Here is a 104705-nt window from a genome sequence, read left to right on the forward strand (position 1 = left end):
CCTGCCTCCTGGGTCCCCTCTACTGCTTTGTATTGCCCATGCGATGTGTGTTAGATAACTGTCAACTTGTGCCTGAGACCAGCAATGAATCAGTGAATGAGTGAGTGACTGAATGAGCAAACTGAGCCTTTGAGCCTCACTTGTGATAAAAGCCCAAGGGAAGATGACTCGCAAAACGGAGAGAACAGATGCCTCCCTCCAGGAGCTCTGGACGCTCCCGGGTTGGTACTGGGGGCGGGGGGAGAGGGCTTATGGGCAGTGGCTGGAAGCGGGTGCAGGGATTCATTCTGTAGTTGTATTTTCATAGCAAACACATTCAGGAGTAATGGAAACTTTGGGGGGGGACCCAAAGCCCCAAACCACCTGTTGGCAACACCACCGCCAAGGGGCAGCCAGTGCAGGGATCGGCTAGAACTCAGAATTCCAGCAGCTTCTGAATCCACAATGTAAAGATCACTCAACTTTACCCTGCTTTTTAGGATCCCAGATAACCAGCTGCCTGCGCTTTTTGCCAGCTGTGTTAATGTTTGTTTTATACCGCCTGCTAGTGATTGTAAAATAAAACTTCTGTTTCATGTCCTCAAACCCCAGTGGCTTTGGAGAGGGTCTGGAGGCACAGATGGGAAAAAGAGAGGTGGCCGAGACAGGCAGACAGTGATAAGGAGGCTAGGAGAGACAGCAGGGGAGTGAGCAAGGGCAAGGGGTGGAGGCCGATCAGGAACGAGGCAGGCGTGAGGCACCTCGCACACCTCTCACCCCAGGTGTTTGGGCACAGCCGGCTGCTCACAAAGGCGATGACAGGACTGGCAGGGGCAGTTCCCGACCCACGGTCTGGAGATCTACAATCTGTCAAAATTACCATAATTACTGTGCCGAGGTAGTTGGATGATGGACAACTTCCCCCTTCCTCGTGCATCTGAGCATGCGCTCCGTTATGCAAAGCGAAGTGGATGCAAGGGTGAGTTGCTCAGCGTTTTACAGGACGACGGAACGGAGTGCACCGAAAGCTTGGATTGGGGCCAGCAGAACACCATGCTGAGACCACTGGTTCTAAGCCAGACTGCCTGGGATTGAATCCCAGCTCTGCCGCTCACCTGCTGTTCAACCCTAGGCAAGTTCCCTGACCTCTCTGTGCCTTGGTGTCCCCTGTAACTATAGAGCGAATAAGAATACCTTACAGGGCAGTTGTGGTGACTTGAATGAGTCAAGACTTGCAAAGCCTTAAAACAGTATCAGGCACGTAACAAGACCAGATAAGTGTGTGTTTAAAAAAAAAATAAGGTCACATAAGATCTAATTTACATGGGATGGTTAGGGAAGGCCTCCCTGAAAAAATTACCTTTAAAACAGAGACATGAGAAAGTGGCAATCTTTCTTTTTCTTTCTTTTCGTTTTTGCCACGCCGCGAGGCTTCTGGGATCTTAGTTCCCTGACCAGGGATCGAACCTGTGTTCCCTGCATTGGAAGCGCAGAGTCCTAACCACTGGACCGCCAGGGAATTCCCCATAAGGTGATTTTTAAAAAAAAAAATTCCAAAAATAAATTTACATTTCAAAATGTACACTTTGAGTACTTTCAGGTCTTGGGGATGATTCTTTAACGAGTCACACATCATCCAGCTTACCTGGTTCGGTTGCCGAAGGTAACACCTATTTTCTGGGGTTGCAGCTGTAGCCTGGGGAACTGAGCTTTGCTCTGCGGGAGGCCAAGAGCTTCAGTGGGAACAGCTCTGGCCTCCTAGGCCTTGGTTCTGTTTGATGAGATTGCCAACAGTTGCACGGCCCAGGAGACAAGAAACGAGAGGAGAGACAGAGAAGGCTGGCCTCCTCCGTGGGCCACCAGAGTGCAGCCTGGATGTGCAGGCTCCCCCTCCAGGCTACCCTGCAGGGCCCTGCCCCAGAGGAGCTGGCCATCCACTTCTCCCTCCAACTCTCACCCTGGAAGACTCTGCCGTGTTCCCTAAGTCATACTCTGGACCCTGCCCCTCACTTGATGTCATGAAAATGCCCCTTATGCCCCTGCCTGGGGACTCTTCCGTTCCTGCTCTCCCCCTTAAAGTGACCATTAGAATCCTCCCAAGTTACGTACCTACATAAGAGGGGCCTCCCACAGACAACTGGAATTCGGGTAGGCTGCAGTAGGAGATATTTAGGGGCAGAGAACTCTCTGAGAATGCTTCTAACACAATTGTGCTCACAGCTGACTCTCCCTCCCACGGGCAGTCTGGCTGGGGGCCACCACTGGGAAGGTGCTCAGGAAGGTGGGGAGGCCCCACAGCCTCATGACCAAGAGGGGTCTGCACAGTCTCACCCCGTGTGACGCCTTGAGCTGTCTAAATCAAAGACACTAATTGCAGGAAGACATCCCAAACCCTTCTAGTCCAAATCCCTGTTTATAAATAAGGAAACTGAGGTCTAGGGAGAGGCAGGGACTTGCTCAAGGCCAGGTGCTGCTGAGGCCGAGGTTCCCGCACACACAGCCCACCTGCGGGAGGACTGCCCTGACACTGGCCTGCGCTGCGTCAAGCTCTCCCGGAGCACTTTTCTGGGAGGCAGAGTAAGTGTAAAGCGTCCTGCTGCCATGGCTGCAGCACAAAGTCACCCTGTCTCCGCCCCTCTGCTGGCTAGAGCCCCCCGAGCGCCAGGAAAGCCTGAGCTCTCCTCCACTCAGCAACCGGGAAGCAGCTCTGGCTGCCCGCAACTCACACCCCAGCGAGAAAACTGAGGCTCCGAGCCCTCCTCAAGGGCCAACAGGATGGCAGGCAGCGTGAACGTTCGGCTCCCTGGCTCCGGGTTCGTAACGGTCAGTCTAAACACACGCAAGCAACCAGAGTCTCACACTTTCCCACACAAAGTGGGTCTGGGCTCTGAGCCCAGCCTTTCCTCCTTCTTCTGGGGGTCCCTAGGCCCATGCTCCTGCAGAGGCGGCCCCTCTGGCCCCATCCAGACCACCTGGCCCGCGCACGAAGGCCCCAGGCGTGGGAGAGAAGAGATCTCAAAGCGCAGGGGAGTCGGACTTGGCTTCTCAGAGAGATCAGTTTCATCATCGCTGGGCGGGATGGTAGCCACCCATCACTTGTACCACAAGCCCCTTCCAGGGCCCTGTCAGGCTGGGCTAGGCTCCGGTCTCAAAGAGCCCAGAATCTCAGAGAGGGTCACCCAGATTGGCTGGAGACGGCAGCTGGACAGGCCTGAGAGGACACTATGTACTTCCAGCCCATGGCCTTGGCACACGTGAGAAGCCCAGAACTTTGTGCACGGGGCAGGGTCTGAGTACACATTCTGGAAATGCATTTATGCTCTGACCTCCATGGGAGGGAGGAGGGATCAAGAACAAGGGCCAGGTCAGAGACCTTCCCAGCCACCAGCCACCATACTGGTACTCAGGTGGTTTGTACCAGTGGTGAGCTGAGAGCAGCCCAACTCTGGAAGGCAGAGCTGTGAGGCAGGCATGCAGGGTTCTGGGGGCCGGATGGCTGGGACCGTGAACCTGCAGCCCAACGGAGCAGCTGGGGGCCTGGGGGCTTAGGGGTGAGCAGTGAGACCCCGTGGCCCTAGGCACGCACCGCTCTCTGGCCTTGCCCTCTGTGGCATCTCGTCCCCTCCGATGGCCTTGTCCTGTGCCCGTCTGCCTAGCTGGGTGGTCTGCTCCAGGACGGCCAGGGCTGCCCGTCTTATAGGTAGGACCCCCCTACAAAGCCCATGGTAAGTATTCCAAAATGAAGGGAGGGAGGGAGACATTTATATGCTGTGTCTATCCCTACGAAAGCAGAAAATGTTGGGGCTCAGAAAGGTTGCATCTGGAGTGCCAGGGGCACGAGGAAAGGCATGGATGGGGAGGCCCATTGCATGGGCATGGCTGATATACATCCAGTTCCTTCGCCAGTCCACCCTGTTATTAACCAGTTATGTGACCTTAGGCAAATCTTTACGTGCTCCAGTTTGACTACAAAACAGGGGTAAAAATACCTACCCTATCATCAGGGTAAAAATTAAGATAACAGATGTGAAAGTGTGCTGGAAAGGATGAAAACGCTACTCAAATCTCAATCTATTAGCGCGATAAATACTGTGAGTAACAGCAACATTAAGAAGATTAATCTTTGCTGCTTGGAAGGCAGAGCAGGCAGAGGCCCGGGGCTGCGGCTGCCGGGAACACAGAAGCCACGGAGAATGTGAAAGCAGGTCTGCACCCCCCCCACCCCCGGGCCCCGCCCCCAACCGTGAGCTCTAACTCTGCTCGATGCCTTGGTGGGGGAAGGGCGCTAGATCACCACCTCCAGGTCTGTCCTGCTTGGAGGGGGCTTGGGGAGAAAGGGGATGGCTGGCTCCCAGGAGAGAAGTGGGAGCAGCCAGAGGGTCGGGGCTCCCCAGGCTGCCCTACCCTTTCACCAGGTCCTGCTCAGCCTGCTGGAGGGGAACCCTCCCTGGTGTGCACCCCACAATTACAGTCCTGGCCTGGTCCCCAGGCTGCCCCAGGGCTCTGCAGGGAAACTAAGGATAAGAGGGTAAAAGAGGGATGTTAGGAATTACCACCTCTGTCCTTTCTCCCCATAGGACACACACACACACACACACACACATACACTCCCTCTCTGCTTTACCCCCTTTTAGGTAAGAGATTGTTTTAAAGGTCTGACCTCAGACTTCCTTCTTTCAGCAGTCCCATGAATTCCTCCTCCCATCGCAGCTCTCCCGAAGCTGGGACACACACTGGGGGCCCCCTACACACAGCCCGGGCTGCTAGGGCGCACAAGGGATGCCACAACTCCACCCCATGCCTGGGCAGTCAGGGATACAGAAGGTGACACAGCCCTCAGGGCAAGAGGCCACCGTGACCTGGAGCCTTTCCCTCCGCAGTGGTCCAGCCCATCACTGGGGCCTTCGGCTCCCGGTCTATGTCCCCTGCCTGCCCTGGGCACTGCTTTCCTGGCAAGGCCTCTCCCTACAGGCTCAAAAGGTGTCTGGCCCCAGAGACTAAGGCAGCTAGAGGTGGCCAGGCGGTCAAGGTGGAAGGGAGATTCCTGCACAGCCAAAGCTCCTTGGGGACACGGGTGTGACCACAGGGAAGAAAAAGAGAAATGCTGATGGAGGACACCAGCCCCACCACGCTCAGCTCCCACCGTTCATCACAGGCCTGGTCTCACCCTGGGTCCGAAAGGATGGAGAAGGGCGCCTGGCTGGCCGGTCTGGCCTTTGCTGAAACGTTGACAGACAATGGGTTTAGGAGAGAAGAAAGGCCCTGGGAGTCTTGACTCACCGGGCCTGCACCTCGTGTCATGACTGCTCAGCTCTGGAAGCTTCCGTGCCTCAGGGTCCTCCATCTCTACCCATGGGCAAGGGCACACTGGCTTGGTTACCTTGCCGTCTGCTCCACCCCAGGCTGTTCCTGAGGGAGTGGGCTCCCCACTTCCTCTGAGGTGATGTTGCCCCAGCAGGCAGAGGACACAGGACAGCCGTCAGCTGTCACCTCAGCTGCAGAGGCAGAGCTGCAGTTTACTTGTTTGCCACTAAGCGCTGATCTGAGATCATCGTATCACACCCATCTTACAGATGGAGAAATGGAGGCAGAGAACTGTTCATTGACTTGCTCAGATGCACTTAGAAACCCGAGGCATAATCCCAGTTGGGCTGCCTCCTGCCAAGGGCTCTGGCCCTTTCTGGAAGCAGTGCGTGTCCATGACCACAGGGATGAGAGGTTTGGCAGTGTGTGTGTGGGGGGGGGGAGGTGAGGGTGTGTCCAGCCTGAGCCCCAGCAGCTGTACCAGCTGCCTCCTCCTCCCAGGTATGGGCCCACTCCCTCCACATGCCCCAGGACCCTGCTGCTCAGAACCTACTCCGGGTCATCCCCAAGGCCGAGAGGCCCCTCTCGGGGTCAGACAGCGCACCTCCCCTGGCCAGGCTCAGAGCCACAGGGAGCAGAGAGGAGGGCAGCCCCACCTGGGGCTTCCTCACGTGAGTTCCCGTGGCAGGAGGGTCCTCACTGCCCATCACGGCAGCTGGCAGGGGAGAGGGGACTCCAAGCTGACAAGGCTTGCTGGCAGGAAATCTGACTCCTGGATGCCCTTAGGCCTCAGCAAGGGATGGGCTCCCCTCAGAAGCCTCGGCCTTAGCCTCTCCATCACCTCCGCCTCGCCTCGCCTCGCCTCGCCTCCCGGAGCACCACCCAGCAGGGCTGCAAGCATACGGGCAGGAAGTGGAGTGGGGAGGGGAGAGGAGGGAGGAGTGACCTCTCAGACCACTGTGGACAGCTGAGGGCCACTCCGGCCAGCCCCGTGCAGGGCTCCAGGCTCCTGCCGCTCTGGTGACCAAGGGGCTGAGGTCCAGCCACAGTCAGCCTTGGAGCCCTGCAGGTTCCCAGAGACCATCCCGGGCAGGGGGCAGGGCTCGGCCTTCCCTGCCACACCCCCCGGGGCTGGCCCGAGAACACAGCCTCTCTGTCCGCTTAGGGTAACAATAAGTCTCCTCAGGGACCACCACTCCCAGACAAACAGCCCCGACCACACCCAGCTGTTTATCGCACAGGCCGTGGAAAGAAAAGCAGCACGGCCCCCACCCTTCCCTGCCTCCCCACCTCCCCGGGCAGCGGGCCTGCCCCTGCCACCCACATGCCACACACATGCAGACGCTCGGTCCACTGCGGAAACACACCCCAGGGGCCCGGCGATGGCCGGTCAACAAAGCCGAGAGGCATGGAATCTGGAAAAGACCTGGTGCGGAGAGCTCTCTATTGAACACACAGAGGGAGCGCTCTGCTCTCCCACCCACTCCAGGGCTTCTCTGTCCCCCATTCCTTGGCCTTGGGCCCCGGCTCATTCCATTCCAAGGTCCTCCTTGGCCACCAGTCATCAAGGGGACGGCTGCCTCCATGCCGCCCACTCCAGGGCCTCAAGTTCAGTCCGCGGAGAGCCCCTGCCCGGCGCGGCCAGCCCGTGGGCCTCCTGGCCCGGCTCGCCCTGGCTCTCCCGGCGGCCAGTGCCTGCTCCAGCCCGGCCCCTCCTCACGGCTCCAGCTCCCGGGAGAGGCGGGACAGTTCCCGCTGGTTGTCGATGACCTTCAGCTGCTGGACGTAAGCCCAGGTGCTGGCTGGACTCCGGGTGCTCAGGGACTGCTCCGAGCCTAAGTGGGGGGAGGGGGGGAGGGGTGGTCGGCGGGGGGGCGCCGCGCACTTTGTAGAGCCCACCCCTCCTCCTCCAAGGAGCAAATCGGCCTCCCTGCCCTCCGCCACCGAGCCTGCCACTTCCCAGGGCCGATCTAGAAGACACCCCGCCCCCCTGCTGGGGCAGAATAGCATGGCGGTCAAGAGCACAGACTGGAGAAAACAGGCCCCCCAAATTGCATACAGTTTAATACCCCTTTTACTAAGCTCAAAAACAACTAAAACTAAAGAATATTTTGTTGTCATATATATATGAGGTATTTAAAAGATGTATATGTATGTGCGTGTGCATATATATTTTATCATACGTATATATAATAAACCTATTTTCCAAAACAAGAAAACGAGTAACTCAAAATTCAGGAGAGTGGCTCCCCTGGGCGGGAGGGGCACGAGGACAGGGGAGAGGGACACCACTAGGGAGATGGAAGCTATTGTCAATGTCCTCATGTTTGGCTTGGGTCCAGAGGTGCCCATTGTATTATCAGAATCTACATACATACATTAAAATAATGAGGACGGTGTGGTATGAACTGTGGATTACAGTGAATCCCATTTCATGCAACTGAAGGCCAATTAAAAGAACGCAGATCTGGAGTAAGAGTACCTGGGTCCCAGCTCTATCTAACCCTGTGGCTTCCACAGGCTTCTTCAAGGCTCCAGCCCATTCGCACATCTTCAAGTTAGGATAACATTCTACCTACCTCACAGAGGTGTTGTGAAGCGTCATCAGCATCACGTATGCACGTGCCTGTAAATGCCAGCCATGGCCAACTCGTCAACGCCCACCCCTGCCCGCACTTACACGTGGAAATCCTGGCCGCCTGGCTGTCCTCGTGCAGGTGGGAGACTCGGCTTCTAAGCGGTGACAGAGGCACTGGCGGGTGAGAGGGGGGAGTCAGCGAGACAGGACCAAGCCAGTGCCTTGAAGGGGACACCGGTCAGGGGCACCTACGCGGGGAACCCGCCCTCTCACCGTTGCTGTGGCTTCTGCAGTGGTGCAGCATCCTCGCAGCTCTGGCCATCATTCTCTGCGGGCCAAGCAAGGACGTGAGACCCAGTGTGAGGAATGGGACCCTGGTGTGGCCTGCGGGACAGCTGAAGTGCTCGTAGGAACTAGTGGCTGTAGGAGATGGGGTCCTGTCTGCTGTGCCCCAGCTCACCCAGAAACCCAGTGGGGACCAGGCATTGGGAAGAACAGAGGTCAGGGAGGGCTTAGACGGGAGGGGGCTCCGGTTGAAGAGCAAGATAGTTGAGGCTGTCACCCCAGCACTCCCCAGTGGAGACCAGACCCTCATGAGGGCATGCAATGGAGTAATGGCTATTTTAAAGGAAGAATTCATATTTATATTGTTGAGAACAACTTTAGACCATCTCCCTCCCCATCCCCAAGCCCTTGCAAGGCCATCGTCTTGCAAGACCCAGAGACCCTCAGCCACGTGCATAGCCTGCAGCCCATTCCAGTGTCAGGCACCCACTCTCCTCGGACTCACCATCTTCTCAAAGTTGATGAGATTCTCTACCAGCGTGTGATTTCCCTCATGGATGAAGGTCATGTCTGCAAAGAGATGGGCTTTGCTCATAGGTCCCCAAACTCCTTCCCCTTCCAGCAGCCAAGGAAAGGTGAGGGGTCAATAACAGGGGGGCTCGGGCCTGTCGGTCCCCCACATGGCCCTCTTCCTCCCCAACTAACCTCCTGGAGCGATTTCCTTGTATCTCTTAGGCCTCGTATCATCGGCCATCTAATGTCTGCATGTCTTAACTCTGCTCCTACCCTGTGAACTCCTAGTTCATCTTTGTGTCCCCCAGGGCATCAGCGCACTGGAATCACTCAGAGGGTCGGATGGACACACAGGGGCAGGAATGGATGGGATGGAGACAGGGAGGTGGATACTGGCCCTCTTACCTTTGAGAAGAAGGGGCATGAACGGGATGAGGGGAGGGGAGAGCTTGGTGAGGGCCAGACGGTACACACGGTGGTTCCATGAGGGGTCCTGAGAGGGAAGAAGCCACAGTGAGAGAGGGAAGGTCCCATACACCATAACCCACCACGTGCCTCAGCGCAACCAATGCCCACCGTCCCAAGGAGAGGCTGTGCACCCATCCCCTTGGAGCTCAGCTTCCTCTCGGCCCCAGATCTCACCAAGGCAGGCTCTGCGGAGGCGGGAGGGGCCTGGACCTGTGACTGCCAGTCTGCATGATGTGGCTTCCTGGCCTCTGATTAAACCCCAAGGACACGTCGTGGCCATTATCACAGGGGCCCTGAGGTTTCATGGAAAACTCTTTCTTTTCCGTCCCTGTTTCTACCTCTCTCTCTCTAGTGGGTAAATTCCTTTGAACCTCTTGAGCCCCAGGAGAAGTTTTTCCTCAAGCGTCTTAGAACCTTGCTGATGAAAGCACCCTGCACTAGCTCTCCCCTGAATACTGTCAAACCTTTCAAACCAGCCCCCCTAACAGCTCCTGGCAGTGGAGGGCTCGGCTCCTGAATTCTTTCCTCATCTTTTGGCCTGGGCTGGCACATGGGCTCCTTGAGTCTCCTGAGGGGCCACGGACAGGCCCCAGAACACCATGGGAGCTGAGGTCAGGACCTGCCTCCTGCGTCCTGAGGCAGGTCAGCTGGAATCCAGCGTCCCCCAGCGGTCCCCTGGCACCTCAGACCCCAGGGCCAGACACTGCCCTCATGCAGGACCTCATAGCCACAGCAAATGCCATCCCCCCAGCACACATACTGAGGGCTATAGCACACTATCCAATCACGCTAAACACCTGTTCCTCAGCCAGCACCCCAAACTCACAGGCCAAAGGGAACCAGGCCCTGACCCAGGGTAGACAAGGGGACCCAGAAGGAGACAAGGACTGGCAGAGAGGCTGCAAGGGAGCCAAGAATCGGGGTTTCTGGAGGGAGGAACCGGGGCCCAGCACTCACCAGCAGCCTCTCGAGGGCCGAGTAGAGCTTCCGGACTTTGTGGGGCAGCCTCTGTGAAGGAGAGGCAGGCGGGGCTGTCACTGCTCTGGGGTGGGAGCTCCATCCCCAAAAAGGACCCCCAGAACGGGCAGGGGCCTGACTCAGGACCGAGGTGGGAAGGCCCTGGCCTGCCCTGGCAGATGGTACTCACCTCCCAGGTCTGGGCCAGGCGGCTGATGGCCGAGTTGCTGAGGCCAAACATGATGGCAAAGAAGGAATTGAGATTCTTTTGCTCCTTGAGGCTGTGAACAGAAGACCCAGAGACCCTCAGCCACGTGCAAAGCCCCGCACCCATACAGCAGCCGGCCTGGGGTCCAGCGCCCTGTGGGCACTGGGGCCGGACGGGGTGGGGAGGCGGAGGCTCCAGGGGACCCAGGGAAGCATGGGGCTGGCAGATTTGGCAACACCCTGCCCATGGATCGGGCATTTAAGTAAAGGCAGCCTCAGGACTCCGCCCACCCAGCGCACCCAGCCCACAGCGCTCACTGGGCAGCCAGCTTGATGAACTTCCGGAGCAGCTGGGCCCGCAGGCCGGGCACAGGGCAGAGACACAGCTCCGTGGCCACCCAGTACTGCAGCTCATTGAAGCGGCGCATGAAGCGCTCCAGGTTGGCGGTGGTGACGTCCCGCAGGGGCTGGGGGCCCAGCACGTAGTGGATCAGCTCCACCTGGGCGGGGACAGCATGAGCGGTCAGCGCGTGGCAGGCGGGGAGCCCACATCGCCAGCCCCCTCCCCTCCGCTCTGCCCCTGCACCTGGTGGATGCTGTTGAAGAGGCTCCAGTCGTGGTCCGTCAGCTGGCCCGCTAGGTCCTTGGTGCTCACCAGGTCCAGCCCCTCTGCAGAGCCCACGGTGGGCCCCAGCTGCTCGGGGTGTGGGGTCTGCAGGGGGGAGAGTGCTCAGGGGGGCTGCCTGGGGAATCCGGGGGAAAGGTGCAGGGTGGGAGGAGCCTCTGTGCCCAGGGTCGGAGGAATGTCAGGGAGGGCAGGGGCTGGAGGGGCATCTGATGGAAGGGCTTCCCAAGGAGGCATGTCCCAGACAGCTCCCCGACGCTGGGACCCCTCCTTGTAGGGTGCCTGTTCTCTGGGGAACCCCTGATGAGGCAGGTCTCCCTCTTCCCCCTTGAGAGCTCCCAACCAGTTCTCCCCTCCCACATCCTGGGGACTTTCCCCATTGGCTGAGGCCAACTCCTTCCTCTTCCTCCTTAAGGCCCAGCAGCAGTCAGAGCCAGCCCTCCCCGTCTTCTCCATGTGACCCTCTCCTAGCACCCACTCCTACCACCCGCAAAACTCCGCTCCTCCCCAGGCCCTGGCGCCCTGCCTGTCCCTACCAGCTTGTGCACTTCCTGAGGGTTGACAACAAAGAGCCGCTCGTTGAGTCCCAGGGATGTGGCCACACCGTGGGCATCTGGCTGTAGGCCAACAGTGTCTGCAAAGAGAGCAGAGGCTGTGCCGGGTGGGGACAGAGAGGGCGGCCAGCAAGCAACCGGAGGCAGGGTGGAGACCCCATTCAGGAGGCTGGAAGGTCTCTTCTCCCCGTAGCAGGGTTGGAGCCCTGGGCAGGTGCTCTAAATACACAGGTGCGCATGCCCACGCATCCACACACACAGGGTAGCACGGCCCAAGGACGATGAAAGGGGAGGCTTAGTGAGACGGGCTGACGCTAGGCAACGCTGGAGTCTCAGTGAGCCTCGGCTTCCTCCTTTGTCGAACGGAGACACTAAGATTTTCCCTGACTACTCACAAGTCAAATGAAATCATTGATATAAATATAACTAGTGGCTATAAATACACGATACATATACAGGCCTTTTGAGAACTGGGAAAGGCCCTGCAGAAATCTTTGTGCAGATTTTCATCAGCTCTTGTGGACTGAGACTGGGTTTTTAGTCATGTCTGAGTCCCCAGTCCCTAGACCATCAGCCTCCAAATTAAGGCACACAAGACCATCCACGTGTCCAGGAAAAAACCGTAGCTCTTTCACTTTATTGGTTTTTCTCACCTGTTTTGCACTTCTATTTTGTGTGTTGTGTTATGATCATGTAACATTAGGGTAGGAATATATGTATATGACTTACAAGGAAATATACACATATTATGGAGTTTGTAATAAAATATTGAGGCACGTAGGGTATCAATAAACACTGGCTTAGGACAACTGCAACTTGCCAGGTAGCCACCAGAGGGCAGTGCTTCCCAGAGCAGCACACAGGCACAGGTGACCTCATCCTCTCTCCCCACTTCCTGAAGGAAGGAGGCTTTGCCAGTGTCCCTGCCATTCCTTGCCATTATTCTCAGCTGCCTACCCTGGGCTCCAGCTGTCAGACCTGGGCTGTGTCCTTCATGGACAACAGTGGTTTTTAATGTCCCAAGTTCTCCAAAGGCAGGTCTTAATAATCCTCATGTTGCCGTATTCCGAGCACCAGCTTTATGCTGGGTCCCGTGCTAACGGCTTTAAACACAGTAGCTTATTTAATAGCCACAGCAGTCCTATGTGATAGGTACAGTTACAGTGCTCATTCGACAGACGAGGAAACCGAAGTTCACAGAGGTTAAACGACTCGCCCAGGATCACACAGCCAGTAAGCAGTGGGTCTGGGATTCCAGCTCAGATCTGGGAGTCCACTGTCTAGGCTCTTAACCGTCAAGCTGCTCTATCTTACCTGCCATGGTACCTCTACCTCCTAACACACTGCTGGCCCACAGCTGACCCTCAAAGATGACTACAGACTAAATGAGCAACTACCCGAATTCAAAGGCTCTCGACGATGCTCTCGCTGTGTGAGCTTGGGAAAATCACTGAACCCCTTTGAGCTTAAGTTTCCTTGTCTGAAAATAGGATCAAAATACCTATCTCATAAGATTGCTATTAGAGTTCAATAAATATGTAAGCATGATAATGACGTAGCAGTAGCTACGTAATAACAGATAATAACGTAGTGCTGACTATGGGTCAGACCGCATTCTAAACACTTTTATAGATGAGCTCATTTATCCTCACAATTCCTCTATGAAGCAGGCACTCTTTTCATCCCCATTTTACAGATGATGAAACAGAGCCCAGAGAGATTAAGCATCCTGCCCAGGGACAGAGAGAAGGGAGCCAAAGGGCAGAAGTCAAATGTGGGCAACAGGCCCCAGAGTTCATGCTCTTCACCACATGCAAAGCACTTTGAAGAGATGTAAGAAACCTCCCAATAAATGCCAACCATCACTAACGTGATAAAGATAATAGAGATGATGATAATCTTAATTCGGGGGATGGGCACGGCTCTGAGGGGGTCCCCTCCCTTAGGGCCACCCTACCCAGAGACACAACTCACCGCCCGCAGAGTTCACCTTCACCAGCACCTGCCCCTTAGTCCAGCCGTCCTCCTGGGCCAACGCCGCCATCACCTCTCTCACTGAGGCCGTCACAGGCAGCTGCAGGGTCAGCACCGAGTGGTCCGGCCGGCAGATGTCATAGGGGACTGGAGAGGAAGGCTGGCTGAGCTGTGGGGGGGGGGGGCTGCTTCGTCTCCCCACCCCAGGAGGGAGAGGGCAGCGACTGCAGCGGAGGGAGGGTCCCGAGCAGGCGGGCAAGGGCACTACGGAGTAGCTTGGGTGGGTGGGAGGCCCTGAGCCAAGGAGAGGGGGAGCCTGGAACACAGACCCCGAGGAGCGTGGCATGCCATCCTCGGCCAGGCGCCCCAAGGTCAAGGGTGATGACAGTAGGGTTCGAGCTATGAACTGGTTGGCTTGGACAGACCACCAACCTTTGTCCCCGACTCGGATGGCACAGTTGCTGCTGGGGAGAGGTTCATCCTGGCTGGGGAGCCAAACAGGCATGTTCCGGGCCTGAGAGGGAGAGAAAGTAAGGCCGGGAGGACACAGGAGAGCATGCAGGGACGGGGAGGGGCCTCTGTCACCAGGAGCATGGCACCCGCGGGGCACGCACACCACCCTGGGGCTCTGCTTGGCCCATGAATCTGGGCCAGGTAAGGCGCTGGGGACTGAGGCTCCTGGAGGAGACAGAGCAAAGTCTGTGCCCCTCTACGTGTGTGTTACCCCCTCTACCAGATGGGTCTAGAATTGCTCTAATACGAACACACCTCAGCTGTTGATCTCGGTTTTTTCCTCCTTCAGCTACCATTTGCTATTTGCTACATGCCAGGCTAAGTACAGGCATCTTTTAACTATCTAAATAGTCACAAAAGCCCTTTGACAAAATATTATTATCCTCATTTTATAGATGAGATCAGTGAGGCTCAGAGAGGTTAAGTAACATACCCAAAGAAACACAGCTGCTAAGTGGCCCAGCTGGAATCCTAACCCGCCACCTGCGCCCCCCCACACACACACCCCGCTCTTGTCCACCAGCACTCAACTGTGTCAGCTGCCCCGTCACCCCACAGCCCTTCCTCCATGGCCCCACCACAGTGGGCTGCTGGGGAGCCCCCGCTGGCCAGAGGCCTCCCTCACACAGCTCCTCTGCACACCGACCACTCTTTCTAACTCTTGTACTGACTCTCTACCTGCTCTGAAGGTGGCAGATCAGGTTCGGACCTTGGTTCATGGCTCTTCCCTGGATTTCCAGATCTCTGCGCTCCCCTCCGAGCTCCCCCCAGCCTCACGCACCCTCCCACTCCACCCCACCCCCGCAGATGGAAGACTCTTAAAACCATACCACTGAGCACTGAATGTTCTTCCAGGCCCTGGTCTCAAATGCCTCCCGGATCCTCCCGCGTCTGTGCTCCATCACCCCAAACTCAACACACCCCTCGGATCCCTCATCCCACCTGCCAGGCTACTCTTCCGCCATTCCCCTGGGCTCATGGTTCCTGCTGCCCAGCCCCCGCTTCCCCACGGCATGTCTCTAGTCCTGGGGTCTCCGTGTGCCCCCCTCCCCAGCCCAGGCCAACCTCAGGGTCCACCAGCCCGTGTGTTGCCTCACTCTTTATCTACTAAAACGGCCCAGCTATTCTCCGCCAGCCTCACCTCTCGAGCGCCTCCCTCTCTACCACTGCCATCTGCCTGACAAGAGCCCGATTAAGCTTCCTATCACGGCTCCCACCGTCACTGTCTGCTGGATAGCGCAGTCTCCTCAGCTGACCTATGCAATACGCAAATCTCATCTTGTCAGTCCTCGGCTCAGACACCTTCAACGGCTCACGCTGCTCTGGGGTCAAAGGCCAGGCCCCTTACCGGGGCCCACAGTGCGGGGGGGGGCACCTGCTCTGGCCCCTGCCCACCTCCCCCCTCTCCTCCAGGCCCAGCGGTCGCTTCTCCCTGACCCTGACCCGGAGTCAGCCCTCCCCTTCCCGTCTCCAGAGACCCCTGTCTTCGCCCTTATACAGCATGAGATTGCCCTGCAGCCCCGTCCCTCGCTTCGCTGCAAGCCCCTCGAGGCCAGCGTGGCTCCCCCCGCCCCCTACGGCATCCTCGGCACCTAACGCAGTGCCCGCCGGCCGTTCCCTGAGTGGCAACCACAGGCTGGGGAGACAGAGGTCAAGGCCCTTCACGCGGGCATTCCAGTGGGACATGACAGACACCAACAGACAATAAGCAAGTACACAAACAAAGAAAACAATTCCACTGGGATAATGCTTTGAGGAAAACCATAGAGGACACCTTGGAGGGGAGCCGGTGGGAGAGGGGCCAGCAGGTAAGGGCAGGAGACTGAGGAGGGGCTGAACTTCACCTTTAGCCGAAAAGGAGCCTGCGAGGAGGAGGGGGGAGCAGGATGAGGTGGGAGAAGCAGCTGGGCGCTGCAGGCCCAGGTGAGGCATCTAGGTGTTATTCCCAATGCATGAGCCCCCAGCCAGCCCCAACTTAGCTGCCCAGCCCCTTCCGCCCCATCCCTCAAATCTCGCGCCCATCACGGCTCTTCCTCCTGCTTCCCCCCGCCCCGCCTGCTGCTGGGAATGGCACTGGGATCTCGGCCTGCCTTCCTCTGGGCTCCCTGCACTGGCCCCCAGGAACCCCTGGGCTTCCGAGGCTACCCCCAGGCACCACCCCTCACCTCCCAGGTGGGAACTGCTAACTGGCTCTAACTGTGAGCATGAATCACCTCCCAGATGGAATAACAGCCCCCTGGCGGGGGGGGGGGGGGCGGGGGGAACAGTGACCTTAGACCTCTGTGCCTCCCTGCAGGGCCTGGCCCCAGCGCCACATGCAGCCTGAGCTCCATGAACACCTATCCCAGACCCAAGGATGTGCCTGGGGCCGACAGGGGACGGGGGGCTGCCCACGCAGAGCCCCTTGGGTAGGGGCTGAAGGAGGGGCCCGGCGGTCCCTGGAGGAGTGGGGACAGCTGGGGCCCCGCAGAAGCGAGAGGACCTCATTCGGGGCAGACACCTTCATCTGCGGAGATGCGTTCCCACAGCCATTTTCCAACCTGTGGAGCAAGAGAGGAGCGAGGTGAGAGTGGCGGGCAGGGCCCCCTGCAGGCGGGATGACATGGGGTCAGGAGCAGAGAGGACGACACGGGCTCTGGATTCTACCTGCCCTCACCAGAGGCTCAGAGGTTTGCAGATTTGGTGAGGATCAAAGATTCGGTGAGACAGGCAAGACTTGAAATCCAGCCCCTGGATCCTGGGATTTTCCCAGGCCAGCAAGGGAGGGAAAGAGAGCTCAAGGGAGAAAGGGACGCGGTGTCCGGGCAGGCAGCCTGCACAGGAGCTCTCCCTGGACCTCAGCCGCCCCCATGGGATGCCTGGGAGGGCGGGAAGGTCTCGGAAGGCGAGGTAAACGCTAGGAAATTGACCGGGCTGGCCGGCAGAAGCTGGCACCACGGGTGCTTGGCAATAATTAGGAGGCAGTGAGCACAGCAGGTGTGCTGGGGCTAGAAGGATGGCCCACGAATGACTGTGGCTGCGTGAGCATACGGAGGAGCACGTGATGGGAGGGCGAGTAGCAAGGGGACTGGTAAGAACACTAACAAGTCTAGACAAGTGAGCACAGCACACCCTGAGCTGCACTCTTCAGGTGCAGTGAGGGGTAGGTATTCTCCCAGTTTTACAGACAAGAGCTGAAGCCCTAGGGGGTGGGGGGGCAGTGAGGGTAATGGGCTCAGGGCGGCATAGCTACAGTGGTGCAGCCTGGACTGAAGCCACGTGCTTGGCCCCAGAGGCAGTGCTCTCCATCCCCGCTGCGCCGCCCGTCCCCCAGGTGACGAGTTAACCTGAGCCAAAGCATCACCTGTGGTGTCGCCGCCTCTCTGGCCACTGCTCCCGCAGCAGGTTGCAAAGCCGGGCATCCCTGCTCACCAGGTCTGACAGTTTCTGGGAGGAGCCAAAGTTCGCTGAGACTCCACATCCACCCTGGGCAGCCCGGTCCAGCCCTGCCTCACGCCCAGGTACCTGGAGGAAGCTGGTGGCCACAGGGTCGGTGTGGAGCATGGGGCCGTACAGGGCCACCCACTGGCTGACCAGCCGCAGGATCTGTTGTCTCTTGTTGCAGATGTAGGTGCTGCACTCCTGCTCGCTGCCTCCCACGGGCTCCGCGTGGAAAGTGGGCACCCGTCAAGGGAACCACAACATCTAACCAGACCACCCACCACACCTTGGGCAAGGGAGGGGCAGGACGCCCAGAGCCCATATGCACAAGCTGGGCCTGGCACGATGCTGGTACTTCGGGGGGTTCGGCACAGCCACGATACGAGGGATTCCTTCTCCCCACTCCACACGCCATCCTAATCCCCTGGGGCCGGAAGGATATTGGTGCAGGAGGGCAGCGCAAAGCTGGGCAGTGGGCATGAAGACACCGTGGGTCAGGAGGAAGTCGCTGAGGAATGTCTCTGTAGGGCAGGGACAGGGGACAGGTGGGGGCTTCAGCGGTCACGTCTACTGAGCACAAGTATATGCACAGCTGGAGCATCCCTTTCCCCAATCCCACCACGGGCAAGGGACCAGCGATGCCCAGTCCCTGTCACCGCGCTTCCCACCCAAACCAAGAACACAGGAATGCAAACTTCCCGTCAACTGACCAAATGGACCAAACTAGCACCCGATGAGGTCAGACGGCAGGGTGCCTGGCCCTCTCCCATGCTGTGCTGACCACCCAATGAGTCAGAGAGCAGTCAGGGTGTCTCCTGCCCCTACCTGTTGGGTCATGAGCACTGGAATCAGGCCGCATGGCCTCCAACAGAAGTTCTAGGATCTTCTCCGGGGTGCCAGACATCACTATATACCTAGCAGAAGCAGCCAGTCCATAGCACTTATGCCACGACTCCCCTTCCCACAGCCGGGACAGACATCAATAATCAATCATATCACTCATCCCTATTTGCCAGCCCTCTCTCACCTTGGGGTGGAGGGGGGACCAACTCAGGGGATGCCTCTTAGTCCCTGGAAGCCTCTCCACCCCCAGGTGGCCAGAGGGCAGGGGTATGACACGGGGAAGGGAGTAAAGCCTGGGAAATGGAAGGAGAGGAGGTGGGCAAGAGAGGTGGTATGGAAAGGGAGCATGGTGGGTATGTTACCGGTTCCTGCCTGGGGTTGGGGGACGAGAAGGGCCAGTGCCCTGAGAGGTTCTCTCCAGCACCAACACCACTTTGCCATGTTCTTCCAGCCTCATGGTCTTTGCTTCCACATCCTGGAGAACAAGCCAACACCCAGTGCTCAACATACACCATGACTCCTTTCCCCACCCTACAGCTTCTCCCTCTCCCTCCCCCATTCCAAACGCTGAACCCCACAAGGCTCCCACAGGGACCCTCAGCCCTTCTCCCACTCCATTCAGTGCCCATGACCTTGGTTTTAACCCCCACTCCCACCCCTGCCCATCACCCAGCCTGAGCCCTTCCTCCACCCCATCCCTCCCAGGGCTCCCTCCGTGGATCCCACGCTCCATTATGCTGCATCCCCTTGCACCCTAGACCCCCACCCCTCTGTAAGCCCAGCCCCCTGGTCTGCCACCCGAGCCAGGGTCCCCAGGGCTCGCTGGCCCTCCTCAGCACGCTCTGCACCTCCTCACACACGCAGGGCTGGGCTGCCACCTGCAGCCAGCGCCCCGAGCTTCTCCACCCGCGACCTCTCCTTGACCCCTAAAGGCTCTCTCTGGTCTTTACTCTTCGCCCCACACCACTTCTCCAGAGACGTGTCCCTGCCACGTCCCCTGCCCTCCCCACCCCCAGCAATGGCACCTTGATGATACGGTTGAAGTCCTGCTTGTCCACGCGAAGAAAATGGCAGTTGTCCTCTCGCAGGATGATGGTGGCTGCCCGGGGTGCGTCGTTCACCAGAGCCAGCTGTCCAAAGTCGTCTCCCTCGTGCACTGTGGTCACCAGGCCCTGCAGCCAGGCCTGAGTCACAGCCCAACCCCGCCGCCCAGCCCTCGCCGGGACAGACCCATGGCGGACAGAGCCACCAAGGCAGGAGGAGACCCGGGAGATCGGCAGCCTTGGGTCTATTAAAGGCACTACCCGTGAGGTCAAGGACCAGAGAGCAGTTACACCCCAGGGGGCTGGGCAGGGAGGGAAGACTCACCTTGCCGTGGGTCACCACATTGACAGATCCCTTCCAGATGATGTACCAGGAGGTGCCCTTGTCCCCCTGGCTGAACACTGAGAGAAGCACAGATCAGATATGCCCCCGGGGACCCATCACTTCTTCCCTGTGGCCTCCGCCCATGTCCAGGTCCCTGGTGCCCAGCCTCCCATCCCGTCTGACTTACACACGGTCCCTGCCTTGCTGTGTGGTTCAAAGAGCAGAACTGCCGCTAATTCCCGCTTCACCTGGGGGTGGGGAGAGGAGGGTCAATGAGGTGAGTTCAGGGGAAGAGGGAGCATGTGAGGCGGTTAGGTCCAAAGCCACAAGTGCTCAGGGGACAGAGATGTAGTTAGGTCAGGTGACCTGGGATTCAGCGGGAGACAAAGCAAGGGGAAGAAATGGGCAAAGAGAGGCAGAAGGGCTTACAGATAAGGATGCTGGGGGCAAGAAATTAGACTGAGGTTTCCCAGTCACAGGCAGAAGGGGAGGGGAATGTCTTCTGGCCCAGCAGCGGTCACAGGGAAGGGAGGTTTGGGGGTGGGGAGGGCAGGGCTGGGTCGGGGGACTGACCGAGTTGGAGAGGTGGGCCACGGCCTTGATGTGCAGCAGCTCCTCAAAGATGAGGTCCAGCTCCTCGTCTGTGCGCTGACCGGGGCTGCGGGCACAGGAAGGCGGGGAAGAAGTGATGAGCTGTGGGCCCAAGGCCAAGAGCGGGAAGCCACCACGTCCACCCAGCTTGGGCCTGGGCCAGCCGGTGCCCCAGCAGTAGCTGTTTATCAATAGTGGGCCAGTCTTTACCGGGAGCACACTGTGTGCCAGACACTGGGCCATGCGCTTTACACGCATTACCTCATTCCACCCTCACGACAACCCCATGACGTTGGTATTGTTATCCTTTGACAGAAGAGGAAGCCGGCATGGAGAGGCCCAAGGTCACCGAGCTAGTAGCCAGTGGAACTGGAATTTGAACGCAGACCTGCCGGCGGATTCCAAAGCCCTCCGTCTCTCTGCATTGCAGAGTGGGCAGCGTCTCCGGAGGCCACGTGTCCCACGGCCTCAGTTACAGAGGAAGGACCATGTTCAGAGGGGGAAGGAGGGCTCGAGATCACACAGCAAGTCCATGGCGGAATGCAGACCAGAGCTCAGGCCTCTGGTCCAGCCAGGGTCCCTTCCCTCCACAAAAAGTAAGGGACCACCCCCTCAGAGGGGAAACCGAAACTACCGAGTCCGAGAGCAGGGCTGCGAGATGCAAGGCGCCCGACTTACGGCTTTCGAAGCGCCACCGTGAGCAGGGCGTCAGGCCCCCGCTGGGAGAGCAGGGCCAGAGCCTCAACGAGCTCCTCCTCCAGCTCGTGGAGGCCTGCAGGCTCCGGCTCCGGCCCGGGGAAACGGTAGAATTGGGTATCTCGATCCTGGAAGGCCCAGTCGTGTTTCACTGGGGGGCAGAGGCCCAGGCGTGGGGGAGGAGAGGAAATTGAGGCCACGTGGGTGTGAGGCCCCCTGCTGCAATGCCCACCAGCAATGCCCACCAGTGCCTGCTCCCCAGGACTGCCCAGCCCCCGGCACCCACCCAGGGCTAGGGCTCACCATGACAGAGGGCACCTTCATCCAGCAGCACCTGGCAGATTCCCACGGCTTGGCTCCGGGAATGGACCCCCAGCCCCAGGGCCAAGATCCCATCCACCAGTTCCCGGCCAGAGCAGCATTGCCTGGGAGGTGAAGGGGCCAGGGAAGAAGAAGGAGTCTCAAATGGCAGGACGGGAGAGGCGAGAGGGAAGAACACTCCATCTGAAAGGCACCTGGGTCTAGAAGCAGGGCTGGGCCCAGGTGCCTGGACAGAGTGAAAGGGAAAGAAAACAGGGGGTGGGGAGGGTTTGGAGGGCGTGCGCGAGGAGGTAGCCAAGGCCACCACTCACCGGTGGAGTCGGAGGTGGTACTTCCGGTCTCGGATGAGGTTGGGGCAGGTGGCCAGGAGATGCCGATGCAGCTGCCTCCCCGCCCTCAGCACCCGCTCCGTGGAGGCCTAGGGGCAGGGAGAGGCACAGCTGGCTCAGGCCCTGAAGCCCTTGCTGTGCTCCGCCTCCCAGCTCCACCCCTCGTGGCTTGTACCTGCTCGAGGCTCACGCTGAAATCCAGGGACTCCTCGCTGTTGGCGAGTGGCGTCTGAGGGCGGCGGGAGGGTTTGAGTATTAGTGCTAGGCCTTTAAACCAGCTGTCAGATGCCCACCCCCGTCAGTCCCAGCCCCTGCCCAGTCCCCGACTCCAGGCGTCCACTTAGCTACTCTTTCAACAAATACTCACTGAGCACCCCCCATATGCCAGGCGTCTGCCTCATGCCCGCCCTGCTGCCCTATCCCCAGACCCTTGTCTTGCTTCCTGACTCCAGCGGTACATCCCCACAGATGAGATTCCAGTTCTGCTTACTCAGGGCCCAGGTGTGCCCAGGCTCCCAGGTAAACTGCACCGTGTAGGGAAGGGGCACAGTGGAGCTGGGGGGAGCATGAGGACGTGAGATAAGAAGGCCAGGGAGAGGCCAGAAAGTGAGCAGCTCGGGAGGCCTGGCGTCCCAGGGCTTCCTGCCAGGCCAGGGTCAGTCCCCAGTCACAGGGCCGTGGGCGAAACTCCTGCCCTCCGTGGGCCTCGGTGCAGACTGGTAGTTAAAAATACAAACCCTGGAGCCGACTCCTGGATTCAAATCCCTGCTCCTCTGTTTACTAGCAGTGTGACCCTGAATATATGATTTAACCTCTCCCTGCCTATAAATCTATAAAACATTCCTAACAACAATTCAGGCTTTAGGAAGGATTATGTGAGTTAATAGAGATCACATGTTTAAAGCACTGCCTGACATATACATGTAATTGTATATACATGTTAGTTATTATTACTGATCTGTGAAGCTGGAAGGCCCCTTTCCTCTCCAAGATGCTGTCGCTGCTAGCTCATAAATAACCCTGTAACAGTGAGTCAGTCTTGCTAGCACACAGGACAGCTCTGGAAGACGGGGTTTACGTACAAATCATTGGAGAACGAGGTTTCCCTGCCCTTGGCATCAACTGGGCATCCAGGACTCCTGGGCCTGTGTGCCCTGGGATGTCGGCCATGAAAGCCTCCCATGCCCCTCTTTTCCTGCCACCTGAGGACTGGAATTTGTGGGCATCTCTGGACAGGATGCCCTACCCTCTATGAGCCATCCCAAAGGCAGGCACTTGAAGTTTACAAAGTATGTCTACCTCCATGATTTCATCTGATCTCATATAGAATAGGATCAGGTGGGAAGTAGGCAGAGCAGGTATTGTCTATCCCCCCTGACTTAGGAAGAAACAAAAGTCTAGAGATGAAGTGCGCTTGTAACTCAGACACAGCCGCACAGTCACGGATAAACTCAAGTTCCTACCAGAAGTGCTCACATTCTTGGTCCCACTCCACCCACCACACCTGCCTGTTTCCTCTCCCGTCCCACTTCTCTCTGCTGCTTTCCCATCCGCATACAGGGCCTGAAGAGGACCTGGCTGGGGAGCTAGGGTACGACCAGGCCTGGGGCCACAGTCCCCTCCCCTGGTCCCAGCATCCTCCCACCGTGTGCCAGGCAGAGGCCTGAGGTCTGGCGCGCGTAGGTGCCTGGCCCAACGCCGGGCGGAAGTCGCTAGGTGTCCCATAGGTATCCCTGACCTGGTCATGGGGCCCATCCTGGTGCCAGACATAGCCCTGGAGACTTACTGACAGGAAACGAGGAGGGGGAAGGGCAGGAGTTCTACCCAGCCAGCCCCCTGTGTTGGAACAAACAGTACCGAGTGCTAATGACTTGTTGTTGTAGCTGTCAGAGTGCCCAGGTGGCCCCAGTCCCTGCCCCAAGTCCCTTCGGTGCCCACGACCCAGGCTCCCGCGCACACACACTCCCTTCCTGGTATTATTGTGACCCCGCAGGGCACATCAGGAGGGGAGGTGCCTGGTCACGTGGCCAGGCTGGTCAAGACTCAGATCTCAGATCCTCAGGCCTTGCTTAAAGCACTTCCTGTCCTGCCCCAGGGGATGTGCACGGAGGCTGGAGGCTCGGAAGCTGGGGGCTCTGGCCCATCAGAGCTGAGGAAGGCATCCTTCTCATTTTGCGAGGAAAGCAGGAGCCCAGAGGGATGAAGCAACTTGCCCAGAGTCACACAACCGCTTAGAAATTTAAGATCCCACTGCATAACCCTACCAACGCTGACCCTGAAGTAGGTGTTTGTCTCCTATTTCACAGCTAGAGAAAAGGAGGCTCAGAGGTTACGTAACCTGCCCCGTGAGCCGGTAAACAGGAGCACCAGGATTCACGCTGTGCCTCTCCGACTCCAAAGCCCACGTCCTTAGCGACCAAGCCCTACCATATCCCATGGTGCCTCCACGGCCCTGTGCTTCCCCCACCGTGTGCCATGAAAGCAGAGATGATAGACGTGAATGCCTCCCTCAGGAATGTTCCACGGGCAAGGAAGTTTGGAAAATACTGGGTTAGACCAAGTTCCATAGCCCCTCTGGACCCCTGCCATGTTCCCAGCATCGGGTTGGAGGCGCTATTCCAGAGCAGCAGGTGTGTGGGCTCCGGAGCCAGGCACCTGGGTTCAAATCTTGGTTCCCCATTACCAGCTGGCTGTGTGACCTTGGGCTGCTTATAAATGTCTCTGTGCTTCAGCGTTCTGTAACATGGGGTTGATGATAACAGCACCTGTCCCACGGGGTAATTCTGAGGATCCGATGAGTTCATAACATGAAGCATTCGAAGCCGCGCCTGCTCTGTAGTAACTGCTTAGTCAGTGTTAAGTACCTTGATGTAACATTATTATTTCATGCTGGGCACCTGTCATCTGGACACAGTGCAAGAAATGTTGTACTTCCGCTGACCCTGTCCCTGATCTGATAACCCTGAGTGTCAGCTTAGAGGGTTCTCAGCTGGAAAGCAGCGGCTGGTACGGCAGGGGCGAAGGCCCTCACCCACCGCCTCCTCTCATGTCTGGACAGGAAGGACTCAGGGTGCAAGAGGAGGTCCCAGCTAGCTTCCCTGGCATCAGCACCATGGCCTGCCCCACCCCCGTCACTGAGGGTCAGAGTCGCGCTGGAGGGGCAGGCACAGAGCCAGAAAGCCATGTTGGGACCCGTCAGACCAGTTCCCTTAGGCCACAGCTAGGGTCTCAGGCCAGGGCTGTGTACGATGGGACTGGGAAAGGATGCATGAGTGGGGGTGATGTTTTGGGGTGTCGGTGTTACCATCCGCAGCAATAGAAAGTCCACTACGAGCTTGAACTCTGCAGCCAGATCGCCTAGGACCAAAACCCAGCTTTGTCCCTTAGCAGCTGTGTAACCCTAGACCTGTCACTTAGCCTCTCTGTGCTTCTGCTTTCGCATCTATAAAATGAGACGATGGCATTAGTAGCTATCTCACAGGGCTGCTGTGAGATTATCTGGTATGACAAAGTAAAGCTCATAATAGTGCCTGGGATATAAATACTACACAACGATTAGCTACTACCATGATTTGGACAGGTTGGATGAAAGCATGTTTTCTGAGTTAGAGAATAGAGCCACGTCCCCCAAATAAGGCACTCAAAGAGAAGCATCCCAGGCTTCTCTGAGCTGGTAGGACCCACCAGAGGTCATCCTGATCTCGCCCCTGCCTCTAGACAGATTGGTCCCTCTGTAGGCTCCCGGACATCAGACAAGATCTCATCTCCCCGTCATGTTTTCCAAAGGACACGTCCTTCCATCCCATTCCAGCATCAGCTTTGCCGTGGTTGGTAAGTCCTTTCTGTATCTAACCCCAGGCCCTCCTGCTGTAACCTGCTTTCATTTTCTCTTGTCCTGGTCTAGTAGGAACAGAAAGTGCTCTCTTCAGACCTCAGGAGGTTGATGGGTTTCCCCCTTGATTTTCTAAGAGGGGGGCATGGCCTGAATAACTCCCAGCACTGCCCTCCTGGGACTCTGGGTTCCACCTCCTTTCAACATCCACCCTTCACCCTGTGTGTGCACGCTCCCTGCCGGGTACTTGTTCCCTCATATGAGCCCCTCCTCGGCCAAAGGCATCATCCAGAGAAGAGAGGTAGAGCTCACAGGTACCCAGAGTCTCTTAAACACAGACGCCGTATGCTAACACATATATATGGAATCTAAGAAAAAAAAAAAAAAAAAGGTCATGAAGAACCTAGGGGTAAGATGGGAATAAAGACATAGGCCTACTGGAGCGTGGACTTGAGGATATGGGGAGGGGGAAGGGTAAGCTGTGACAAAGTGAGAGAGTGGCATGGACATACATACACTACCAAACGTAAAATCGATAGCTAGTGGGAAGCAGCCGCATAGCACAGGGAGATCAGCTCGATGCTTTGTGACCACCTAGAGGGGTGGGATAGGGAGGGTGGGAGGGAGGGAGACGCAAGGGGGAAGAGATATGGGAACATATGTATATGTATAACTGATTCACTTTGTTATAAAGCAGAAACTAACACACCATTGTAAAGCAATGATACTCCAATAAAGATGTTAAAAAAAAAAAAACACACAGACACAACGGGCTGAAACCACCTCTGCCCCCCCACTCCCCAGAGATGGTCCTCAGGAGAGGATGTGTCCTGTCTCTAGCCCTGAAAATCTAAGTTCCCTCTAATCACCAACACCCACACATACCTGGCAGGGGAGGGGCTTTGCTTCTGTGCCTCTGACCCCATTTTTTACTCCACTAACCCTCACCCTCACTCTTCCAGCCTCCCCATGCATACCAGCCCTTCAATTCTGGGGGACTGGGGGAGACAGGAGACAGCCTGGTGGCCTCCTCCACCCCCTCCCAGACGTTGGGTCCCAGGGGATCCTCCAGTGACCTCATTGTCCTGGCACCTGACCTTCCCCCCACTCCCCACCTTGCCTCTACAAGCTGGGAAGGGGACAGGAAATGCACAAGTAATTATAGCCTGAGAGGGAAGGAGGGAGGGAGGGTTCCAGCCCACTGGCTCCAAGCAGTAGCTACTGCCAGTGACCTGGGGGGTGAGGGGGGGCAGACAGTGAAGCCCAGAGGGAACCCAGCTCCCCTGCCCCCTCCAGAGCGTCATCTGGAACAGGACCCAGGCCCATGAGGCCCCTTGTCAGGAGGACCCAGGGAGGGAGGAGTTGGGGGAGAGCTGGGGACTGACACCTAGATTCTCCTCCCGATTCCCATTGCAAGGAGAACCCCATCACCTTGGTGGGCTTCAGTTTTCTCAACCCAGCTTCATATTTTGGTAAATATAAATGGTGGTTGGGTGAGGTAGGAGGAAGGAGGCAGAAAGTGGTGGTCATTCTACTCAGAGGAATTTGCTGATAAGAGAGGAGCTCTCCCAAGCCCTGCTTTCTCTCCGCCCCTTTGCCCAAGTACTCTCCCCGCACTCACCTCCACCCAGGCTGGGCACAGGTAATAGACACAGCGAATCTCAGGTGAAGAACCTATTAAGTCTGGGTGGTTGGGGAGAGCTTCTCTGTGATTTGGATCCTGCAACCTTTATCCTGCCCCCCCAGCCCCCCCCACATCCTTCCCCCACACCCTTTCTCTCTCCTTCATTCTTGCAGCTCCAGAGAGATTCTTCACCGGCAAAGGGAGCTCCGTTCATCTCAGAGCCTCCAAACTTCTCAGAATTCTCCCCTGAGCCTCTCAAAGCCAGATGCCAAGCAATGTTCACATGACCACCTCACCCCGAAATCCAAAAGCAGACTCGATGCAGTACAGCCCTCACTAAAGGAGAATGTTGTCACGGCGATGTTTAAAAAACAGTAACCAAGCTTACCTCTTGACCCCCACTTGACCTGGTCCCCAGCATTTCATACATGCCTCCCACCACCACCTGGAGGACACGCAAGCACCTAACTCTAGGCACACAGAGGTGACAACTACATGACAAATCCCTGTACCCCTCCCCTCATGCCTGAATGGGGGAACTTGGGCACCACATGCACACGCAGTGCAGCTGTGTGAGCCACCCACACACTGCAGCCAAGCTGCCTGACCCACTGTCCACCCCAGCTGTCCCCCTCATGCCCCCAGAGCGAGTTGGGCCCCCGGAAGCATGCCCGTTCTTCCGGTCAGGGCCCCCTCCAGCCCTGGTGCCTGGCCCGGGCAGGGGGTGGGCACTCACCCAGCGAAGCCCCTGGATGCAGCTGGGGCGCTGGTGCTCAAGCAGCAGCTGGTAGGAGCAGCTCCGGGACCGGTGCATCCTCCTCAGCACCATGTTGAGCAGCGTCCCCTCCGGCACCACGTCCGGGAGCCCTCCCACCGGCGGGGCTCCCAGAACTGAGCTGTCCTCCACAGCCAGGCCCATCTGCCAGCGGCTTTCACCTGGCCAGCTCACCTGTGACAGGAGGAGGAAGGCAGACAGCCATGAGGCCGGGCCTGGGGCAGCTGGACCAAGGCACAACTGCCCCAGGCAGAACCACTTCCCTAGAGTCCTCTGGACTGGTCAGGCGGAGGTGCTGCATCCCTGCCAGGAGCCGGGGGAGGGACAGGAAGACCTTCACTGGGGCCTGCCGGTCTGGCGCACTTAGGGGTCTCCAGCTGGCGCACCAGAGATCAGGTCCTTCTTCCCGGTCTTCTGGGGAATTCTGCCCCACTCCACCGCCCATGGCCCTGCAGGGATCTCCACCGACTCCCGGTATGGGACTACGGACTCTGGATGCCCCAGAAATGCAGCTTCAGCTCAAACCATTCGTTTCTCCACCTCCCTCACCCCTGACCAAGCCTCTCTCTCCCACCCCAACTCCCCGACCGTGCCAGCTTCCTCTCCGGCTCCTCCTCCCCCTAACCCCACCTTACCCACCTTCATATTCTTCCTCGAGCTCGCACAGCCGTGCAGCCTCTAGCAAAAGGCGGGGGCTGACGGGAGACCCCCCCGCCCCCCTTCCCCCCGCCAACAGCGAGCCCCTGCTGTAAGTCCCAGGCGAAGTGAGCAGGCCAATTCCTGGCTGGACCCGCTGCCAGGGCAGCCCGAGCCAGGCTGGGTTGAGAGGCTCCTCTTGGGTGGGGCGAAAGCTGGGGACTTGAGGGGCGGTGTTCCCCCACCCCCAGCGACAAGGAGCCCCGAGCCTCCCCTCCGTCCCAGACGAAAGAGCCAGCTGGCACCGGGCGCTGAAGCGAGGCTGCAGCTGGCACTGGTCCGGGCGGGAGCTGTCACACCCCCTGCGCGGCCCGCCCTCTTCCCTTCCCGGGAAGGACCGGGAGGGCGGGGAGGACGCGCCAGGCTTTACAGTAGGGAAGGGGGCGGGGGCGGGGGCGGGCACGGGCGAGGGGCGGAGTCTCGAGCCCAGGGTGAGCCGAGCCGGCGGGAGCCCGGGTCCCGAGAAACCCTGGCGGGCCGGAGCGCCCTTGGGTTGCGAGCCGGGGCCGCGGCGGCGGGGGTGTCAGGCTAGGGGCTGCGGGCCGCTACACCGGCCGCCACGTGGCCGGGAGGAGAAATGCAAACAAGGAAACCGGGGGAAGGGGGAAGGGGGTGAGTCATTGCGGCCCCACCCGGGAGGGAAATCCGGGCTGGGGCCGCTTCCCGACCGGCCGGGGGCCTCCTGCCTCCTGTTTCGGTTCAGGGTCTCGAACAGGCCGGGGGAGGGATGGGGCCGTTTTCCCGCAGGGAATCCCGCTGCCGAGCCTCCCACTGCCGCGCTTCTATGCACACACCCCGTCCGCCCCCTTCTCCCCGCCCTACACACACACACACCCGCCGCGGGTGGGGACACTGAGGCTGGAGAGGCAGGACGGCGTTCGGGGACTGTGGGCGCTGGAGGTGGGGCTGAGATCCCAGAGGAGCTGGGCTAGAAGGCCACGCCCCCGGCGGGTGAAGGTCGAGCTCGGGATTCCGGAGTCCTAGGCGGGCTCTGTGTGGAAAGCCATCGCCTCCCTGGGCCTCAGTTCCCATCGCCGCGCTGCTGGCCCAGCGCCCCCTCTTCGCTCCACTCCTGCTTCTGAGTCCGCGGAGAGACAGTGGCTCCGGGACAGCAGCTCCCCCAGCGCCGGCGCCGTAACTGCTCAGGGCGTCACCGAGGGTTTTGCAAGGAGTCGCACGCCTCGCCCCCGGCTTTCTAGGACTCACCCCCTTTTTGCCCCACCTGTGTCCCTTTCCCTTTGCTGCTGAGCCTGCCTGGACAGAGGAAGACATATCTCTAACAATCCATGTCCCCTGCTGTTTCACCGATGATTATTTTCTTGGAGGGGGGGTTAATTGTGATTAAAATCAATTTTAATATGTCTTTGAAAATCATTCCAGGAGTTTATCAGATTGTAAGTTCCATCCCCTCAAATTCAGATTCAGTCCTACTGGCATGAAGTGGAAAATCTATATTTTGAACAAATACCCCAATCTGCTGGGTTCCCACTTTGAGAAATGATAGTGGAGTTTTAAATGACCCCCTCAGGGAAGGAGGGGAGCCCGAAAATGAATCTGCCCCCCAGACCAAACCCATCCACTCAGGTTTGGGGAATTTGGAAGAAGGAAGAACAGCTTGAAGGGATAACAGCCTGGGGTCACAGGTGTCCATGGGGAAGAGAGTAGAGAGGGAGTGGGGCTGGGGGAGTGAGTTGAAATTTCAGGTCTCTGGTGCCAGTGACCTGGTCTAGAAGTCCTTGCAGGGGAGTTTCCGGAGACTGGCAGTCGGGTCAGAAAGGGGTCCCCCCTTTCCTATTTATCCTGCCCCTACTTTGGGCAAGTGGAAATGGAGCCAGTGGGTGAGGCACGACATCTGCGTCCCTCTCAGCAGGCCACAATAGCCTGTAAGTGCCTGGCACTGTTCCAAGTGCTTCCCAGGTATTCTATCTCTGCCACCACCCTATGAAGCAGTACTACTGTTATTCCCACTTCAGATGGTGAAGCTGAGGCTCAGAGTTACCAGGTAGCTTGCCAAGGTCAAGGGTATAAGGATCCAAAGAAAGTCATTCAAATTGGACCTTCCACTTGTCTCGTTCTTGTCACTGGAGGGCAAAGCCCCCCACCTCCCGCCAAGGCAGATGATGGAGCAGGTGTTTCCTTCTCAGGATTCCTGGTTGGGACTGGCCTGTGAAATGAACGCTCGGTAGGTGTATGATGGAGCCTAAGGCCTGGAGGGGGCGGGGGACTAGGGGAGTGTGTCTGAGGAAGACACTTTAAGCCAGATGGTGAGTCATCACAGGGAAAATCGTGCCATACCCTGGTGCAGCCTCCACCCTCCTCTGACTATCTTTAGATGCCTGAAAGTTGTGTTAGGACAGATAAATGATAACAATAGTTAACATGCACCAGGCCCTGTTCTTGGTACTTGTTATACTGGTTGATGTTCTTGATACATTCACTGATTTAATCATCTCAACGATCCTATGAGATAGGTATTATTGTTATCCCATTTTGCAGACGAGGAAGTGGAGACATGGAAAAGTTAACTGACACACCCAAGTTTCCACAAGTAAGATGTGGAGCAGTGAGTGGTTCTCCCCAAGCACTTAGGAGTCTGTATGCTTTACCACTCTGTAATCCTGCCTCTCAAATATACTGACAGCTCCTGCAAAGGGAGAGAAGCCCACGTCCAGAGTCATTTCCCTCACACTTGGGTGCACAGGCTCCAGACGTAGGGGGAGGGACAGACAAATAATGGAGGCTGACCAGCAGGGCCTCTTCACACTGTCCACCCACATGATGAGCTCTCTGCCAGGGCATGAGCCTCATGGAACCCTGCCTCCCTCCCTCAGGCAGGCAGCAGGGGACGGCAGAGGCTCCCAGGGAATAGTCCAGGAGGGTTAATGGGAAAGGAGGGCTTCTTGGCCGGCGTGACTCTGGGCTGTATTCCTCCCACTGAATCCTCTTTGCTGAACTCTACACTCGTGGAGCCCACAGCTTCCTGAATCTTCACACTACACGAGTCTAAAACTCCCTTCTCACCCCAGCTGCCTCTCCTCCCGCCTGGCCTCTCTCAGCTCCCTGCTCCAGGACCCCCACCACTGCCTAAGCAAGGCACCTGATACCTCGCTCCCTCCCTCTCCCACATCTCATCAGCCTCCAATTCTGGTTGATTCAACCAATGGATAACCTCTTGCATCCACCCATCATGCCCCATCCCCACTAAAACTGCTCTAGCAGAACGATGGTCTCTTCCATCACTTACTACGTGCAGCGTACTCTGTTTACTACTTTATAGACATCATCTTTTAATCCTCAGAACAATCACTATTTACAAGTGAGGAACAGAACTGAAGAACAGAGAGGTGAAGTAACTTGGCCAAGGTCACACAGCTAGTAAGTAGCAATGCCAAACTCAGTCTGACGGCAGAGCCTACCCTCTCAATCACACTTTGGTGATCACTACTCTCAACTTTGCCTTCCTCCGTCCTTCCTGTGCAGTGCCACAAGAATCTTTAATTCCTTCAACGGCATTTACTGTAAGTTCCAGCAACTCTGCTGTAAACTGGAGATCTAAAACTGGGCAGATACTGGGCTCCAGGGCCACGGAGCCTGGTGGAATTTTCTGGTAGCTCACTAACACACTAATCTGGTCAGGCCTCCATACCCAGCACAGTGTCTGGCGTAAAGCAGGTGCTCAATGATTCCGGGTGGTAAGGAGCTGAAGTCGGTGGGACAGTCAGCCGGGGCCTGCTGTGGGCCTGTACCAAGGGCAGGGCGGAAGGGAGAGGGGCTGCTTTCCCAGTTCATTTTCGGACAGTTTGTTTCACCTCCCTCCCGGCTGCTTCTTTGTCTCCTATCTTTTCTCCTTCTGTGCTGCAAACCTTGCTTACGAGGCTCAGCTGTGTCCCTTGAGGTTGCTGGTGGGTTGGAGGGTGGGAGGTTGGAGGACGTCTTAGCTGATAGGCTGGCAGCGGGACTGAGGAAAAGGGCCAGCTTGGAGGCCAGAGGATATAAGGGCTGTGCCTGGGTACCTTGACCTGCTGCAGCTTCCCTCAGCATCCTGATGTGATCCCCTGGCCATGGCTTATCAACAAATGGAGAGGGACTGAGAAGAGAGCCCAGGTACCCTCACCTGGGCTCTACCTCCCGGCTCTGGAAGGTTGAAGGTCCTCTGGCACTTGTCCAGGCTTCTGGCCCCAAGGATGGTTCCAGTCCAGTTCCCTCATCTCCTCCCCTGCCCACTCCTGGGGGGCTGAGGCAGGGAGCTGGAACACTGATGGGCACCAAGCCAAACCTTCCTGGGACCAGCAGGTCACAGCCAGTCACTCTTGAGCCACTATGACAGTGGTAGAGCAGGGACGCAGAGGAAGTGGGGGGCAAGCTGGAGGGAGGTCTGTGAGGGCGGGACAGGGCTGGGGAGCAGTGGGGAGCTGACTGAGGCGAGAACAGAGTCCCCACGCTTTCCTGCAGGCACATTCTTCTGGCTGGTGGTCAAGCTACCCGTGCATGACAGGAGCAAGGAAACGGTCACCAGACAGGCCCGTGGTGCTGATGGCGGTAGCCAGAGGGTGAGGAGAGGCTGGCAGAGCAGGGTAGAAGGCAGGGGCAGGTCTGGAGCTGTGCTAAAGAGAGGGGAACAGGCCTGCCTAGCAGGCAAGTTTGGTGGTATTTGAATGTGCAGGCAGTGCTTTCTCCCTCCAGCTTCTGCTTCTCAAGTGTGTGTGTGTGTGTGTGTGTGTGTATTCCACATACCCAGGAGACACTGCATCTGCCCTTGAGTAATCAGTGCTCTGAAACCGTGGCTCCAGCCCAGTCGTGACCACTTTCCCTCAGGCCCAGAGCCCTCTCCTTGGCTCCCTCGCCTGCACCCCTGTTGGGGCTTCCAGTCTGCACTTGCTGGCCCACACCACTCCCCCGCCTCTCCCTGGGGCTCACTGCCTGCACTACCTCCTCCCAACATCCCCAGCCTTCCCCGGACCCTCATCTCAGGGGCTCCCATCTTCCCTGGGCCCTTGCTCAGGACTCGAACTCTGCACCCACTTTGCCCTTTTAGAGACTTAGGCAGGGGCAGCTGCAGTAGCCTGAGGGAGGGTTCCGTGTGGATCCAGAGCGCTGGCCAAGGAGAGGGCAAGACTGTGAGTGACCAGGCAAGCAGGCCATGCAGAGAAGGCCCTTCCCAGCATCAGAGCAGACCCCAGTCCTGCCCCCAAATCCCACTCGGGAAGTGCTGGGGCCAGAGGAAGCTGAACACTCCAAAGACTCGGCACTAGACCCCACTGCCCATCTCCTCCCTCCAGAGAGGACGCAGCGAAAGGCCAGGGGAGGCTGCAGAGATGGGGTCTGTAGAGGGAAACAGAAAAGAGAGGTGACGTCTGCAGGTCTGACTGAGAGAGAAGGCCGCAGGCCACTCCCTCCCCTCCTGGGATCAGTCCTCTGCTCCAGGATGGAGAAGCGGCCACCAGCGGCTCAGACTTCCCACCCAGGCCTCAGGAAGTCCTTCCTGCTCCTGCCTCGGAGCCCCCTCAACTAGGAGCTTTACCTCCAGAGAAATGCAGAGGCAGCGGACTCCCCTTAAACCTGCTGCAGGGCGGGCATGGAGCCCACCTCAGCATTCCCCCTCATTCCACAGAGGACTGGATCCTGATTTAATCTCCAGTCTCCCCCAGGCCTAGCTGATGGTGCCGGCTGGGGTCCTGGGTGCCAGGCGAAGCAGCCACTGCTGTGCCCCTGCCGGGTTCTTCTCCTGCCACAGAGCCCGGCTTGTGTCAGTTCCTCCTGCAGGGCCCCATTTCTCTTCCACACGCCCGGCACTCACCACAACTACAATCAGAAATCCAGGCCGCGTGCTTAGCACAGCCAGGGCTGTGGGCACAGAGGCCCTCAGGAGACGCTTCTTCTATTTATTTATTTGTTTATTTTATTTTATTTTTGGCTGCATTGGGTCTTTGTTGCTGAGCACAGGCTTTTCTCTAGTTGCGGCGAGCGGGGGCTACTCTTCCTTGTTGGTGCGCGGGCTTCTCGTTGTGGTGGCTTCTCTTGTTGTGGAGCACAGGCCCTAGGCACACGGCCTTCAGTAGCTGCAACATGCAGGCTCAGTAGTTGTAGCTCGCGGCTGTAGAACGCAGGCTCAGTAGTTGTGGCACACGGGCTTAGTTGCTCCGTGGCATGTGGGATCATCCCGGACCAGGGCTTGAACCCGTGTCCCCTGCATTGGCAGGAGAATTCTTCACCACTGCGCCACCAGGGAAGACCCAGGAGAGGCCTCTTGAGTGGAATAGGTAAACTCATCTCCCCCTCTCCTGCCATGGGTCCTTCTACCTTCCTCATGGCTCCCCCAGGTCTGCCTCTCCTTCTGTTACCTTTCCAACCGGTTCTTGGCCCATCTCTGTTCCTCGCACTGCCTCAGTCTGTCTCTAGCCCATCCTCTCCCTCCTCCAGGGAGTGCCCTCAGATTCGCACCTCAAAGCTCTCTAGGGTGCTATCCATGGGTCCCGAGCGCTGGACTAAGCACAGGTGTCAAGCTTTTTGGGGATCTGTGTGTACTGATCAAGCCTCCGTGGTGACCTTCTCATTCAACAAATCCAGTCCCTAAACTCAAATCTGAAGGACAAATATGTACTAATCCCTGTGCCGGGCTTTGTCCTTTAGGGAGAGTTGATGCCCTCCTCTCCTGGCCTCAGCCTTTGTATTCGCTCACTCCCCACAGCCCCAGGCTCCAGTCCATGCAGAGGTTAACTCCTGGCTTTATCTCTCTCTGTCTCTTTCTCTCTCTCCCTCTCTCTCCCCTCACCCAACAACAACCCCACAGCGAAAGGGAAAGGAAAAGGAGGATGCACCTGTGATTGGGGGTTCAGGTCAGCAGATGGAAGTCACCAGAGGACAAGGAGAGGCGAGCAGGCCTAGGCCCCGGGCCCCTCCTTGTTGCCCTTCCAAATGCTGCAGCGGCTGTGATTGCTAACACGCGTACACGCTCACACATTCTCCCTCTCCACACTTGTCTGTCTGTGATGCTTATCTAGCTCTGGAGCTCAAAGACCTGTTGCTTCCACTCAGCATCTTCTCACTCAGCATCCTGTCCTCTGCGTGGACCTCCAGGTCGTCAGTGGGCAGGCAGAGGAAGTGGGGTCTCAGTGAGAAGCCAGACTGTGAATGGTTTCACTCTAGCCATAAAAGGTGAAGATGTCTCCTTCTAGGGGCAGAAGGCAGCCACGGCCCTAGGGAGCAGCGCTGGGGGAGGAGTGGCCGAGGTGTCCCCCTGGACCTGAGTCCTCAACTCGGGATTACTTCCTGCAGTCTGGGCAGCTGCGGTGCTCATGATGGGGCCAGCTCTTCCCTGCAATGAGCCACCTGCTCTTCCTCTCTAGAATGGTCCTTTCAGCTCTGTGGTCTATGAGCCTGACCTCAAGAGGAAGATGAAGCTGCAGGGGGACCAGCTGAGGCGGGCTGGGCCCAGGGGATCCACCTCCGTGTCAGGCACGGCCTGGGGCTGCCTTAACCAGGGTCCTTAGCCTTGAACTCCACAAGGGCTGGAGGTGAGCAAAGGGACTACATAAGTTCTGGGGAAAATCTTGCAAATAAGATTTTTAGCCCAAACTTGCAGAGCTCGGTCTCAAGACCCAAGGGTGGAGAAGGCTGCCCCCTAGAGCCAGGATCAAAGAATTCTTTATGGACAGCCAGCCATTCTTGCCTTTATTTATTGCACAGATATTTATTGAGTTCCTACCTAAGGCCCTGGCATTAGACTAGGTACTGGGGATACAGAAGTGATCAAGGAAGGCAATAGGGTGACTAACCATCAGAGTTTTCCCTAGACTCAGGGGTTTCCTGGAATGTTGGACGTGTGTTGGTAAAACCAGGACAGTCCTAGGCAAACTGAGAGGAGTTGGTCCCTAAAAGGTAAAGCCCCTGCCCTCATGGAGGTTATATTCCAATGGGATGGCAAGGGTGGAGTTGGAAAGGATAAACAAATACGCAAGACAATTTCACATAGTGCTATCACTTATCACAAGACGTAAGACAGAGTAGGGGACTGTACTTTAGAGAGGAAGGACAGGATTGCCTTTCTGAGGAAGTAACATGTGACCTGAGGCTTGAACGATGAGCAAGCCTTATGAATCTTATGAGCACTCACAGGAGAGCTTTCCAGATACAAAGTTACCAAGACCCCGGGGCAGGAACAAGCTTGGCACATTCAAGAAACAGAAAGAAGGCCAGTGTGCCTGAAGTGAAATGGGCAGAGGTGAGACTAGTCGGAGTTGGCAACTGACTTGTTTACCCCAATTGCTATGGAAGCTATTGGAGGGATTTAAGCAGGGGAGTGCCATGTTCTGGTTGTTATTTTTAAAAGACTATTCCAGCTGCTGGCTGGACAGTGGATTGGAGGGGAAAGAACGAGCAGAGGATGACCACGTAGGGAGCTGCTGCAAGTGGGGAGGTGGTGATGATGGTGCCTGGACTAAGCAGTGTCTTGGGGAGAAAGGACAGGGCAGACTCAACCGTACTTGCTAATGAATTGCACATAGGGGGTAAAGGAAGGAGAGGACCAACTGGTGCCTAGGTTTGGGGCTGGAGCTACAGTAAACAAGGATATACCCCAAAGGACATCAGAGGTCCCTCTGTGCGGGGATTAAGAAGCAGAGAGGAGGAAGCCCTCACACGTCCAAGAAACTCAATGAACTGTCATATACCTCGGTAGGGGTATACTTGATGTAACATTGTGGGAGGAGATCTATGTCTGGAATGTGCCTGCTTTGGGGGAATGAGAAAGAAATGTCTTAGGAGACAAGGTGTCTGTGGGTGGGAGTCAGGAGTCTGCCTTAATACTGGTGGGGCCCAATTTAAAAGTGACTTCGGAGGGATTGGTAGTTCAGACAGGTTATCCATATAAGAGACGTTTTCATGACCTGAAATGGAATGAGGGATGGTGTATTAGGGTAATGAGGTTAGCTGTAATGACTCCGAAATCTCAGTGGCTTAGCACGAAGAAAAGGGTGTATTTTTCATTCCTATTACAGTCCGATGCAGGTTTGGGGAATAGAGTGGGTAGTTCTGTTCATTCATTCATTCAAGGGTCCCAGGCTCTTTTCACCATGTGGCGCAGCTGTCTTCAACATGTGGCCTCTAGAATCATCACAGAATGGGAAGAGGGAATGAGGGCTGCGTGGGAGACTGTATGGGTCCAGCCTGGAAATGGCACACATTGCTTCTGCTTCGATTCCATTGCTCAGAACTCACTCTCATGGCATCAGTTTAACTGCAGGGAAGCTGGGAAGTGTTCAAAGTTCCTATTTCGTAGGTCACGTGCCAGAAGAAGGATGCTAACGGTGAACACTGGTGGTCTCTGTCACAGGCAGGGAGAATGGCTATCTCTCTTGGGGATGGGGGGTGGTGGGCAGTGGTGTCTGTCTTGGGTTCGGTTGGGAGTGCACTCTCAGAAAGCACCTTGGAAAGGAAGCTGATGTGGGGAGAAGAGCATGCGTGGTGCATACCAGTGTGCTTTGCAGCTTCATAACCCTCCCATGCTTTCCCTTCTCGTGGCCTTTCTCCAGATAAGATCTTAATTATCCCACATCTCACCACAGAAATAGCCTTGTGAACGCTTTCTCTTCTACAATTTTCTTTTCCCATCAAATCCAACTTGGATACCAAATAATCTTCTTAAGGCATGGTTTATGTCATGCTAGCCCTGTTCAATAATAACAATAATTTCAACAACAGTGATAATAATTTGTCAAATTACTGTGTTGAGTGCTTTAACTGCAGTATCTCAATATCTCTCGATTGCTATAACAAGCCAATGATGTATCATCATTCCCACTACACAGATGGAGCGACAGGGGTTCCGAGAAGTTCCTGTGCTGTCAAATATGGTAGCCACTAGCCACGTGTGGCTATTTAAATTAAAATCAATTAAAAATTCAGTCATACTAGGCACATATCAAATACTCAACAGCCACGTGTGACTAGTAGCTGCCATTCTGAAGAGGGCAGATATAGAATATTTTCTTCTTGGCAGAAAGTTCTCCTGAGTTAGGGGAAAACTGCCCAGGTCGCACAGTAAGTGGTGATCCCATCTGAACATAAAATCCTTCAACAGCTCCGTATTGCTTCCACATGTAAAAAAAAGTGTCAGCCTGCTGGTAACCTACATCCTGGGCCCAAGCTACTGTTACATAATTATCTCTCGTTATTTTCTTGCACAACCTCACTCTCCAGTGTAACGAGTTTGTTAACTCCTCTCCAATACTCCTGACGTGCACTCATAATAAATATTTTTGCTCTCCTCCTTTCTGTCTGCCCAGCTAATTAATTGCTACCTGACCTTAAGGTTCAAATAGCTTAAATATTTCTTGAATCAGCCCCTCTTCCCCATTCTCACTGCCTCAGCCTGAACCACCTTTCAGGCTCTCCTCCTGTGGCAACCTTTCTGCTGCTACTAACCATACTTGCCGACATTTTTTAAGCACCTGCTACATACTTGCCACTCTTCTAAGCACTGCCTCTTCATCATAACACGTTGAAGTAGACATCACAGCTGTGCCCTGTCCCCATTTTACAGACGGAGTACCTAAAGCACAGGGAGGTGAAGAATTTGTCCGAATGACCTCTCTGCTTTCTAGTCCTTTCGAAGGAAGTTCATCCTCACACTATTACCCTGGCCACATTTCTAAAACACAGAACTGTTACTTCCCTCCCCTGGCTTCACAGAGACAGGGGAAAGCCTTTTCAGCAGAGCAAGCAAGGCCCTTTATGTTCAGAACATTTCCAACCTCAAAATCCATCACTCCACCCACAGACCACAAACTACTTACAGTTTCCCGAACCTGCCATGTTATTTCTTCCTTCTGGGCTGTCACACAGGCTGCTCCCACTGCGTGGAGGACTGTTATCCCTGCCAGCCAGCTCTGGAACCATCCGTGGCAGTGTACTCTGGACCACAGGGCTCGCTCCCTCCTCTGAACAGCCAGCACTAACTCTCTCCATCAGTGGCTCCCAAAGGAGGACTGGATGCCGAGCCCACCTCATTAAAATCACTTCTCATTAAAAAAATATATATACTCCCAAGATTCAAATTTACTGTCAGGGGTGGAGTCTGGGGGTCTTTTTTTTTTTTAAAAAAAAAAATGAAGCTCCCTAGACTATTCTGAAGTGAGGCAAATGTGGTTTACATTGCTCACTTGGCAATTAATCATGTCCTGCCTAGGTTTCTTGTGTATGATCCCCTTTATTGTTATTTGATTCTTAACCTTCATTCACTCACATTCATCTATTCGACAAATGTTTACTAAAGGGCTACTATGTGCTGTGAACTCTTCTATGTGTTGGTGTGAATGAAAGAGGCACAGTCGCTATTCATGGAGATTACATTCCAGAGAGATGTGATAGCAGAATAATGGCCCCCCGAGATGTCAATGTCCTGATCCCCGGAATTTGTGAATACATTACTTTACATGGCAAAAAGGATTTTGCTGATGTGATTAAGTTAAGCATCTTGAGATGGGGAAATTATTCTGGATTATCCAGGTTCTTAATCATAAAGGTCCTTATAAGGGAAAAGAAGGAGGCAGCAGAGTTGGCAGGAGAAAAGGAGATGATGTAATGACAGAAGCAGAGGTCCGAGGGGTGTGTTTGCTTTGAAGATGAAGGAAGACCTTCAGGAGTCAAGGGATGTGGGCAGCTCTAGAAGCTGGAAAAGGCAAAGAAACAGATTTTCCCCTCGAGCCTCCGAAAGGAAGGCAGCCCTGCCATCCCCTAGACTTTAGCCCTCTGAGTTCCTTTTTTGGACACCTACGTACAGAACTGTAGGATAATAAAGGTGTGTTGTTTGAAGCCCCTAGATCTGTGGTACTCTGTTACAGCAGTGAAAAGCAATAAATACAAGGTATGTTGGCTACTTATTTTGTGCCAGTATGTGACGGGCCTCCCCAACTAGATTATAAGTGTTTGAGGGCTCCGTGCGTTGTGTTTTTTGATTTTCCCTGCCGGCTCCCAGCGTGGCACTGGGCCCACGGAGGGAGCTCAGTATACACCTGCTATAGATTCCAGCCTCTACCCTAGAATTGTCTGATTCTGATGGGAGTGATGTTTGGTAGATTTGGGGTGGGAGGACGAGGCTTGCGGAGATGAAAGGAGAAGGGAGCTGTCCTTGAGGGTGAGGTGTTTGACGTTAGAAGATGGGGCAGATGTTCCATGACAAGAATCTTCTGAGAATCGCTTAATCCCTGAGGAGGGAACTGATGGATAGATAGGGGCGGAAGGAATCATACTCACTGTGTACTTTCATCTACCTTAATTTTTATATCTTGATTTTTAACGAGAAATTTACATCTTAAATTTTAAAGGAGAACGTGATAAATTTTAAAAGTAATCACGGCAGCTGGCTTGTACACCCGTACATTTCCGGGTCCCGCCAGGGACCAAATATCCTGTAGCTCAGAGGACGAAGCCCGGAACCTGCCTTTTTAGGCGGCATCCCCGAATGATCAGGGGCCCGAGGACTCAAGGCCAAGCCCAGGACGCGCCCTCCACTGTGGTTCCGGGCGCGGGCGGCCTCCGGCCGGGGAGGGCGCTGTGCCGGCGGTGCAGGGGGCGGGCCGGGGGCGGAGCGCGGGCGGCCGGCGGCTACGGCTCGGCCCCCGGCTCCCGGCTCCCGGCTCCTGCTCTGGGCCCTGCACCTGTGACCGCCGGCCACGCTCGCCTTCTGCGCCCGGCGCCCGCAGCCCCATGGCCCCGTCCCGCCTGCAGCTCGGCCTCCGCGCCGCCTACTCCGGCCTCAGCTCCGTGGCCGGCTTCTCCATCTTCCTCGTCTGGACGGTGGTCTACAGACAGCCGGGGACCGCGGCCATGGGGGGGCTCGCAGGTACCGCGGGGCGCGCGGGGGTCGCTGGGTCCCGGCTCCGGCCGCGCGGACGCGGGCGCGCGGCTGCGGGGAGGAGCCGGCGGCTGCTCCGCAGGCTCCTCGCGGGCGGCGCTTCCCGGGGGAGCGGGTGGGGTGTTTACCCAAAACTGGCCGTGGGCAGAGCAGGCCCCGCGCGGGCCCGGGCTCCTGGACATCCTCGGGGGGCCTCAGGGACTCAATGCCCGCCCGAGGCGCCGACGTCCCGTATGTGTCATTTGCACCAGCCCCGGCGCCCCCGGGTTAGCCCGTCCGCCCTCCACCCTGGGCCCAGTGACAGCGTCCTCCCTGCACGCCCGCGGCTCTCGCCACCTCCTTCGCGCAACCAGGTGTGAAGACCCGGCGGTCTTCACACACACACACTTGTGCTGGGGGATCCGCGCCCCTTCCCTGGGGACTGGGTGAGGGCAGAGAAGAAGTAAGTGGAAAGGAGGGCTGGGGGTTCCCGGGGAAGCCCATGTGCCTCCTAACAGGGTGGAGTCCACCGCCAACGGAGTCGCCAGCGGAGTCCTCAGCGGAGCCCCGGAGGACCGCGCTAGGGATCTGATGGAAACGACTTTTTTCCCCACCATGTTGGTGTCTCTTTGCCACTCTTCTGCTGTGGCTCCTGGGCCAAGGGCGGCTCCGACCGCCCTTTCTGTGCCTCAAGGAGGCCAGAGGAGGCTTGTACCGGAGTTGAGAACGTCAGTGCGCTGGGGGAGGTCTGGTGCTTACCGGTGCTCTGTACTCGCTGTGCACCTTTGGGCATGTTGTTAACCTCTCTGTGTTGTAGAATTGGTGTGAAGACGAAGCATATCATTTCTACTTGCTAACTTTTTTTTTTTTTAATGCTTCCTATGTGTCAGACACTGTGTTAAGCAAACTGCTTTCATCATCTCATTTAATCCTTACGTTAGTCCTAGGAAGTAGGCATTATTATTGGGTCCATTTTACAGGTCAGGCTTAAACTGAGGCTTAGTGTAAGCTATTTATAAGCTATTTATTTATATATATTTTTTATATATATATATTTTATATATTTATTTATATATAAGCTATTTTTTATTTATATATAAGCTATTTATATATAAGCTATTTATATATATTTTTATATTTTTATATATTTATTTATATATAAGCTATTTATTTATAAGCTATTTATATAGCTTACCTAGGGTTACACAGCTACATGAAATTATATGTGTGGGGAAAGCACTTTGGGAAAAAATACGTGTAAGGTTCATAGTTCTGCACAGGATGATCTGACTCCATAATTAAACTCCTCTGCCACAGGAGCCCTACATGGACTAACTAAAAATAACGAGGTTTGCTCACGGCCCCAAAGCTCACTGAGTGCCACACCTGGGTCAAGAAGGGACGGGAGGTGGGGCTTCTGCCCTGGAAGAGGGGTGTAGGTAACCACGGCCTAAGCAATGCCAGGCAGAGCACTTGGGTTCTCCGAGGAAGGGCACGTGGTTGCCTGGCTGGGCTGCCCTCATGCCTGCCTAGATGCCCCACCTGTGGTTCCTCCCAGGGGGCTAGCCTGCCCACCTCTGCTCAGTTATCAGCAGACGCCTGACCCCCTTCCCCGCTGCACCCCACCGCCCACCATGTTCCTTATGATTCTCTGGGCTTTGCAGTGTTTTCCTATTTCCTGTAGACCTGCTGCTTTCCCCTCAGGAAGGCGGTGTGACTCTCCAGGCGAGGCCCAGGGGTTGCCCTGATGAGACTTGAGATGAGGGCGCTGGTGGGCGGTGAGGAGGGAGGGCTGCCCCTGGGATCAGAGCTGGGTGTGTCGGAGTCTGGCCTGGTGGAGTGAGCCCCACCGAGCTGTGTGACCATGGGCACATCGATGCCCCCTGGGCCTCAGTTTCCTCATCCGTAAGGAATGGAAGGAGATTCTGCTGACAGGGGTGTTATGTGAGACCCCGTTCAGGTCTGGAATGCTACAGCTGTATGTCCTCTCCCCGAATCATCCATCTTTCAGCTGCCCGTCGGGGGGCAGCTCCAGGGAGTCCCAGGGTTTCCCTCTGACCTGAGCCCTGCCCTCTCTTCCTCCCTGCAGATTTCCCTTGGCCTCTGAGGCAGGCCAGCTGTGGAGCCGCCCACAGCAAGAGGTGCTAGGGCAGCGACCAGCTAGAGCAGGGTCCTGGCAGCTCCCCGACAGCCATCGCAGAACCAAAGCCGCCTGGTGACGGTGGTGGTGGTGGCAGTGTGGCAGGTGGGGGAGGGCTGCCAGGGCCACACACCCTCTGCGCCCTGAATGGGTGCTGAGAGGGTCTGCAGCCAGTCAGCCTCTTCCTCTTTTGGGGATGAAGCGTCAGCAGATTGGTGCGTACCCCGCTTCTGACTTGGCATTTTCCAGAAACTGCTGAGTCACCAGAGGGCAGCCCCAGCGTGCTCCTTCCCCTGTGTGCCAGGTGGGGCTGCTGGGGGCTGTTGATTTCCTGGGGACCTGGGAGAAACGTTCGTGGGTAGAGACCCAGTCTCTCCCATCCTGGTGTGCGTCTGGGAAGAACTGGCTTGGAGGAGAGGCGGAAGAAATAGTTTTGCTGTGGGAACACTTGGGAAAAAGACTTGCTCTAGGTCTAGTAGACCGAGGAAAGAGAATAAGAATAGAAAAGTTGCCCAGGAGTCTAACCAGCTCTGTGTTCTTCCCCATGAGCTGAGAAAGGACAGGGGTGGAGGGGAGGGGTGGAGGCAGAGAGTAGGGCCTGGGTCCAGTGGCCCACTTGTCTGTTTCCCTGTGAGCTCCCCTGGGCTCCTGGCCCCTCACCTCCAACCCAGCCGCTGGGGGTACTTTCACTGACCACCTGTGTGCCTTCCTTGTCCTGGGCCTGTCAGCTCTGAGCCCCGAGCCACCGAGCAGAGCCCTGCTCCTTGAAGCAGGTGGGGTGGAGCGAGGGGTGAGGTCTGGTGTGGACATGCATCCAGGTGGGCCTGGGAAACCGTCCATTCTGCCCTGAGTTATGCAGACCAGGCTTCCTGGAGTCCAGAGTGTCCCAGGGAAGTGAGCAGGGCTGAGGTGTGGGAGGGACCGGCGGGGGGGCGGGGGGGGCTTGTGCTCCTTCACTGACCCCCTGGATGGAGTTGGGGGAGATCCCCCTTCTAAGGACAGAGGCGGGAGCCAGGGCCGGTGGGGAGGGGCCTGCTTCCAGATGTGGCCTGTGTTTATCTGGAGGCCAGGGCTGTGTGCAGGGCAAGTGAGAGGTGGGGCAGGATGCGTCTGCTTATTAACAGAGAGCTGGGGCCTGGCACACCCAAAATGGCCATCTTCCTCTTCTGCTCAGCCCTTTTTGGTACATGGATGTGTGTGTGTGGGGGGGTGTCCTGGGGGCACCACTGGAGCGTGGCCAGTGGACTAAGAGAGGGCATCCCACAGGCCCCTATTTCAACACTTCCTAACCTAGAAATTGCTGAGTCACGGGGGAATTGCTCTGACCTTATTTTTCCCCTAAGCTGGCTTCTAGAATCTTTGAGTGGTAAAGCATCTGAGAGCCATCTATCTCAGCCCCTCCGTGGCATAGTGAGCAGATAGAGGGCAAGTGGAGCGGTCACAAAGGTACCCATCTGACGGTTCCTTGGATGTGCTCAGTGACGATACGCTTCCTTCCGCGGGCCCTTTAAGAAACCAAACAGCTCCCCCAGTGAACACTTAGGACCTGTGTGAGAGGACTGGGAAACACTTCTGGAAAAGGTGGCTATCACACCGTCCATCCGGATCACGGAAGATGTTAAGCTGTAGCCGGGGGATTGTTACTCTGTCCACCTCTGGCCTGCTCCCACTTCCTGCCTAGGCAGGGACAGAGACAAGCTTGTCTTGCCTCACCCTGATCCCAGGGCTGGAGGGACCCATGTTCCAGGCCCCCAACCCCTGAGGAAGGCTGAGGGGGGGCAAGGGCAGAGCTGGGAGAGCGTGGGTCAAACAGCGTGGGAAGGGAAGCGGCAGGTGTTGGCAGAGCTGAGTCCTCACTAGCAGGGAGTCCTGGGTCACCGTTTCCAGGCTGGCGGGACCTTTGGGCTCCCCCACTTGCAGATGTGGAAGCGCCGAGGCTCTGAGAGTCACGAACAGCACATCGGTGCCAGGCCCAGGTCTCCTGGTTGGCAGTCTCGTGGTTTTCTGGCCCTTGCCAGGCTGCCTGAATTGTGACAGCTTCTGAGCCGGTAATCAGAGCAGAGATCTGTGATGACATTCCCCCCTGCCTTTTGATTTTCCCCCAACTTAAAAAAACATTATGAAATATTGCAGGCAAGTAAAAAAGGATAGGCAATTTAGTGAACTCCCTCATTCTTACCATTCAGCCTAAAAAATTAAAACGTCATAGATTCAGTCAAAGCACTCTCCCACCCCGATCTCCCTGTCACCTTCTCTTCCTTCTCTCCCTTGCCAGAGCTGACCACTTTCCCCAGCCTTCCCGTGCTCCTCTGCGTGCAGCGTGTGCGGCTCACTTTTTGAAGGGCCTCCTGACTCCTAGGATCCAGCGGTCTACACACAGGTGGACAGCTTGCAGCTGGCTCTGCCTTGTCCCTCATTCGTCCCTTGTCAGGACCCTGCGGCCCTGCCCTGGACCCTTGCCAATGGAACTGCTATTTGCTCCACTCTCTGGGCTGCGGCGGCAGGCACAGCCCGGCACAGAGGGCATTCATTGTATTGTCTGAGCGGCAGCTGGCATCGTAGGGGAGCTGCCCAGTCGGGCCCAGAGGGCAGGCCCAGGACCGGCTGGGGGCATCTGGCCTGCCCTTTCAGCAAACGACTTAGTAAAATGGAGTCTGGCTAGGGGACTTCCCTGGCGGTCCAGTGGTTAAGACTCTGCACTTCCACTTCAGGGAGCACGGGTTGATCCCTGGTCAGGGAACTTAGAATCCGCATGCCTCGTGGTGTGGCCTAAAAAGGAAATTAATAAAATGGAGTCTGGCCAAGGGCAAGAAGAAGGCCACTTGGGTACTGGGTGGCCCTGGGGGTTTTAACCACTGGGCCTCCCCATCCCATAAAACCAATACATGGAATTTGGGGAGAGCCCCACTGCCAAGAGCTCAGCCACAGGCCTTGCAACGTTACGGTGGTGGCCTCTGAAGGCTGGGAGAGCAGAAGCATCAGGGCGGGAGGAATGCTTCTCACAGCTGTGGCCCCCAGGGTGGGTAGTGGGGAGTCCCCGGAAAGCAGGCTGGGCTGCAGCAGTCCTCGAACTTTCTGACTTTAGGACCCCTTTACACTCTTTAAAAAGTGGTGAGACCCGAAGGAAATTTTGTTTATGTGGGTTATATCTATCGATATGGACTGTATTAGAAATTAAAACTGAGAACAGTTTTAAGCATTTTAAAGTAATATTAAAAATAACATTGTGGGCTTCCCTGGTGGCACAGTGGTTGAGAGTCCGCCTGCCGATGCAGGGGATGCGGGTTTGTGCCCCGGTCCGGGAAGATCCCACATGCCGCGGAGCGGCTGGGCCCGTGAGCCATGGCCGCTGAGCCTGCGCGTCCGGAGCCTGTGCTCCGCAACGGGAGAGGCCACGACAGTGAGAGGCCCGTGTACCGCAAATAATAATAATAATAATAACATTGTGTTAACATAAGTAACATTTTTTTGTAAGAAGTATTCAGGTTTTCCAAAGCAAAAAAATGAGGGAGAAGAATGACATGGTTTTATATTTTTTGCAGATCTCGTTAATGTGTGGCTTAGTGAAAGGCAGCCAGATTCTCCTAGCTGCTTTTGCGTTCACATCCTCTTCGTATCACAGGCCACGCGGCCTCCAGCAAACTCCACTTTACCGGGAGAGTGAAAAGGCCAACACTACTGTTATTATGCGAAGAGCCTGGCCTGGGGGACCTGCAGGGCTCTGGGGGGTCGGCAGGTGAGGAGAGGGGCGCTGCCTGAGCCGTCTCTCCCGGCAGGTGTGCTAGCGCTGTGGGTCCTGGTGACGCACGTGATGTACATGCAGGATTACTGGAGGACGTGGCTCAAGGGGCTGCGTGGCTTCTTCTTCGTGGGCGTCCTCTTCTCGGCCGTCTCTGTCGCCACTTTCTGCACCTTCCTTGTGCTGGCCGTCACCGGACACCAGAGTAAGGGCCTCCACAAAGGGAGGGCGTGGGAGGGCCGGTGGGTGGAGCACTCCGGAGGCCCGGGATTCCTGTCCTGGGTTCAACACTTACGTCCAAGGGACTGGACAGACCACTTAACCTCCCTGTGCCCGAGTTTTCTCGTTGTAAAAGTGGGGAGAATGGACGCCCCCTATCCCCGCCCCTGGGTTGGAAGGGATCAATGAAACGCGTGGGAAGTGTGTGCTGCATTCAGCACCCAGGAGTGTGTGGTTAGCCGCCCTTTTTAGCCTCCAGCGGAGGGTATGGGAGCGCCCCCTGGTGGCTGCAGTCTGCAAGTAGCCAGAGGCTCTTCCTGCCCGCTCTGATGCTGAAGCACATTGGAAGGCAGTGGCCTAGGGTCAGTGTCACAGAAGCAGAGCGGATGATACAGCCCTGTGCTTAGCCAACCCTCATCCCCACTGCTCCCTGCCTGCAAACTCTGAATGCTCTGAAACCTCTATCACACCTGATCTCTCCACTGGCTCAGTTCAGCCTCTGTTGGAGGTTGTGGGGAAGGATGGCCCGGGGCTTGTGGCATGGTGGCTAGGGTCAAGGGCAAGGTCCTCTCAAGTCACGGTTGGGTTCCTCTCCCCTGCAGGCCTCACAGACCCCAACAGCTACTACCTCTCCTGCGTGTGGAGCTTCATCTCCTTCAAGTGGGCCTTCCTGCTCAGCCTCTATGCCCACCGCTACCGGGCTGACTTTGCCGACATCAGCATCCTCAGCGATTTCTGACCTGAGCGATGAGGTCTCCGCACCCTGGTGGTCCTCAGGACCTGGACTCAGCCTCTGAGACATCAGGCGGGCCTGTACACCCCCTGGGAACCCCAGAACCGGGGCAGAAAGTATACAGCAGGAGGACGGTGGTCTCCCTGGGAGCTGTCCTGTCCCCTTGGGGGGAACCCTGGGTGCCGTGGAAAGGGGTCCTGCCATGTTGCTCATCAGCGTGACTGGAGGGCAGCTTTAGACCTTTTCAAGTGCATCTATTTTCTTAGCACTCAGTGGGCAATCTTTCTAAGTAGGGCCAGGGCAACAGGCAAGGGGTAGGGCAGTGGGGCCTTGATCTGTGCCTGGGGGCAGGGCTCCCTGCTGCCCTAGACACTCTCCCTCAGGTGGGACGGGACCCTGGGGAGGTGAGGTCAGGTAAGGGATCTCTAGTAGAGACTTCTCAGCCCCTTACCCCAGCACCCGCATCTTGTTGTCCCCCAAGAGTCAGGTAGCTGAACTCATTGGTCCCAGGGATGGTAACACTTGCTTCTCTTTTCCCAAGGCCTGGGGACCCGAGGGGAGTTCAGTGTCCCTCTCTCCACCCACCCTGTTCCTCGCAGAGGTGGTTCCCATGAGTATGAGTATGAGTATGCTAGAGCCGTCCTCCCCTTCCCCACACACCCCAGAGCAGGACGCCCCAAATGAGGCCAGACTAAGGGTCTTGGGGAAGGTGCTTCTGCCCCCCGAAGGGCTTTGGGGAAGGGGGCAGCACGGGGTGGGCTAGAAGGAACCCTCAAACCTGTGCCAGGCACCTCCAGCCCAGCATTTCCATTTGGCCTTCTCATGCCTGCCCCCCATGGCACCCAGATTGCCCCTGGCCCCGAGATGCCTCCCCCACTCCTGCCCCTGCCCTTCACCCAGAGCTTTTCTCTTTTAAAATCTCCCTTCTGAAGGACAAAATCTGCTTTACTGCCTATACACTGGCCCAAGGGCTCACCTAACTCGGAAGGGAAGGGCTCCATCCATCTTTTTGTCTTAGGTTGTCATTTTGCACGGTCTACCCCTTTCCCACCTGATGTGTCCTGCCCCTCAGCTCTTTGCCTTATCTGTGTCACTGTCACTTTAGCAGAAATACAGCAGCCATTTGTATCAGCTAGCCTCTGGTGCTTTCTTATGGGGTGGACTGTGGGAGCGGTGGGTGGGAATGGGGGTCTCCAGTCATCTCATCAAGCCATTTCCTTAGCTCAGAGGGGACCCTCTCCCTCTGGTCCCACTTGGCATGGGGGAACCCACAGTTCAGCTCTCTTCCTCCAGCCCCCTCAGCAAACCCCCCAGCCAGGGCGAGGATGCCCCGGGGCACAGTCTCAGCAACGTCTGTGGGATTGAGTGCCTATCGCCCCAAGAGGCCAGGACAGATGGGAAGGGGATGAACATGCTTCCCCTCGTATTCTCCAGGCTGTGAGGGCTTGGGCCCAGGTCGGAGGTGATGAGGCCGCTCCTTCTGCTGGCTGAAGAAGCCTGGCCGCCTCGGAACCATAAAGACAGGCGCCACTGGATGAGCTCGCCCAGGCCTGCTGTCTCGCCCGTTCTTCCCTTCTAGGCTCAGCAGATGCTGAAGAAGTCATGGTACATTAGAGCAGGAAGGAACCGAACAGTGTCTATTTCGGGAACCTTTAACTGATAAACAGAGGCCCCAGGAGGTGACGTGACTTACCTGAGCTCCCAGCTGGGACTTGAACCCAGGTAGGTCTGATTCAGGACTCTTTAGGGGAGCCTTAGCGAGCCGGGTCTGCAGGCATCCATGTTCCCCACGCCCTTACGGGCCCTCTGTCTACGGACTCAGCCCAGAGCTGCCGCCTCTTCACTACCCAGAGGTGGGGCAGGCGGGGGCAGCCAGGGTGTGTTCAGAATAGATTCTTCCCGCAAGGCAGCGGCCACAGAAGGCCAAGGCGCTGGAGGAGGGCTGCCCCACGGCCCAACCTGTCCCTTCTCTTCCACAGTGAATCAGGCACAGGCTGTGCTGTGTAGCTGTAGGCCCGCTGCCCACCCCTCAACCCCCGGAGGCCCTTTCACATGAACCTTTAAAGCAAATAAAACATTTATTGTTCAGATTTTTTTTCCATTTTTTTTTTCTTTTTTACAAAAACATGCATACATACACAGGGCATGGTGGTCCTCGGGAAGACACACTCATGTGCACACACATACAAACCCTCCTCTTACCGTCTCTGTCTCTCTCTCTCTCTCTCTCTCTCTCACACACACACACACACACACCCACACACACACACACACAAATACTTTCCTTCTTGGCCCCAGGCCTGGACCCCAGAAGCCTCGAAGTCTTTGCCAGGGCAGCCTCCCCTCCCCCACGTCTTCCATTCACTCTCCCACCCCCTTTCCCGTCAGCCAAGCTAGTCCTATGTAGGGCAGGAGTCAGCTGGGGTGGGGGAGACCCCAGAAAGAGAAGGCTCACGGAGGGGGGTGGTGACTACTGAGGGGTCCCTGGGGGTCATGCTGTGCTTCTGAGGGGAGATGAAGGGTTTGGCACCATTGGATCAGGAAGCAAAGAACTCCAGGAGCACCTGTCTGCTGCACCAGAGCCCTGAGATGGCTGACGCAGGTGGCCTCTGGCAGGGGCAGGGACCAGATGGGAGGCCTGCCGATGACTGCTCTCAGAGGGAGGTCTGTCTCACTGCCCAGTGGTGGGGAGGAAGCTTCCAGAGTCATCTGAGGAAGCAGGAGAGGAGGGACTCCCCCTGCACGCAGGGGCATGGGACCCCTTTGCCCCTGCTACCCATCCTCCCTCCCCCAGAGCCTAGGAAGGGCCACTCTGGCGGAGGCCGAGTTCACATTTCTGTGTGGAGCCTGGGGCTGTGTGCAAAGTCGGGGGTCTACAGAACCAGGAATAGTGGTTGTGAGCGGGCCCGGCTGTGCCAGTCCTCCTCTGTGCAGGCCTGAGGATCGGGGGCCCAGCTAGGGGCCCAGACCCCAGAGGGGTAGACTGTGCTTCGGGGAGAGCCCTACTGGGGCCCGGCTGGCTACGCAGCCGGCCTCCTGTCAGGGTCTTCTTTGGTCCCTATGCTAGACCCAGGGGCCTTCCCAGGCTCCTTGGGGTGACTGTCAAGAGGCTGTTCTCTGGCCCCGACTACCTGCCCGAAGGATCTCTGAAGACCCCGGGAACGGGTACTGTTGCCAGAGGTTGGAAGAGAACCAGGTCCGAAGGGCAGGGCGGGGCGGGGCGCGGCAGGGGGCAGAGCCGTCCTGTAGCCTAAAGATTCATGGGTTCTTCCTCCTCCACCAGCTGCTCTGAGGTCCTGGGGGAGGGAAAGGCGGGGGTGCTGCTGAAGAGCCAGGGGAAAGGCCTGAGCCCAGCTTCCCAGGAAGCCCGAGAAGGCCGTGGTGGCTGGGCTGGAGCCTGGGCTCTGCAGGTTGGGAGGGTCTGAGGGGCTGGAGGGGCTGTGAGCCAGGGGTCTGGCATTACCGCTCTTCAGTCAGGATGCCCACGGAGAGGGATGCCAGTGCAGTTACTGCCTCCACTTCTGCATCGGCCCCTGGCACCCTGGGCACCCAGGAGTCTGGACAGGAGGCCAGGCGCTGCATGCAGCCCCAGTATTCACCTGGGTAAGAAGCCGAGTCAGAAAGGGCTGGGGGCACGAGGCCCTCCACCTGCCCACCACGCATCCTAGACTGGTCCTGAGGCTGCACATCTCAGGCCCAGGAGTAGCGGACGCGTCCTCGGTGTGGGGTCAGCTCTCACCTGCCTCCACCCTCAGTGCAACACCCTCCCTGACTCGGCCCCCGAAGCCCTGACAGGGTGAGCAGTGCGGATTCAGCGTGGCAGTGAGGGGCCCTCGCAGAGGTCCAAGCCAGTGCCGCACGCCTCTGGCTGAAAGGCCACCGCTAACCCATTCCCATGGGTGTGGGGTTCCTAAGTGCCCCATTAGGGCCTCCCTTCCCCTAGATGGGGTCTGTGTCATGGCGACCTCACGGAGCCCAGGGTCCCCCTCACATGTAGCCCCTGGCAACGCTCAGCGCAGCACAGGCACGGGAGGCCAGAGGACACAGTGCCGGGAGAGGTGACCAACACCGCAGCCACTCTGTCTGGCTGTTAGCACGCCACTTACCACCCTGGACTCCCACCGCCCCATCTAGGCCATGGACACGACCGTCCTGCCTGCTGTGGCGAGAAATAATGTCCACGGAACACGCCCGGCCCGGAGCCTGGCCCAGTGGGAGGGCTCCACACCGAGTACCTGCAGCTGCACTGTCATGTACAACAGCCCTACTGAGCCCGGACGTGGGAAATCTAGTTTGTTCATTTTTGTATCCCTGGCATAGATCACGGGTCTTTACATAAAGGGCTCCACAGATGCTGAGCTGAAGCTGAAAATTTAAAGTGCTTTCCAAATGTGGGGTTAATCTAAGACTCAGCCCCGAAAACACCCAGAGCTCCGAAGACCCTGCGGCCAGGTTTGAGGGTTAGGGTGGGAACCAGCACTTCCACGAACAAGGCCCGAGTGTTGCTGTGGGCAGGGCCCTGGCCTAGGGCAGCAGCTGGGGATGGGAGGCCGGTCCTGCCTGGTCCCCACTGGGTCCATCTGGAGGGCTCCGAGGGTATCCACTCATGGTGGGGGGGGGGGGGGGGCTGCTTCCCATTATCGTGGGGTACTTTATAGGAAGCCTACTCCAGAGCAGCAGCACCCCTGGCCTGGCTGGTGCTGGAAGACCTGGGGCCCTGGTCACTGGGGGCAGCAGAGCCCCAGGTTTCTCCCGAGTCTGGGGTCAGCGGTGTCCTCTGTCCATACTCACTGTGCACCCGGATCACAGCTTCCAGAGAGCGGATGGCATTGAGGTTGGGTTTCTGTTTCCAGCCTTCTTCTGAGAGGGGATCCACCTACAGAAGCAAAGAGTACATCAGTCACCCATCTCTCAGGGACCCCCAGGCCCAGCTCTCTCCCACCCCCGGGCCCCCGCTTTCCAAGCGCAAATAGGCACGTGCTCCCGGCTCTACCTAGGGCAGGGGACGCTGGCCCTACGCCTGACCTGGGGAAGAGGCATCCACGCCGCTCCCCTCATCCCAGGCCTGGCCACCCCCACCCCGCCCATCTGCATGCCCTCAGGGAGGCGCCCTGTCTACCTGCTCCCTGGGGCACTCCTGGGAGAGCCGGACGCCCTGCCCCACCGACGCACGGATCAGGGGCAGGGCCCTCACCTTGTTGCCTAGAAGAGCAGCCACACAGGCCTCAGAGGCGTCACAGATGGCTGTGAGATCGTGGCCACCCTCCAAGGCCAGCACCACCGCACCTCCCGCCAGGCTCATCAGCTGCTGCGTCATGTACCCAAAACCTAGACGGTTGCGCGAGGAGGGTTGGGGGGCAGCGGTGGAGGAGAGGGGGGCCCTCTCTACCTCTGGTAACTCCCTGCTTGACTCCTCCCTTAGAAAGAGTGACTCATGCAGAAATCTCTACCTTCCCAAGTGCTTTCACATGGAATCCCCTGTAAATCCTATTAGTATGCCTCACTGAAGGCTCAGAGAGGTTAAGGGCAGCTAGTAAGTGGCAGGGCTAGGACCGGAACCCAGGGCATGGACCCCAGCCCATGTCTTTTTCGCTAAGACACACCATATTCCTCTCTGTCCTCCAGGCCCCATGGCCCAGGGGGCTGAGTGGGCTCCCTCTGTTCTGAGAACACTGCTCCTCCCCACTGCCCCCAGGAGAAGCTGCCAGCCCAGCCTGGGAAGGACACAGCTGGGGTGGGAGGAGTCCTGTGACTGAGCTTCCAGGTCTACGGGACTTAAGCCCCCTGGGTGTGACTTAGGTCTCCCACAGGGAACTGACCTGGTCTGGGCTGGGGCCCTGGGCCAGCCACTGCCACCTCCCCCTAGCCTTGGGCTGTGCCGCCCCTCCCGGCCTAGCCTTCACTCCCTACACCTGCCCCCTGGGTTGGGCCCTCCTTACATTTGGCGGAAACATGGTAGCCGCCCAGTGGGGGTGGGTGACCCTCGGCAGCATCAAACCCAGCTGACACCAGGACCAGGTCCGGAGAGAACTCCCGGGCGATGGGCATCACGACTATCCTGTGTGGGCAGAAGGGGGGCTCACCACGCTGTGCAGGGCTGCCAGGGGCAGAGGCCAATGGCCCCGCCAGCCCTCTCCCACCAACTCTACTGGGGGCACCCTGCTCTCAGGACTCCTAGACACCCACTCTCCCAGCAGGATGAGCAGATGCCTCTGACTTCCTTGACCTTGGCTGGCCACCCATGTCCCTGGTACAGCCTAAGGACTCAGCCACCCAGGGCGCTTCACTGGCGAGAGGCAGGAAGGCACCCGAGGGAATGAAAGAGGAGTGGGCGTGTGGGTGTGTCTGTGTGTGTTTCGGGGGGTGCGGTGGGCAGGGCCTCGGGAAGGGGCGGGTCACTAAGCCTCAGGGAAACACTGGAAACACTCAGCACTTAGCTGCCACCCACTTAGGACTGAGTTGGCCACACCTCACCACTCGTCACCTGAGAGCTGACCAGGGCGACGGACTCCCTCTGAGGTCCTGGGCCACCAGATCCATTCTCGTCCTCTGCCCCCGCTGGCCCCTCACAGCTACCTCCCTCCAACCCTCACCCAACTCGGGGGTCTATTTTGGTGTCCTTCAAGGCCCCGGGCTCTGGGCACACAGATGCCAGGAACCCCAGCCCAGGGCTCCCACAGAATTAGCTCTCATCGAGAACACTCTAGAAAAGTATATGGAGACCTACTTCCAGGGTTCTCTTTCTCCAAATGGAGTATAGGAACCCTCAGAGTGAAAGATATAAGGGACCCTGAGCAAAGTCCCTCTTCTAGAATGGCCTTTCTTAAGCAACTCCCCCAATACGGACATCACCTGCTTGCTCTCCCTCTTTCTCCACAATTTAAGTTTCTCAGTGCCTGTGCAGAGCTGCTCACTCCACCCTGCCCATCTCCCCGCACTCAGGTCAACACTGGCTCTTGGTAACGTGTGACATTATAAACTTTATAATATAAAGCACCCTTTGACCTTTCATTCCGTGTTTCCTGTCTTCCCACAGGGACTGGAGGCCCCTAGAGGCCAGTGTAACAGTGCCTTTCCCTTTGCTTGTCTCAGTCCATAGGCCCACTCCGGGGCTGGCTTATAATGTCTAGTAACTGGATGAGGACAGGCTGACCAGCCACCTGATCGCCTCCAACCTGGTGCTGTTGGAAAAGGGGACGAGAGGGTGGCCTTGCTGGGTCCCCAGAGCACTTACCTGAAGGCGGCCAGGTACTCAGGATCCCCCACTGGGGGGTCCAGACCTCCAGCCCAGGCCACATTGACATTGAAGCCCTCACCGCTGCCAGCTCCCACCTGGAAAACAGGAGGCAAGAGAGACGTGAGGAGAGCAGAGTCCCAAGAGAGCGATCCCAGGATGTCAGAGCTGCAAGACCAGCTCATCCAGCCTCTTCACTTCCAGATGGAGAAACTGAGGCTCAGAGCGGCTAAACAGTCTGCCCAGATCACACAGCTAGCTGTGACAGGGGCCGAGTAAGGGCCACAAGGGAGACTCAGTGGGGCTGGAAGGTGTGGTTACCTCATCCACAGCCCCACTGCCTGGGAAGAAGTTGCCATCGTCGTGGCGATGAAGGGAGATGTAGAGCACGCTGGGGTCCTGGTAGAAGGTCTGCTGTGTGCCGTTGCCATGGTGAACGTCCTGTGCAGGGGGACGGGCAGTGGATTAGGGCAGGTCTTGAAAGCAGAGACATGGAGACTGGGGCAGGCTGGAAAGGTTTCAAGGTCGGTGACCATTCTGAGGGTCAGGAGTCTAGACTGGGGGTGAGAACATGGGGGCTCCTAGAGCGAAACTGTTGCGTGACCCACGGGCACTCTCTGAGCCTCAGTCTCCCCCTGTGTGTATAGATGTGTACATAGCACGCTAGGTGGGGGTAGCAATAACACGAAACCCTGAAGGGGAGGAAAGAGTGCGTGCCAGGGGAGGATCAGTGCCAGGAGAGGGAAGAGTCCAGGGTCACACATGTCAGGAACTCTCGCTATTGTGTCTTGCCCAAGGTCATGGAGTGATGCAAGTGATGGAAACCATGCTCCGCCGCAGAGGGGCCGGACCATGAGGCCCAGCGCCACCCCTCCAGGGAGAGCCGTGGTAACTCACAGGACCATGCGTGGGCGCAAGCGTGGAAAGTTCCTCCACTCCCCTCCATTCTGTGTAGGAATGTCCCATAAGCAGATGTCAATGCAAAGTAGAGCACGAGGCCGTGCTCCAGAGCTAACAGGCCTCGGTTCAAATCACAGTCTCAGGGCTGACGAGGTGTAGAGCTGTGTGCAAGTTACCTAACCTCTCTGTGCTCACTTTCCTCATCTGTAAACCAGGTCAGAGTCAGGGTTAAACATATGAGGCGTGAAACCATCAGTGTCTGGATGCGATTAGTGGTATGTTGATGTTATGTGTTATTACTGGTACTGTCACTACCTGCAGGAGAAAGGCAGAAATGATCAGATCTGCAGAAAGAAGCCAACAGAGGCCAGAAGACGGCATTCCAATGGCCCCTCCCCTGTGGGAGCTGAGGCCTTTCCATAGACCATCTCCTCTGGGCCTCCCAACAGCCCCGTGATGGGGGCATTATCCTCACCGCATTTCCCCCGTTTTACACAGTGGGGGAACCGAGGCTTGGGGAGGCTAATGCGGAACTAGGCAGGACGTTAAGCCATGTCTCCTAACGCCAGGCTCAGGGCTCTTTCCACAGGCCTCTCGGACCTGACGGGGCCAGGACCCGGGACCCACCCAGTCCACAATGAGGATCTTGCTGGCCTTGCCCTGTTGTTGCAGCTGCCGGCAGGCGATGGCCACTGAGTTGAAGAAGCAGAAGCCCCTGGAAGGAAAAGAGAGGTCGTGCCAGCCCATTCCCTCCCCGTGCCGCACCCCCTCCACCTGCCTCTGGCCCGGCCCAGCCCCAGAAGGCTCAGAGGAAGGAGGGGGAACATCCCAACAGGAGGGCCTTGAGGGCCTGCCCCCTACCTCAGCCCACCCAGGCCTCCCCCAGGCCTTACATGGCTGTGGAATGGTCTGCATGGTGTCCTGGGGGCCGAACCACAGCAAAACCGTTCTGGAAACAGAAAGAATGCTCGTCAACCGAAGAGCCAGACCTCTGACCCACGCCTCCATGAACCTGCCCCTGCCCACCCCATCCCCAGGCTCCTCCCCCGAGAAGGGACCCCAGGGCAACAGCTGCCAGTGTGACTGACCATGACCAGGCTGGGTATCAAGGGCCCTGTGCTGACCCCCGGGCCGTGAACACAGAACCTCCCACCCCGGTGGCTCCTGGCCGTTACCACTTTGGAATCACAACAGCTGTCATTTGTTGGGCAAAATCTATGTGCCTGGCACTGTGCTAAGCACTGGGTAAATGCTGGATTTCATCCTCACAGCTCCCTGAGGTAAACGTTATCTAATCTTCGTAAGATAAACATTGTTATTATATCTGGTTTACAGACAGCAGAAACCTGGAGCTTCCGCGGGTTTAACAACACGTGCAAAGTTGCCTGGTTGCAGATGGTGGAGCCAGGACTTGGGCTGTGAGCTCCTAAACAGCAGGCGGGGGGGGGGGGGGGGGGGGGGGCTCGGCACAAGCCCCCGTAAGGTGCCCAGCCCGGAGCAAATGAGGAAATGAGCGCCAACCCGGTCTGTAAAACCTCAGCATCACCAACAGGCGCTCTGCCAACGCACGGGGCTCCCGAGAGGCCCTGCAACTTGCCCACGGTCCACAGCGGGTCTGTGTTAACCGATCCTGGATGATCGTGACCCTGTCTCTCTTAGAGACCACAGGCCCAGGGGCACAGTGGCTTGCTTCCCCACCAGGTAACAGGAGCCTAGGGTTCAGATCTCATCTTGGTCCCCAGAGCTCTCAATTTCCCTTTCGAAACCCTGTGGTGATATCCAAGAGGAATGTGATGCTGGGTGTCGGGTCTGGCCTTCCCCGCTACCCCATCCTCTGCCTCCTTCCTCCGTGGCTTGCCCACCCTCCACTCGAACCTCCTACCTTTAGCTCTCGGGAAGCCACTTTGAAGGCGAGGTCAGTGACGCTGCCGGCAGCCCAGCGGGCCGCGTTGGAGGAGTGCAGCTCGTTCCAGATGGTGTCGGTATCCACCTGCGGGGGCCAGAGTCAGGGCCCGCATCATCCTAGGCCTCCCACAGCAGCCAGGGCCCGGGGGGCGGTGCCCACCCCACGGCCAGGACCCCAGGGGCAGGGAGCTGGGCAGACGGCGCTGCCGCCCCACTGCCCCGCCGCCCAGAAAAGCAAGGCCTCCCGTGTCCCCCAGTCCCGGCACGACTTCTCCTTCCCAGCTTCAGTCCATATCACCAGCCCGCAACTGGCCAGCACTCTGCCGGCAGCATCGCGCCTGCCCCCCGGTCAGAGGAGGGGGCATGGCGTTACCTGGGCGGGACTTGGGGTTTGGGCCTGGAGGGGGTTTTAAGCCCCAGCTGACTCTGCTCAGGCCCTCGGGACCGTCGGAGCTCGAGGGGCCGTCTGCACCACTGTCTTCCACTCGGGGCCCCTAGCCCAGGCTGGGAGGCCCCCCAAACCCAGTCCCTGGGCCTCAAGGCTAGGGAGGGGCCGGGGGGCGTGATGGGGAGATGGGGAGGGCGAGGCGGACCGAGAGAGGCGAGGAAGGCAGAGAGAGTCGCAAGAGGCTGGAGAGAGAGAGAGAGACAGAGACAGAGAGGGAGCGGAGGGAGGAGAAAACAGAAGCAACAACAGTTGGAAAAATCAGAAAGTGGCAAGAAATGGGAAGTTGTGAACAGGGCGCTGACCGGCTCCCACGCAGCCCCCCAGCAACAGCTCCCATTTCCCTCCGGGACCGGGCCTCCGTCCCCTGCCTCCACACGCCCGGTTTGGTTTGCGCAGGGACCTTTTGAGGGGAGGAGAGCACTGCCAGCAGGCAGAAGTCCCCCGGCAGAGTGAGAGGGAGCCCGGAAAGCTAGGGCGTGGGAGGGACAGGCCTGGGTCGCCAAGGACACCCCTGCAGCCCCAGGGTCGCCAGAGGCATCCCTGCAGCCCCAGGCCAGGCAGCCCACTCCAGGGACGCAAAGCAGCCTGGAGGCCAGCGTGCTCACGACGGGAGACGAGCCCCAGCCCCGGGCCCGGCCCTGCTCTTCGGGCCTCCTCAACAGCCACCAAATGCCTTGCAAGTGTGAGGGATGGGACTCCACACTCAGGAAGACATTCCCGCCACAGGGAGCTTCCAGCCGGCACAGGGGCACTATGGGAGAGCCCCTGGCCCACGGGGCCCAGCACAACCACAAGAACAAGCAGGCAGGGGCTGGGCCCGGGAGAACGGAAGGGAGGAGGTCTGAGAGCCCGTGGCCACGCGCGCTCGAGACCTCGGCACACTTACCCCAACGCCACCGCAGGGCAGCATCACGAACATCCGCTGTGCCAGGAGCCCTGTGGGGAGAGGTCCAGGTGTGTGAGCCGCATCTGCTCTGCCTCCGGCCGGGAGCGGGGAAGCGGAGAAGAGGGCCAGGCGGGGTGGGCAGGGAGGGGTGGAGGTGGGCAGCAGAGGGACTAAGGGCGGCCTGGGGGTGTCCCGGATGCTGGAGGGACAGGCTGGGCGGAGCTAGGACTAGAGCACAGGGGATGCTCAGGCTGGGTGAGCCAGGGGAGGTCTGGGGGCCCCAGGCGCCATCGGTCCCCTACCTGCCAGCTTCCCATTGTCCAGTTTGAGGCGGCTGAGCGGGTTGGTGCCGTAGAGGAGCACGTGCCGCTCCGAGTGCACTGACTGCAGCTCCTCCAGGGAGGCCTTCCGGCCCCGTAGAGACTGAGGAAGGACCCACAGAGCTCCTGAGCCCCTGCTCGGCCCCTCCCCTGCCACTCCCACCACCCCGCCGCCCCTCATCTCACTCTGGCTCCAGGGCCTCCCAGCCCCTTCCCTTCTGTGACCCTCAGCCCCTCCGACCCCACAGCCCCCACGCCGCCTCCTGACCTCGCACTGGCTCCGGAGCCCCCGCTCCAGCAGCCGGGACCAGATGCTCTGGATGCGGCCCGCGTGCTCCGGGTGCCGGCTGTTGTCTCCACAGGAGCACTGGTGCTTCAGCATTACTGAGTCATAGACCAGCCCTGCGGGGAGCAGGGGTCAGGGCCAGGGCCCCGGGGAGTCCCCACCCCCAGCCCCACCATGGAGCCAGGCCGGGCACACCCTCCACACCCCCGCACAGCCCCACATGCCCCATCCTGCCCCTCGGAGCCCGTACGCACACCCCCAGCTGCTTACCCAGGCAGCCTTGGGCACCTCACCCACACATCAGGCAGCCCTGGCCAGCACAACCGCCACCCAGCCGCTGCCTTCCCGACTCACTGACCCCCCCACGTGGCCCAGGGACAATGACCATGACCTCAAGAGCTCAGAGCCTAACACAGGGAGGCCTGATGCCAGGGGCTCGCACTGCATGTCAGGACCCAAATAGGCACCCCCGAGCTGGGAGCTGGGAGTCCACAGTGGGCCACGTGACAGGACAGATGCAGTTTTGGGGAAGTGACTGTTTCAGCCTGACCAGCAGGACGCCCAGAGGAGGGCCCTGCACGCTGCCAGTGGGAGGGTCACTTTCAGAACATCTCAGGACATTAGGCTCTTCAGAACGCTCACAGCATTTGACCCGGGGATGCCACTCCTTGACAGTGACCCCCGGGAAACAATCCCAGGGATGAGGGGAGATTTATAGAAATTTACAAGGAAATTCAAAGGAGCAAAAGTGAGTAACCACCTAACTGCTCAGCCCATAGGAAATCTTTAAACAAAAATACTGTGATGACATACTACAAGACCTCATTTTTAAAGTTTAATTATATCACAAGGTGTTCATGATGTGCGAGTGAAGGAAGCAGGACACAAAATGCAGCCACGAAATGTGCCGTGTGTGAGATTTATGCGTGTGGCTAAAACAAAGACTGGCTTGAAATACGGCGGCATTTACAAGGGGTTGCCTCTGGGTGGCGGGATACTGGCTGGTGATTTTTGTTCCATTCTTAGGCTTTTCTGTATTCTTCAAAATTTCTAAAATGCTCGAGTTATTTTCACAAGCAGAGCAACAATAATAAATATCGTTTTTGAAGGCCCGGACTAGTCGTCAGGAGACCTGAATTCTTAGCTTGGCCTGACTGCCAGCTTGCTGTCCCCTTCGATTTCCTGAGCCTGGGTCTCCTCAGTTGTAAAATGAGAACCACCAGTTGCTCCACGGGACGCTGGGGGGATCTCATAAGACTAAGAAAGTGTTCTGTGGCCTCGAGAAATGTCCTGAGTGAACCATGACACAGACATGGTCCTCTGCCCCGAGGCTCCGTGTGCACCCAGCCACTTCCTCCTGCCCTCCAATCCGGGCCTTACCTGTGGTGAAGGGCAGGGTCCGGGCAGGGGTCTCTGAGCTGGGCAGGACACGGGCCTGGCTGGTGGGCTCTGGGGTTGGCAGGGAGGCAGGCGCGGCTGGGGAAGACTGAGCCCTGGACAGAGGCCGGTGACCGCCCTGGGCCAGGGGAGGCAGCACGGAGTCCCCAGTGGCTCCCCGGGGGAGCCGCCCAGCCAGTCGCTGCTGCTCCCAGAGGTACACCTGAGGGACACAGGGGTCTCAGTCTCCAGGTTCTCAGTACCCTGCTCCATCCACCTCTGCCCACAGCCTTGGAAACCTCCATGCAGGCCCCTTTTCTGCAGAAGCCTCTGGCCCTGCCTCCCAGCTGGGCTCTGGTCTTTGAGTCGCTGAGCTCCCTGCCCCCACCAACCCCCCCGAAAGGTCTGCACCCCAGACTGACCACCCTATTCCACCAGAGCTCCCTGGGCCCTCGAGACTCCAAGGTGAGAACCTGGGTGAGGGGCCTCAGGCTGGCTCTGACCAGGATCTCCTTGTCTCCAAGGACTGCCAACCACCCAAGGACACAGGGACCTGAGTGAGCCTACACGTGTGTGGCCTGCTACCACGTGTTACGGGCTGAGTTGTGTCCCCTCCCACCTCACATTTAGGATGGAAATCCTAACCCCCAGTCCCTCAGAATGCGACCTGATTTGGAGACAGGGTCTTTACAGAGGTACTCAAGTTAAAAATGAGATCATTAGGGTCAGCTCCAACATGACTCTGGTCCTTATGAAAAGGGGAAATTGGGACACAGAGGCGGACAAGAAGAAAGACGATGTGCAGACCCAGGGAGAAGGCGGCCGTCTACAAGCCAAGGAGAGAGGCCTGGGACGGCTCCTTCCCTCACAGCCCTCAGAGGGCACAACCCTGCCAACACCTTGATTTCAGACCTCTAGCCTCCAGAAGTGTGGGAAAACAAGCCCTGTTGTTTAAGCCACCCAGTTTGCAGCACTTGTTACAACAGCTCCAGCAAACCAATACCCCACGGCTTGACTTGCACAGTTGAAGGGCTGAGCCCATCTCTGCCACACCTCCTGCCCTAGCACCTTCCTGGAAACAGTACAAGCGCTCACAGGGGAGAAGTCCTAGGGCAGGAATGTGTGGGGCTCTGTGGAAGGCCAGTCTTGCTGCTGGACGAGGGACACGGCTTCACCCTGAGATGGGAAGGCTGCTGGAGGGTGCGGCACGTGTGTGTGTGCGTGTGTCTGTCTGTCTGTCTGTAACTTGCTGTGGAATTGGCAGAGGAACTGTGGGTCCCGGAGCTGTCCCCTGCGCTGATATCCCATCTCCCTCCCTTCCATCTTTACCAGGCCCCAGAGTTTCCTGACTCTGCCTTCCACCGAGGGGCACCTGGGCACTACCATACCTGCTGGTGCTGCTGGAGAGGAACAGGGCCTCGGGCCTCATGCTGCCCATGGCTGGCCTCCCTGTGCTCCAGGCCGTCATCCCCCAGCGGCCCCACGCCCCCGCCATCTGTCTCGAGGTCCTCAGCCGAGGGTATCTGCTGCAGTCGGGGCTTCTCACTCGGCTTGGCTGGCCTCTGGGGAGGGGAGATGCTAGCTGAGAGACACGCTGGGCCCCCAGGAGCCACACGTCCTCCCTCCGACCCTCCAGATCTCTGCCCCTCCTAAGTCTCCCTTCTCTCAGCCCCCAGGGTCCCAGTTTAGCAACCCCTCACCACCTCCCCTACCCAGTTCCACTCACCTTGATCAGCTGGACATGAGGTTTGAGCCGCTCCAGGCGGGGCTGCAGGGGGCCCAGCAGTGGGGGGGCAGTGGCGCTTGGGGGCAGGGGCTCTGAGCGGGTCCGGCTCAGCGGCCGGTGGAGGCCTGACCCGGAGGGCCGCTCGGTGGTCAGTAAGGACTGGGCAAAGTGGAAGGGCAGGGGCCCAAGCCCGGGCACTGGAAAGAACGGGGTGGGGGGCATAAGGAGGGAACCACAGGGAGGAGCAGAAGGAAGCAAGGGTGGGGCGGGGAGGGGGCGAGCCAGGAGGAAGGGACCCTGCCCACGCTTGGCCTTCAGCAGGGTGCAGGGATCCAGCCGCTCTCCTGTAGAAGCTGGGACTCACCAGTCAGCAGGGGGGCGTGAGAGACCGAAGGATCCAGGAGGAGAATGGGCTGCAGGCGAGAGGGCAGGGGGCCTCCAGCCTCGGGCTCCAGGCCATGGGGCAGGAAGAGGGGAGCATGGGGACTCGCCAGGACTGGTCCCCGAGGGCCCAGAGTCGCATGGGTCCTGCGGTCACCATCAGCCTGGAGGAGAGGTGGGGAGCATCACAGGGGAGAAGATCCCAGCAGGGAGACGGTGAAGGCCATCAGGTGGGGTGTAGAAGGAAGAGAGAGATCTCGGGCGCTTGGGGTGGGGGAGGGCGCCTCAGCCACTCACCCTGGCAGGGGCGGGCAGCCCCAGCGTGATTGTGGGCAGCAAGGCGAACGGAGCCAGAGAGGTCTCCTGCAGCCGCAGCCGCTGGCCCAAGAGCGCCTGCCATGGGAGCAGGGCAGGGGTCACCGGTCCCAGACCTCCACCCCTGGGCACGCCTTCCCCAGAACCCCCAGGAGGCTCCGGTGGGGGCTGCCCAGACCCTGCGGCCCCAGCCTGGTCGGGCCGCCTGCTGAGAGGAGCCTCAGAACTGCCCCCGACAGCCCAGCCTGGCAAGGCCTTACCTCGGAGCCCAGGACCGGGTTGGGGCCGTGCTCGCTGTCATTGGGGGAGCTGCACCCTGACGCCGGCGTGCTGCTACTACTGGGGGAGGAGTCTGAGGGTTGGGGAGAGGGGGACACGCCGTCAGGGGCCAGGAGGCGGGGCCAGGAGGCGGGGCCAGGAACAAACCCCTTCCCCAGTGGGCGGGCTCTGCTTCCTTCCCAGCAGGGCGGGCAGAAGGGAGGCCGCCACCAGTCTCCAGTGCGTTTGGACACTTATTTGTTTAGCGTGCCCCTTCTTCTGGTCAGGCGGCAGCTTAGCCCACAGAGCAACGGGGCGGGGGGTTCAGCCCCAACTTGCGCCCTGGCGAGTGTGTAGGACACCCCCCGACAGATACCCATGGCAGCCCTGAGGCGGGCATCCCTTGTCTGGGTGGGGCCTGACCCAAAGGGACCGGGCCTGCCACCCGCCCACCGCGCCGGGCCTCACCGCCGAGGGTCTCTGCCGGCCGCCGCCGGAGGCTGGGCGGGGCGCTCTCCTTCCGCAGCAGCGGGTTCTTCCTCCGCTCCAGGGACTTTTTGGGCTTGTAGCGCAGCTTCAGGTTGGGCTCAGAGACTGTGGGAACACCGGCGTTACTAGGCCCACAACCCCCCACCCCCCACACACCCCCCACCCCGGTCTCTGGCCTACGCCCTCCCTCCCAGTTCTCTCTGAGAGAGGCCAGAGAAGGCAGTGCCAGAGAGAAAGCCACCGGGTGCAGACTGTCCCCCGCCCAGCCAGGCCCCCCTCCCTGACCCTCATGCAAGGTCCTTCCTTTCCCCTGGAGGTCCCTGCCGGCCTGTCCCACGCACCTGTCTTACGCAGAGGGAAGTGTTCTGGGGGGTCGCTGGGCAGGCTGGGTACAGGAGGCAGGAAGCTGCTGAGCATGGAACGGGCAGCTCCTTCCGTCTCCAAGGGCTCAAGAGTTCTGTGGGGTGAGTGCCAAGGCTGCTTCAGAGGGGCAGGCATGCCCAGAGGCCTGACAGCCATCTCATTCCACCCTTTGGGACCTGCTAAGGAAGGCAGCAGCCCGCAGGGTCAGGAAGTGCCTCGCCGGCAGGAATACCGGCCATCTCCAGGTGGCAGCATTGGGCCACCCATCCTACCTGCAGCCCACTGGTGATGCCGCCCTCGGACCTAGGCATGGGAGCCAGGGTCCGGGGCTTGGATAAGGGCCAGACACAATGGGAGGATCCTGTTCTAGGAATCAGGATGTTTTTGTGATTACAGGAAGATATAAAGAGAAAAGAAAGCTAGCGTAGTGTGTGTGTGAGAGTGTGTGTGCGACAGGCGGGGGAGGAGCGATAATTAAAGGACAAGAGAGCAGGTATCAGTTGGGAGAGGGGTTCGGGGGAGGCCTTATGATTAGAAGTGAGGGGTGAGGATCAGGTGATGGGCAGCTGGGAGGAAGAGGGGGCGAGTGTACGTGTGCTCACAGGTTGACATCCAGGGAGGAGGGGCGCGGCAGGGACACGAGGGGGCAGGTGGGAGAGGAAGTTACCTGTAGGGAACGCTGGGGCTATTGGGATGGACCGTCCTCTCTAAGGCTGCCTGCTGTTTCTTCAGAATCACCTCTGCCAGCTTCTGCTTGACCACACTGCTGGCTACGGCACCTGCAGGGGCAGAAATCATCAGTGGGCTGGGGGTGGGTGGACTGGTGGCCTCCCTGGAACATTCTCTGCCCGTTGCCCTGACCACGCCCCCAGGACGAGGCATCCCAGGGACCCCTCAGGCAAAAGCCAAGCCTGAGGCCCCACCCACATTCGCAGGCAGCGCCCAGCAAGCAGAGGGGGACCCAGGCCGGCACTCCCCCGTCCCGTGCCCACAAAGGAGGCCGTGGACACCGGCTGGGGAGGCCTCCATGCTTACTGCGCTTGCTCTTGTCCTTATTGAGAAGCTGCCGCAGCTCCTGCTCCTGCTGCCCCACCTGCAACTCGGGCAACGGCGTGTCCATTGAGAGCTGTGGGGAGGGCCGGCCGCCCAGGGAGGGGCGAGGAGTTGGAGACGGAGGCGAGGGTCTGGGGAGGCTGAAGGGAGGGAGGGGTGCCGGGTCTGAGCTCGAGGCCGCTGCGTGCGTGGGGAGCTCTATCTTTACCCTCATGGTCTCCGCCGAGCGCTGGGTCTGCAGGCCAGCCAGGAAGAGGTGGTGGTGCAGGCGCTGGGGGTGCTGCAGGGCCAGCAGCGTGGGCTCCGGCGGGGGCTCCACCGGGGGCCGCTGGCCCACCCGCAGGTCCATGGGCTGGGGCTGAGGGCCTGGCGTGTCTGCGCAGGGCCTGGGGCAGCCTGAGCACACAGAGAGGGCAGGGTCGGCCGGAAGGCTCTGCAGGTGCACGGTTACCTCATCAGCCTCCTTCAGATTCACTTGACGATGGTAAAACACCCTCCAGGGACCTCTTCCGCACTGCACCCTCCCCACAGTCCCGCACGGTGGTTATTCTCAAGCCTGTTTCACCCATGAGAAAGGAGGTCATATAAGTACACAGTCTATCGCTGGTGCTGTGTGGATCGAGCTTTCTGACTCCAAGCACAGAGTTTTCCACGAAATACGCTGCCTCTCCAGGCCAGGATTGGGGGCTGAGGGCCCTTTAGTGATACATTCTGGGCCCTGGCCTCTCCTTCCCTTCTTCCCACCCTGGAAGGAGGATTGGGCCCAGCTGCCCTCCGATGAGCTGCGCTCCGACACAGCGATCGGACAGGCAGTCCCCTTTGTTCAGCCTCCAGCCCCAAAGGGCGTCCCAGGCCCTCTCAGTTGCCATCCTCCCTACTCTATCCTAGGCCACAGGATAAAGGAGAGGTGCCTCAAAGCCACAGCCAGCCCTGGCCTGCGCCCTGGGCCTGCACAGCCCACATGCCCGTGGAGCCTGCGCCCAGGTACCCTCACGCCAGCTCTGGGCCTCAGCAGCCTCAGCTGCCTCTTCTCGAGTGTCCCCTGCACCCATGCCAGGAGCACCCTGCCAAGGCTGTGGATGCAGGGGCTATTTATAACCAGCCACCAGACCAGGTCCTGTGCCAGCCCCGCCTGCTGGGCCAGGCCGGGCTCAGCAGCCAGAGACACTCTGAGGTGCTCAGAGGTGGACAGTTATCCTGGAGAAGGGGAAGCAGGTGGGGCTGGGAGCAGGTGCCCTCAGACAGGGCACACAAGCGGGGAAGCCTTTCCGGAGAGGCCTCCTTCAGCTCATCCAACGCTGGGCCTCCCCGACGGGGGCAGCCACAGGCCGTCCTCTGGGCCTGAGCCGGGAGGACTGGAAGGACTGGAAGGACTGAGGAGGACTGTGGCAAAGACCAGCTGGGGAGTCAGGAAATGCGGCATCTGGGCCCAACTCAACCATTATCTTAACATCCACAGCACACGTGCACAATCGCTGCAAACCCTTCTACCTCATCACCCCTGTAGGCCCTGGGAGGTAGTTATTACTATTCCCACGTGAGGAAACTGAGGCGCAGGTGAAGGGACCTGGCCAAGGCCACCCAGCTCGGGGCACAGTGAGCTCGGGCTCCGTCCTGCTGAGGCCAGTGCTCCGTCTCCGTCTTCCCATTGACTTCCAGGAAGTCACCTCCCCTGCCCCACCCGCAGAGGGGTCTCTCACTGGGCAAAGGCAGAGGGGCTTGCAGTAGGTGGTCACTAAGCGGTGTCTGTTCTCACATTCTCTGACCGTGAGATGGACACAAGAGAGGAGCAGAGGAGGGAGATGCCCTCACAACTCTCTGGATGTCAAGAGACCGGAGCGGGTGTCTGGGCACCCGATATGGCCAAGAGCAGGCAATGCACTGCTTTGATGTTCCCACCTCTTGTTCATGTGTCCACCCAGGGACCCCAAATTCTCATTCTGGTTCCATCTGGGCCTCTGATGCCACTGCACTCCCGCCCCAGGAAAGGTCTCAGTCTTCCCACGTCAGGTGTCCTGGCTTTCCGGGGTGACTCCCCTGGTGATGCAAGGGGGCCCTCAGGGCACCCAGGGCAGGCCACCCAGACTTCAGCCATACAGACTGGGAGCGGCCCCCTCCCTCTCTCCCAGCAGTGCCCCGGCCTCCAGAGCAGAAGGCTGCTGGGAACATGGGAGGGGCTCTGCCTGCAGCCCTGGCAACGCCTCTCAGGGTGACTCAGCATTTGGGGGTCTCCACGGTCTGATGCTAAGCCGGCTTCTGTCAGCTTTGCCTCCCACATCTGCACACGGACCCCCTGCCTCAGCCGTCTGCTCCTGTCCAGTCACAGCCCACGTACCTCTGAGCTTTAGCTCACACGTCCCCCTGCTGGTGCCGTCCTCCTCCCTCGAGTCTACTTTTCCAGATCCTACCCTGACTTCCAAGCCCAGCTGGAGTCTTCCCTCTTTCCTGGACCCAGCCCAGTGCCCTGCTGGGTCAAGCCCTCTTCTGGATTTCCATCACACTGGCTGCTCTGTGCCCTGAAAGCACCGCCCAGGCAGGTACCAAATCTGAATTAAGCTCCAAGGGCAGGGACTTGGTTTTGCCTACTGCTCACTATCCCATCACCTAGAACAGTACCTAGCAAGCGACAGGCACCCAATAAATACTGTTTGATTCGATGAATAAATCTCTATATCCTCGGTGCCCTGGAACAGAGGTGGGGTTCATTAATGTTTCTTTTTCCAATTTCTGTCTTTAAATTTTTAGAAAATTACACAACTAGGAGAACTAAGTAACAGTAGGTGGTGAACTTACTGTTTCTTGAATGGATGGACAAACTCCTTAATCAGCTGCCCCCTCCTTTGGAACTGGTCACATATCGCATTCGACTATTATTTCCCTTTTTACTTGTATATCTTGTCTCCCCACCTGCCTGTAAGCTTTTGATGGCTAGGACTGAATCAAAGAGGATAGCGGCCTTCCTTTCTCCCTGCCGTAGTCTGGGTGTCAGGTGTGCACCTTGCACCCAACAGGCCCTCGTCCGGTCCAGCCCCCGCCCCCGCCCCATGGGCACGTCCTAAACCCTCCTCGCCCAGCACGGCCTAAGAGCAGCGGGGGCAAGGAATGGTGAGAGACCCACGGAGAGGGGTCCTCTCCCTCCCGCCCGAGCAGCACGAGGCATCTTCCCACCCCGCAGGGCTGGTGTGAGGACTGCAGAGCCTACAAATGAGAATGCGCCGCCTTGCCCAGAGCCCCCGAGGCAGGGGTCCGAGCATAAGTATTAGCTTCCTACTTGCCTTCCTGTTTCACTGCACCAGCATGGACAAGGAGAGCATCCTGCCTTTCCTTTTCCTGTTGTGCTTCCCAGCTCTGGGGCCAACCTGGATCCAGAGCTGCCTCTCTTATGCCCCCTCTTACCCCTTCCCCACAAAACCCCAACTTCGCCCCCTCCCCCAGAACCCCAACCTCCCAACTCTCTGGCCAATCAGCCAGCCACCGTTCTGAACCACCCCTGAGCTCCTCGCCCCGCTTCTGTCCTTTCCAGCGCATCTTCCACTCCCCACCACACTCTCCCTCAGGCCCACTCTTACCTGTGCCAGGGGGACTGGGGCAGTGGGCACCCGGGCTCACCTGGGTCCCATCTGTAGAGAGAAGAGAGATAGAGTGAGGCGGCTGCCGGGAGGGGCAGGGGAGGCGGAAGAGAGAGGGCCAAGCCAGGCAGGCCGCCTGCTGGTCCAGGAGGCCCCACTCCAGTCCAAGGGCACCTCCACCAGAAGCTAAGGGAAAAGACAAGACCCCACCCCATTCCTTTCCTCGGACTCCCGTGCCGCCTGAGAGCGATCCCCAGTTCCATCTTCCTCATCTGATCTTTCAAGCGGCTCAGGTATCTTGCTCCGCCAGAGCTCACTCCACAGCAAGAAACTCAGGAGGCCCTGGTTTACGCAACGGTGCCCTCAGCCCTCCCTGATGTGCTCAGATACAATCTTCCTTGGGCAGCCAAACCAGGCTCCCTTAGCCCGAAGGGGGAGAAGAAGGCTGGGAGGTGAGGTGGGAGAGCACGGCTGCTAAGACTGCACTAAGGATGCCAGGAGGGAGACGGGGAGAAAGGGAGAGCAGGCCTGAAGGGGAACTGGGGCCCCCTCTGAGGCTTCCGCAGTGTGGGAGGGACCGGGTCGTGGCCTGGAGGTCAAGTCAGATCTGGTGGAAGCTGTGAAGTGGCGGGTCTGGAATGCATAGCTCGAGGGCCCCACGGTAGGAACCCCTTTCCTCCTCCTGTCCCATCCTGGGTCCTGCAGCCTCTGTGCCCCCCGAGAAGAGAACCACTCAGCCGTTTTCGTGGATGACCTCAAAAAGAAGTCTTTCCTTCTGGAAATGGTCACCTCTCCCAGGCTCCTAGGCTCAGCCCAGGGCCCTCCATTCCGTTCAGAACCCATGGAACCCCATGGTAGGGCCGGTGCTGTCGGCAGCCGAGAGGCCCGGGGATCCCAGGGACTGGCTGGGGTGGAGAAAGAGAGAGCTGAGTCCTGAGGCCACCTTTCCCTCCTGCTGCCCCAGCTCAGGGCCAAGGGGATGGAACCTGGAGCCTGGAGGCCTCCTGGAGGCGGATGTGGTAGAAGCCCTCCTCGGGCAGAAGGGGCATCTTCTGAAGGACAACTGACGGGCGCTGCACTACTGCCTAAGGGGCAGCCCCAGTCCTCTTCCAGAAGCTGGAAAAGGAGAATTCCCTGCAGGCGGGAGCCTCTGGGGGAGGCGGCAACTCTGGGCACAGACTCCCACCAACTGCCCTCAGACACTAGTGGCCTGCGCTTTGGATGACGACATTTGGTAGGGAAATGCCGCTCCACCTGTTCAAATGCTGCCCGTTCTTTGAAGTCCAGCACGAGGCCATCTCCTCATGAAGCTCACCCTGACCACAGCCCCCTTACCATCCACAGCACCCACTCTGTGCCCCCCACCTCGACACTCCATTAATCCAGGTCTCTGCGGTGTCACGGCTAAGCCATGCCCATCTGCTCCTAACACCTTGCTGGGCACCTGGCATGCTCTGTTAGGAACTGGCGACTTGAACACAATGGCCCCCTGCCTAGCACACGGCATGCGTATTTCTCAGGGTTTGTGAGCCTCAAGGAACAGGAGTATGGGAGGCAGCCTCCCCTCCCCAGGATGTGGTAGCCCCCTACCCTGGACTCTCTTAGGACCTCCCCTTTCTTCTGCAGGACCTGGTCCTCCAAGAGAGGTTTCTGAACTGGACTTCCGGGTGCAGTCCCGGAGACCGTGTCTGGCCTGGAGTCCTTGGCCTCCAGTCCCTACCTCCTGGGAATTCTCCCCTAGCTCCCTCGGTCCCTGCCTGAGGGCTGGCCAGCAACACTCACGCGTGGGAGCACAGCCAGCTTCTCTGTGCCCAGCTCCCCTGGTAACCATGGGTTCCGGACACCGTGCACCCTGTGGATAGGACAAAAGCTAATGGCCCTGAACTCTGTCGTGTTTGTTACGGGGCCCAAAAGGGATGTTCTGTGATGATGATCTATGATGATATAAACTCTGTTCAGAAAAGCTGTGTGTGTGTGTGTGTGTGTGCGTGCGTGTGCGTGTGCGTGTGTGTGTGTTGCCGACAGGGGCAGCTTCTAAAAGCAATGCCTCGAAAAAGTTCTGCTTCTCCTCCAACCCCCTAGGTTTGTACTGAGAGCCTTTGGATTCAGAAGAGCCCACAGCAACAGAGAGGAGATCTGGGGGCAGCTCTCCTGTGTACCAGAGAGAGGAGAGTATCTAAAGGCACCAGTCAGTGGCTGAACTGAAAGCAGAAGCGGCACCCCAGGCTTGGGGATGAACCTGGGGACCCCTCTTCTCATCAGCCCCTCTCAGAGCGCCGTTACCATTCATTTGGGGCCAGACTGAAATAAAATCAGGAGTGAATGGACCCAAGGGACAGAAAACACTGCGTAGGGCTGGACCCTTCTCCACACAGCTCCGGACCTGGGTGGAGAGCTCTCATTTCTGGAATCCTGGCCACCCCCCTATTTCTACCTTCTTTGGAAGCAACTCTGGTCAGGCTGAAGAGGCAGTTTACCTCGTGCTGCGGTTCCTATCAAGTCACCTTCCCCAACCAGACACCTGATCTTACCCAGAAATCCCACCCTAATGGGTCCACCCCGGCCCTCAGCAACCTCCAGGACAGACACAAATGCCACTCTTCTGTCCCCTAAGCACAAGCTGGCCTCCCACTCCTCCCTTGTCGCCCCAGGCCCTCACCTGCCCAGCAGATGCGACTGGAAACCCGAGCCTGGCCTGACCGCCTGCTCTCCCGGTGCTGCCAGCCCTGCATCAGGGGAGGGCTTCCCCAGGAGCAACGCCACCCACAAGCCCCCTCCTGACGCCCCTGATGTCTTTGTCGAGGCTGTGTCCCCCTCCCTGGTCTCCTGAGGAGCTGAAAAAGGAGAAGCAGGCAGACCCAGGCCCTGCAGGCAGAGGAAAACAGGCAGGAGCAAGAGGCCAAGCCCTGGGTCCAGGGCGGACTCCTTCCACCACCCCCCTGCCCTCCTCAGCTCGGGTCTGCTTCCCCTGACATGGGCAGACGAAGTTTGACTTCGCGGGGGGCTGGCAAAGAAGACAAAGCTGGGGGTGAAATGGCTTCAGGAAGGTCCAAGAATAAATAAACAGAAGAGAGAACATCATGGTTGCCCGACTCTCTGACACTGAGTGAGGACTGTGCAGTGTACATTAGGACCTGATGGGGCTTTAGAGATTGTGCAGGCCAACACTCTCACTTCCCAGAGAGGGAAAGAAAGAGGGCAAGGGGCTATGTCATGGTCACCCAGCAGGTCAGTGGTACAGCCAGGCCAGACCAGACCAGTGCAGGGGGAAACCCAAGAAGTGGATCCCAAAAGCAGGTACTAAGTACCTCTGTGTGAGGTCACTGGTCCAGGTCTTTTTTTGTGTGTGTGTGCGGTACACAGGCCTTTCACTGTTGTGGCCTCTCCCGTTACGGAGCACAGGCTCTGGACGCGCAGGCTCAGCGGCCATGGCTCACCGGCCCAGCCGCTCCGCAGCATGTGGGATCTTCCCGGACCGGGGCACGAACCCGTGTCCCCTGCATCGGCAGGCGGACTCTCAACCACTGCGCCACCAGGGAAGCCCTGGTCCAGGTCTTGAAGGGATGGAAAAGTGAATAAAACCTGGCTCTCACTTTAAGGAGTTTAAGGTACAGCCCACAGGTGTTGTTTTTTTAATTGAAAAGTACACTACTTGCAGACGCGACAGTAATTCAAAGAGCCCCTGAAAGCATGAAACCAGAAGCTTCTCACTCATCCAACTCCCTAGACCTTCCCTAGACTCAACCCCTTTTAACAGTTTCTTGTGTTCCCCTTCCAGAAATTCTCTGCTGGTTATTAATTCTATTGCTCAGTATCTTGGCACCAAGCTGCTTATTACTCAGATCTATCCAGAGCCCAGTGGGCTGCACGCTGGCTGGAAACTCCTGCCCCATGAAGTGACAGAAGCGAGGGTCCACAGAACAGAGGACATTGGCTTTGAGGTCAGATGGACCTGGGTTCAAACTCTGACTCCCTCAGTGACCGGCAGGGAGAGCCAGGGACACGTCGCAGCCTGGGCAAGCCTTGGCTATGCCTCTGAAATAAGAGGATAAAGAATATGGACGGGGAAGAGGCCGTGTGAGATGAGCAGTCCTGTGTGTGAAGCAGGGAGCACATGGCGGGTGCTCCCACAGTGGTCGGGATTCACACTGCTTGCTCCCAGGCTAGTCTGCAGCCTCCCTCTGGCACAAGCATTTCGGTGCCTGATACCACCTGTGTCCTCCCCTCGTCTGCCACAGTCCACTGTCTCCCAGATGTAGTCCCGGTCCCATCTCTTATCCCGACTCTCCCAACCACAGGCTCTTCTCTTTCTCCGCCCTCTGAACTTTTGTAAACTAACACTTTACTATGTGCCGGGAGTTGTTCTAGGTGGCCTACGTTTGCTAATTCGCCTAACCCTCATGACAAACCTATGAGGTGGTTACTGTTTTTATCCCCATTATATAGACTAGTCAACTGAGGCCCAGCAGTATTAAATAACTTGTCTGAAGGCACAGAACATGGGAGTGGCTGAGCTGGGACTCGAGCCAGGCAACTGGGCTCCAGAATCCATGTTCTCAAGCAATGCTCTCCGCTGCTGCTCCCCAGCACTTCCACTGCCACGGGCCAGCGGGGGGACAGCAAATGCAGGACCCGGCAGGGCACAGGGAAAGATCCAAAAATCCCATAGCCCCCCAGAGACCCGAGCCGGCGGCCAACTCCAGCCCTGCTGCAGGTTAGAGGGCAGAAGCTGCCTGTTCCACCTTTGGGCCCCCGTGAAGACAAGCCCCCCCAAATCACTTGTAGATAGCAACTGTTGACTCTGCAGATTCTAAGAAATGATTTCGTACTGTACGTGGGGACAGGAGCCGGCGACCTTGGAAGAGCACCGGCTTCATCTTCCAGGCGGTCGGGTGCCCTGCCCTGTCCCTTCTTTAGTTGCTCCCGAGTCCCTCTGAGGCTTTCTCAAAGCACGCTCCGCTGGGAGGGCGGGCGGGGCGGGCAGAGGCTCGGCTCCCAGGTGAGCGGCCTGGGATGTGGACCTGCCCAGACAAAGGCCTCCAGTCAGGCCGAGGCAGGGGGCCGCCGCTCTGCAGGCTCAGCAGCTGTGCGCCAGGCGGGAGGCTGGACGTGAGGGCCGCAAGGCCGGCCCTCCGCCTCCGCAGCCAGCATGCCCCTTTCCCCGCGCCTGGGGCCCTGGGGCAGCTATTTTTAGCTCTTGACACCTGGGTATTTTGCAGCCGCAGGATGTCCGGTTTGGAGTCTCTTTCTGGGAATCCCACATGGGGCAGTTGTAAACAGCCCCACGCAGCGGCGGCCCGAGCTGGGAGCCGGCACCCCCCTTTCTGCTGTTTGAGATGAATCAAACAGGAAGCAGACGTAACCATGGCAGCGGCAGCTTGCGCTCCCTGGGGGTGGGAAAGCGTCCTCCCTGGCTCCTTGTCCCTGCCCCAAGTCCATTCCATTTTGTGGCCTCTCCTCACAGATGGCAGGGGGAGCTGGGCCGTTCTGAGTTGTGAGCGGCTGGCAGTTCCTGGGACTGGCGCTCCCTGGAGAGCCTCCCTGCCCTCTGGCAAAGAAAACCAGAAGTCCCTCCAAGCCCGGCCCGCCCCCGCTCCCGGGGCCTCTCGGACCACCACTCGGCCTTCCCTGGCTGCCCTCTGTGAAGGTGGGAAAGGGTGGGCAGAGCCACTTGCTCAGGGGCCCAGGGCGTGCAACATCCCTGAGCAGGCAGGTTCCTCCAGTCCCACGCCCAGACCCCTGGTCCAGCCTGCCCTAGGGTTTCCCAGGTCCCGAAAGGCCTCAGAAACCCCAGTTCCCACTTACCCTCACTCCCCTGTTCCCGGAGCACCAATCCCTGAAACAGGAAGTTCAGCATGATGTCTAACCACCATCTTTCCTATCATAAGCAAAACAGCCCGAGCAGTCAAGATGGGGCCCCCATCTGTAACACGGGGAGAAGAGTCGAGTTTCTATCAGCTTCTGCCTTTGTCTCTCCCCCTCCCCCACCCCCTGGTGCCCCACTTAGACCAGCTGCTCCCTCTTAGCCGCCCGCCAGCCCCAGCCAGTCTTTCTCAAGGGCCAGCGCTTGCCCCAACAGGAAGCACAGTCACCGCCCCGGGGCTGTCTCGGAGCCGCTCCTTTCTCCCCTCTGAGGTCTCCTGTTCATGCCCTCGCCCTCACTGATCCCTCAGCTTCTGGAGACCCTGCTTCCCTGCGCACCCCACCTCTGCCTCCCGCCGGTTCTGCCTCTCCCAGATGTGCCTTCCTGGCTCCCCTCACCTGTGCCACCCACGAGGCCACTCAGCCCACTCCCGAGACTGCCAGGGAAAAGCTTAAGCTATGATATTAATGTCCATCGTTATTATTTTATTATTAGCAGTAACTAGTAGTATTAGTATGATCAACAACCACGTGCTGAATGCTTACTGGGTGCTGGTTACTGTGCTGAGTGTCTGACTTGTACTATCTCCTTTGGTCCTCACAACCACCCCATGAGGTCGATACTGCTACCATCCTCACGTTACCAAGGAAGGAAACTGAGGCTCAGAGAGGTTAAGAAACTTGCCGAGGTCACACAGGTGGCAAGTGGGGCTTCTGGGACTCCAGAACCTAAGCTATAATCACTACACTGGTGTTTACAACTAGTCCCACCCACCGAGGTGAGGTAAGGCCACCAAGGGGTCACACAAGACACAGTGCGGTCCCAACATCTGAAGGCCTGGGCGTGACTCACATGTTCTCACAGTGCCGGTACTCCATCCAGAAAACAACAACAAAAATAAAAACTGAATCATATCTGCCCGTGTCCCTCACATGCTTCTTCATGTCCAGGAGGCACTCCCCGACCCCATCCTCACTTCCTTTTTCATCTTACGGCCCCATCCTCACTCCCTTTTTCATCTTACGTTTTCCCTGCTTTTTAAATGTACATATTACCATTTTATCATTTCCTGTAAGCTGCCCCCAGCAGGGTATAACTAAACGAGCAAACCCCCAGGTGCCAGGGAGCATCAATGCTGTGTGAAAGCCCTCTGGAAACTGTCAAGCCCTGTCTAAAATGCACGTTGCATAACCAGAGCAAGACCCCACCCCCCACCCCCCAGCGGCTACTTGGGAGTGAACCGAATCCCCCAGGGAGGGGATGGGTGCGCGTGCTCTCTCTCTCTCTCTCTCTCTCTTTCTCTCTCCCTCTCTTGCCCAGGCCTCACACACCCGGGCAGGCCGCGGGCAAGGATGGAGGTGCCCACAAGTGCAAAAGGGAGCACCCATCTTCAGGGCAGGCTCCCGGGAACTAGGAACAACACCAAACAGCCATCAGCACCCTTGGACCTGGGGCAGGGAGAGACAGAGGCCACAGCGAGACCCTGGCCTGCTCCATGGCCTGGGGCATCACGGATATGAGTCCGTGAATAGCAACAAGCTATGAATGCTGGCACTCACAGGGATGCCACATTAATATTCATGACAGTGAATACCAGATCCCCATCCCCGTGATGCCCCAGAATCCCACTCATTTTGCCTGTTATTTTTGGAAGATGGCAGAACTCTGTCGGGCAGATTCTCCAGGTGACACGATTCCCTTTTGTGGCCAGGGCTGCCCTTGAGACTCACTCAGCTGGGGTTTTTCCAGACCACAGATCCAGCCAGGGTGCTTAACACAGCTTTCAGGGAATTCAAAAGCCAGATGCACAGTCCTGGGTACAGATTTGGACAAACCAGCTGTGAAGGACAATTTCTAGCCAACTGCGAATGCGATGAGATGAAAATTTACTGCACTGGAAGGTGGAGATCACTGACTGAAAAAAATGGCATACGTGGTATGGCCTCATTTTGGTAAGAAGCACGATGTATAAACGCATGTCAGGAGACGGGAAGGTGTACACTGAGGTACCGTGGCAGTGATCTCCCACTGCTGGGATTGGGATGTTTCTTATTCTTTCATTTTTGCTCCTCTGTGTTGTCTGATTGCCTACGATGCACAGGAACTGCCTCTGTAATAATAAAACAGAACTGATATGTGTATGTGCACCCACACGATATCAAGACGGCACTGCCAATGGGCGGCAAAGTCAGGATGCGACCTCTGGTTCCCGTGAGAACTGGGACATAGGGCTTTCACTGATTCCACGTATTATATTCTTGGACCCCATATCCTCTGGAGTTCCGCATTATCTACAGCTCAGCATCCTCCGCTTCTCCCGAATCACACAGAGGGCCTAGCACAGGCCTGGGCACAAAGTCAGGACTGACTTAATGGATGCCTGTAGGCTGAATAATGATCATTTCCTGAAAGAAATGCCTGCTGCCTCTTCCAGGGCCACTGTGCTGGGAATACAGACTGCTGACATCACTGACCTTCTCATCCCTCCTCTGCCTCACGCTCCTCTTAAAAGCTGCCAGGGAGGGGGCTAAAAGAAAGGTCACCCCAACAGATGCTGGCAAGGTACTTACTCCACAGCAGGGCCATCAGGGCCAGTCCCATCCCAGACCCTCCCCGGGGCCAGCTGGCAGCGAGGCCCTCAGGTTCCCCCGCATCCTGCCTCACTGGGAGAGGCCAGGGGTGGGGGAGTGAAAGAGAGAAGGGGTCCACCCTGCGACTTCTGGCTATAGACTCCTGCCGTTCCAGGCCCTTATGGGTGGAGGAATCTGGAACAGTGAATTTGGCCTGGTTTTTCCTGTGAACTGGGGCCGAGCCCAGTTTCTGTTCTTCATGTCTTTAACATTCCCTATCCCTGACCTTCAAAAATATGAACAATAACATCAATAACAGTGATAATATTCTGTGTGTACTGACTTCATACCAGACACGGTGCTAACCTTACTTACTTTAATCTTGAGAACAACTCCAGGAGCTTGAAACTATGATTATTTTCATATTACAGAGATGGAGAAACTGAGGCACAGAGAGCCGTGTGCCCAAGGTTACACTCAGTGGTTTGCAGGAGAAACGGGGACACTGCCACATTCCTCCCTCTGTGTCCTCACTCGGAAGGCCCTTCTGCCAAGCTCTGCAATGGGCACAGGAGAGTCGAGGGTGACCATTCTCATCTGTAGGGTGCATTAGAATCCACTGAGAGTTAACACGCGCATGTGAGCAAATCCCCACGTGAAAGACGAGGAAATCAAGCCTCAGAGCCCGTGGCAGCCTCGCAGGAGGTCCCAGAGCCATTCAGCTGGGATTCAAACCCAGGTCTTTGGTATGAGAACGGCAAGCTTCTTCCCCTGTATCACACAATCTCCTTGGCCCAACTCTCAAGATGGCTCTGAAGGCCTGGAAGGGAGATGCACAGCCTCTAGCACTCCGGAGATGAAGCCTGCGCCCAGCCCCTCGCCCGGTGGGGGTGGGGTGCTGTGCCAGCACCTCATCAGCGACTCCACCGACTCCACCGTGACTCACTCCTGGGACCCAGGGGAAACACAGCCCTGAGCTGCGGGCAAACACGGCCTGCCGCCTGCCCCGCCTCCAGCTCCCCGCCTCCACATTTGCTAACCGAAACCCGGCTGTTGCTATTTTTAACCCTCCAGCTCCCCCTGGCCTGGGGCTCCCCCCTTCACCCCACCCCCACCCCCTGCCCCAACCGGGTGCTACCAGCCCGTCATTCTGAGAGCAGTTCCACAACTTGAACGCCCAGGAGGGCGCAGCGGATGCCCGTGCAGGTTTGTGGGGCGAGCAAAACAAGACAGTTACGGCCCCGTCGCCGAATTCCCCCACCCCGACGCTTTCCGAACCTGTGGCTCCCCGCCTGCCCCGCTTCTCCCTGTCATCCTGGCAGCGGGGGAGGGAGGAATGGGACTTCCAGGGCTGGGGGGGGGGGGCCGCTGCAGGAGCCAGAGCTGGCCTCCTCGGGGTGCAAGAGAGCTGAGCTGGACTCCCGAAGAGAGATGGGGTCCCCCTCATTCCCTCCAGGGCACCAGGCTCGCCCTGAAAGCCCAGGGTCTCTGCTCACCAGGGTTTCCAATCCCTGCAGGCAACATGGGGAAAAAAGGAAGTGGCTGGTGAAGGGGTGGGGATGGAGAGTTTAGCCCAGGGCCCTCCTCATGGGATGTCCCCTCCCCATCCTGGGCAGAAGGCCTGGGAGACACAGGAGTCCAGGGGGTGACTGCACCCAGCAGCCTAAAGGAGGCCAGGGTTGAAAGACTCCAGGCAGCGGGTTGGAGGGTGGGAGGCCTGACGGGGCCTCTTCTCTCACGTGAGGGCTCCTCTGATATTCAGCTCTCTGAGCAAAGGGCCCGACCATCCTGCAGCCGCCAGCTCTGGGGCCCCAGGGAAGAGCTACCACGAGAAGAGCCGGGAGGTGAGAGGGTCTCAAGGCTGCTTGCTGATGTGAAAGTGAACCTCCTGAGACGGGGGTGAAGAGGTGGGGCTGCCAGGGGACCGGGGGGGGGGGGGGCACTGCCTTCTAGCTGTCATCTGCTGCCCCCACCCAACACCTCCCAAGCCCCCCGCTCAGAGGCTCACCCAGTTTGAGGAGCAGATTCCAAGGGCCCAGGAGCAGCTCTGGAGCGCCCAGCCAAAGATCTCCTCTGCTCCCTCTCTCCTGCCCCAGCCCCCCGCTCGGCCAGCCTCGGCCCTCCCTTTGCCCTGTCCTCGCTGGCCCCTGCCCCAGCCCTTCTTTCTGATGTGTCCTCTCTTCCAGGGCCCAGCTCCTCTCTAAGCCTTGACACCCCCCCCCCCCGGTGATTCCTGAGCCAGGTAAATAAATCCCAGTGGCCACAGAGGCAGCCAGGCTAGACCAAGAGAGGAGGGACTTGGCACTGGAGTTGTAGGGTGGGGAGATGGGAGGAAGGGAACGAGGTGGGAGGAAGGTGAGGCAGGAGGGTCAGGAATGGGCTGGCACTTGAGAGAGGCTGCCGCCTTCCCAACCCCTGACATGTCGACAGGGCCCTGGACTCGGCCCCACGACGGGGAAGAGGCTGCTCCCCCAGGCGCCGAAGCAGGCTGGGTCCAGCCCTGTCCAGCTCTCCCTCCTCCTCGCCCCTTCTGCCAGCCTCTGGGGATGGCTCGAGCAGCCGAGACCCTGCTGTTCCCTGCCAGGCAAAAGGCTGGAGATGGCGCTCCAGTCCCCTGCCAGCACTCAGCCCAGGTCTCTCACCTGGACCCAGGCGGTTGCCAAGAATGGCTCAGAAGCTCTGAGGGCTCACTTCTAGTCTGGGGGGGTGAGAGCAGGCATCGATGTCACTTCTCAAGCAGGCCTCCCCTGGCCGCCCTGTCTAGTTAGTGCCACCTTGTTATTCTCTATCGCTGCACCTGGTTCATTTCCTTCTTAGGGTTTAGCGCAATGGGTAACTAGGTGTATATACTCATTTCTTTACTTGCCTACTTGTCTTACTGTCTCCTCCACTAGAGTGGAAGTTCCCTGAGGGCAGATGCCCTGCCTCTGTGTTCACTGTGTATCTGTGCCTGGGACCTGGCACCCAGCAAGGCTCAGTGAGCATCCAGTGAGTAACTAAACAGCTGAATGCCTGGCTCAGTAAAGGGGGCCTTCTGGTTGCCAACCTCACTTTTAGGACTGACGAGCAACAGTTCCAGGATTTCCCCAGGGAGGAGGAAGCAGGATATAACAGGAAGAGCAAGGTCGGGAAGCCCGGGACCCCAGGGAAAAGGTCAAGGCCCAGTAAGCATCCGCACCAGTCCCATGTGGTCCACGGCATCACGCTGAGTGTGGACATGTACACCGCAGGGGACGCATGGGTGGGTCCTGGATTGGTCTTGAAAGGCTTGAATTTTGTCCTGGTTCTTCCTCTTAATATCCCTGTGTCCTTGGACAAACCACATACCTTCTGTGGGTCTCAGTTTCCTCAAAAGAAAATATGAAGAGATTGGCAGTCCTCAAACACGGCTTTGCACCGGCTCACTGAAGCGCATGTCAAACTCCAGATTCCTAGGCCCAACCCCTGCGGACTCTGAGTCTATCTGAAATGGGGCCTGAAGATCTTTATTTTTAATACATTCCCAGGTGACTCTAAAGCAAATGCTCCGGGAACCGGCATTTGAGGAGGGATGAAAATGCTTTCCAGCAGATACCTGGACTTCCATTAAAAAAGCCACTCCTGGGCTCCCCTGGTGGCGCAGTGGTTGAGAGTCCGCCTGCCGATGCAGGGGACACGGGTTCGTGCCCCGGTCCGGGAAGATCCCACATGCCGCGGAGCGGCTGGGCCCGTGAGCCATGGCCGCTGAGCCTGCGCGTCCGGAGCCTGTGCTCCGCAACGGGAGAGGCCACGACAGTGAGAGGCCCACGTACCACAAAAAAAAAAAAAAAAAAAAGCCACTCCTGCACAGGCATACGTCCCCCCAAAACGTGTCCACACACCCCACGCAGAGCCACGAATTGCAACGGTGCACAGCTCTACAGACGACACACATCTGCACTACACGTGTGCGTGTTCCCCAGACACCCAACAGAGAGCCACCACATGGATCGCCACCTCTACATACACAGCCCAGGGGCACACATGCAGGCCCACCACCACATACCCAGTGTGCACACACACCCATCACATGCTGACCCACACTAAACAGACACTATCCTGAATTTATTTTGCCTCTGGGAACTGGTCCAGGACCAAAGGAGCTATGCTCTGCTGATGAAAACATCCCTCCCACCTCTGCCACCCCCCACCCCTTGCCCCAGGCAGCATGCTGTCCAGCTCCCCCTTCGAAGGGGGAGAGCTGCTGGAGGACAGTGGGGAGATGGGATGAGGGGAGGCACAGAGCCCTCCCCAAAGTCCAGCAGGCCCTCTCTTTCCCGTCCCCCCGGGGAGGTGAAAAAGGGCCTCCACCCAGCCCAGCCCCCCACCCCGACCCCCAGTGCTCGCTCAACCCACTTGCCTAGATTCCCAAGCCCTGGGCCTAGGCGCCAAAATGGCAAAGGAGGTGGCCAGATTGAGGGACTCCTCCTAATACTCAGACCTCTAAGGAAAGGGCTGTCTGGGGGCATTTTCCTGCAGCTCGAAAGCCTGGGTCCCCCAGGGAAGGTTGCCACAGAAACAGGGGGAAATATCACAGGGAAACACAATACCCGGTAGGGTCACCTGCTGACCAGGCTTCCTGCTGTGTTGCCCACCCGCCATCTCATTGCCTTCTTGGCCTCCTCCTCTGGCCTTAGCCTAGGCCTCCTCACCAATGCTCTCCTTCCTGCCTCCCCTGGGTGAGGGAAAGCAGCCTTATGCAGAAACTCTGCCCCTTTTGGTTCCAAACAACAACATCAGGGATGGCCCAAAGCTGAGTCCCCCGCTTCTAATCCTACCAGCATCCCCACCACAGGAAATCAAAGCTTCCTGCCCCAGAGGAAGTGCCCCATCTAGTGAACAAATCCAACACATAAACGCACAGTCCCAGAGCCTTGGGGAGGACAGAGGCCAGCTCCCACGCCTTACCCCGGCCCTGTTTCCAGCAATACCCCACACCCCACTACAGGCCCCAGTCTCAACGCCGACTGAGGACAGGTCAGGGCCGAGGCGTGAAGGGGGCATGGGCAGGACCTGAGCCAGGCCAGGGGAGAAGAAGGCCAGGAGAATGGGCATGGGCAGAGTTAGAAGGTCTGGTCCCAGCCCTGCTCAGCCTGCCATTCCCTGGCTGGGTGACCATGGGCCTTGCATTAGCTCATCTTCTCTCAGACCCCTGCCAACTTCAAAATTACTAGCTCTTAAAATGAAAGGTCAGGAGAAGGAAGACAAAGAGATGCCAGGGGTTACGCAGGCTTTGGCCTTGGGCAAGGACGCCTGCAGCTACAGGAGGGTCCCCGCTCGTACGCCCATCACACATGCGTTTCTCACTTCCAAGGGCTTCATATCCGAATTGAGGAGAGGATGGACGAAGAGAAAGTTCCAACTCTCATTCCCAGACCAGGATGAAAGCTGGGGTCCATTATTCCTGAAGGAAGTGGTCGGCATAAGAGCCCCCACCGACCCATCTCCTCCTCTGTGGTCATTTTACTGATGGGGAAACTGAGCTCCAGCATAAAAGCGGAGCGACCAGTTTAGATTCTTGGAATAGTCAGTGCAAGACCTGAATGCAACCTTCTCAGCCTCAGGATCACAGCTTAAGACTTGGTGGCCAGAGAGACACCCATCCCTGGGCTCAAGCTAAGGAACACAGAGACCTCGGGAGAACACTTCCTGGGGCCATTCCAGATGTTATACCAAGAAGCAGCTGTAAGCCTGGCCAAGCCAGGGATGAGAACCATCAGGGGACTAAAGGCAGGGGAGGAGTCCCAGCAGGTCCAGGACCTGGTTCCAGTCCAGGTTCACTGGGAAGAACACAGCAAGACTGCTTTGTGCCTTAGTTTCCCCAGAAGTGACTCCACAGAGGAGGAAACTTACTTATTAATTCAGGTGGGTAGAGGAAACAGAGAGCAGAGTAGGGAGGCTGAGATGCTGAGCAAGGAGGAGCTAAGAGATGTGTAGTAGAGGCTGGAGAAGGAGCTTCCGAGAGGGCTGGTATGAGGACAGGAGTGTGTGGCAGGCTAAACCCCTTGGAGGACCTGGCCTGTGGGGTGCTATGGGGGAGAAATGGGCCACCGAGGTGGCCCATTGGGAGGTAGGAAACTGAGTCACATTCTCTTTGCTTTCAGCCCAGTGGCTGGGCAGGGGTCTTAGGAAGGTTCCCGTGGATCCAGGTGCAAGTCCAGGGAACAGGCTGATGAATCCAGATGTTGAGTCCCCAGCAGGGCCACTGAAACTGGCAGGCAAAGCTGGGCCTCAAGCAGATGTTGAATGAGGGTGTGGGGAGGGATGGGCAGCAGCAAGACAGCCAGTGTCCAGATGCAGGGGGAGGCCTCTGGGGTATGCAGGACAGCCAGCAGGGACGGGGAATGGCCTGGACTTGGTGGGAGGAGCACCAGTGGCTGGCAAGGTCAGATCCGAATGGGTAGCCTGGGCAGCGGGAGGGAAGGAAATGGGGGTAGGGGGAGCTGGGCGGCCTGCAAGCCCCAGAGGTCGGGCTCTCTCTCTTTCTCTCTCTCTCAGCCCACAGGCCTAGAAACTCTGGGCGTCAGGGCCCAGCCCAGCTGCCAGATTTGCCGCCTGCTCTTACTCCCCAGGACCAACAGACCGCAGGCTTGGGGGGCACACATCCTGTCCCCCACCACTCACTACACAGCCTGCGGTCACCATCTTCCCGCGCCCCTCCAGCTCCTCCGCAGCTCACTCGGGCACAGGTGTCTCTTCACCCTGATGGGTGAGCAAAGGTGGGGGGCGGGGGCGGTGCTGAGAGAAACCTCGCTGTCAGAGACCCTCCCTCCCAGGGATCACACTCTCCCCAGCGGAGGGGTCGGAGTACGGTCCGGCCGGGATTCGCGGGATGGGGGCGCTGATGTCCGGGGCTAAGAGCCCGGCCCCAACTCAATGGGTCCTGCCCTTTGCCCTGCGCTTCCCAACCTTCCGCTCCGGAGCACCGCCCCCTCCCGGGGCCGCGGCAGCCGTCCCTCACTCCCGGGTCCCCCGGTCCGTTCTCCCCGCAAACGGGGGTGATGGGACGCCGGGCCCGCGCACCGGCGGCCCGGGGCCTCCAACTCCCTCCCTCGGGCCTGTCGCTGCCCCGCGGCTGGCGGATGTGGGCGCCCCGCTGGAGGCCCGAACCCTCCGGCCCCGGAACCAGCCCGGGCCGGGAGCCTGCCAGAGCCCCGCGGAGACGGGCGGGGCGGGCACGGGCGGGGGGGGCGCACGCCGGGCCGGGCCCGCGGGGCCGCCCGGAGCCCGAGCCGGAGCCCGAGCCGGAGCCCGAGCCCGGGCGGGCGGCGCTGGGTGCCGCGCGCAGGGCGGGGCGGGCGGGGGGCGACAGCCCAGTACTCACCAGCGCCGGGGCTGTGCATCCAGGGGCCGGGGCCCTCAGAGCGGGGGGCTCATGGCGGGGCGGGGGGCTGGGGCGCCGGCCTCACATCCCCCCGGTCGCCGGAGGCTGCGGAGCGACTGTGAGACGGCGAGAGGAAGGGAGGGGGCCGGGAGGGGGAGGGCCCTGGCAGCCCGGCCGGCCGGGTAGGATGACAATGGAAGGAAATGCTTTATCTGAGTCTGAGAGCGGGCCAAGGGGGAGGGGAGGGAGGGGGCCGGCGCTCGCGGCCCGGGGACACACCACCTCGCAGACACGGCGCGGCGCCCGGCCTGGCGGGCGGCGGACACCCCGCGCGGCCGGCTCGCGGGGAGGCAGCGCCGAACCCGGAACGTGGGACGCGGCCCCGACCCGCCCGCGGATGCCGCGCTGCCGCCCAGCCCCGGCCGCCGCGCGGCGCAGCGACCCGCGCACAATTCCCGGAAACTCAGATACCTGAGCGCACGCACCCTCGCAGACACCACGTACGCGAGCACACATCCATGTTTACCCGGGGCAGACTCGTTCACACAGACACTCTGCAGGGGAGGACCCCCGCGCTCACAAGCACACATACGTACGGCCCACCAGCCAACAGTTACACAGGGGGACGGCGGGACACGCGTGGAGCCCCCCGTCCCGGCGAGGAGTCCCAGACAGACACCCCCGCCCCCCGCCCCAAGCACGACTTGCCTGAGGAAAGTTCCAGGATCTGATTTGAATCACTGCCCAGCCCTCCCCCTCTGCCACCTCCTCCCCCCCCCCCCCGCCCCGACCTCGCCAGCTGAGGGGAATCGAAGGGTCCAGCCTGTTCCTATTAAAAGAAAAAGGGGGGTGGGGGTGGTGCGGATTTTGAAAGTTCTCTTTTTTTAAAGAAATTTCTCAAGGGATTTCCTTCCCTCCTCTCCTCTTCCTCTCTTCCTCCCATTCCTCTCCCCCCACCACCCTCCCCCCTACTTTCCCCCTCCCGGTCCCTATGAGTCAAACTTCAGCAATGTGCCCAGTGTCTCCCAGTGCATTACAGCGGATCACAGAAATGTTCCAGTCTGTGAGTCGGAATGCAGCCGCCTCCAGCCCTCCCTCAGCTAATAAACTCAGCTCCGGGCTGGCTTTACGCAGCAGCCCTCCCTGCCACCCCTCCCTTTTAGCGGGACCAGAAGGTCAGAGTCAGGGGTCAGGGGCTGAGGACCTCGCCATTGTGCTTCCCGGCCTAGTCTATGAGCCCTGTCGCCTTTGGCAATCTGCTGGGTCGGAGGCACAGCGGCTCCCGGGAAGGGGAGAGGTCTGCAACGGAAACGCTGGGCTCTCCTGCGCTGGGGGCCTCGCTGCTAGAAGGCAAGAGCGCAGCTTCCCTCCGTCCCCATCCTGCCTCCCTCGGTCCTGCAAAGCCAGAGTCCCGGATTCTACAGAAGAAGAAGAAGAAATTGAGGCTGAGCCAGCGGCGGAGCCATGACAAATTAGAAGCAAGAGTCCCAGTGGCCTAGGGGGGCTTGGCCGTGCCAAGGTCCAATATGACCATAGACTCCTTGCTCCCGCCAGACCGGCTCCGGCCTCACCACCTGTTGCTCCCGCTTCCTACTTCAGGCCTTTTCCTGGTCCCAGCGCTCACTCAGCAGGCAGGTCCAACCCCTCTGCGCTTGTTCACTTATCCTCACAGACCCCTTTCCTGGCATCCAAAGTCTCCTACAGCATGGCGCCGCACTACACGCATCTCTCTCTCTCTTCCCACCCCTTCTGCTGTTCTGCTCAGTACCTCCTGGTACTTAGTGCTCACTGATGTTAGTTGCTATGATTACTGTTATTATTTCAGCCATACTGGGCTACTGGCTGCTCCCCATCGTGTCCTCATGCTTTCCCACTCCCCTACTTTGGCTCAGCGCATTCCCTCCCAGCCCCTTCCTCCTCCTGTTGAAATCTGTCCAATCCTCAACGTCTATATCACCTTCTCCAGGAACCTTTCCCTGATTCCCATAGCCAGAGAGATTCTTTCCTTCCCTCGAAGGACCCCACTCCAGCACCTTGTCAATCTTTCCCTGTACTTTGACCGTCACCCACTGTATACTTGTCTCAACTCTCTCCTCCTTCCCAAGAACGTTCAAGAGTGGACATCCCCTGAGCCCAGCTATGGCCTTAGTCATGGGTGCATTCCTTGTAGTGTCTTGCTGAGTACCTTGCACAGAATTCAGACTCCCTCTGAGTTATTTGTTAAATTGGAACAGATGTTCATGGCCTTCAAGGACCATCCCCCAGCTGGACACTCCCAATATACCTTTTTTCCCTATGACTCCCCATACTGACTCTGAAAGACACATGTTCTTCCACCTCAGGTGTGTTTTTCCCAGCACCGCCCCCCCACTTCCTAATTGAATCCCTCTCCTTGCCCACAGCCTCCAGGAAAATGGCTTGGTTGCTTCAGACTCGCAGCCTCTCCCCTGCTTTTTTTCTCCTTTAGCCTCACAATGCCCCCTCCTGACACCCCCCCCCCCAGGACTCCCATAGTTATTTCTGGACTGAAATCAGGCCCTTGTTTGCTCATGTCTATCATGTGCATCATTCATGGATTTGTTTGTGAGTTTTCTTTTTCTTTTTGACCTAATCACTGAGTTCCAGGAGGTTTGAGCACAAAGGGTATCTCCTCCTGCCTCTGCGTGTCCCCACATTACCCAGCACGTGGCTTTCTACACACACCAGAGCTCCCTGCCCCCGAAGTCTAGGCAGAGAGAAAGACAGCAGGTGAGTCCTCCAACCAGGAAGCTGGACTGTGCCCCTCCTTCTCTTGCCCCTTTACTTACCATCCCCCCATCCCCACCCAGAGGACAAGTCTTAAGCCAGTTTCTAAATCACACGTCCCTTTCTGGGATGTGTTAGAGAGCCTCCAGGAAAGAGACATGAGGCAGAAGAGTGCAGGCTACCTCTCTCTCCTCTACCCTGGTTACCATGGGGAGGTTTTTTGTTGTTGTTGTTGTTTTTCTTTTTCTTTTTTTGCGGTACACGGGCCTCTCACTGCTGTGGCCTCTCCCATTGCGGAGCACAGGCTCCAGACGCGCAGGCTCAGCGGCCATGGCTCACGGGCCCAGCTGCTCCGCGGCATGTGGGATCTTCCCGGACTGGGGCACGAACCTGTGTCCCCTGCATTGGCAGGTGGACTCTCAATCACTGCGCCACCAGGGAAGCCCTTTTTTTTTTTTTTTTTAAAGGTTCTTGAGTGCAGACCTCTCACAGACTGCTCAACTAAGCACCTGGCAGAAGACATTAGTCCCATAGGACCTGCCTTGGCTTCCTGGCATCTTCCTTGAGTCTCTGGCCAGTACAAAGCGTGAGGGCACCCGCCTTCTGCTTTCTTTGGGGCTCTGGGCCTACTTGACATTCTCTTTCTCCTTCTTCTCTCCTCCCCTTCCTTAGCTACCTTTTACTGACTATTTCCCATGTAGCAGCCCTATGCCATCCCCCTGGCAAGCATTAGATCATTTATTCTTCAGTTATCCTTGTTATGCTTGTGATTAAAGTAAGGCTCATAACCGTTGAGAAACCTGACCAAAGATACACAGCTAGTAAGTGATGAGGCCATTCACTTACTCAACGAGTGTTTTTCGGTGCCTTCCTCGTGCCAGGGTTCAAAGCTCCATCCAAAGTCTTCTGGTCTGAACCTCAGGCCTCTGAGACCACTCCTGACCCAGTTTTCTAGATGTGGCAGCTGAAGCCACAACCCCTCGCCTAACCCGCACTTCCCCCACACTCTCCACAAGGCCAATCAGAAGGTGTTGATCCCTGGCCTGGGTGAGATCTCAGAGGGACAGCACTTCCTTGGGTGGGTTCGGCGTTGCATTCCAGTTTCTGAACCTAGAATCAGGTGCCAATGCGCAGGATTTGGACTTCCACGTGAATAGGGGCAGTAGATCCCCCACTCCATAGAGGGTTTCATGGGATCAGGTGTAACAAGTGGAAGGAAGGAAGGAAGGAAGGAAGGGAGGGAGGGAGGGTAATTAGGATTTACTGAGCATCTTTTTTGTATCATGTGCTGTTCAAGGCCCTTTCACTTATATCTCATTATTATCCCCTTTGTTTTAGTTAGCAAACTAAAGCTCAGAAAGACAAAATGATTTGCCCAAGGCCATAGAACCGGTAAGTGACTTAATCCCAAATATGCCTGATTCAGAGCCTGTGCAGTTTCTTCTAGCAGGTCAAAACAGTGCAGAAGCTGCAGTCAGGTCTCCCGCTCCAGTGCAGCCTAGTTACTAGAGGTCCCGCTCATCTAGGAGTGACATTCTAGATGTCAAGTTTCCTTCCTCACTGACCCCAGCGTTGTCCTCTCATCCCCGGTTCCCACCTCTGTCTGCTACATTGCCCAGTAGGGATCAGAGGAGCTATGTAAGTATTCTGGTTAGGATTGAGGGCTGTGGCTTTGGGGTACAGCTAGGCAGATCCCATCCAGGATTTTAGGATCTGACAGAAGAGGCCATATATCCTCCTGGGCCAGAATTGGATAGATAAATCAGGAAGAGGCTGGGGCATGGCTACAAGTTCAGATAGCCTGAGCTGGGAGGTGAGATGACTGTGGGGGCAGAGGCAGGTGGAGAGAACTAAGCAAGTTCCTTCCCTGTCCCCCTACCTCCCTCCAGTGTCAACAAAGGTGATGTGGTTTCCCCTGTGGTCTGTTGCCCTAGACACCTGCAGTTCTGAGTATATATGTGTATGTGTCTATGTGCCAACCATGCCACGGGGGGACACAAGGAGAAAGCAGTGGGACAGTATGGGGAGCGGCAGAAAGCAAAAGGCAAGGCCTCTTCAACCCCAAGGTGAAGAATGCACAGTGAACGAGGAAGACGGCAGAGGCCACCCCCTTGGCTACCCCAGGTCCCGGCCAGGAACCTCAGGAGAGCATCGTGGGTGTCAGGGCCCTGGGCTGGGACGAGGAGGCAGGGAACTTGAGTTCTGCCATTAACTTCCTGGGTCAAACGTTTCTAAGTCTCAGTTTCCTGCTCTGTAAAATAGCAAGGCCTTGGTTACCTACCTCACAGGGCTGGTCTGAGATCATATGAATAATATATGCAAAAGTTTGTACCACTTTGCGTTTTAGAACTATTACAATTGCCCCCCCACACACACACACACACCACAGTGGAGATAAAAAACAAAAGCAAAAATGAAAACAAAAACACAGCCTCTGCCCTCATATTGATCACATTGTATTGAGGAAATAAAACAAAACACATAAAATACTTGAAAGCCTCTTGTGAAGCCAACTATTTCAAAAACTCTCACTACTGTGTGATCTTGGCCAAGTTAAGACCTCTCTGGGCCTCAGGTTGGTCTCTCATCTATCAAATGAGAGAGCTGGTTTAGATCATCTCTACTTATTTTTCTGAGTCTAAAAGCAGTTTTCTGATCGTGTTATTTCGAGTGCAAATGAGTACATGACAAAGAGGAAAGACCTGAGCAGATCACAGCCGAAATGAAGTTGGTGAGTTTTGGCTGGGTTTTCAAAGAGCCCAGAAATGTGAATCGGTGTGGGGAGAGGGGGTGACATTCCAGGTAGAGAGAATGGCATGTGCAAGGGCGAGGCAAGGAAGCAGAGGGTGACAAGCAGATTAGTGAGGTTTAGGAATGGGGTTGGTGAGGACTGAGGGAGCCTGGGGAGGAAATGGGGACAGGAGGAGGAGAAAGGGGCAGTCCCCAGGGCTGAGGCCACTGAGACTGAAAGTGGGGGAGGAACATGGATGGGAAGATCCTCTCCCAGCTCCAGAGGCGGGTGCCAAAGCCCATCCAGCCAAACTCCACCCAGGAGAGAGAGACAGAAAGATCCCCAGGCCAAGAGGCCCCACCTACAGGGACGGCCCATTCCTCCCTTCCCCTCTCTCCCAGCTCCACTCTAGCCTGGAGGTAAGCAAGGGCCCCTCCAAGCCAGAGCCCTGTTAGTGACAGAAACAGGCAGATGGGGGCAGTGCCACGTCCCTCCATAACAATAATGCCAGCGGCAAAATAATAACAGCAATAGTGATGATGATGGTCGGAATATTGAAAATTGAGATATCGAAACACCGCGTTGGGTAACAGGAACTAACATAGTGTTGTAGGTAAATTATACTTCAAAACAAACACACAAACAAGCTCCTAGAAAAAGAGATCAGATCTGTGGTCACCAGAGGCAGGGGGTGGGTGTGAGGGGTGGAGGGTTGGAGGGAGGGGGAATTGGAGGAAGGTAGTCGAAAGTTACAAACTTCCAGTAATAAGATAAATAAGTACCAGGGATATAATGATAATGTGCGACATGATAAATATAATTAATACTGCTTTATATATGCTTTATATCTATGAAAATTATTAAGAGAGTAAATCCTGAGTTCTCATCACAGGAAAAAACCTTTTTTTTCTATTTCTTTAATCTTGTGTCTATATGAGATGATGCATGTTCACTGAACTTGTGATAATCATTTTATGATGTATGCGAATCAAATCATCATGTGTACACCTTATACAATGCTGTATGTCAATTATATCTCAATAAAACTGGGAAAAAAATAGTAATGGACGGTAATGATGAAATAAACCACTCATCACTTGCCCTCTGATAAAACCCCGCAGCACCAAAACCTCTTGTTATGGCCATTCCATTTACTAGAATCTTTGCTTCTAAGAGCTGCTAGTGATTTATAAGATTATCTAGTGTGTAGGATCCCCCAAACCTGACATTAGATCAAAGTCACGTGGAAGAACCTGTGAAAAACAGATTCTGGGGCTCTCTCACAGTCTGCGTCAGTCTCTTTGGGGTGGCAGAGGGTACCTAGTGATCTGCAGATCCCCAGGTAATTCTAAGATGTGGTTAGCTTTGGGACGTTCTGATCTAATCAAACCACGCCTTTAGAGAGGAGGAAACCAAGGACCCAGCCTCCCTGCCGGAGACGTGATGGTTAATCCGTGGCGGGGAGAAGGCAGAGAACTCAGGCATCCCAGCTTCTAGGTCAGCGCTCCTTCCCCAGCCTGCACTGCCCAGCCCCGAGATGCCTGTGCCAGCAGAGATTATGGTCAGGGAGGCAGCCACTGGGCCATACCCTAATCGTGAACGAGAAGAAATTCGTCTGAGTTGCAAAATGCCTTTCTGTAGCCAGCTCACAATTACTCGCTCCAGTGGCCCCTGTAGGGAGGCTGCAGTCCACCCACCGGTGGGCTCGGCAGTTCAGCCTTGCTATGTGCCCCCAGCAGGGCCCTCCGTAGGCCCTGTGGCTGTACTGGATGGAGGGCAGGATCTTACCTTGTTACCAACCTTAATGGTTCCTCTTTGGAGACACTTACCTCTGGCCCTGGAATCTCCAGGAAAGACCTTGAGGAGGTCCTGGCCTAAGAACACTCACCTCTCTTCCCCAGGAGTGTCTTTTAGGGTGGATTTGGACCAGTAGCCCCTGTGTGTAGGAAAGGAGCTATGAGCTGAGGGGAGGGTAGAATGGGGTGAGGGTAGCTATGCAGAGACAGGAGTGGGAGCATCCTTGCGGCAACTTTGAAGTGCCCACCCACATACAGCCACCACTGTACTCATTTTCATTGAGTATAATGTCTTACTTATTGAGCATCTCCTCTGCCCAAGCCAGGTTCTTGGGCACAGAGGCAACGGGAACTGCAGTCCCTATCCCTGGGGAATTCATCGTCTCCTGGAGAGCAGGATACAGCCAAAGAAAAGAGCCTGGAATGGAGAAAACTGTCAGAGGAGGAACTCCACCACCGATGCTGCAAGAGTTGTTGGGTTCCCAGAGTCATGGACGCACCACATTGGAAGGGACCTGACGGGCCATCGGGTCCTTGTGGGCGAGGGCAGTGGTCCTGCTCTGACCTGCCCCCCTCTGTGCCTGGAACGGCAGTGATTGTAGTAGTCTCCGCTCCATCCTCGCATCCCTCATTCTGGCTTGGCCTGAGCGGCAGAGGTAGGAGGGGACAGGAGGCAGAGAGACAGCCGCTCTCTCCCTGGGCAGACCCTGAAGCTGGGCTCCAGTCTTCTCTGCACAGAGCTTTCAAGGAACCATTTAAAGGAGGACTGGCTGAGGGAGGCTGTGTTGTACTGTGGTTAAGATTGAGACTCTAGAGTCGGGCTGCTTGGGCTGGAATTTCTCGGTTTCCTCATCCGCAAACTAGGATACGAAGTACCTGCCATATTAGGGTTGTTGTGAGGACTGATCAGGACGTGAAGTGCTCGGTGTGGAGCCTCCCGTCCACTGGGCTGTCAGGGACGGAGCCCGCTGCTGACGTTAGTAATAGAAGATAGCGTCCTGTCCCACTAAACCGCAGTTTTCCCCTACAAATTCAGTCTCAAAATGAGTACTGACCTAATTCACTCAAAGAAATCCAAGCAGGTCTATAGCCCTAGCTGTCCCCTCTGGGAGCCGGGCTATGGGACTGGAGAAAATATGTGGGATCTTCGCCGACCAACCCCCCACCCACAACCCCGTCCCCATACTCAGGTGTTGTTGACGCAGTTGAGGAGGGGACCCTGAACCAGGCTGCAGGGAATGCCCACACCAACGGAAGAAGGGGCCTCGCCTGCTCTCCCAAATCCTGGCACTGCACATCTGGAGTGATCTGCACATCTGGCTGCATCCCTGGGGCAATGGCCACAGCTGTTGACATTTGACGGAGGAGAGATCGAGCTCCTCAGTCAGGGCCTGGGGGGCTATAAATAACTAGCTAAGAGGACCAGGGGGATGAGGTTGACCTTTGGGGGGCGGGAGCGGCTGGCGACTTCCCCCAACCCCTCGGGTCCAGAGCCAAAGTTTTAGCAAAACAGGAAGAGGCAGCAGCAGCTGCTGGGAAAGTAGGAGTGGCTCCCCTTCCCCCACTTGCCTGGGGCCTTCGGATCCCAGCCAGGACCTGGGAGAGGTGGAGTCTTCTAGGCTTGGGGGAGAGGAGGGGCACACCCACGCAGACTGTGGCCCCAGCCCCTGGTGCCCTCCTATGGCTCAGCTGGGGCCCGGGCAAGGGAGGATGGGACAGAGCAGGGCAGCCCAGTGAGTTGTGCCTGCCAACCCAGCCGCCTCCTGTTCCCTTTCTGTTTTTCTATCAGTGGGACAACAGGAAGGACAGACATTAGAAATGGAGCATAAAATATGTCTGTGGCCCAGCCGGTGTATCTAGAGGCCCACCATCCTCTCTCATCCCCTCCCAGCCCACAGGTGGGCTGAGCTGAAGCCCGAGTGGGCGGGAGGCAGGGCTCTAGACAAAAGGAAGGATGCTTCCAGCTTCTGGAGAGGGGCCCAGGGAATGATGGAGATGGAATGATGGAGAACTTCCCCATGAACTATTGAGGTGGGGAGATCCAAAGCTCTGGGGGACTATTGTTCCTGGACTAACTTGTCCACGGGAACAAGCTCTGTAGAGCCGAGAGCCAGCTAAGGGGGCCTCACGAAGTCCAGGATGTAAGTTGTTGTCCCGGAAATGTTGCTTTGCTTTGCCTTGCCTGGGGGAGACTGGCCACTGCCTGGTTGGTTACATCTGATTCGACCTTCGGCTGGTCCACATCTCCAGTGGGTCTGTATCTGTATCCGTCATGAGCCCTCACTGGAGCCGCTCAGCCTGGAGCCCCGCATTTTGCCCGCTAGGAGGGGCTAGACGTGCACCGCCCGATAGAAACGGAATGGGAACCATGTGTGTAACTTTAAATTTTCTTAAAAAATAAAAGTAAAAATACATCAGTGAAGTTCATTTTCATAGTTTATTTATTTAACCTAATATATGTAAAAACATCTTTCCAGCCTGCAATCGAAATAAAAAATTGTTAATGAGACATTTTACATTCTTTTTTCATACTACCTCTTGGAAATCCAGTGTGTATCTTACACTTGTAGTACATTGTAGCCATGTTTCAGGTGCTTGATAGCACCTGTGCCTAGTGGCTTACTGTATCGAACAGCAGAGGTTTAGACAACAGTAGCTTAACCTCCTCTTCAGCCCTTCTAGTCCCTTGCCGGGGAAGAGGCTTGGGAAGTGGAGGACGAGGCCAGTGAGGTCAATGCCAAGGGTTAATTTGCTCTAGGAGGAAGGCCACCCACTTCGGCTTTCAAGCATCTGTCTCTAGACCTGGAACCAGTCCCAGTATACAGACAAGCAAGGAGACTGAGTCACAGAGTGACATCTCCCTAGACAACTGGCCGCCTCCTTCTCTTCCCAGCCCTGGTCCTCTCAAGCCAAAGGTTGACAGAATCTCATTAACCCTTCAGATACACTAGCCTCCGCGTTCCTCTGTCTCCTTCTGGACACATCACCCAAAGGTCCTCGGGCAGCAGAGTTAGGGAATATGGGGGGAGAAGCAAACTTGGAGGAAAAAAACAGTCAAGCTGTGGACACATGGACTGAGGTGCTTGTGGGATGGTCAGGGGGAAGTTGAGTGGACAGTTGCTCTCCGGAGCTCAGAAGAGGAGGGAAGGACAACTAAAGACCAGAGATCCTCGGTGAGAGCGTAGAGGGAGCAGTCAGAGATTTAAATGAAGCAAGAGGAAGCGCCATGTCACAACCCAAAGCGGGGAGAACATCACGAAGGAGAGATCTGCACTCGATGGCAACGGACGGTGCTTTAAAATCCTTATAGAGAGAGCTCGCCTCACACAAATTGGTAATAAACACTGAAACAGGGGTGGGCTCAAGCTCAAAGCACAGAAACGGCTCTTCGGGGAAAGAGGAAACACAGCCAGTAAGCAAAGGTAGGGGAACATTCAACCTGATCACCATCTAAGTAACGCCAATTCAAACAAGATGAGGGCAAGCACCGCTTTCAAACATTAGTGAGAATGTGGTGAAATGTACATGTCGTTGTTGGTGGTGTAACTTCTTTTGATATCAATTTGGCAATATATAGTAAGAGCTAGAAGCTGTTTTTACCCTTTGGCTCAATGACCCCACCCAAAGTACCCTAAACTCGATTTCTATAACCAAAATTCAGGGTGGGGCGAGTGGAATATGTGCATAATAGCCCTCATCACCACATTCTTTACCATGTGGAAAATGAGAACCAACTTTAACACCTACAACTGGAAAATTGCGAAGCAAATTATATTTCCACTCCATAGAAAATTACGAAACAGTTAAAAAGATGTTTTGAATGTGACATAGCATGGCAAGAGAATACAGACTTCTACATGCCCGGTGATGGCAAAGAAACCCGACGGAAGCACAGAGGAAAAGATTGAGAGGAAATACGAGTAACAGGTAGTGACTGTGTTGGGTGGTGTGAAAGCACACGTTTCTCTAGTCGTTTAATAACTGTCAACATTGCGAAGAGCTACGGAGAATGGGGATGAGGGTTGACCAGAAGCCTAGATTGGGCTGCAGGGAGTGCCCTGATGACCTGATGGGGGTCTTGACTTCATTCCTCTAGCAGGTATATTTACTGGGCTCTGTGCCAGCCGTTAGGTCACTGCGGGTATTAGCTCAGCACCCACCAGATGGAAGAGGCCCAGTTTCCCAGTCTGGGTTCCGGGGGTGCTCTGTTCACTGAAGGCCCCTGGAGCTTGGTTGGCTCCTGTGTCCCTGCTCGGGGCAAGACCCTGTGCTGGGCCTGGAGGGACAGTCCCAAGAGGACAGGAGTCAAGAGCAGGCACTGGGACAGGGAAAAATGTGTGTGGGTAGCAGTGGCCCCAGGGAGGTTAGGGGAAGGTTGGGGGGATCACCAGGGAGCTTAGGGTATGTGAGGGCCACTCTGCCCTGGGGGAGGGTTTGGCAGGCTGTGGTTGGCCACCTGCTGTTTCATATCGCCCCGAAGGTGACGAGAGACGTGAGTGGGCCATCACCTCCACTGCCCCCCACGGGAACTCTACCTGGGCCCCCAACTACAGGCACCATCCGGCCTGGGCAGCCTCCTGTCCCGCCCCCCTCAGCTCTCTTCCAGCAACGCACATTGGGGCCTTGAAATAACACATCTTTATTTATGCCATTATTTCCACATAATTTGCCTATGATTCATCTGTTGTCAAGAGGCATTAAAACGTCCAGCCTCAGCTCCCAGGCACGCGGCAGGTCCTGTCCCATTCCCTCCTGTGTCCCACTCCCTCCTGTGCCCCACTCCGCCCCCTCCCACAATATCTTGACCAATTCTCCCCCAAGCCCAGCACCCCGCACTCTCAGCACCTCTTCCTCCACGGGGGTCCCCACCCCTAACCCCTCCCTACCCGGCCTTTTCTGGGGAGTAGGAGGCAGGGGCTGGGGCTGTGAACGGCCCAGACTGTGTCCACCCACTTCCCCAGCTCGGACCCTGGCCTGAGGCAGGCCCTGCCGAGACTCCGGATGAGCTCACATAAGCAGGAAAAGGGAAGAAGCTTCTCTTGGCCTAGAAGCGGGGAGCTAGGGAACCCCTTTCTGCAACCCCCGCCCCCTATGTCCTCAGGCTGGATTTTCCTCGTACCTCAAGGTTGGCCCCTAGGTCCCTCCCTCCCCTTCATTCTGTTTCCAACAGGGCACGGGGGTATAGTTTCCAGTGTGCGTGCATGTGCGTGTGTGCATATCTGTGCGCGTGTGTGCGCGTGCGTGCATATCTGTGCGCATGCGTGTGTGTGCGCGTGTGTGCACGCGTGTGTGTGTGTTGGGGGGCAGGAAAAGGAAGAGTAGTCTTCTCACACCCTCATTAAACAGTAAGGCTTTACGGCTTTGGGGACCCCCTCCCCAGCCCTCCCCAGGGAAATCTAGGTGAGTCAGGGAGCCACAAGGTGGAGGAGGCGGGGGAGGAAGAGGGCAGGGGGCGAGGAGGGGCTGCTGTGGTTGGGTTATCTGATGTGAGGAACCAGGTGTGCTCTGGGCGTGGGGGGAAGAGCAGCCTGAGAAAGAGAGAGAGAGAGAGAGGGAGGCAGAAACTGCAGATGCGGCCTGGAGACGCAGAGAGGGTGAAATAAGACAGACAGAGGAAGCCTGGGGGCCTTTGAGATCTCTCCCCCTTTCCTCTCGAGCTCCAGAGGCAGCCCCGGGGTGGGGGCCGTGTCCTCCTGGCCATCCCCCCCTTCCTCCCCCAGCTCCCTGAGAAGCAGGCAGCCTCCCCTCCACCTCGGGACAGAGGTGGGGTAGCCGGGGGGATGTGGTGTATGTGGCGTGGCAAGGGCCCAGCCTCATCGTGAATCAGGGCAGTTGGAGACAGTTGAGGGTCTGTAATCTCTGTTGGGGGTTGATGGGTGGAGGCGGCTTTGCAGGAGGAGATAATGGGAGGGAGCAGAGCCCTGGCCTGGAACGGGGTGCCGTGGGCCTGGCCCTCCCCCTCCTTGGGTGGCTTGAGCAGGGCTGGGTCTTTCACAAGAGGAGCCCACCTGTGAGTCCCAGCTTCCACCTCCTCTAGTCCTGACTCGGGATGTGTGTATGTTGGAAGGACGATGACTTAGGAGAGGAGAGGATCCCTGAGAGAGTGATGAAAGTTTTAATAACCAAGGCTGAGAGTCACCAAGCACTTACTGCAACCAGACCCAAGTCTAAATGCTGTGTGTTCACTTATTTACTTTTCGCAACACCTCCCAAGTGAGCGCAACTAGTATCTTTGCTCTGTAGCAGAGACAGAGCAAGTCCAGCTGCCAGCAGTCCGGCAGGTAGTTCAAATCCTGCTCCCCCCTCGTTGCAGCTTCTGCTATTCTCACCTGCTCCCCTAGAGGAGGCCCTGCAAGCTTCCTCCCATTCGCTGCACAAAGACCCTGTTCATAGGTGGGGAAACCGAGGCCCAGAGGGCTCACGTCATTGCCGCCAAGTTACACAGCTAGTGACAGGTGGGATCAGGATTCATCCTTCACCCCTGTGGCTGCTTCCCTCAAGGCTGGGAGTGGTGCAGCGTGGGCAGGGCGCTGTGTGAGGGAGCACCTGGGCTCCCTCTGTCTCTGTGCCCACAGCCCAGCCCCTGCAGGCCCGCGGTGGGCTGCAGGCGAAGGAACCAACAACCAACTGAACGGTCCTCTCCCAAGTCTACTGGCATCCTGCCCACTGACAATGTTCCCTTTGCTCCCCTCCCATCCACTCCTCCGCCACCTCAAGGCCTTCCTGTGAACACAGCAGAAGGCAGGAGCCCCTCGGGGCGGGGTCCCTATCGGAGAGGAAGTGGGGCTGGCTTCTTTCCCATCCGCTTTATCACTTCTCCCCATCCCCACTTTATCACCCAGGGCTGTTTCACCGTCTCCTCCCTGCTGCTCTCCTAGGGCTCCAGGGTGGGAGAGGGGGAGACATTTAAATCTGCGGGTCTGGGGGCAACAAAGGGGACAGCGGGGAGGGGGTTCCCTGACACTCTGAACCCGGTTGCTTATGGCCCTCCGCACCCAGGCTGGGCTGGCCCCGGTGGCTGAGCCTTTCGTGATGGGCTGCTTGTTCTACCTGGCCCTCCTGGGAGACAAACAGCGAAACAGGAGCCAGGTGCAGACACTGTTGGGGCCCCTGCACTCACTTCACCTCACCTTGCCCTTGCCCCACGCTGGCTGCCACAGATGTTCACAGGATTTGTAATTAGATGGGGTTGGGTCAGGGTGGCAAGGGCCTTTCCAGATGCCCTGTGGGAGTCTGAGTGCAAGTGGAGGGGACAATGGGGAGACCCCGCTGAGCTAAATAAGGGCTGCCAGGCTGGGCTGCACGTGACTTCTCCATTTCTCACCGAGGAGGTACGGATGCCTCCGGAGAGTTCTGCTCGCCACCTTCCCCTCTCAGCAACCAGAATCTATGGAGGAGACTGTGTCTTTCTTCCCCGAGTCCAGCTCAGACAGTATTTGCAGAACAATCCAGCTTGGAATTTGATACTTGATCCACCCCTTCCTGCATCCCCTATATCAGGTATCCCTGGATCCCTGAGCCTTGGTTCAGATCTGGTCTAATTCTATAAGAATCTGTTCAGACTTGGGGTAAGACTGTTGAGTCCTGGAGAGGGAAGGGTTGTGGGAGCATTGCCAAATTTCCCAAATTCCCGTGGATGCCTGGGTGTTTGCAAGGCATCCACTCGCCTCCCCAAGACTCAATCTCATTACCCACCCCTTCCCTTTCTCCCAGTGAGGTCTTGAACAACTGAACCCAAGTCAAGTCCCTCTGGTAGGGACCCTGATCCCAAGTCTGGTCAGTGCGCTAGTGTCAACCTGCAAGAAGGCATCGTCTTGCCTCTGTCTTAGCCAGCTCTGTACATGGTCTGCGGAGCAAAGTTTTGGAAGATGCAAGGCCAGGAGGGATGGTCAGAATGTTGGATGACAAAATGAAGATGCTAAAGATTTGAGCAGGCTAAAATGTGGGCGAAATCAAATCAGATAGATATGAATAGCGCTAAATGCTAAATTCTGCATTTTGGACCAAAAACCCAACCCTCCACATGCAGAATGAGGGAGATACGGCAGGTGCTGTAGGGAGAGGTAGTTAGCATGTGGGTTCTGAAGCCACAGGGACTTAACTTCTCAGTTTCCAAAGTTCAGGGGAAGGTGCTGAAATTTGCATAAGTCTGTTTGCATTTCATCTTCCAGCAGGAACCCAAGCAGAATTTTTTTTTTAATTTGACATCTATTGTGAAGATCAGATCTTTTAGATGCTGACAGAAGTGGGCGGCACATTGCCTCATCCTCATTCGTTCATACATGTATTTATTCAGCTACATTTATGGAATCCCTCCTTTGTTCCAGTCTGGTAGGGAGCCCCAAAGGCAAACCAGAAATTTAAAACACACAACAATGTACACTTCATTCTACCATAGAGTGGGCGCACCGTTCTACCCAGATGGGGCAAGGGAGGGTACGGCATTGTGAAGTTCAGGGAAGAATCCGTGCAAGAGATGAACCTGAGCTGGAAATTGAAGGATCAGCAGGGGTTTGCTGAGTTGAGAAAACTGGGGGATGGAGAACAGGGTGGGGCATGTCTGGCTGAGGAAACAAGGCCTAGAAAAGTGTGCATGGTGGGTCTCAGAGTGTAGGCTGGGGACCCCTGTGGATCCCTGAGCCCCATTCAGGGGCTTTGCAAGGTCAAAGCTACTTTCATAATAATACTAAGACATCATTTGCCTTTTTAAATTAATTAATTAATTGATTTTTGGCTGTGTTTGGTCTTCGTTTCTGTGCGAGGGCTTTCCCTAGTTGCGGCGAGCGGGGGCCACTCACTATCGCGGCCTCTCTTGTTGCGGAGCACAGGCTAAAGACGCGCAGGCTCAGTAATTGTGGCTCACGGGCCCAGTTGCTCCGCAGCATGTGGGATCTCCCCAGACCAAGGCGCGAACCCACGTCCCCTGCATTGGTAGGCAGACTCCCAACCACTGTGCCACCAGGGAAGCCCCATCATCGTTTGCCTTTTTAACTCTCATTCTCTCACTTGTGTACAGAGGAGTCTCCCAAGGTTTCCATCGTGTGTGATACCCTAACAGATGGAATGCAGAACCAGTTTTGAGAATCTAGCTGCCTTCTATGAAGCCAGACATCAAAGAGATTTGCAAAACTGTCAAACAATACCTTCTTGTCACTAAATTTGTTTTGTTACCTTTAATAAAAATTGTATTATTTATGTTAACTTAGATTCATTATGGTTTTTTTTAAAATTTATTGAGTATTTAAAATTCTTCTCAATTTAAGTTCCTAATCTGGTTAATATCGATGGATATAACCCACATAAACAAAAGCTCTTTGGTTGGGGGGTTCTTTATTTTTAATAGTCCAAATAGGGGTCCAAAGAACAAAACGTTTGAGAAGGGCTGGTGTAGAAGCAGCCCGCCGAGTGCACGGTCAGAGCTGCAAGTGGTTGGACGTGGCCGTGGCTCGAGTCCCACAGTCTGGACAGTGACACGTTTTCCTGGAGCGGCAGACAGGCGGCATCATGTTGGCTGTGCACCTCGCCAAGGGAACATGGGTCCAGAGAACGCCAGGGTAAACGAATAGAAACTGTGACACAAAAAATACACGGGGCAAACCTGATTCTTGAGGCTTATCTTGATTTCCCCCTCTCTGGACAGGAACCACTTCCGTCCAGCGAATACTGACGTTAGTTATGGGTCAGTAACGTGTGTGCAGGGAAGTCGGTGGTGGTGGTCATTGAGGCAGTGAAGCTGGCAAAGAAAGACCATAATTGAAAGAAGCCGGAGAGAGTATTAACTAGAGTTCCCCGTGTTTCTGTCTCTACCTTCCCATCTCTTTCCCACACTTTTCTCTCCAGCCGGGCTGTTTCAATTCGGGCCTATTTAGCTTATGAAGTCGCACACCTGCCTCCTGGTGGCCACATGGAGCAATGACGCCTTCCCCCCGCCCCTGTAGATATTCACGGAGCAGGGGCTCATAGCTCCAGAGGCTGAGATCTGCATGGGGGGACAAAGAGATCCCCCTGGAACCAGTCCAGAGAGCCTAGCAAGGACCAGTGGTCAGCGGACTGGAGCAATGTTAACTTGCAATGAAAACTTATTTGACCACCCTTTCACTCTGCAACATAATGGTGATGCTGGCAGCACAGGTACTGTGAAAAGTGATTTACACAGGTTATATCACAACAACGAACCTAGGAGTAGGTACTATTATTGTTGCCATTGTATAGATGAAGATTCTGAGGCTCAAAAGTATTAACTCGCTTGCACAAGGTCACACAAGGTAGCAAGTGGGAGAGCCAGGACAGGGACCCAGCAGTTTATGCCATTAAGCGTTCAGCTTCTGCTTCTGCTGCTTGGTGATGGCCTGTTTTCAGGTCTGTCTTCTCCCCCCGGACTGTACCTTTTTGGGGGGCAGCGACTGTCCTATTCTTCGCTGTGTCCACAGCACTGGGCTCAGTGTGACACTTGGAGACACTTGTGCTTGGAGACACTACAAGCACTGCACAACCAAGCTGGACCTCAGAGGGAACGTGGGACCAGCAGGGAAGGTGCTCAGAGGCCCCAGGCACAGCAGGCCAGGCACCTTCACAGAGTTATAAAAGCAGGAGCAGGATGTAGAGGGAGGAGGGAGTGGGGGAGAGCGGCCCGGCGAGCGGCCCAAACCTGTCCCTATAGGGCAGTAGCACCACCTAGTGGTGAAGCTCAACATGACTTCGGGAGAAAAAAAAACACACTAGACAGTCCAGAGCTGGGGAGAGGCTGGGAACGCCCCCCACCCCCACCCCGACCCCTCTGGAGAGAGCTCCAGGAACTATGGCTACCCCCCCTCCCTAGAGCCAAAAAGAAGGGCCTGGCAGCATTCTGGTCCCTCCCCAAGGCGTCAGGTTGTACAAAATGTGAAGAAACAACCCCCAGTCCTACCTGCCCTTGGCTGAAAAGACGTAACTCTTTTCCTGGGGACAGCCTGCCTCCAGGGACGGGGTGATGTACGAATGCAAAAGCCCGCTCCCTCACCTCAACTTGGGGCAATCCAAAGGACCATCCCGGTTTCAGAGCTCCCCGTAAGGGCTGGTTGAGATCTCCGCTGAGATTGCTGGGCAGCCCTGCTCCCTCTACCCAATCCCACTTTCTTCCCTGCCACCCAAGCTTGAGACCTCTCCCCAGTAAACTTCCTGCACTCCCATCTACATTTCAGAGTTGGCTTCCCCAGAACCCGACCTGCAACACTATCTCATATACCACATACGGCATGTCTGAGTGCAGAGATTCCAAGCAGCTGTCTGGAGCAGTGACAACCCCCCATCACCACCCCCAGCCTCTGCCCCACCTCATGCTGTGCTTCTTGGTCAGTTGGAGCACAGACCCCTTCAGGAGCCTCACAGGCTTCTTGCCCGCAGTGATGCTCGTTGGCATGAAGAGGCAGCCCTTTGGCCGTACTAGGAGTGCCAGATGTCACTCATCACCCTTGTCCCCTGCAGGGCCGTGGGGCAGGCAGACAGACCCAAGGTGCATAGACAGCTTCCAGGGAGCCCCGGTAGAAGCTAGAGACCCTGACCTGAGGGATCTGGTCGCTCCAGGCAGGCCCTGTCTGCTTGTCCCCAGAACTGAAGGAATCAGTATTTCCTGGAACAGAGCTGACGTATTTATGCCACCTGAAGCTCTGAGCCTATCAACCTCACGATGTGTGAGATGTTTCTTCTTTATGTCCTTTCGAGGAGCAGACGTGTTCACAGCAGTCCCGCTGCAGCATTGCTTGATGTAAAGGGAGGATGTTCCCTGAATACCCTCTATATGGTGTCGAACGCTTGGTGGCCATCTGCCCAACAGCTCAACAGCAACATACCATCCAAACATAGGACCAGATAAGAATGCATTGTGTAGACCAACACCGTCCAATAGAACTTTCTGCAATGAGGGAAATGTTCGGTATCTGCACCGTCCATTCCCATAGCCCTGGGGCTATCGAGTGCTGAAAATGTGGTGAGTGCAGATGAAGAGCTTAATGTTTACTTTTATTGAATTTTAATGTAAATAGTCACATGCAGCTA

General features: G+C 57.3%; 3 protein-coding genes across 16 annotated transcripts; 1 reads left to right on the top strand and 2 right to left on the bottom strand.

The window, feature by feature from the left end:
- Positions 1-6697: 6697 nt before the first annotated feature.
- RAPGEF3 (Rap guanine nucleotide exchange factor 3) lies at positions 6698-29526 on the bottom strand. Of its 6 annotated transcripts, XM_067696309.1 has the most exons (29): positions 29287-29526; positions 27718-27930; positions 21701-21754; positions 21508-21614; positions 21179-21300; positions 20858-21026; positions 20162-20246; positions 19776-19836; positions 19589-19665; positions 19246-19392; positions 18583-18695; positions 18203-18291; positions 17820-17898; positions 17462-17612; positions 17301-17383; positions 16458-16497; positions 15802-15819; positions 13877-13958; positions 13445-13591; positions 11453-11568; positions 10878-11003; positions 10610-10791; positions 10275-10365; positions 10085-10135; positions 9065-9152; positions 8652-8716; positions 8135-8189; positions 7964-8035; positions 6698-7118 (listed from the first exon to the last, which is right to left on the bottom strand). In XM_067696309.1, the coding sequence occupies exons 1-29, from the start codon at positions 29482-29484 to the stop codon at positions 7000-7002; spliced, it is 3000 nt and encodes a 999-aa protein (XP_067552410.1). In that variant the 5' UTR covers positions 29485-29526; the 3' UTR covers positions 6698-6999. The 6 variants fall into 6 exon arrangements, with proteins under 6 accessions (XP_067552410.1, XP_067552409.1, XP_067552414.1 ...); XM_067696308.1 differs by lacking the exon at positions 15802-15819 and having other exon boundaries at positions 16440-16497; XM_067696313.1 differs by lacking the exons at positions 15802-15819; positions 29287-29526 and adding an exon at positions 28396-28742 and having other exon boundaries at positions 16440-16497.
- An 11510-nt stretch (positions 29527-41036) lies between these two features.
- Positions 41037-49246, top strand: SLC48A1 (solute carrier family 48 member 1). The gene is made up of 3 exons (XM_067696322.1): positions 41037-41293; positions 47201-47368; positions 47985-49246. The coding sequence occupies exons 1-3, from the start codon at positions 41158-41160 to the stop codon at positions 48119-48121; spliced, it is 441 nt and encodes a 146-aa protein (XP_067552423.1). The 5' UTR covers positions 41037-41157; the 3' UTR covers positions 48122-49246.
- Positions 49247-50174: 928 nt separating this feature from the next.
- Positions 50175-86083, bottom strand: HDAC7 (histone deacetylase 7). Of its 9 annotated transcripts, none has more exons than XM_067696319.1 (26): positions 75431-79135; positions 69626-69676; positions 66265-66452; positions 66039-66096; positions 65671-65782; positions 64982-65097; positions 64620-64745; positions 64154-64245; positions 63876-63971; positions 63562-63742; positions 63198-63394; positions 62860-63033; positions 61475-61694; positions 60077-60210; positions 59791-59911; positions 59489-59538; positions 58132-58239; positions 57143-57198; positions 56877-56964; positions 55671-55790; positions 55350-55447; positions 54055-54173; positions 53310-53443; positions 52907-52991; positions 51579-51714; positions 50175-51411 (listed from the first exon to the last, which is right to left on the bottom strand). In XM_067696319.1, exons 1-26 carry the CDS (start codon positions 75480-75482, stop codon positions 51366-51368), a joined length of 2958 nt encoding a protein of 985 aa, XP_067552420.1. In that variant the 5' UTR covers positions 75483-79135; the 3' UTR covers positions 50175-51365. The 9 variants fall into 9 exon arrangements, 8 of the variants coding, with proteins under 8 accessions (XP_067552420.1, XP_067552419.1, XP_067552416.1 ...); XM_067696318.1 differs by having other exon boundaries at positions 66039-66129; XM_067696315.1 differs by lacking the exon at positions 75431-79135 and adding an exon at positions 85872-86083 and having other exon boundaries at positions 66039-66452.
- Between the last annotated feature and the right edge of the window lie 18622 nt (positions 86084-104705).

This window comes from Pseudorca crassidens, chromosome 11 (assembly GCF_039906515.1).
Source record: "Pseudorca crassidens isolate mPseCra1 chromosome 11, mPseCra1.hap1, whole genome shotgun sequence".
Taxonomy (NCBI): domain Eukaryota; kingdom Metazoa; phylum Chordata; class Mammalia; order Artiodactyla; family Delphinidae; genus Pseudorca; species Pseudorca crassidens.

Excerpts from the sequence above, each read along its gene's own strand:
- RAPGEF3 (XM_067696309.1), bottom strand. The coding sequence starts at position 29,484 with ATGGGAACTGAGGCCCAGGGAGGCGATGGCTTTCCACACAGAGCCCGC. Across the intron at positions 18,292-18,582 it reads CCAACCCCAGGCAGGAACCG|GTATATAGTGATGTCTGGCA; the intron begins GTAACATACCCA and ends TGCTTCTGCTAG. Across the intron at positions 11,004-11,452 it reads CTCAGGAAGTGCACAAGCTG|ACCCCACACCCCGAGCAGCT; the intron begins GTAGGGACAGGC and ends TCCCCCCTGCAG.
- HDAC7 (XM_067696314.1), bottom strand. The coding sequence starts at position 75,482 with ATGCTGAACTTCCTGTTTCAGGGATTGGTGCTCCGGGAACAGGGGAGT. Across the intron at positions 55,448-55,670 it reads GCAGTGGGGCTGTGGATGAG|GTGGGAGCTGGCAGCGGTGA; the intron begins GTAACCACACCT and ends CCTGTTTTCCAG. Across the intron at positions 51,715-52,906 it reads AGCTGTGATCCGGGTGCACA|GTGAATACTGGGGCTGCATG; the intron begins GTGAGTATGGAC and ends CTTCTTACCCAG.
- SLC48A1 (XM_067696322.1), top strand. The coding sequence starts at position 41,158 with ATGGCCCCGTCCCGCCTGCAGCTCGGCCTCCGCGCCGCCTACTCCGGC. Across the intron at positions 41,294-47,200 it reads GGCCATGGGGGGGCTCGCAG|GTGTGCTAGCGCTGTGGGTC; the intron begins GTACCGCGGGGC and ends CTCTCCCGGCAG. Across the intron at positions 47,369-47,984 it reads GGCCGTCACCGGACACCAGA|GCCTCACAGACCCCAACAGC; the intron begins GTAAGGGCCTCC and ends TCTCCCCTGCAG.